This window comes from Spermophilus citellus, assembly GCF_964194105.1.
Source record: "Spermophilus citellus genome assembly, chromosome: 6".
Taxonomy (NCBI): Eukaryota; Metazoa; Chordata; class Mammalia; order Rodentia; family Sciuridae; genus Spermophilus; species Spermophilus citellus.
Window position 1 is genome coordinate 158,980,545 of NC_138187.1, and position 141,620 is coordinate 159,122,164.

At 44.5% G+C, this 141,620-nt stretch overlaps 2 protein-coding genes across 2 annotated transcripts; one reads left to right on the forward strand and one right to left on the reverse strand.

Moving 5' to 3' along the window:
- Positions 1 to 308: 308 nt before the first annotated feature.
- Positions 309 to 43,249, forward strand: SLC9C2 (solute carrier family 9 member C2 (putative); the record flags this gene model as incomplete). Its single annotated transcript, XM_081298241.1, has 22 exons — positions 309 to 318; positions 1,957 to 2,118; positions 2,922 to 3,021; positions 3,294 to 3,437; positions 6,247 to 6,415; positions 7,886 to 7,967; positions 9,634 to 9,800; positions 10,424 to 10,534; positions 13,960 to 14,057; positions 15,001 to 15,120; positions 21,421 to 21,619; positions 22,291 to 22,479; positions 25,367 to 25,516; positions 30,464 to 30,515; positions 32,585 to 32,733; positions 34,788 to 34,913; positions 35,901 to 35,999; positions 37,517 to 37,684; positions 38,647 to 38,778; positions 39,990 to 40,175; positions 42,008 to 42,092; positions 43,185 to 43,249. 22 exons carry the CDS (start codon positions 309 to 311, stop codon positions 43,247 to 43,249), a joined length of 2,763 nt encoding a protein of 920 aa, XP_081154367.1.
- A 6,031-nt stretch (positions 43,250 to 49,280) lies between these two features.
- PRDX6 (peroxiredoxin 6) lies at positions 49,281 to 59,613 on the reverse strand. Its single transcript, XM_081297870.1, has 5 exons — positions 59,455 to 59,613; positions 56,404 to 56,560; positions 52,450 to 52,596; positions 51,633 to 51,779; positions 49,281 to 50,335 (listed from the first exon to the last, which is right to left on the reverse strand). Exons 1-5 carry the CDS (start codon positions 59,547 to 59,549, stop codon positions 50,207 to 50,209), a joined length of 675 nt encoding a protein of 224 aa, XP_081153996.1. The 5' UTR covers positions 59,550 to 59,613; the 3' UTR covers positions 49,281 to 50,206.
- Positions 59,614 to 141,620: the final 82,007 nt, after the last annotated feature.

Below are 141,620 nucleotides of genomic sequence, written 5' to 3' on the forward strand. Positions count from 1 at the left end.
CAATACCTTTATTTATTTTTTACGTGGTGCTGAGGATCGAACCCACATGCCACACGGGTGTGCTACCACTGAGCCACAACCCCAGCCCCCCTCCTTCTGTTCTTTCAATTTCCCTCTCTCCTATTCCTTCTCTTTGTTCCCTGAATAAGGGCATCATTTTTACATACCTCAGTAGTTTATATTCTTTATTTCCCTTTCCAGGCCTTTCTAAAATGTATATTGACATGATTAGAGGAGAATCATTGATCATTTGTAGTGTTGCCTGCATTTTTTTTGGAATTTTTCGGGTCAGCTCAGAACAGCTTACCATGTTTACAGGTAGGACCATTTTGGGGGCCTGTACGTCTTCTAAAGTCCTTCTTACTGAAATGAAAATGCTTCCAAGATGTCTCTACTGCTCTCCCTATACTTTACTCTTGAACCAATTAAAATGATGTATTGGTTAACAAGAAAAAGATGCCCATTTATGTGTTTTTTTGGTCAGTATAGGGCAAAGAACATGGAAAAAAGTATTTTATCTCCCTTGATATGCATATATATATATATATATATATATATATATATATATGGGTTGAGGGGTGGTTTCAGTGGTGGAATGCTTGCTTCACATGTGTAAGGCTCTGGGTTTGATTCCTAGCACTGTGCTTGCATGTGCATGTGCGTGGGCACACACACATGCCCACGCACACACACATGCCATGCACACACACATGCCCACCACACACACATGCCCACCACACACACATGCCCATGCACACACACATGCCCACACACACACACACATGCCCACCACACACACATGCCCATGCACACACACATGCCCACCACACACACATGCTCATGCACACACACATGCCCATGCACACACACATGCCCACACACACACACACATGCCCACCACACACACATGCCCATGCACACACACATGCCCACCACACACACATGCTCACACACACACACATGCCCACGCACACACACGTGCCCACGCACACACACGTGCCCATGCACACACATGTGCCAACATCACAATTGCATCATTTGGTGCAGACTTGCTTCTTACCTGGATCAGTCTGCGTCTCAGTGAATGGAAGTTAAGCGTTGGCTTGGTTCTGGATTTGGGCCTGAGGGTGAAAGCCAAGTGGTCCAGCAGTACCAGGGAGAGGAGTGCCAGACCTGTGTGGCCGACGATCACTGAGGTTGGGGCAGGCTACCTGGCTATTTTCCAGATGGGGTGCTAGTAAAGAGGAAAGGGGTGAAAGAAAGAGCACGGAGAGGAAAGGGTGTCCTCCTCATCTCTGTGATCACTGCAAGAGGAGGCAATTCTCGACAGTAGTGGGCAGCACGTGTTTGGGGACGTCCCCATGAAGGCACCAGGGGCATTTGCCGTGGACCATTTTTACTGTTTGGGACTTTGTTGTTCAGGACTACCCTGACACACACCCACCTACTGCCACTAGTACCTCAGTCAATGAAAATTTCACCTCTCCATTTCTCAAAAGCCCCCAGGCTGGCGCAGGGGTCACAAACCGACTGCAGTTTGACAGGACCCTGGCTAGGTTTCATTTGGCCCTGACATAGTTTTTTAAAAATTGGAATTGCTTGTCTCTTTTTCCTCTGATGTTGGGGATCAAATCTAGGGCCTCACACCTGCTAGGCAAGAGTTCAGTCACCAAGTTGCATCCCCAGCTGGTTGACCTTTGTTGGAGATTCACATGCACAGGTTTTCACAGTTACACACTTTGCCTGACTCTTGAGGATGTGTGAACCTTCTGTCCTGGTGAGTGAACCTCAAGCTGCAGACTGCACAGGAAGGACATCCCAACAGAACCGCTTTCCTGGGACACTCCCTTCTGCTGAAGAACGAGATCCCCACCTGAAATCTCAAGCGCAAACCAAAGTGCCATGGGTCAAAGAAACCAAAGCGACAGCTCAACGCTCTGTTTCTTTTTCCTGTAGAGTTACATATCATTGTGGGACTCAGCTTGGACATTTTTGGAAGCATAATCTGTGGATACTGGTGTGCAAGAGTCATCCAGTTTATATTGACTGACATTTTTAGCAATACACTGACCAATGTCATCCTCTGCTTTTCAATGGTGTATATGACTTTCTACGTGGGTAAGGCAAAAATAAGTACAAAAAAATGCTTTCACACTCTTTTTCTTCTTTTGTGTCTGATTCTGATGTTTTTAATGTGCTATTTGAAGGTTTTTCAACCTGGGGCTGTTGGGTTTTGGGGTTATTCAGACATTCTTCATGGTTGGTATTTTTGCCTCAGACTAGATTCAACCATTTGTTTAGAGCCCAGGGAATTCCCGCTGTCGTTAGGAAGGCAAAAGCAAAACAGGATTCGGGGTTGCGGGGACTGTGGTCAAGGAAGCCCTGAGATGGGCCTGCAGCCCTGGCCCGGGGGTGTCCTAGAGGTGTTCAGCAGAGATCACGAAGCCGCCTTTTCCATCGGCACCATCCTCAACTGGGTCAAATCTGCTCGGTTTTGGACAGCCTGCTAACTAAGAATGGTTTTTACATCATAAGATGGCTTAAAAAAGAAGAAAAAGAAATAAAAATATTTTATGGCGTGTGAGGATTGTGTGAAATTCAAATCTCAGTGTCTAGACAAAGTTATTTGAATACACATTCATTTGTCTGTGCATTGTCTATGACTGGGTTTGCGTTACAGTGGCTGAGTCAAGTTGTGACAGGTGCCTGAACGGCCCCCAAAGATTAGATATTTACTATCTGGCTTTTTACAGAAAAAGTTTGCTAGCTTCTGATCCTCTCCGGCAAATCCTCTGAAGCAGCATCGTAAGGAAAAAATACCATTCTCAAGCCCCCCCCGCCCCAATTCTTCACCCAAGATAAAGTGCCTCAGTGTGCAGAGTTACATGCATTTGTTTCACTTCTTCATTTTCTCTCCGCAGTGGAATATTTTGGAATGTCAGGCATTGTGGCTTTGGCCACTGTAGGACTGAATTTAGATTCCTTAAGCTTCAAGCCCAGGATGGAGTTCATAATCACAAAGTAAGTTTCCTGTTGTGTACGTGGTAAAGAGATCATGGAAGGTGGACACTTCCCTAGAATCCCTGTAGGAGCTCTGAGCCAGCTGGGATCAGAGGTGTGTGCCACCACGCCCAGCAACAGAGCCCTGTAAAATGTTGTCTGTAGAACAAGTGAATGAAAGCAAGTGCCTTCACTCAGCCGAGAAAGACGGGCATAAGGCAGATGTGTTTGTGTAAAAAGAAAATAGTTTAAAAATGCATTGCTTACAATGGCATCCTCTTCCTTCGCCCTAGGTTCTTGATCATATTTTCCTCTATGTACCACCATTTGATATACACTTTCTTCGGCATCGTGGTTGGATGTGGAGAAATCAAGTATTTTGGTTTCCGCACCGTAGTTTTCATTTTCATCTTATTTGTGACAGTGAATTTTGTAAGGTAATAATTATATTTTAAAGCTTGTTTCACAGAACTTAGATTCTTTCTTAAAAATTTGTTTTTTAGTCACATGTGACAGTAGAATGTATTTTGATGTATGACATATACCTGGAGTATAACTTCCCATTCTTTTGGTTGTGCATGATGTGGAGTTACACTGGTCTGTATTCATATATGAACAGAGGAAAACTATGTCCGATTCATTCTACTGTCTTTCCTATTCTCATCTCCCCTCCTTTCCCTTCCTTCCCCTATTTTTAATCCAATGAACTTCTATTCTTCCCTCTCCTCCACCCCCATATTGTGTGTTAGCATCGGCATATCAGAGGGAACATTCAGCCTTTAGTTTTGGGGGATTGGCTTATTTAACATAGCATAATATTCTCTACTCCATCCATTACTGGCAAATACCATCATTTCATTCTTCTTTATGGCTGAGTAATATTCCATTGTATATATGTACCACAATTTCTTTATACATTCATCTATTGAAGGGCACCTAGGTTGGTTCCATAGCTTAGTTATTGTGTATTGAGCTGCTATCAATACATGGGGCTGTGTCACTGTACTATGCTGATTTTAAGTTCTTTGGGAATAGAACTAGGAGTGGGATGACTGGGTCAAATGGTGGTTCCATTCCATGTTTTCTGGGGAACCTCCATACTGCTTTCCATAGTGGTTGCACCAGTTTGCAGCCCTACTATAAGCTTAGTTCTCGAGCCTGGAATTGGGAAGCAGTGGAACACAGACAAGAGCAATTGTGGCTGTGAGGTGCAGAGGCTGCCTGGTTGCTGGGGGCTCAGGCTGGGCTGCTGTGCAGGTGGGGAGCGTTTCTTTTCCAAGGTTTCACCTGTGAATTGAGAGAAGGTGGACCACCAGCAGCAGCCTCACTCCTGAGCCTGCCAGACATGAAAGTTCATGGCCCGGTTCCAGTGGTTCTCCTACGTGGAGGCTGTGGAGGTGAGATAGGAAGTGGGTTTAACAAGCTCTGCAGGGGGTTCAGACAGGTTCAGGTGGGAGCACCACTGGACTAGACTAATGGCTCTTAACATTTTGGTGGACTTTCATCATCATTTTTTTTTTTGTAATCCATTGTTAGGATAAAGTCATTTATGGACCACCACTTTCCATGCACGATTTGCCATTAGTATGAGTGAAGCCCTGTGAGACAGGCGTTCCTCATCAGACCTCAGCTGAAGCCCAGAGACTCCAGATCCAGCCCAGCATCTACCTGTGGGCACATGGTCTGGGATTGGGATTTAAGTCTGGTCCACGAGGCATGCTTCCAGAATGCCGCTGCCTGCTCCCGATAGCTGTGTCCTCCGTGGGACTCCAGGGCGGTGCCATTTCCACACAAGGCCACGGCCAAGGGAGCTTGGGTTGTAAGATGTTCTCCTGGATTCTCACTTGTACTGTCTCCAGGGGCACCGTGTGCAGCCGTAGTCCTGCCCGCCCTCTCCATCCTCTGCCCCGTCTGTTCTGGGCCTGGTCTTGGTGCTCACCTGCTAGACCTATGTGGCTGTCCAACCAGTAGTTATCTAATATTATCTTTTCTCTGCTTTCCTATGTGGACAACTTTAAAAAAACCTGAGTTAGTCATTGCTTCCTAGAATAATTTGTGTGTTTATTTCTAAGTGCAAATTCCACCTCTCACACTTGTTAGTTTTGTCACTATGTAACTTTGAGCACTTACTTAAGTTTCAGTGTACTTATCTAAAGCATCATATTCGGTTGGCTTCTAAGTTGAAGGACCACTTATTTCCCAAGGCAAGTTTGCACAGCTCTGCAACCCAAGGACTTAAAGCGGAACTGGTTGAACCAGTATCCTCCAACCCCAGACCAAAAAGTTGGAAGGAGAATGGTGTCTGGATGCCACCCTCAGTTTGTGGGACTGGAGAGGGGGATGGCAGAGAGCAGATGTGGGCAGACAAACCCTAACTGTAAGCAGAGGTGACTGACTTACCATTTTTCCAAAGCCTGAAGAATTCTCGTAGGTCTGGAGTCAGGGACTCAAAAACCTTCAAACTGGAGTAAGCATTCTGGGGCCATGTGAGGTGCAGACTGGGGTGTGGATGGAACAGCTACCAATGCTTTCTGTTCACATCCTTCCATTGCTTTGAAAGTTCTTTCTCATTGTGAGAAAATAAGGACAGCCATATTATAATAATAACAAAAACAGCAACACGGGACCAGACTCTTGGACTTGCAATACCTCCTGTAGTTTTCAGTGCCACCCTTGCACACAGTCTGATTATTACACTCATCTTCATCTGAACTATAGTGCTGATATTCTCTTGGCACAGATTCCCTCGGGATCCTATAGAGAAATGACCTAGATAGAAAGAAGGCACAAGTTGAAATGATTTGTGTGACATTTAGTGGATGATTCTATGGAAGCTAAGGAAAATTTTGGTTGGATTAAGTTTATTCATGTAGCTACAGTATGTCTTCCCATTCCGGATTCTGAATCCAGTCATTTTATGACCCTTCAGGGAATAGATGATCTTGTCAACATTCTTTGAAGAGGTCTCCATGCGGCATTTACCACCCACATGCAAATAGTACACAATAGTGTTGATGATAAGTCATTGTTTGTATACCTGGAACTCCAAGCATCATTTTTCAAGACTTGGTATTACACAGAAAATTTAGATAGATTTGTTTAGTCCCAGAAAGCTTGATTGACTTACCAATAAACTGTGTCATCTCTCTTTCTTGAGAAATTTAGGATTGAGTAGATGGTTTCGTCTGTAAGTAACACTCATCTGTGAGGTGTGATTTATTCGTTTTCAATGTTTTCTGTCCACAGGTTGCTCACTGTTATTTTTGTGACCCCGATTTTGATGCATTCCAGTTACGAGTACAGTTGGCGATGGGGAATTGTTATCATGTGGTCTGGAATTAAAGGAGTTTTTAGCTTACTTTTGTCTCCTGATATTTATAATCTGGCTGCTCAAAAAGTAGTGGCACCACAAATGGTAGGGAAAAAAGAATCACGTCTCATGGTTACTAGTATTTATGCACTTGTTCTTATCTTGTGGCACTTGTTACTATACTCAGATAATAAAGTTAACTGGTTTTGAATTAGATTTTTTAAATGCACCCTTTTAAATAGAAGGGACTCAGAGGAAAGTTCTTGAATGTTGACATTGTGACAGGGACCAGTGGTCATGTGTTTAGGACAGGGGTGCTAAGGAGACTTGCCTTACAGTCCTGACTCTACCAGTCCTGGTCTGGGTGATCTTGCAGAAGTTCCCAGCCTTGCTGAGCCTCAATTTCCAGTTGAGGCTGGAGATGATGCTTACTAAAACACCTGACCCTTTATACATGCTCCATAAATGTCGTTAAGTGCACAAATGCTCTTTTTCAATTGATGTCAGGAAGCATGGGAAAAAATAATGCCTTTATGGAGAGTATTCCCATCGCTACATCTGTCAGAACAAGAACGGAAATGCTGGTGACGCACACTAAGGCAAGAAAGATTTTAAATAGTGTTGCATTCAGAATTGTCACCACGTGGTCTGGAATCAAAGGAATTTTTAAGAGGAAGTGCTTTTCTTGATGGAATATCATATTCCTCACCACATCTGTCCTGAAGATTTATATATGTGAGCTTCACATGGGAACACTGGAGTTCCAGTAATGTGGCTTGTCCTTCCCTACTCCAGAAGAAAATTATGATAACCAACGCTTCAGCTCCTTTGATTCTCTTATATGCAATGAATTGGCTTAAAACCAAGTCGACAAGACGTTAACTCGCATTTGGGTACCATTTCATAGCGTTTCCTAACTCTGTCTGATGTTAAGATCCTCTTGGCTCTGCGATCTGTAATCACGATCTGCAGAATCAGTATGTTCACCAGGCACACGAGGGGACTGTTACCAGTCAGATGGGAAACACCCTGGAGAGATCAACTCTGTCTTACAGTGAGGGGCTCAGAGGGGCTAACTGGCCTCAATCACATGGTTAATAAATGGCAAAGCCCAGGCTTACAGCGGCACTTGTCTATTTTTTTGTGTGTTTGGTGCCTCTCCAAACTGCACCACAGCTCCAGCCTGCTCCCTCAGGGCCTCTCAGTAGCCACGGTAAATGCTGGTAGCAGGTGTATGTCCCTGTCCTGCCTGGCTGCTGGGTGTCTCCCCATCCTGCATATTGTATAGCCACGTCTGTGATGGCTGAAAGCTCTTCTCTCAGCGTCCTTATCTGGCACCACCTATTACTTTTCCTTTGTTCAGATTCTTCCTGGTATAATTTCTTCCCTGGTATATCGTGTTCAAACAGTGTCCACAAAACTGACCTTTTGCCTCAGCTTATTTACTGGAGACAGTGTAAAGATTAAAGATAAAAGATTAAGATGGAATTTTGTTGGTGGTTAAATGAGCAATGCTCTCCTTTTGAAAACTGAGGTAATGTTCTCTGTCTAATCATCTGTATGCTTTGTTTTTAGTTTATTTTCTATGTACAAGTGATATCGTTATTGACTATGGCAATAAATTCATACATGATGACTTTCTCGGCTAGGACTTTAGGTAAAGTATATGCATAATCGTTTCCTAACTGGGGAGAAAAATGCAAATAAGTTATTGTTGCGGGTAATGCAGACATTTCTTATGAAGTTCAAGGAACTGGTTTAGAGGCCAGTTATTTTCATTTACTCGTTATCTTTGTTGATAACAATTAATAAAGATGCTGTGTAATTGTAATATTGGTTCATCTGGTGTAGCAGAAGCCAAGTGAACAGAGGCTTAAATAAGACACAGGAATCTCTTTTCCCCTCACTGCAGAATCCAAAAGAGTGGGATGGTTCTGCTGCACCAGGTCATCCAGGGGTCCAAGTTCTTCCGTTTCTGTTGCTCCTCTGTTCTGTAGGGTTCTCCTCTAGTCTGGAGGGCAGGAGATCGCTCATTACCACCTGTCTATTATCCAAGCAACTAGAAGAGGAAATGGGGATAGGTGGGTGGGTGGGTGGAAAGCATCTTTCTTTTAAAGGTACAATCCAGAACTTAATATCTATATAACCAGAACTTAATATCTAGAATTTAATATAAATATCCAGAATTTAATAAATTTATCCAGAATTTAATCGCATGGCCCACATTCTTAAGGGAAGATGGGGAATATCATCTTTTTCTGGCTGGCCATGTATTCACCCCCAGTTCCGATATCCTATTGGTGACAGGAAGAAGGAGAGAACGGACGTTGGAAGACAAGCCCCAGGCTCTGCCATCGTTGTCTATTTCTAATAGGAATTTGAGCTTGATAATAGTAATTAGTGTACATGTAATTAAATCCAAACAGGAACATTTTCTGTTATCTAAAAGGTATTTGAGACTTGTTTATCATAAAATGCATAAATATAATAAAGTTACAAGAGACGCATCCAGTAGAGAAGTCCAGGATCAGAGGCCGGCAGCAGTGGTCACGGGGGAGGGCGCTGGGGTGGGATTAGGCAGTCCTAGAGGAGGGCCGGCTCCTCAGCTCTGCTGGGCGAGAACTGATTCCATCAGGGAATCTAGAATCCATCAGACTACTAGAAATTTACATGTCCCCACTCACTTGTTCACAGATAAACCTCAAGGTCAACTCGCTAATTTAAAGAGGGATGGTTTCCTTCCAGGTCTGAAATACTTGGTATCATTATCAGAGTAGCCACCTCTGAATGCCCATAGCCTTGATAAACCAAGTTAGTAACGCTGGGAGAGCACAGGCCAGCGAGAACAGAGGAGGGATAACATTTACGTGTGCAGATTTGCTGGCCAGGAGAAAGATGTTAAATGTGAGGTGTCTCTATTGGCTTTCACATTTCATTATGGATAAGAAACAGCTGAAGAACTTGTTAAAAATGCAAATTCTCAGGCCAGCCTGATTCGGAGGGTATGAACAGAGCCCAGGAATTTGACAGTTTGATCAGCAGCCCTTCTACCTGGAGAAGACACAGGTAGTTTCCCACATTTTGAGAATTACTGGTGGGGTGCCTTGACATATTAAGTCATGACTTTAGCAATTGGGCCAGATGCATTTCAGTTATATAGCCAAAGGAAACAGGGGGTGGGGTGATTCTGTGGAAAACCTGGGAGCGAGCCGTGCCCCTGCCCTATGCTCTGGTTTGGCTGTGCAGGTGAACCCAGGAGCTCACGGCATGGTCGTCCCCAGTCCTCCCTGTGCTGCTCAGGCCCTTGCTCTTCTTTGTCACAGGTTTTTGTGCGATTTCCCTCCCAAGACAAATGGCCATGCAAAATGCCATTCAGCACATTCAGGAGATAATACAGAACACAACCACTTTATACAAGACCGAAAAGATGTTGACAAATGTCAACTGGACTTTAGTGGAAGAAAAAGCGAAGATCGAATACATCATTCCGGTGAGTTGGTGCCTGACAAAAAATAATCCTCTTTTCCTTCCCTTGGTCTGTCTGCCTGGACTTATAGTCTGTAAAAAAGAGAGAGAGAGAGAGAGAGAGAGAGAGAGAGAGAGAGAGAGAGAGAGGAAAGAAACCTGATTCTGCTAACCAAATATCAGAAAACTCAGGAGTTTTGCCACCTTGGGGAAATGACTTTGAATTCTTTCTCCAAAGAGAAGGTCTTGGTGGTTAGCCTCATTTGCCAAATATGAGGAGAATGGATGTTTTCACAGACTGGCTGATGGGGCAGCAGGAGAGATTATGCTTCCAATGGGTAGAGATACCAAGAGATGGCTCCCTATGTAAGTGTCCTAAGAAGCACAAAACAGGACAATCTAGAGAGTAGCCAAGCATGGAGAGTTTGGAGAAAAATTTGGCTATCTAGATGCACCTAAAGGAATGTTTATTTCACCACAATTGAAAAACACACTTCTCATATGGCGAAACAGTTCCCAGCTTATGCACGGCTCCTTATCTGAGCAACTCTGAGTTACTGAGATCTTTGTTGAGTATAGCCTTGCTATCTTCTAATAATTTTTTTTTTACCTATTTTTAACTTTATCTCTTTGTTTTCTACAATTTAGTCAAATGCTGTTCCACTTTCCCATGTTGTACATGATGATGAAACAGAGCAGTCCCCGACAGATGAAGTTTTAATAGAAGAAGCCAGATTGCACGTGGCGATAATACAAATGGTTGGTATTGCTGCCGCCGCCTCTTCCTCCTCCTCCTTCCTCTTCTTTCTCTTCCTCCTCCTCCTTCCTCTTCTTTATCTTCCTCCTCCTCCTTCCTCTTCTTTCTCTTCCTCCTCCTCCTTCCTCTTCTTTCTCTTCCTCCTCCTCCTTCCTCTTCTTTCTCTTCCTCCTCTTTTCCTCCTCCACCTGTCCCCATTCCTCTTCCCTCTCCCCGCTCCTCCCCTCCCTTCTCTTTCTCTTCTTTCCCTGAGCGACTCTTTTCCTCCTTCACTGAGAATTGAACCCAGGGACTCTTTACCACTGAGCTACATCCTGGACCTTCCCTTAGGTCCTTGCTAAGTTGCTGAGGCTGGCTTTGAACTTGTAGTCCTCCTTCCTCAGCCTCCCAAGCCACTGAGTTATAGGTGTGGGCCACCCTGTCTAGCTCTGTAGCTATGTGGGTTTGTCATTCTATTCCATTGGTCTATGCGTCTGTATCCCCCCCCCCCATTACCCTATAGTTTTTGTTACTAGGGCTCTGTAGTAAAACTTGAAGTTGGGTATTATGATACCTGCAGCATTGCTTTTTGGGAGCTCAGGATTACTTTGGCTATTCTGGGTCTTTTGTCCTTCCATATGAATTTTAGAATTGTTTTTTTTCCAATCATGTGAAGAATATCATTTGTACTTTGATGTGGCTTGCATTAAATGTGTAGATTACTTTGATTATATGGCTATTTTAACAAAATCAATTCTGCCAATCCATGAACATGGGAGATCTTTCCAATTTATAATGCCTTCTTCAATTTTCTTTCTAGTGTTCCTTTATTTTCCTTATAGAGATCCTTTACCTCCTTAACTAGGTTTCTTCTTAGATATTTTGTTTTTTGAAGCTATTTTGAATGGAAAATTTTCTGATTTATTTCTCAAAAAGTTCATTATTGGCTTACAGAAAAGCTATTGACTTAAAAATTTCTAAATTTTTTTTTGTTGTAATTTTTTATGTCCATTTGGACATAACATTATTTATTTTTTGACGTGCTGCTGAGGATTGAACCCAGTGCCTCAAATATGCTAGGCAAGATTCTACCACTGAGCAACAACGTCAGTCCCTAGCTATTGATTTTTATACACTGATTTTGTATCTAGTAGTTATTTTTGAGGGTCTTTAGAGTAATTATTAATGTCATTTACATACTTAGATAAACAGCTTTAAATATTTGAAGCTGCTTTTTACAAATTTGACATGGTTGACTTCCTCTCATACAAAATTTCCTTGTTTCTAAAAAAAATTTATTTTAGTAATATAAGCTAAAGTAAATCTGGTGAACCAAAAAATTCTCTTCAAATTTTTGTACTAATAATTTACATGTTCTAACATACATACAGGAATATTGCTAGGTAAAATAAAGTTTGAGTCAATTATATCAGATTATACATTTTAAATTAGGTTTCTATTTAAATAGGACAAAGTTTATTCAATATAGCAAGTACATAATATACTTACTGTGTTCACATTCTTCTTTTTTGCTTTCTTTTAAAAACTCAGTGTCATGAACAATTCCTAACATACACAAAGGTGGTGTAATAAGTCACCATGTGCCCACCACCCAGCCTTAACAATTATCCACACACAACCAATCCTGCCCTTTTTGCCTCTTCAATCACTCCCCCACCTTCCATATTATTTTGAAATAAATCCTGGGTGTCATATCACTTTATCTGTAAATATTTCAAAACGTATACGTAAAATTTAAAGTCTTTTAAGAACATAGCAAAATGCTAATATTGTTCCTAAAATTAATAACTACCTAATAAGAATAGATATCAAATCAATAACATTTTCAGTTGTCTTAGAAATATGATACATGGTTACCTTACAGTTTATGCTTTCAAATTGAGTTTCATTGAAGTTCACACACTGCAACTAACCAATATCTCTATTAAGTCTCTTATAATCTGTAGATCCTTCTTTAATTTTCTGTCGAAGAACATATTCGTTCTTGAATTGTGCTGCTATAAACACTGATGTGGTGGCATCGCTGTAGTGTGCTAACTTTCAGTTTTTTAGTTACACACTGAAGAGTGGGATAGCTGGGTCATATGGTGGTTCCATTCCTAGTTTTTGAGGAGTCTCCATACTGCTTTCCAGAGTGGTTGTACTAGTCTGGAGTCCCACCAACGATGTAAAAGTGTACTTTCCCCCCATCATGAATTCTTTTAGTATATTCTTGTCATTTTTAATTTCCCCATCAAATGTGAAACTGAGCTTTGTTGGGTATAGTAATCTTGGAGGGCAGTTGTTCTCTTTCAGGGTTTGGAATATCTCATTCCAGGCCCTCCTTGATTGTAGGGTCTAAGCTGAGAAATCAGAAGTGAGTTTTATTGGTTTGCCTTTAAACATGACCTGGTGTTTTCTCTCTTGGGGCTTTTAATATTCTTTCCTTATTTTCTGTGTTAGTTATTTTGATTATGATATGTCTTGGTGAGCTTCTTATTTGATTAGGTCTATTTGTGGTCCTGTAAGCCTCCTGTTTAGATGCGAAGGTTAACCTAGGAATATCTTTCTCTTTTGGTAGTTTCTTGTGGAGCTATTAGTCACACTTTGAATTAATACTTTGCACTGCTTTCTGCTCTAGAAGGATGGTACTACCGGTGTGGTTTATATTACTGAAATGAAGTCTGAATTGTGTAGATTCTGAGCATCTTGAAGCTAAGAACTTTCCTCTGTATCTCTTATAACATTTAGGACTGTACTTAGTAAAAAAAATGAATTCTGAGTAGATATTTGAATCAAATGAAATTTATTTCCTCCTGTAGATTCTCTGTAGTAGTATATTTTCATCTGTGGGCATGCTTTACCATCCACATGAGATTGGTTCTAGGATCCCCAGCTGCAAAATGGACACTCAAATCTGCAGATTCGTGTTGCTTTTATGAACTGGCAGAGCATTTGCATATAACTTTCCTATGCTTTTCCTCCTGTATTCTTTATTTTTTTTTATAAATTTTTTTTAAAATATTTATTTCTTAGGTGTAGATGGACTCAATACAATGCCTTTATTTTTATGTGGTGCTGAGGATCGAACCTGGGTCCCAACGGTGCTAGGCAAGCACTCTACCGCTGAGCCACAATCCCAGCCCCCTCCTGTATTCTTTAAATCATCTCTGAATTATGCACAGTGCAGAGCAAACACTATGTCAATAGTTGTTATACTATATTATTTGAAGAATAATGATAAAAGTCTATATATTCTCATTATAGATCAGTTTTTTCCCTGAATATTTTCAGTTGTTGATTGAATTCATAGAGGCAGAAACCATGAATACAGAGGGCCAATTTATTGAGTTCGGTAATAATAGCAAGGGCTATGTAAGGTGTAAGCAGAGTAGATTATATTCATGTTTTGATCTTTTGTAATTTTCATTTAAAATTGTGTGTTTAGAGTAGCTTTGAAAAGCAGTGTAATGATGGCATCCTTGGAGTAGAGGCAGCCCGGATATTAATTGGTGCAACGAAAAGCTATTGCCCCATCCAAGGAAAGTAAGTGTAATACTTCTTTGATTAATTCAGTTAATTGATTAATTAATTAAATTTGATATTTCCAAAATTGAGTTGGTATGTGATTAATAATGAACAAATGGAGTGTTAAATGTCCAGATTTATCAATCTATTATCTATTTTATCTATCCACATCCATCTATCTGTCCATCTATCCATCTATTCATGTATTTTCTATTTTTCTTGTTTGCTAATTTTCCCGTGTGGTTTCATGAGCTTGGTGACATTAGGGGACTCTGGAGGAGTAATTAGATGAGAGACAAGGGGACCCATGAAGGAGAACTTCATGGCTTCTGTTGTTGTTATGAGTGTGTTGCTTTCATATCATATCCATGAAATTGCTAGAGGAGAAGGCGGAGGCCTGGGTCTGTGGTTAAACAGTTCTGGGGTAGAGCAGTCTCTCTACCGGCTCAACTGGTTTTGATGGATGTGATGAAATCCGATGGGGAAAACCCAGTGTCTCAGAGATAAGTGCGTATCTGGGCACAGTCCTGGCAAGCATTAGGTAACAGGTGATTCACAGCAAAGCTCTGAGGGTGAGAGTGAGCAGGGCAGCAGCCCAGCGATCTTTGTGGGAGAGCTGTCCTTGGTCCCTGGGATTATGAAAAGCAGGGCCTTTGTGGGGGGAGGCTTGGGCTGGGCAGTGAATGACAAAAGGAAGCTGGATTCCAGAACCCCAAAGGATTGGTCTAGAGAAGCTTTAATTGCATTCTGTCTCAGGTCAGGAATGGTTCTAGGAATGGGGGGCACAGGTGTCTCATGTCCCATGACCACAGGTGGATAGGTGGATGGGTGCAGAGGCTTGGGATTCAGTGAATTTATTTAGTAGATCCTCATTAAACTGTATTTAGTATAACTTCCCCTTTTATACTACCCTATTTATTATGGTCAGTTTTTATCATAATGCATGTTGTATTTTTGTTAGATTCATGAATATTCATGATGTTTCAACTTACGTAAGAGCTAGAAGTTGGCTTATAAAGTTTAAAAACATGTTAACTTACTTGGAATATCATAGAGAAAAGGGACGTTTAATTCTACCTGGGTAAGTATTGTGAACTTTTTTCCCTACATTTTTTTAATTGGTGCATCATAGTTGCACCTAGAAATGGGATTTGTTGTGACATATTCATACGTGCACACAAGTATTATGAACTTTTAATAGCAATACCCTTGAAAATAGTATAATTTCCATAGTTTTTGAATAAATGACTTTGATTTTCCTTATTTTTTTAAATTTTTTAATTTTTTAATTGGTTGTCCACAACAATACAAAGCTCTTGACATATCATATTCCATACATTAGATTGAAGTGGGTTATGAACCCCCAATTTTACTCCAAATGCAGATTGCAGAATCACGTCGGTTACACATCCACAATTTTACATAATGTCCTATTAGTAATTGTTGTATTCTGCTACCTTTCCTATCCCCTACTATCCCCCCTCCCCTCCCCTCCCATCTTCTCTCTCTACCCCATCTACTGTAATTCATTTCTCTCCTTGTTTATTTCCCCATTCCCCTCACAACCTCTTACATGTAATTTTGTATAGCAATGAGGGTCTCCCTTCATTTCCATGCAATTTCCCTTTTCTCTCCCTTTCCCTCCCATCTCATGTCTCTGTTTGATGTTAATCTTTTCTTCCTGCTCTTCCTCCCTGCTCTGTTCATAGTTGTTCTCATTATATCAAAGAAGACATTTGGTATTTGTTTTTTAGGGATTGGCTAGCTTCACTAAGCATAATCTGCTCTAGTGCCATCCATTTCCCTGCAAATTCTATGATTTTGTCATTTTTTATTGCTGCATAGTACTCCATTGTGTATAGATGCCACATTTTTTTTATCCATTCATCTATTGAAGGGCATCTGGGTTGGTTCCACAGTCTAGCTATTGTGAATTGTGCTGCTATGAACATCGATGTGGCAGTATCCCTGTAGCATGCTCTTTTAAGGTCTTCAGGGAATAGTCCGAGAAGGGCAATAGCAGGGTCAAATGGTGGTTCCATTGCCAGCTTTCCCAGGAATCTCCAAACTGCTTTCCAAATTGGCCGCACCAATTTGCAGTCCCACCAGCAATGTACAAGTGTACCCTTTTCTCCACATCCTCGCCAGCACTTGTTGTTGTTTGACTTCATAGTGGCTGCCAATCTTACTGGAGTGAGATGGTATCTTAGGGTGGTTTTGATTTGCATTTCTCTGACTGCTAGAGATGGTGAGCATTTTTTCATGTACTTGTTGATTGATTGTATATCCTCCTCTGAGAAGTGTCTGTTCAGGTCCTTGGCCCATTTGTTGATTGGGTTATTTGTTATCTTATTGTCTAATTTTTTGAGTTCTTTGTATACTCTGGATATTAGGGCTCTATCTGAAGTGTGAGGAGTAAAAATTTGTTCCCAGGATGTAGGCTCCCTATTTACCTCTCTTATTGTTTCTCTTGCTGAGAAAAAACTTTTCAGTTCAAGGAAGTCCCATTTGTTGATTCTAGTTGTTAACTCTTGTGCTATGGGTGTCCTATTAAGGAATTTGGAGCCTGACCCCACAATATGTAGATCGGAGCCAACTTTTTCTTCTATCAGACGCAGAGTCTCTGATTTGATATCAAGCTCCTTGATCCATTTTGAGTTAACTTTTGTGCATGGCGAGAGAAAGGGATTCAGTTTCATTTTGTTGCATATGGATTTCCAGTTTTCCCAGCACCATTTGTTGAAGATGCTATCCTTCCTCCATTGCATGTTTTTAGCCTCTTTATCAAATATAAGACAGTTGTAACTTTGTGGATTAGTCTCTGTGTCCTCTATTCTATACCATTGGTCCACCCGTCTGTTTTGGTACCAGTACCATGCTGTTTTTGTCACTATTGCTCTGTAATATAGTTTGAAATCTGGTATCGCTATACCGCCTGATTCACACTTCCTCCTTAGAATTGCTTTTGCTATTCTGGGTCTTTTATTTTTCCATATGAATTTCATGATTGCTTTATCTATTTCTACAAGAAATGCCGTTGGGATTTTGATTGGCATTGCATTAAACCTATAGAGAACTTTTGGTAATATCGCCATTTTGATAATGTTAGTTCTGGCTATCCATGAACAGGGTATATTTTTCCATCTTCTAAGATCTTCTTCTACTTCTCTCTTTAGGGTTCTGTAGTTTTCATTGTATAAGTCTTTCACCTCTTTTGTTAGGTTGATTCCCAAGTATTTTTTTTTTTTGAGGATATTGTGAATGGAGTGTTTTTCCTCATTTCCATTTCAGAAGTTTTGTCGCTGATATACAGAAATGCCTTTGATTTATGCGTGTTGATTTTATATCCTGCCACTTTGCTGAATTCATTTATTAGTTCTAGTAGTTTCTTTGTAGACCCTTTTGGGTCTTCTAGGTATAGAATCATGTCATCTGCAAATAGTGATAATTTAAGTTCTTCTTTTCCAATTTTTATGCCTTTAATTTCTTTCGTCTGTCTAATTGCTCTGGCCAGTGTTTCAAGAACTATATTGAATAGAAGTGGTGATAGAGGGCATCCCTGTCTTGTTCCAGATTTTAGAGGGAATGCCTTCAACTTTTGTCCATTCAGAATGATGCTAGCCTGAGGCTTAGCATAGATAGCTTTTACAATGTCAAGGTAAGTTCCTGTTATCCCTAGTTTTTCTAATTTTTCAACATAAAGGGATGCTGTACTTTGTCGAATGCTTTCTCTGCATCTATCGAGATGATCATATGGTTCTTATCTTTAAGTCTATTGATGTGGTGAATAACATTTATTGATTTCCGTATATTGAACCATCCTTGCATCCCAGGGATGAATCCTACTTGATCATGGTGCACAATTTTTTTGATGTGTTTTTGTATTCAATTCGCCAGAATTTTATTGAGGATTTTTGCATCTAGGTTCATTAGAAATATTGGTCTGTAGTTTTCTTTCTTTGAGGTGTCTTTGTCTGGTTTGGGAATCAGGGTGATGTTGGCCCCATAGAATGAATTTGGCAGAGCTCCCTCTTTTTCTATTTCCTGAAATAACTTGAAAAGTATTGGTACTAATTCTTCTTTAAAGGTTTTGTAAAACTCCGCTGTATACCCATCCGGTCCTGGGCTTTTCTTGGTTGGTAGTCTTTTGATGGCTTCTTCAATTTCATCCATTGATATTGGTCTGTTCAAATTGTGTGTATCCTCCTGACTCAGTCTGGGCAAATCATATGACTTAAGAAATTTATCGATGTCTTCACTGTCTTCTATTTTATTGGAATATAGGTTTTCAAAATAATTTCTAATTGTCTTCTGTATTTCTGTAGCATCTGTTGTGATATTGCCTTTTTCATCCGTATGTTAGTAATTTGAGTTCTCTCTCTTCTTCTCTTCGTTAGCATGGCTAAAGGTCTGTCGATCTTGTTTATTTTTTCGAAGAACCAACTTTTAGTTTTGTTAATTTTTTCAATAGTTTCTTTTGTTTCAATTTCATTGATTTCCGCTCTGATTTTAATTATTTCTTGCCTTCTGCTACATTTGCTGTTGTTTTGCTCTTCCTTTGTTTTTTTTATGTTATCCCATAACTCTTGGATGTTTTTCTCGTGATTTTTTACCAGCCTTTCTGAGTTGGCTAGACTCTTTTCAAGATGATATATTTTGTCTTCATTATCTGACGTTCTGGCTTCTACTTGCTCCACTCTGTTAGTGATACTCTCAATTGAGTTTTTAATTTGGTTTATCGTTTCCTTCATTTCTAGAATTATTGTTTGATTATTTTTTATAATCTCTATCTCCTGATAAAGATGCTTAACTTCTTCTTTTATCTGTTTATGTAATTCATTCTCAATGTGTTCTTTCGCTGCTTGAATTTGCTGTCTTGTATCTTCTTTAAGGTTCCATTCCATCTGTCTACGGTGTTCCTTGAGTTCTTTATATGACCATTTTTCTGATGACTCTAGGTCCTCCTGAATATTTAGGCTGTCCTGCATTGTTTGTACTCCTTTTCTTCCTTGCTTTTTGAAGCTGCTCATGTTACTTCTTGTTCTGTTTGACTGCTGAGTTACTGTTTACTCCTATAAATTTATTTAATGCTTGGTAGGAAAGGTATTAGAAGGGAAGGGAAGAAGTCACTAAAGAGAATGAGAGTAAGCAGGTAGAATTCAAGGAAGGGGGGATAAGACAATTGAAAAGAAATGAAAAGACAAAAGAAGAAAAAAAATAGGAAATAAAAAAAGAAAAAAAAATTTAAAAAATAATTTAAAAAAATTAAAATTAAAATTAGAAGAAAAAAAATTTAAAAAGATTGTAAAAAAATTAAAAAAACAACAAGAAAGAAAAATTAAAATGAAAGAAAAACCCAAATCAAAAAAAAAGAGAAAAGAAAAAAAAAGAGAAAAAAACCCCCAAAACTAAAATGCAGTCTTAGAGTTTGATTAACTTCTCTTCCAGTAGGTGGCGCTGTGCCCACCAGGCCAAGTTTCTCCTGTCAATACGCAGGAACCAATCACTGTGCAGCAGCTCCTCCCAGACTGGGCGAGTCTCCAATCCTGAGTGCCTAGGGCCTCCTCTTGTGTCTAGTCACTTCCCACTTTTCCTCTAGCCAGGCCCCTCTCATGGGTGCCGCTCACCACAATACTGGCTACATGCCAGGTCTGCTGCTCCCAGGAGCCCTGTTTTCATGAACGACTGGGCACACTCTCCCAGTTTGCCATTCCCTCAGACCCTAAGTTTGTAGAGCTTGGGGCTGAGAATCCTCAGTGAATTTTACTTGCCCTCCTGTAGCCACGCCCCCGGTAGCTGGTGCAAGAGACCTCAGCTGTCAGCACTGGTGGGAGCGGTTGTTCCGTGCCGCGGCTCCCGCGCCACCTCTGATTCCCTCGGTCTGGCTATCGCACTCACGGGAGAGCTGGGAGGGGCCCTTAAGGTTTCCCCGATGTGTGGAGAGGGAAGGCTAGGGAATTACACACCTGTAGCCGCAGGTTTCAATGAAGTTATCTCCTCCGCCGCAGTCTGATGACGTCAGTTCTCTGCCATGGTGGTATCTCTTGCAAATGGCGACAGTTCGTTTCCCTTTGCCGGGCGACCAGTGCAACGGGTGACCAATGCAAGGGGTGGGTTCTTACTGTCTCTCCCAAGCCCCGTTTGAAACCTGTGGCCACTAGCTATGAAGGCTCGGTAGGCATTTACCTCCGTAGGAACAGAAGGGCCGACCAGTTGTTTCAGCCGGATGGATTAGTGCTGAGTCACAGCTGTTTGTCTGCGGGAAGCAGGCCAACGGGAGCTTGAATTCGGCCGATCCGGGCTCAGTGTGTGTTCTGAGAGGCCCAGACTGTTCGCCCCAGATCCACGTCAGCTTAGCATTGCCTAGTGATCCTGAGCAAACAGATTTAGGTTGTTTACGACTCCCTATGCCTGCACAGCTGAAGAGGTCAGAGACTTGATCTCTCCGCGCCTGCCGCCATGTTGGAATCTCTGATTTTCCTTATTAAAATAAAACTAATATCATGGTCAACTCTCATTGACGAAGGGGTGAAGGTACAGAGTGCTTGCTTCCCTTCATTCTGTTTCAGCCCCTTCACTGGTGCCTCTATGAAAGCGTGGGCAGGAAGAAGAGAGGGTGGTCTTGTGGGGTCATGTCGTGGACTGGGATGCGTTCATCTTCTTCTAGATGCAGTGCAAGGGTGAGAAGTACCCAGGTGGCACATTAGATCTAGCTCAGTTTAATTTCATCTGTGCCGCAGGGTGGTCATATTGAGGTCTGTCTTTAGGAGAAATACAACTCGGACTTAACAATACCTTCACCATTGAAGCTGCTGAATTTTAAGTGGGTGTTGATCTTTTGTAACAAAATCGGACATTGTTTTGTTTTCTTCCATTTAATTAATTCAAAGATAAATAGAAAAATCAAGCACCTAGGATATTGACATATGCAGGGAATTTTTTTTTTAAAAAAAATCAGGCTCAAAAAAAAATTAGGGTCTATTTTAGATGGATTGAAAAGTTTTAAGAAATACATGTTATAGTAATTATTGAATAGTTGTTTTTCTGTTCTTACATTTAAATAATGCTGATGTGTAACTCATATTCTTGTCATTTTGTTTTTGCTTTTGATTTATGAATCCTTGCATCATTTCCTATATCCTATAGCATTGATTTTTTTAAAAGATGCTCCCCATTCTAGATATAGATGAACAGAAACATATTTTTATCTTTCTCCATTATGATTTTGATGTACAGAAATTATGCTTTTATTTTTGCTATCTATTATTTTATTTGTAGTCTTCAAATTAATTTTAATGATTTATTTAAACAAACGTTAAACTTCAGGTCTTAATTGTTATTCTTGGAAGTGATCTGACATTTTATTTGATTTTTTTTCCAGGAATAATAGATTTCTGATTTTTGTATATCACCTGGTATTTTCAGAAGAATTTGAATATGCAGGACATATTAAGACATTATTGTATATTTATCCCATGATAATACATTTATGGCCAATGGCAAGAGAGTTAAATGTATCAGCACTGATATCAATGAACCACTATTTTATATTTTTATGTGCGTTAGAATCAACTTTAAAGGTACTGTTTAAAATAAAAATATAGTCCATGAAAAGAATAACACAGATATTTAGAATAGTTTGAAATCATTTGTTAACAGAAGCTATTTGTTATTATGGTTGATGTGGTCCTCGAATTTTAGTAACTTTTGTTTGAATTTTCTGAGTTTAATAATGAAATTAATAGAAGAGTCACAGTCTTGGACATTAACTAAATATAAAAGTAGAGAGAATCATAGGATAAGGTAAAAGAAAGCTGAAAATCCAGACAAAGAGATTTCTTCCACATACTTTCAGTAATGATACAAGAAATAAATTAGCAAATAGAAGCAACAATGGTTTGCTGGTCTCTGTCATAACAGGATCACCTCTCCCTGTGCTGCGAAGCCAGAACCGCTTTCAGACTTTGTTATGAATGGTATTATAATGAATCTGCTTATTGCTATTTTTTATATTCTTGGTTTTGGCACTCCAGTTTCATTATAGATTATATATTTTGATTCACACTAAAATTTTTGATGTTGGAGATTACAAAGAATTTTGGGAAATTCCAAATGAATAACTTAGAGCTCAACTTTTGGAATATAACTCATTTATAGCCGAGAGCTTAGTTGTCAAACTGTAAGAATTTTTCCCCTTACACCATGTATAGGTACTATTAAATGACATATATTCTATTTCTTTTCTACACAGTTAATTATTCTGAAAAGGAACTATTTTAAACAGCATTGGAATACTTTGGAATTTTTAATTTTGCTTATTGGGCTCGTGGATATCTTTTGTATATACTTTGTCAGACTAAGAACAAGCAACTTGTTCCTTATCCAGCTCACAGTGGTGATGGGATACTTAAGAATAATTAGGTTTCTTCCTATCTTCAAGGTAAGACTTTGAATTTTAAATTGTTAGGATTTTTTCCTATATCACTTAGTAAGTGATTTCAGAAATCTCCTTGTTTTAAGAGCAATGGCCACCTGTGCACACCTTCAGCCGTGGGCTCCCTCCTCTGGACCCTGTTCTGTCTGCTGAACTCTTACTTTTCTCCCCATTTTTGTCTGTACTGCCCCCCAAGGCGGGCCTTCTTGTTTTGGTCACTGATGTCACCTCCGGCTCAAGACAGTGCCTGCTGTGTAATTAAGTCCTTAGTGAATATTCCTGTTAAGTGAATGGGTGAAAAATAGGTGCCTCTAGAAGCAGGCTGATCTAGAAACAAGTCCTTCAAATGTCAGTAAAATTTGTTCCAATCACCCAAACTATGTAGAAATAGCAAGGACATTCTCCCCCTCCACAGTCCCCTACTCACATAGCATGCTGCCTTTCCTGTGCTCTTCAGGTTCATTAGCAATTATTATTCCTTCTCTCCACGGCCCTGGTTTGAATTCTGAGGTAGATTTTTATGTTTCCATTCTCGACATTTACACCTGCTTTCTCTCTTTCCAATGGAGATGCACCGCATCTGCATTCAGCTTGGGAGTTGAGAGATCATACTTGCCACTCCATTTTTTCTTAATAATTCTTATCACATCAAAAAAGTCTATTAGTATGTATTGAAATGGTACAGGTTCGGCGTTTGAAAACCTTGCCGTAAACACTACGGACCAAATTCATGCATTAGCATTTTCCACCTAGTCCCCTCCTCCGAAAGATTTCAGGGTTATGTTTTTTAAAGTTAGAATTGTTTGTCCAGCTTGTGCTCACAGACTGCTTCTGGTCATTTTTAAATTTTATATTAATGTCACAAGGATTGCTGTGCAGTGCGGTATACACAAAACCTGCTTTTAGGGTTAATTCCCTCTCTATGATCTTTACCGTATGGGCTGAGTTTAGAGTGGAGTGCTCACGTCGGTATCACTCTACCTGATACAAATGACTCTAGAAATCAAGAGTCACGTACTGACGCTAGGTCTTAAAATAGAAGACAGAATTTTCTTTAGGTAATCAGTTTTTATACAGATATCTTGCTCTGATGAATGTAAAACAATTATTTTATAAGTTGTACTTTGTGAAAAATAAAATGGAATCTTCCTAGTATACTCCAGACAAAGCTCAGTGAAGTATCCTTAAGGACTCAATATTATTATGGTCAGCTTTTTTTTTTTTTTTAATTGAGCACTTATTTTCCAAGAATTGTGTAAAGTACTTTACTTATGTTATCCAGTTAAATTACAATAACAAGTCCTGTGGAGTAGATGTCACCACTATACACAAGTACCCTAACAGCACCGTGTAGCTTTGAAAATAAACAAATCTGCATTGGAAGAATATTAAAGCTTGGAAGAATATTAGAGATTCTGACACTGTGCTCTAAGGGACGGCACAGGGAATGTCCGTGTGTTGTGGGGGAAAGCTTTGAAAAGTCTTCTTGAAACAGCTCTCCCTTTCCCCCAAGTTTCACAACCAAATGGTGGCTAAAAAAGCTTTCTCTTTTTTCTGCTCTCGTAATTCCTGCACTGTGATACTCTTCTCCTGTTCTTTGTCTCCCCCCCCCCCCGTGTTACCCAGTCCCTTGCCATCTGTCCCTGAGCTTTGACATAGCTATAAGTCCGTGGGAAGTCCCCTGGTTGTGCGAGTGACTGCTTCTGCTTTTGAGGGGTGTCTCCATTGGAATTCTGGTATTTACACATTATTACCCTCATTTTATACATGAGGATGCTGAGTCCTCCAAGTCACTAAGTAACTTTCTCCAGGTCACAGAGCTGGTGGACACTGGTTTTGAAGCTAGACAGGTTTATGTTTAAAATTTTGAAGTCACTACGTTAGCCTGCCTCAACCTGTGATCAGAGAAATTGAGAGCTAAGAAGGATCTTAGTTCCCTAAGTTCCTCATCTCACAAGAGGTGTGTTCTTTAGTCAGTAACAATGTTATTATCTAGGGGTGCTGGGTTACTTACCTCCTTCAGCAGAGAATTGAAGAACAGGACACAGAGATAGTATGCATACAGCAGGTTTAGTGCAAAACCGAGACAGAGACAGAATTCTTCAAAGAGCAGGGGTCCCAGAGCAAGGAATCTGGTGGAAGAGTTTTGGCTTGTTCTTTCTATGGCCTCTGGAATTTCCTCCTTTCCTTACCTTCTCCCCTGTCCACGCCCTTTTCATTGTTATTGATTAGTGCCCCCTCTGTTCGAGCCTCTGTTTCTATTGGATCCCCTGCTTAGGAGCACAAGTACCATCTGACTGGGTGTCACAATGGGCAAAAGGTGCGACATTTGCAGTTGAGGGGAGAGATAAAGAATGTCCATACCCTTCTGCCCTTTCCAATGTTTTATTCACTCAAGTCACTCAATACAATTTCACTCTATAGGTTCTTAATCAAGGAAATGACAATCTTTAATCTAGGCACTGCAATAGACATAATCAATTCACAGCAAACACTTCTAGATTAATTCTAAGCACTGCAAACACACTGAATCATGACAGGCTCATAACAGACATTCCCTCTGTGTGCTAAGTTCAAGTGTCAGATCAAAGGTCTCAAGCCTTAGGCTTTAAGTTCAGCAGATGCATATCACTTGATTGTGCTTGAGGGCCATACTGGAGGGCTCTGTAGGTGTGCAGGTTTCAAACTGGAGTTTTAAAGTGGAGTTGCTTAGGCTCAGGCCTCAGGCCATCCTTACAGAATTTTCATCTTTAACAAGTGTCTGAGTACTGCATTATTTGTCTGGAGACAACATTTTTGGGAACTTCTGCTTTATGACCTAAAAGCACCATTTTAAATTTCACAAAATTTACAGAGCTTTTCTCTGTCTCTATCTCTCTCTCCATAATTCCAGTTAGCAATTCCAGTGCTGATAAATATTGCAGATGTGCAGGTCAAAAAACACCTCAGCTTGATGTACAATATTACAAAAGGCTATGTCAAAAGTCAAGAAGATGCCAAACTTTTAATAAAACAAATTTCTGGCCGTAAATCAATATATAAGGTGAGAGATAAGCATTGTTTGTGGGGGGGGGGGGCAGGGGATAGAAAAACCACTTAGATGTATTAATTTCTTTTCAATCATTTCTATATATGTTCGGCCAAACAGACACCAGAAGTTGAAGGGGTCTGTTTATCATGTCCTAAAGGAGCTGTGGAAGGAAACAAGCCCTCGTCTTTACATTTCAGCTATTCTCATCAAACTCACTTGTTATCTTCATAGCAGAAAACCACCCACAGGGGCAGCATGGGTGGCTGGTGTTGGGGAGTGGGTGAAGAGGACCCCCATCCTGCCTGGCTGTATGCACTTAGTACCAGGCAGGCTTGGAGATGGCGAGTCGCTTCTTAACCAGGCTCCCTCACACCCGCATGTCCTCTCGGGGCATTCTTTGAAGTTTAATAGGTTTGTGGCCCTAAAAGGCTCATCTTAAATTTCATATGTACTTTGTACTTGGTAACATTCAGAGGTTCCTCCTGGCTAAAGGGTAAGATCTTTGAATGTATATAAAGGAGAGAACATAGCACAAAGAACAACAAACAATAAATTGTTGGTTATTTTTAGTTATACATAATACTAAGATTCATTTTGACGTAATTATAAAAGCATGTTCTAATTCAGTCCCCAGTATTTCCCTTTCCCCTTCCATCCTCACTCCCCCTATTCCCTTCCGTCTGCTCCATTGATCTTTTGTGTGTATAGTTTTGTTTTTAGTCAGTGTCTTGTGGCTGTGTATGATGGTGAGAATCCCTGGTGTGTTCATGTATGTACACAGGAATGTTAGGTCAGATTCCCATCCTTCACTTCATTCATTCCCCTTAATCTACTGCACTGGTCTTTCTTCATTTTTTTAAATCCCCCACCCCTCTTATTTTGGATTACTTCCACATATCACACAAAACATTTGACCTTTGACTTTTGGGAACTATCTTATTACACTTGGCATGGTAGTCTCCAGATTCATCCATTTACCAGCAAATGTCCCATTTCCTTCTTCTTTATGGATGATTGATTAGTACTCCATTGTGTTTATATACCACATTTTCTTTATCCATTCATCTGTGGAAGGGCACCTAGGTTGGGTCCATAGCTTAGATATGTGAATTGAGCTGCTATAAACATTGATGTGCCCCTATCATTGTAGTGTGCTGATTTTAAATCTTTTAGTTATAGACTGAGGAGTAGGATAACTGAGTCTTATGGTGCTTCCATTCCTGTTTTTTTGAGGAATCTCCTTACTGCTTTCCAGAGTGGTTGCACTAATTTGCATTCCCACCAGCAATGTATGAGTGTACGTTTTTCTCCACATCCTCACCAACATTTACTGTTATGTACATCCTTGATAATTGCCATTCTGACTGGAGTGAGATGGAATCTCAGTGTAGTTTTAATTAGCATTTCCATAATTGTAGAAATGTGGAACTTTTTTTTAGATATTTGTTGACCATTTGTATTTCTTCTTTTGAGAAATGTCTTCTTTTGCCCATTTATTGATTTGGTTGTTTGTTTTTGTGTGTATTAAGAACTAGAAAAAGCAATTATGAAATTAATTTGGAATAGTAAAGAGACCCAAAATAGTCAAAGCTATCCTTACTGAGAAAAGTGAAGCAGGAGACATCAAAATACCAGACCTCAAATTATACTACAGAGCTATAGTAACAAAAACAGAATGGTATTAGCACCAAAACAGGCATGAAGACCAATGGAGGGAATAGAGAAGACACAGAAACAAACCCACATAAATACAGTTATGTGATTCTAGACAAAGGTGCCCAAAACACAGGTTGGAGAAAAGATCACCTTTTAAACAAACGGTACTGAAAAAACTGGAAATCCATAAGTACTAGAATGAAATTTAACCCCTATCTCTCACCCTGCACAAAAGTCTACTCAAAATGGATCAAAGACCACTAAAACCTGGCATTAGACCAGAGACCCTGCAACTGCTGGAAGAAAATGGTCCAACACTCCATCACGTTGGCACAGGAACTGACTTCCTCGACAAAACTCTTAAAGTGCAAGAAGTAAAATTTAAAAAAATCAAAAAGTGGATGGCATCTTATTACAAACTTCTTAACAGCAAAGGAAACAAGAGTGTGAAGAGAGAGCCTACAGAGTGGGAGAACATCTTTGCCCTGCTCCTCAGATTGGGCATTAAAATCCAGAACAGACAAAGAATTCTTTGACCGGTATTTAATCCACTGTTTGAAGTCAGGAGGGCTGTGAAACTCAGGGTAAATCCTGCTGCCCGTTCTTTCAGATTTACACATCTGTCAGATTAGCGTTCCCTTCTGCTTTTCTGGGAGGGTCTTTTTAGGGATCAGCTTTTTCTTGATGATGTGATCTGGGATATGGGATTGTTGTGAAGTGTTGAGTGTATGTCCAAGTGGGTTTCAGAGTATAGTTTCCCTTCGACTTGTTTTTGGCGGGGCGGGGAAAAGTCTGCTTTGACACGGGACAGACTTTCTCTGTAGGTCTCACATCCTGTGTGACTACTCTTCTTGTCTGGTCCACACTGGTGTTCTAAAAGGGTTGGGGAGTGACCTATGTCGAGGTCCCTACCTGTGTGGTGTCCATGATCTTTGTCTGTTTCTCTCTCTGTCACTTGTAGGAACAGGAGCGGGTCTTCAGGACCCCAGCCATGCCTACCTGGGGCTTGGTTGTAGGCTGGGGTTTTTATCTACCCCGTTGTTTGTGTTGAGTACTCACTGAGGTCAAGTGAGGTTGGGCTGTGGGCCGAGCAGGGAGTCCCGTCTCTGGGCTGGGCCCCTCATTTTATCACAGAAAAGGTGGAATGAACCACAGCAATAGCAAGAAACAGCAGTGAGCCAGATAAGCAGCAAACCAGGTGTCATCTGGGCCACCACAACACCAACAGCCACACGGGGATGGTGGGGACAGAGATCATCTAAGCCAAACAGTTTAAGAGACGGTAAAAATGCAATTAATTAAGGAAAAGAAAATGGGAAGAAGAAGGAAAAAGAGGAGTTAGAGTTTTCAAAAAGCAAAAAGAGAGCTGAAGAAAGGTATGAAGGCCATAAAGAAAGAAAAGATAAAATAAAAGCTAAAACAAAATAAAAAGAAAGTAAGAGAATTTAAAGAAGACAAAGAGTAATCCAAACCCCAAACTATCAAAACAAATCAAAACCAAAAAACCTCAAATTCAAACAAAACAGAACAAGGATAAAAATATAAATAAATAAAAACAAAGAAAAACTATATGAACCAATCAACAAATATATATATATAAAACCTGATAAAAATGGAAGGATCGTCTCTGCTGATGGCTGAAACCGGACCGCAGCGGCGTTCACTCCTATGCCAATCTGCACTGTTCCCAAGTCCTCTTGGGCACACACCCCTTAGAGGGAGCAGGGACTGGGGGTCCTTCCTCCTCTCCTGCTGCTCACCAGGCTGACTGCGGTGGCCTGGGATTGAAGCTGGCTGACATGACGTTCAGCTCCTGCAGGAGGACAGGGGTGGCAAGTTCTGGGGGCTGACGCCAAGCTCTGAACGGGCTGCTCCATTAGCCAGGTTTCCTGCAGACAGTGTAGATGGACACGCTCTGAGAGGCCAGTGCTAGGCCTCCCTGGGCATCAGTGTCTTGGGCGCCTCACACCCAGAAGGTGAGTGTGGCCCCCCGAGACCCGTCCCCAGTCCTCAGAGGTGGTCACATGCACCTCTTCAGTTCCCACCTCAGCTGGTCACCTGAGCCTCCAGATTCCAAGGGAAAATGAACTGCACTCCTGCTCCCATCTGCCACCTCCACCTCGCTGCATTGGGTTTTCTCTGTGCCGTTTGGATGGCGCTCCCCTGGGGCCACCCTGGCCCCTCAGCAGGCCCTGGCCAGGACGGGGTGGCTGTGTGTGCTGAGATCTCCAGTGGGGCTGTTCTTCCACGTGGAGCCTCGGAGAAGCTGGAACAGCCCTCCTCTGCTTCTCGGCTTCTCATTTCGTTAAAAAAAATTAACATGATATTCTCTTGAACCCCTTTGTTTAAAATGTTTCTTTGTTTCCTGTGTTAATTCTACTTCTTGGTGTTCATTCTCCTATGGGTTGTTTTTGGGGTTTTTGTCCTGTTTTTTTTTTTTCCTCTAGTGGTTGGTGATTTGGGTTCTCTTTTCGTATGTGTAGATGAGGGTCTAAACTGAATAGTGTCAATAATTGAACTGTATCAATAGTTTTCTCAGCTCACATGAAACTCTGGATTTCAAACCCAACAATGAACGTAAAGCCTAATGACTAAAGCCCTAGAAGGGGTGACTGGGTGCGTGGCTTGGAGGCCCGTGGTCTGTGGAAGGTGTGTGCTGGCAGTGGTCACCTCTGGCTCTCAGCCCAGGAAACTGAGACTGATTCCTCACTGAGGTCGGCAGAGGGAAACAGGCTGAGAAGTTACCTGCGTTTACTGTATCAGACGCTAATGTGCATCAGAATTGTGTGTTGTGGATTACTTTGTAGAATGCAGAAGAAAATTAAAAGAGCTACTGAAAAGCCAGATTGGTGTGTGTTAGGAAGAGCACAGAGGATAAGGGAGGGGAAGCTATGTCTTTAGTTAGGTACAGAGTTTCCTGTAGGAAATGTGAACTTATGGGCACTGTTTCTTCTCATTATTACTCTTGTTCTTGTGTTGCCGACAGACTGGCTCTCCAAATAGCTTCTCAGCACATCTCCAAATTGGGCTCTGCTGGTGAGAATTCTCCTTGGTGCACGGTAGACTGTTTTGAGATCTCTCAGGCACAGTAGCTATGCAAAATGCTGACTGCACAACATCCTCTGCAATTTAAATCTCAGCCCAAAGAAGATAGCAGAATTGACCGGAGGGGGACAATGAGCTGAAGATCTCTCTTAAACCAAAGGAAGAGAGATTTCCTAGGCCATGCTGCTGCTTATCAGAATTTAAATCTGGAAATGCTTGTTGTAACAAGAAATGTCTGTTTTTCTTAATTTCTTACAGAAATTATATGAAATTCTGGAAACCAACAAAAGAGAAGCTATCAAAGAGCTAGGTAAGTAGTTGCAGTCTCTGAGAAATCGGACCTTCTGGTCCCATGATTTAACCCAAAGTAAGCTGGGCTCATGATTTTACCCACTGGCTCACTCATTCAGGCAGCCAGCATTTACTAAGCACACCTAGGAAAGCAAAGATGGTAGACCTGGATCCTCGGGAGAGGACAGGACCTGGCGCAGCATCCGCACATGCTGGTAGACGTGGAAGAAAGGGGGGTCCTGTGGTCCTGGAGGCATATAGAAGAAAGAAGGGGATGAGTGTGGAAGTGTTTTGAAGTGGCAAGGTCAGAATCCTGAAGATTGTAAGAAAAAGACACGTGACGGTTACCTGGGACCCAAGATTGCTTTATTATTATTATTATTATTATTATTATTTTCTTCAAGGATGCTCCAGTGTTGTGGGAAACCAACTGGTCAAGAAATAGCAAGCAGCACTTGGAGAGGAGGAGAACTCCAAATTTTATTTTAGGCTGGGGGTGGGGGGCAGAGGAGATCAGATTCCAAATTCTGAGTGCCTATTCCCCCACATTTATAGGCTCTCTAGTGTCATAGATTTTCTAATCTGAACAATACACAGTTGTTAACTGGTTTCAAGTGGGAAGCATAGGATGTGATCAGAGGAAGAACTGGCTTCTTTTACTATGGCCTTGGTAAATCTTTAGCCTGGGGCTGAGAGCTTTCATAGAGGCATTTACACTTCAAAGGAAAGTAGTTAGATCCTAGGGGAACTCATTTACGATCCAAAAGGTAGGAGTGGGCCAGGCTAAATATCACTTTTCCCACAGGAAATTCTTTATCTAACCTGAAGACCAGCTGACTAGAAAGGGAGGGGGACTGTCTTTTCCAGGCACTGATTCTCAGGACAGTGTCCTTAGTGTTTGCATCCAGGCTTGGTGGCTTGCAGGGGAGGTTATTTTTGAGCATGTACAGTGACTCGTGTTTCCTTGAAGAAGACAGTGGGAACTCAAGGGTCTCACGCTGGACATCTTGGGTCTGTTTTCCTCATGTGGGGCACAGCCAGGCTCTCAGCTGGTGCAAAATCATCTGGTAGAGGCTGGCATAGGGTGGCCCTTAATACATGGGAGCTGGCAGTAAAGACAAGGTTGTATGCCTAACTCCACTGTAAATGCTACCTGGGTTTATGGGAATCAAGCTTTCTGATTCTAACTGAGAAGCACACGGTCTAATAAATGAAAGTGTGAGTCTGGAGACGATAGGTCAGAATATTTTGGCCCTGTTTCTGAAAATCCAACACCACTCTTGCCATTTATATATCAGCAGATTTTTAATTTGGAACTTTTAAAGAATAGAGGTTTAGGAATGGCTGCTTCATGTTAGGTTTTAGATCAGTACAGAATCTTACAAAGGTTTCTTGACTCAGTTGCATAAAAGGGAGTGTCTGTTTCCATGGAGTTAGTGCCCCTGCTTATTGCCTGCTTACTGGGTCAGGAGCTTACTGGGTCAACAAACACTGTGCTCATCATTTTACAGAGGAGGCGAAGGAGGAGGAGAGAGGTTAACTTGCCTGAGGCCCTATGGCCAGGGGGTGATGAGCTCATTTTCCTGCTCTGGTACCTGACCCTCAAGCCTAACTTCATTTTATTGGTCGTCTCTTTTCAATGAAAAGATGTGTGAGAACCTTCTGTGCACCAGGCCTTGGGCTCAGTGATAGAGTTACAGAGCAGCAGCCAGGGACATTTTACCCCCACTCACGTTCTAGTTCATGACTCCTCACGCTTATTAAAGCAGAAAGAATATGCAGCTTGATCTCAGAAAGACCCACGGCCAAAGTCCTAGGCCTCTTTGAGTCTTTCATTTTTTTCACCCAGCCAAAAAAAAAAAAAAAAAAAAATCACGCATCGTGGAGGTTGAGAGGGTCAGTAAAAACAACACTGAACCGTGAGGAGTCTCATAATGGAGATGTGGGAGACGCTCGCGTTAGGCAGAGAGGTGCTTTCCTCTGAGCGGTGGGCAGCCCTACAGGCTCTGTGTGGAACTGGAATGAGGACACGTGGGAATCCTGGAAACTGAGCGGAATGCCCATGAGGGTATTGCACACTGTCCCCAGGACTCATAGAGCATGAAGGCCGTGATGTTGTCATTGCTTTGAAGACTAAGCAGGCAATCCGGAACGTGATCACTAAAGCTCTGAAGAATCTCACCTTCCTCAGGTCGAGGGGCATCATCGACGAACACGAGGGCATCGAGCTGAATAAGGTAACGAAGCAGTTTCCATGTTGCCTGATTCCATCGGCCCGGAACCCCACCCGCATTATGACTTTCGCAGGAAGTAATAAGTGAGGTAGATCGGGGAAAAGAGTGTTCACTGGGCAGGTCCCACCTCTGGCATTGCCTGTGGCTTGGTTGCTTCCCGTGCACAGGATGCCAGTTCTACCTCTTGCACCCCATTAGTCAAAGCTGCTTAGATGCAAGTATCAGAAACCAGCTGGAGTGAGGCTTAGTAAGGAAATCGGGCTGGTGGGCTGATTCAAAGGACACCGAGCATCTCACGGAGCCCACAGTAGCCAGGCTGTGTGGCCAGGCTTCTGGAAGGACATGCTTAACTCCCGGAGGCCTTTCCAGAGTCCCGTTTCCTTTCGGGGTCGCCCTCTGTGGCGCCCTCCTCTGGCTCCGCTCTAGACGCACTAGATTTCTCCATCAACTGGTGGAGTCTGTTTGTCCTGGTCCCACTGACGTGGCACTGGAGGTGGCAGCCACCTGATAGTGCATGGCGGGGAGGGGACCAACCTGTGTGTATGTGTGTCGGTGGGGGTCGGAGGACGCAGCTCCGAGAGGAGGAGCAGGAAGGTGGCCTGACGGGTCAGCTAACAAAAATCAACTTTTTAAACCTTGTAAAAGACTTGCAAAAAAAATCAGAACTGTTAAGACAAAGGGAAGAAAGCCACATTCAGTCCTGCGTCTCTGTCACACCTGACCTGAGACTGTCTGTGTGTGGTACGAGTCATTCTGCTCCCACGTGAGGAGCTGCGTCCTAGCATGTACCAGGCAACGGGGGCTCTGGCCTGTGTGTGCTGCCCACTGAACCTGTCCCTGGTGACACACGCTCTTCCTCGTCACGGCAGCGCCCAGCCACGGACACCTGCTTTGTGCTTCGGTCACTCGCTGACTCGGTCCCCTCTCGGTGGTCTCAGGGAAGACATGATGCAGGCCAGGCTTTTCCTTCAGGGCTCTACCTCTTTAGTTTCTGTAATGTCCAGGGAAGGACCAGATGGACAGTCCATTTCCCCTGAATGCCTGCCTGAGGGAAGAAAGGGCCACTTGGTAGTAGTCCTCTCCCTTTTGTGTTTTATATTCTACTTTTAAAATTAGCCCTTTTGAAGTTTGTATAAGACAAGTGGATGCTCGATGCCATTAATTAATATAAAGAAACAATACCTCTTAATTAACAATACCATTAACTAATATAAAGAAACAATACCTCTTAATTAATATAAAGAAATGATACCTCTTATGAGCAGAGAGACTTATTTTCCCTGTAAGTTTGTTTAGAAAGTTGCTGGAGGAGTCCGTCCCTAACAGCCACCTCTTGAATGCCTACTGATTGGCTAACTGTCAGCACCTATCCCAGGCCATAGGACATGGGAGAAGATTCAATGCGATTGAGTGAATCCATGTTGGAGACCTACTAGGTGCTCGGGGACTCCAGGGGGGATACAATACTGACCCCAAGGTCCACGGTTCTTTGTTTTTCATTCAGTCATTTATTCATCCAACCAATGGCAGTTGAATAATAGGAGGGATGAGACAGAAAGGAAGAGAGAACAGCACTTCAGGGTAGCGAGTCCCATGGTGGAGACACGGAGGCAGTGCCCGGGAAGAAGGGTGATGACCTGATTTTTTCTTTCACTGGAAAAGAGAAGGATTCTCAGAGGCCACAGGCTAGGACTCTGTGCTCCTAGTTAGAAGGCTCAGAGATGCTGACTGTACACACCAACGAAACACAGGGAGGTCGTGGAGCAATCAGTGCGGGATTTAGGACATCTGCGTTTAAGATAAGCAGGGGCACCATGTTCAGTGGGTTAGGAAGATGGCAGGTTCCACCTGAGTTCATACATCAGTGGCGATCACTAGGGCAGGAAGGGACAAACAAATGGGCTCCCGCGAGAGGAGCTTTGAGCTAACTCAAGGTCAAACCTGCACAGGAGTAATTTATGTGGAGTCCTAGGGTCGGATTTTTTTTTTTTTTTTAATGTACAGCCCGTTTTCTGTGACAGTACCTGATCATCATTATTTTGGTTGGTTGCTTTTAGGTACTTCTTATGAAAATAAAAGCACTGAATCATTTTCCAATGGCAATCCCACCCCCTACTCCTGACAAGTACCTTCATAATATCATCTGGATGGAAAATAAAGATGTCCTCATTGAGTTCTTCAAGGTAAAGCTTCTGTCTGGCTCGGGCTTGATGTAAATGTTAAGTATTTCCGCCATTTTTTGTACCATCTAATATACAGAAAAGCACATCCAAAGGGAAATCCTATACTGGCCAATCCGAGGAGAAGCAGATGAGGTCCAGGAAAGCTAGGGGCAGACAGCTTGTGGGACTAGGGTCAAAGACGGGCCATCTGTGTTTCCTGATTATTATCAATGGCATTCTATTTTGTTACCTAGAGTGCTGGACTTCCAGATGCGAATTCTGGAAGAAACCTATTTTTATACCAAGGATCTCACAGTTAAATGACTGTAGAGGCCAGGCAGATAATATAAAGGTAAAACCAAGGGGGTGGAATGCAGTAGGGAACAGTGAGGACTATGGCACTTTCCAGAGCTCATCCTCTTCCTACAGGAATTTGGACCCTTTCAATAAACAGCTATTGAATATCCTGGAATGCTTCTCTCAGGTTTCCATTTAGCTATCCCTTCATCTGTAAAGGTCTCACTGAACAACCATGACGAGGTCCTGTGGCCTTTCTGCCCTGTTCCATGGTACCATGGTACCCAGCCTCTGTCTCCTTTGACATAATCACCACACCCATTGGCATCTACCCAACCTAATCAAAGACCTTCCGGCCGCAGGGAAGGTGTTATGTTACCATTATAGCCCAAGCCCCAAATGAAGGCTAAAAAATGTTTTTTTTCATTAATTTACTAATCCATCCCATAAAGCATTTATTGAGTGCTTATATCATTTGTTATGTTAGGTCCTGATCACAAAGTCTATAGTTTGTTTGCTTATCTCTTTATTTCTAAAATAAAGACATAGTTATTCATGTTAAAATTAAGAAACCAAGAATACAGTTTGTGTTTTTATGTTACTTAAGAACAACTCTAACTTTAAAACTTTACTTCTTTCTAGAAAAGTAGACTATAAACATTTTTTTTTTTTGTTGACTTTTTCTCTCTCTTGTTTTTTCTTTTCTTTCAGGAAAGAACCAAACTTGCCTATTTTGATTACGGAGATGTCATTTGTAGAGAAGGGGAAATGCCACAAGGAATCTACTTGATAATTTCAGGAATGGCAAGTGTAAGGAGCTGTTCATTCTTTTTCTTTTTAAAATATTTAGTTTTTTAGTTGTAGTTGGACACAATATCTTTATTTATTTTTATGTGGAGCTAAGGATGGAACCCAGGGCCTCACACGTGCTAGGTGAGCACTCCACCGCTGAGCCACAACCCCAGCCCCAAGAGCTACTGATTCTTAAGACATATTTTGAGATGTATAATTATAACAAAAGGAGAAACTTAGGAACTGAAAACTTCTCTTCCAAATGAGCCTTGTTGGCTGGGTGATGGCGGTGGCTGAGCTGATGTCACACTTTGCATCTGAGTGTGGGAACTGTTTGACAAAGGGCCTCTCGTCCATGCCTGCTTCCCCTCAGCAGTCCTGGGAGCAGGCGGTCACGTGTGGGACGTGCAGACAAGGAGACGAGGACTTAAGTCGCACACCTAAAACAGGTGGGAGTTCAAGCCAGAGCCCCTGGAGCTCCAGTGTTTTAAGTATCTGATCTTCTTCTAAATAGTGTGGTTCATTCATTCAACAAATATTTACCTGGTTACTACCGTGGAGCAGGCGCTGTCCACCCCAGGCACAGGATGGACAAGGCAAGCACCTCTGGCTTTGCCAAGCTCTTTGCTGGTGGAGAAACAGAAGGAGATGGACAGTGAACAGAATAGAACATGCCCAGGTGCTGTGTCCTAATCCAAAATGCTTGGGACCTGAAGGGTTCTGGATTTTGGATTTTTTTCAGATCTTGGAACATTTGAAAAGGCCATTATGTATCATGGAGATGAGACCTGCGTCTAGACATGAAGTCAGCTTATGTTTTGTGCACACCTTGCGCACCTAGGCTGAAGGTGGTTTTAGACAACACTTTTAATGCACCCGCGTTTTGACTGTGACATGCCCCGCTTCTTGAGTTCAGGTGTAGAATTTTTTGCTTAAGGGTCATGTCAATGCTCCAAAAGAAGATTCAGATTTTGGATTTCAGATTTGTAGGTTAGGGATGCTCACCTGGTAGAATGTCAGAGGTGCTGGAGAAAAGAGGTTAGTTGTGATTTCAAAAGGTGGTTGGAAAGGTAGTATGTTATACCGTTTAATCCTTATAAGAATCCTATTTTTCTTTTCTTTCCTTTGGGGGAGTAGGTGGGTACTGGGCATTGAACTCAGGGGCACTCGACCACTGAGCCAAATCCCCATTTTTTAATTAATTTAATTTTTAAATTATTTTTTTAAATTTAGAGACGGGGTCTCACTGAGTTGCTTAGCACCTCACTTTTGCTAAGGCTGGCTTTGAATTCACCATCCTCCTGCCTCAGCCTCCTGAGCCGATGGGATCACAGGTGTGCACCTCTGCAACTCACTTCTTTTCTTTTTTAACATGAGAAGAATCTCTGCTCTGTGGAGTTGAGATGTGAAAGGAACCAGGTCTTTTGTGAAGGCGAATTCTTCCTTCACTTTTGACTGATTCACAAAGAACCTTTGCCTTCCTTTGGACTAACCAAGGCTTATTAAAGGTGTTGATTTTCTGCTCTCCTTTGCAGCTGCATAGCTCGTCTCCTACCTTTGGGATAGACAGTAGCCTGAAGCCTAATGAAGGGTCCAAAACCATGTTCACAGAGTACTGTACCAGCGGGGACGTGCTGGGGGAGCTGAGCTGCCTGCTGAAGCGCGAGATGGAATACACTGCCATCTGCGAAACCACGCTACAGGTCAGGCCGTTGGTCTGCAGAGGGTGTCCATCATCCTGGGGGCCCAGGAATAGCTGCAAGAAGGCAGATTCTGAGCCTCCCCTGTCAGGCTGTGTGGGGCTCTGCTGTGTCCTGGTTGTGGGTCTCCTTGGGTCCTGTTTCCATGTTTATTCGTTAGAGAGAAGGCCTGCCCCTTGCTGTTCTGAGGGGTGGGAAATGCAGATTGAGCTGGCACGAGTAGGTGCTCAGTAAATGGCGCCATTCAGAGAGCAGTGTTTCTGAAGAATTTTAGTTCGCTTTAAAATGTCCTTTCTTCCATTTTTTTTTTTTACCTGCCAAATAAGAAGCGATCTGTTCATCAAAGGCCAGCCTGAGCCTCCAATAGGTGTGGAGAATTCAGATAGCGAGGAGCCAGAGCACCTGCCACTGTGAGCTTCCCATCTACGGGGGCTGTTAGGTGCAGCAGAGCAGGATCTGGTCTTAGGGGTGTGAGGAGCAGAAGGGAATATTGTCTTATAAACTTGATGCCACTTCCCTTCTGGAAGGGGGCAGAGGCATGAATTTAGTCACAGGGCTGAATGATTTCTTTCCATCCCTTGACTTGAATTCTGGAAGTGTGATCTTCATGCAGGTAAACATGTGCTGTGAATGAGTTGGTAAAATTGAATTTACCAGCTGTGACATTCAGATAAGTTCATAGGACTTCAGTTCCCAAATCTTAGACTCATGAACCATATTCTCCTATGTATCCATTGAGGGGCATGTCCCTGCTCTGTTAGTAAGTCTGGATCTTTAATTCAGCCATATAATTTATCATTTTGTACATGGCCAGTGACTTTTCACATCACAGACATTTTTAAATGGCAGCGTATCACAGTCGTGTGAGTTGACAGGGAGTTTTTCTGAGAAGATGGAGATTAAGTCCGGGGGTGTCTTGTTGGACGATGCTCTTGTAGCTTAGCTTCGAGTCCGTGTTGTTTCAGGCCTTCTTCATCTCCCTGGAGGACCTATATGAAGGCTTCGATGTCTTCTGGCCATCCCTGGAATATAAAATCTGGCTGAAGCTGGCTCTCAATACTGCCTCTCAGTACTTTGAATCGAGTCTCGCTGATGAGGTAAGCTGCATGGTTGAATGTGGACGAATTTTTAGGTACTGCAGCTCTCACAAAATGTATTTCATGGTGTCCAAAGACAGAAGGCAGGTTGTGTCTGATCTCCCACAGTGGGATTGCTAGCACTGGAACCACTCTCTTCCTCAGTACTCCTGTCACGGTGAGTTCTCTCAGGCCACCTGCAGTCCTTCCTTCCAGAAGGACAGTCGATTCAGAAGGTGTGAAAAGGGTACATCCCTTGGCCAAGCGCACCATGAACTGGCCAGAGTTAATGAACACTTGTCCGGTACTTTTTATTTTATTTTATTTTTTAATTTTTGTTTTTTTTTAAAAGAGAGAGTGAGGATTTTAATATTTAACATCTTTGTTTGTATGTGGTGTTGAGGATCGAACCCGGGCCGCACGCATGCCAGGCGAGCGCGCTACCGCTTGAGCCACATCTCCAGCCCCTGTCCGGTACTTTTTAACTGGTTTCTCTACCTATGTTAACATAGACCTCCTGGCTTTTCAAATGTGTGTTGAGGTGACGAAACCTCTCCCATGAACTGTTCTTCCAAAGAGCAGTAAGGTCAGAAGAACTTTTCTGTCTGCCAAGAGTTCCCCCGCAGCACCGGGATGGGTGTGACCGGTTAGGAACCCAGCAGCCTACCTGTCCCCACCTCTATCCTGTTTGGGGAAGAACTTTCTATCGAATTTCTTTGATCTGTTCTGATATAAATAAACCGGGTGCGGGCTCTGTTCTTTGTTAGAAGCTGTACCCGACTGGTCAGCGTGGCCTGTCGCTGACCCCACTCTGGACCTGTATTTCTGCACCCTGTGGTTATTTTGTAGTAGTACTTTTCTAGCTTTTATTCCTCAGTCAGCCCATCCTCCAGAGGGGAACCCTTTCCCTTGCCCACACGGGCCGTGGGCGAGAATGAAGACTGGTTTTGGTGCAACCAGAAATCCAACAGGGCACGGTTGGCCACCCGGCTGCAGCTGCTGGAGAGCTCCTAGGTCAGGGCTGGACAACCACATCCCAGGACCCAAGACAAGAGCACGAAGCCTTCTACTCTGGAGGGGTCGGAGGCCATTCTGAAAGCTGAATAAATCTGTTGCTACCAGGGTCCCCAGCCTTCTGACACCCTCGAAGAACTCAGATCTGTGAATTCATTTTCTTCTTGATATCAGGTGTCAGCTCATATGATTGATGGAAAAATGTGATTTTATCATAGGACTTAAGGTTTCAGAAGTGTGTGATGCTCAATCATGCTTACGTGGAGACTTTATCAAGCTACAATGAAATGACTATCGATAACGTGGCCATGAAGTTTGTCATCATCGTGTTCGGCAGCGTAATTGATAGCAAGACGGAGGAACCGTATTTGGCACCTTGCATCATTCCTAAAACCTGTGAGCAGGTAAGGGGTGCCATTCCTCAAGAGCCAGTTGCTGTTCATGGTGCCCATAAGTGGCTTTAAAACCCAAATGATGATTAATTGTGTATTTCAACATAGCTAGTAGAGAGGGTTTTAAAAGCTTCTAACATCAAGAAAGGACAAACATTTGAGGTCATGGATACGCCAGTTACCCTGATCTGACCATTTCACATTGTATGCGTGTATTGGAATGTCACACAGTAACCCCACAAACATGCATAATCATGATGTGTCAATTAAAAATTAAAAGATATATGAAACTTTTAAAAAAGATGTTGAAAGGCAATAAATTCAATAAATGAAATAAGAACAAACAAATAAACCTCAACCAACCTCAAAAAGAATTCCAACCTGGGAAGGCCCTGCAGTTCTCACCGGCCCTCAGCGCAGGGCCTCCGCAGCTCTGCGGTGGGGCCTTCACAGGCTGAGCTGCTCGTCCATGGCTGGAACCCGCCTGTTCTCTGCTGGCCAGGCCCGGCCATGTGTGGGAGGATGGGTTCAGTGCGGCTTCGGCGTGGGCTCTGGGGTGTCCTCCCTGGCTGACCGACGTGGTGGGGAGGGGCTGGACCCTTTGCTGTCCTGTCTGGGGTCTTAGGTGCCTCTTGAGAGTAGGCCCTGGGTCTCTGGCCTCGTCATTTGGTGCCTGTGTAGCTAAGGATGGGGAAAATATGAACACTCAGTGCACAAGGGGCATAGGAAAGGTCGAAGCCACCTGCTGCTGGACCCCTGGGGGGTGGGAGGGTGGGACCCACCACTGAGGAGGACCAGAGGCCGTGAGAGCTGACGTCTTCTTCATCTGGTAGTAAGTTTCTTCTCTTTGGGAGAGAACTTTTCTGTCTGTTGAAACTATGAAAGGTCATTAATAATTTCGATAATTCAGAGGATCAAGGTAATTAAAAATATATATTTATAATAAAAATAGAATTTAAAAAATATATATTTTTTTAAAAAAATATTTTTTCAGTACTGGGGGATTGGCCGCAGGGCCTCTTACAAGCTAGGCAAATGCTCTGTCACTGAGCCACAGTCTCAGCCCCCTCCCTTCAATTGGATTTTGAGCCAGGGTCTGGCTGAGTTGCCCCTCTGGCCGCCAGCTCGCCATCCTGCTTCAGCCTCCTGAGTGGAGGGATCCCGGCTCACCCCGGACCTGGCTTGAATGTTTGTAACGGAAAGTGGAAATCTCTCTAGCTTTTCAACAAAGGGTGGGAACAAGGAGGGGGGGCAGCTGCCTACCATCCTGTTTGTTAAGAGTCAGGTAAATTTGGATTTAAATCTTAACCCAGCCAGAGGGGTGGAGGGAAGCACAGGAAGTGCCTGACCCCTGACCCTGGGTTCCTCCTCAGGGTTAGGGTGGCGGCCATGTCCCCTGGCTAGGGTGACGGTTAAAGACATGGGACAACAGGCAGTGTTTAGAAATGAGAGCTGCCGTTATTACTGGTCTGTGACTTGCGTCTGGAAGACAGGTTTTGTGGCCAAACCTCTCAGAGAGGGAGTCAGCCCTGGCATCCTGGGGAGGCTGGGCTTGAGCCCTGCTCTCCACCGTAGCCTCAGTTAAAGCACCTCATTGTTGGCTGGGGATTCCAAGAAAGTTCCTCTCTGGTTTTTATAAGTACTCATAAAGACAATCAGCTGGTCTAAGACTTCTTGAAACTACATCAAAAGAGATTCCCAGTTAAAGAGACAGAGGTTAGGATAGAGACCCAGCCCTAGGTTCTGGCCGATTCTTAGACTTTGGGGGGAAGTTGGGAAGCAGCCAACCTAGGCTTCGAAGATGCTCTTTTGCATGATTTTGACTTTTTTTTTTCTCCCTTTAGATTCAGGGAACTGCAGATGTAAGCAAGCTGTTGGTCATCCAAGCATCAGAGCCGACCAAAAGTGATGGTAACAGCAATGTCATGGGTAAGGGAGATCCTTTCCTGTGGTAGGAGAGTCGTGGTGAAGGGACGTGTAGAGCTCATTCGATCCCGAGGAGGCAATTTGAGAGGGCTTCCTGTGGGTTTTCAGTAGGCCCAATCCTCGGGCCCACCCGGGTTGCCGCATTGTTTCAGGGAGATGCTGTAATCCTCCTCCTCCGTCTCTCCCTCCGTACTCTCAACAGGGGAGAGCGGCTTCTGGGCTGGGCTGGGTGCCTGCCCTGGTAGGCTGGAGCCACGTGGTGCAGCTGTGGGTGGTGGAGGAAGCAGAGGGCAGACTCTCCCATGTCGGCCCGGGAGTGGGGAAGGGGGTGCTCCTGGCAGCTGAAGGTAGTTTGGAACCCGACCCACACCCCTCGAGTTCTCTGGCCCACAGACTTGCGCGAGGTGCTCTTACCCCGTCACCTTGTATGTGCAGTCACTAGATGGCCATCAGCAGCACCTGCGTGGACCGTGCTGCTGAGGACCAGTAAGGCAGACTGTTCTGGGGAGAACTCTCGAAAGGTCTCCCCCACACTCAGCACCTGCCTTACCAAGTCCCTGCCAGCATTCTCCCCGCTGCCCCAGCATGGACACAGCCACCCGTTCACACTTATTTTGTATTGGTTCGTGTCAGTAATACACACACTAAGATTCATTTTGCCACAATTATACATACACGATATGCTCCAATTCAGTCCCCAGTACTTAGTCCCCCCCCACCCGCTCCCTTTCCCTACTCTGCTGATCTTTCTGTGGAAGTCATCCTCATTTGTAGCTCTGATCGGCACCATCCCAGTGTGTACAACTCGTGAGACCTGCTAAATTAATAGTATGCAATTCTTAGGGAAACCCTCCAAATTAACAATTCACTGTCTTCAAATTGTGTGCAAAAAGTGAGATTTTATTAAAATGTTTATAGGTCACTATTTCTCCTTTGCATAGTTCTTGTAAGATGCAGCCCTACTGCGAGCTGTGCACTAAGTTGGTGAGGAGGAGAGGCAGGCATTAAATAAGTCTTTGTCATTTTCCCTCAACATCAATTTGAACCTCAGGCACCCCTATGGCTCACATTCCATCCCTTGTTCTGGGGTCACAGGTAGCACTGTGTGTAGGGAACCCCCTCTGCATCTGGGTCGACTGTCCAAGTTGGCCCTGAGATGACCGTTATTACCCTGTCCTGCCCTGCTGCTTCAGAGCCACTTAGGAACACGGTGGTCTGTGGCAAGGTGGCTGGGGACTCAGGGCTTACTATTGGCCCCCTTGGGGTACCCTGAGGGCGACTGAGTCGGATCAGGAATCAGGGAACAGGCCCTGTGGTTCTTGGGCGTGAGGCCTCCTACTTCCACTAGGCCCTTTGGAATCTTTTTTTTTTTTTGGGGGGGGGATACCGGGGATTGAACCCAGGGGCACTGGCCCACTGAGCCATATCCTCAGCTCTATTTTGTATTTTATTCAGAGAAAGGGTCTCACTGAGTTGCTTAGTGCCTTGCCATTGCTGAGGCTGGCTTTGAACTCGTGATCCTTCTGCCTCAGCCTACGGAGCTACTGGGATCATAGGTGTGTGCCACTGTGCCTGGCTTGGAATCATTTTTATTCAAAGGGAAACACATTACTCTGTATTCCTTAGTGGGTTTGAGTGAAAAGTCCCACATGGTGAGCCTGTGAATGGGATCTAGCCAGTACACTATGTCGGTCAGACCCACACACATTTTTTTTTTTTTTAAAGAGAGAGTGAGAGAGGAGAGAGAGAGAGAGAGAGAGAGAGAGAGAGAGAGAGAGAGAGAGAGAGAGAGAGAGAGAATTTTTTTTTAATATTTATTTTTTAGTTCTCGGCGGACACAACATCCTTGTTGGTATGTGGTGCTGAGGATCGAACCCGGGCCGCACGCATGCCAGGCCAGCGCGCTACCACTTGAGCCACATCCCCAGCCCCACAGATATTTTCTTAAACATTTTAAAATTAGTTGCCACATGGGAACATGTAGAAAGAAGTTTTGCCTTTTTAAAATGCAGATTTTGAGGTGTTTTTTTTTCCCTTGCAATACGAGATCTGCTGACACTCAGCCCTCATTCCTGTGTGACAATTAGTGAGACAGAATACCAGCTGGCCTCTGTAGAGGGGACCGATGCTCCTCATCTGCCGCAGTCCACAATGCTCCCTCCTGCCTTTACCCAGCCCACTTCAGTGTTTGTGAGACCTACCTTATCATTGGGTTTTTGTCAGCCTGTGTGCTGGGCTTTTGCAAGCCTCTTAGAAACCTCTGAGGGAAGAAAGTGAAGAGCCCATTTGGAAGGGAGAATGAAAGGGGTGAGGGAGGCTTATAGGAGAAAGCAGATCTATACTTTGAATATTCTTCTGTTGTCTTTACTCTTAAATTCCTAATGCATTTTTTTTCCTGTTCGATGCATGCACTTGGTTCACCTTAGTCAACACTACTCTTCCAACGACCAAGAAAGAATACAACTGGAAGAGAAAAGATATGGTAATGAACTTGGCACTCTGAAAAGGTTTTTCTTTTTGCATTAAACTGCAGAGCAAAGGTGAACTGTGAGGTCAAGGAGCAATATGCAGGTGTTGAGGAAAGAGGCCCCGTGCTGCAGCTCATTAATTTGGACAAATCGAGATAAAGCTCATCTGGATTACTTAAAAATTAAAATTATAGAGTATTTATGAAATAAGTAATTTTTCCACCCAATTTCCCCTTCCTTGATCTCTTCCCTTGGTATTAAGTTACAAAGTGAGGCTCTGTGGGATCAGGGTGGAGCTGGGACACTGGTGTCAGGGTGCCCATGCTCCTCCTGCCTTTGGACTCTGCACTCTCTTGGATGTAGGGCACTGGGCCAGGGTGTGTGGCTGCGCACTGACCTTGAGCATCTGCCTACGGTTTTGCTGAAAGATCTTTTAACTCTTAGGTTATTTAAAGTGTTTTATATTAAAGTGAACATTATGGAGTAGGATGGCGAACTTGCATGAATTTTTAAGGAAAACACCAAACATTTTAAAAATGGAAAGTCCTGTATTTTTGGCCCCCACATCTTTTTCTACGTTCCTCAGCAATCATGGCTAGTTTAGAAAAAACTGAGGAGTGCTGGAAACCAGGGCTAGAGCTGGGGAGGGAAGGGGGCTTGTCTGGTGGGTGGGCGCTGCCCGCAATGCTATGGCTCTAGGGTCTCTGCTAGCCCCCCAGCAGAGCCCATCTGCCAGTGTTTGGGCAGAGTGGAGGCGCAGTAGCTCTGACGGGGCAGCAGGTGCTGGGAGAGCGGGGCCAAGTAGGCGACAGAGCTAAGCGTGGGCTTCAGGGGCCTTCAGTGCCCTACCTCCTGCCAGGCTCTAAGCCAGACGTCAGGTCACCCCAAATAAACATGCATCTGTCATGCAACTGCAGCTTTAAGAGCAGGCCTGTGGCCCACCCCCTCCCCACCAGATAGCCACCTTAAGACCCTTCTAAGAAAAATGTTGGTCCTACTCCTGTCATTTCTGATCCTCAAGGCGGTCTGCAGTGTATTTGTTGGGGGAGGGAAAGGTGCATTGATCAGGGTCATGGTCGACAGTTCTTCAAATAAAGCAACTTGGTTCTTTCTATGCAGCCCTCCTGGGGTCATCCTCTCCTTTCTCTTTAAGGGACTGTATTTCACAGGTGGAAATCTAATTGGGAGCCAAGTAATTGAGCTCATCTGTTACTCTCTTTTCCAGGCCCAATTATTAAAAACAAAAATAAAAACCAAAAAACTCTCATTTCACCAATGGATGAAACAAAGTTTCCAGTCTCTGCAGTCAACCATACAGTAAATGGAACTTAACTTTTATAACGTGCTTCTTTTCCTGAAGCACACCTTTTGACAGACTGATAGAATCTCCTTCCAGTGCAGAGATGCACATGTAGTTAATTACAATGCATTACTCAAAGTCAGATGTTTTAAGGGGGATTGTTCCAGATATTAAAAAGGGAACTGCTCAGTAAGTTTTCTGGTTCCACTTAGCAGGTAAGACGTTTTCCCTGAAATGTTCATAGTCTAATATTTTACTTTTGACCTTCTTTTGTAGCAGGACACTAGGTACCAATTTCGAAAAGGGCATTGACACAAATGTGATATGTGGAGTCGGGTTAAAGGCTGCGCTGCTGTCCTGGTTCGAGTGCTGAAGGATTACCTGACAAGGATTTTCTTAGAAACCGCTGAAACAGCTCACTGCTGGATCTCTTCTGTAAGCAGTGGATGGACCGCTGTAAAAACCAATTCTCAGTAGTTGTATAGTGTACGTGACTTGTTCAGAATTCTTCAGGGTAATGTAAGGTACTTTAAAACTTACGGCCTACCAAATGACACCCTTCTTCTAGCCGAGAGTAAGTTATCAAATGTGTTGTACAATTAATGCATTACTGTCTAAGGCATTAAGACCTGCAAGTTTTATTTGTGAAATTACTATAATTAATGCCTCCTGATATTTTTCAAAGTCCAGTTACTCTCCCCTCCCCAGTCTGGGGAACACTGAAAAGTGGACCGTGATCCACAGTCTTGGTCACGGAAAGCAAAGTTGAGGAGTTAACATTCCTATGTTCCCAGTCCTGTTGGTTGTCACTTTTCATTTTATTTTTAAAAGTTAAATAAAGTTGCGTGTTGTGGTTGACTTTTTATGATGTTTTAGAATCATTCTCATCTCAGTGAGACTTTGAAGATCACATGATACCCAGGGAAGTCATAGCAAGGTGAGAATAGAAGGAAAGGAGAACCTTGCCTTTGGCGTCCCTGTGGGGGTCGGGGTAGGGCTGCTGGTGGGAAGCCCTGCAGGAGCACCACCCACAACCCACAGGGGACAGGGCTGCTGCTGCTGCCTGAGCGTCAGCGTGGAGGCTCCTGAAGAGCCTCCTCCTTCATCCCTGGCCTTTCCCTCTCCTGGCCACAATGCACCTGTAACACCCAGCCTCCCCTTTACTTCTCAGGAGGAGGGCAAGGCTCTGCCTCTGTCAGGAAGGGACCCCTCCCGGCCAGACTGCCACGTGGCCAGAGCTGTCTCCGGGCTCATCCTGAGGTGACCTGGCACCTGACCTTGCTACCCTTAACACAGTCAGGTGCTCTTCTTCAAGTCTGGGAGGGCAGTGGGCACCGTAGTGCCCACCGGGCTCGGCATCACCATCACCGGGCTGTTAACAATGGAGTTGTGGCCATCTGAGGTGTCGGTCTTTGGGAATGGGCCCTGGGCTCAGCATTTTGGTGGGCTCCTCAGACGCCTTAGTGCATACTGAAACTCGGGGTCCACAAAGGTAGGCGGAGGGCATAGGGGTGGAAAACAGACGCGTGCTGTCCAACTCTGCTGGTAGAACACGTTATCTCTACTATGAGGGGTATATTTGTATCTCACAGGCAAAGAGCAAATCACGTGCCCATTTCTGACCCAACCAGTAACAAAAGGGTGGTAATGATCTTTTAACCAGTTAATACATCCTGGTCCTTCAAACCAGAATCAAAGTTGCTTTGCAATTTGCACGACTTCAGAGATGGAGTCAATGGACATCTAAGGGAGTAAATGACTGACAGTTCACTGCGCCCAGGAATTGGCAGCATGAGTGGCCATTCTGACCTGGCCATTGTTGCTGGTGTACCTCCTCCAAGCTTCTCTGCAGATCTCCATCCTTCCTGTGGAAGTTGAAGGTGAGACCAGACTTTTGACATGATCAGTTACACATTTATCACTTAGAAGGCCATCAGCCCACACATCTCATGATTCTTGAGAAGTCACGTGAACTGCCTCTCCAATTTCTTGTTTCTAACATAGCTGTGATGATCATGTTAATTCACTTTCAATGAATAAATTCTTGGATACACAATAGAACTTTTTCTATTTTCAATAAGGGAACTCTACCTTTCCTGTCTGATAGTGTATGTAAAGTGTACCTGGGCTCACTTGTGCCCTAAAAATGCATATTCATTATGGAATATTTTATCTTTGCAAAGGAACACTTGCAGTGTCATGGTTTCAAGCTGTTTAGTGAAAGTACCAGCACGTGATTTGAGGGTACATGACTACTTTTCCTTGGGCTCTCCCAGCATTTTTAAATGGCATCAAAGTGTGGAGAAGAGACAGCTGAATGGAACACCAAGGTTCGGATGCCTGAGTGGTGAGGAGCAATAGGTTTACTGAGGTTGGGGAAAAAGTTGAAGGATGTGATTCTGTTTGCTTATTCAATGGCAAATGAATGTCAGACGATTAACTTTAAGAGTCTGAGTAATATTAGAGATTCAGACTCTGCACTGTCAGAAAAGAAAGCTGAAGCCAGACTCTCCATGAGGCAAGGACTGAAGAAGGCAGACGTCAAAGGGAGGGGAGCAATGAGGAACCTAAGCTAGAGAGCGACAGGCCTGGGACACAGTCAAGAGTCTTAGCCAAGGCCGGCACTCCCCAGAATATTGAGCAACTTGGGATTTTCACCTACATGTCAAACATTCTTAGTGTCACTCAAGTTTTACATGCAGAGAAATCAAGACAACTAAACTCAATGACTTGTCAAACAGATGGCACTGAGGTTCATGGTCTATGTTATTCTGTTTAATAAAAAGATGAGAAGTTTCATACAAAGGAAGCCAGGTACCTGGTGCTCTGGGTAGAATGTGTCCCCTCAAAATTCAGGTTGGAGCCTGAGGATGAGGCCCTTGATGACTGGGATTGCAGGAGAGATCATCCTCTCTTGGTCAAGTAAGGACTGGACAAGACGGCTGTCCACGAGCCAGGAAGCATGCCCGCACCAGACAGACTGTCTGATGTTGGGCTTCCCAGTCTACTGGATGGTGAGCAATGATCTTTACTGTTTAAGCCACCCAGCCTCAGGTGTCTTTGTTGTAACAGCCCAACCAGACTGAGGCCCACAAATGGGACAGCTGGCACAGTCTAATAAAGTCCGAGGGAACGTGGATGCACCATTATCATGGTCCTCAAGGTTGACTTTAAGCCCAGCCATTCCATTTAGGCTGAGGTTATGGTCCTTGTACCGGGGATCACAGTCACAGAACTCTAGGACCCGAGTGAGAAACCCGAAGGGACAGAGTGGGCCACAATGTATGTGGAAACCACAGGCCCCTGAGCCCCCAGCTGTCCTCCACTGTCTTTGGTGAACATACTCATGGGAGGCCTCTGCCCTTCGGGGCTTGAGTCCAAAATACGCTTTTAAAATACAACAACACAATGAGAATTCTCTCATCCAGTTTCAACAAAGGATTTTATTTTCTGATCCCCAAAAAGCAAAATTTAGAAAACAGCAACCCACTGCAAGGACAGTTCCATGATAAACATTCTCACCCGCCTCCCTTCAGTGAGCCCTCCCACACGCACATCATCAACCAAGAGCAGCCCGACGTGTGGGAACACTCTGCGGAGGGCACCTGGCACTTGTCTCGCTCACACCCACAGGGACATCCCTGGCAGACAAAGATCTTCTCTGCAGGCCCCCCACCCTCTTTCTTAAAAGTATTTTTTAGTTGTCACTGGACCTTTATTTTTATGTGGTGCTGAGAAGTGAACCCAGTGCCTCCACCACTGAGCCCCAGCCCCAGCCCCTACAGTCTCCCTTTTTGAAAGAAATTGATTGAAAAAAAAATTTTTTAACAGCAAAATATAGATGCCTCTCCTTGTCTTCCCACTTCAATTATCTACTAGAAAAGTACAGAATTGAAAAGTTTTGCCCCCAAGTTGTGATCAAAACACTGAATATTAAAGAATGTCTGGGTTACTTCAAGTTCCGGGCCATACACTGAGACGGTTACAGAGGAGGTTGAGCGTCCATTCTAACACTTCGCAAATGGGTGACAGGAGAAAATTAGATCAACACAGCTACACACGTTAGTCATCCTGCGAAGGCATGAAGCAAGCTTCCTCAACAACCAACCACCAGTAAAACTGAACACAAACCCGCGGAGACCCAACCAGATCTGAGTCTCAAACACGGAGCCTATTTCCGAGAGCTGGGACGTGTGAGCGGAACACTGCTGGTGAAGGCACAGAGTGGGGTCCCGAGGGGTGTTCGTGCCATGTCATTGAAGAAGCCAGAAGCAGAGCGACCCACGACCGCACCGTGATCACACTGATGTCCCCGGGGAGCCGCAGCCGCAGCCCGAGCGGAGACAGCCTCAGGGCTGGGGAGTGTAGCGCAGGTACTTCTTGCCTGACGGCAGCTCTTTGGTGAAGACTCCTTTAGGGAACAGTGCTTTGGCCTCCTCTTCAGGGATGGTGGGCAGGACCATCACACTCTCTCCGTCCTGTCAAGAGCCATTGGACATGGTGAGAAGCAGCCTCACAGTAATGCTGAAGGTCAGAGGCAGGACCCTGGGAGGGCAGTGCCGGCCGATGGCGCCCTCAGTACCCTGCTGCCCTCGGAGGAGTTCTGTGTTTGCAATGGCTCTCTGACCCTTTTGTGAGGGAAGCATTTCCCATCGAGGGCAGTCCTGTCTTAAAGCCACCAGTGGCCTGCCACACCCCATGGGATGGACCTGGCCTGATCCCTGCTCTAGTCCCCTGCCCCCTCCTGTCCCTCCCACCGCTCTCAGACTGCTCTTCCCTCACTCTGGATACCCGTCACCCACCTGCTTCATGTCCTCCCCATGGTGGCCAACTACAAAGCCAGCTCTCCTCCCCCACCCTTGGCAGCACTGGTGGTCACGGCTCACGGGCCACAGTCCTGTCTACTGCTGTGCCCGCCCGCTGGACAGTAAGTCCACGGGGCAGAGACTGCATGCTCTTCTGCTCACCGCTAGCTCCCCAGTGCTCACTGCGTGGGCCTGATAAATGTGCTTCACTAATGGATACAGAATTTACAATGATTTGCCTGTCAGAAAAAATAAAACCTGGCATCCAGGGCAGCATATTTTAAAAACTATAGTGACATGAAGATAATTTTGGGATATTATCCATGTCCAAAATAGCTGCAGATATCTTCAGTGTTTTGGGAATAAGTTTCAGAGCCTTCTACATAGGTTTAAAAGATGGAAGCTTAAGGGAAATGAAATGCTTACTACATGAATACACCAACACTTTTACAGCCATGACTTGAGAAAAATAACCAATCCAGATTTTGTTAGAAACATTCTGTGATCAGGCAATGGTTAGATAAAAGAACACCCCCCCGCCAATCCTGTTGAGTCTCCCCATCTGAAATGCTTGGGGACGGAAGTATTTCAGATTTTGGAATATTTTTATGGGCTTTATTGCCTGATGATTCCTAACTCAAAAATTTGAAATCTAAAATGTACCATGTCCTTAAGAAGTTCCAGACTTGGGGGCATTTTGGATTGGGGATGCTCAACTTTTTTAAAAAAAGAAAGAAATCACCATAACCAATTCATTTGTCCAAATTATCTAAAAGTCAGAAAACAACTAGGGAGTTTATGTATGACAACATATGAAAGTGGAAAGACCATGTGGCAAATCTTAAACTCAGCCATGAGGAAAAACCCTTGAGAGTGCATGGAACTGGAAACAGAGCCCCGGGTCACGCAGACCCGAGTCCTGCTCAGGCCTTCCAGGCAAGTCAGGGGTCTGCCCTTTGAACAGCTTTACCTTCCAATCAACCGGAGTGGCGACCCTCTTTTCTGCTGTCAGCTGGAGAGAGGTAACTACTCGGAGAATCTCATCAAAGTTCCTGCCAGTGGTGGCTGGGTAGAGGATAGAAAGCTTCAATTTCTTATCAGGACCAAAAACAAACACCTGCAAAGCACAGAAAGGTGCATAAATACGAAGAGTTCTTTCAGTGCTTTTGATTATTCAAGCCACACAGAAAGCTCTGCAGTCGGTAAAAGTGCTCAAGCATGTCAAAACAAAAACAGAAACAAAGCTTCTGTAGACCAAACTGCCATCTGTTTTCTTCTCCATGTTACTGTTCCAAACTTAGAGAAGGAAATTGTATTTGGCCCTGGCTATCCCAGGAAGAACCAATCCGAACATTTAATTCAGAAAAGGCCCTGGGAGGTCTATGCCAAAATTAGGGGTGAATACCAGAAAATAATACTAAAGGTTGTACATTTGTGCAGATGGGATTGGGCTTGCTCCCTAGTGGGTAGAGGAAAGACAAATAAGGATTAAAAACACTGAGCTGTCTTACAAGGGAGGATATGACCCCCAACTTTAAAGACAGAGCCGTCAGGAGGGCTATAAAAACGTTCCTTAATTCTAGATGACATCTTAGGACAAACTACTTGTTAGTCCGTGGATTTCCAAGAGCTATGAAATGGGCAGTTTAACAATTTAGGTGAGTATTTTGGCCACTTTGCATTAGCATCTCATAATTGATACACAGCGATTTCGTAGTTGTGGACGTTCCTGTTTCCTCCAGTGGGCCTGAGCATGTAGGTGGATGTGTGGCTGTCACTAAACTCACCACACGAGCGGTCACAGGCATGCCCTTTTCGTCCTTCTCTGCTGGGTCCAGCATGCCCAACTGGATGGCGAGGTCCCGATTCTTATCATCAATGATGGGAAAGGGTAGCTTTTCTGTGGGCTCCTCACCATTGTAAGCGTTGATATCCTGGAAGGCAGAGGAAAGGGGGCAGAGAATTCTAAACCTGACACACAATGAATTTCATCAGTTAAGGGCCATGATCTTGCAAGGCAGGGAAAGTAAGCTTAATTTTCTCCAAGCAAGTTTAATATGATGATGAATGAATAAACAGTTCTTGTTCCAATTATTCAGACAGGAATAACAGCAGAGTATAAGGCCAAAGCCCTTTTTATGCCCAATTCTCTTAAATTCTGCATGCTTTTATGCTTTGAGAAGGCAGTTCAGCTTTAAAAGGCTTAGATTCCAATAGAAGGGAACTCTAGAACACTACAAAGAACACCAGAAACAATGGAATCATTCACAGCAAACATCCAGAAATGATGTCACATGTAAAGAGAATTCGATGGATCTGGTCCCCACCTAAAAGCCCCGTGACTTAGGTATCAGGCTACAAGACAGATATTGAGAAGAGCGTGTATGTCACAAAACTTAAAAAGAAACACAGAACAGACAAGCAAAAGGTAAAGCATTTTAAGTCTGAACTAGAGGAAAGAGACGGACGCACCTCCCTCTCCCTAGGAAAACTTCATTCATGTCGTCTTTGCTATCCCTCAGGCTTCTGGAGGAAATTCAGTTGCATTATTTGATGGAGCTGAGAGGGCACTCAAGTGGGCCGAGCAGCCCAGCGACAGAGGTGGGATACAGGTAAGTACCACCTGGCTCAGCCTCAAAGGGACCTACACAAGGTGGCAGCAACTGACATCCTCACAGCACAGCTGAGCTGCAGAGGCTCCAAGGAAGGGGCAGACTTCTGACTGGGCCCTCGGAGGAGGAGTCAGGTTCTCCACTGGGAAAGGCAGGCATTCTAGGACGGAGAGAAGTATGAATGGGACCTGGAGGCAGCTTCACACGCGAGCTAGTGCAGGAGGGTGAAGAACTGAGCTGGGTAGATTTAGGAAGTAAAGAGAACGAGGACTTGAAATTGGGGAGAGAGCGGTGTGCACCCGTCTGCAATCCCTGCTGAGATCAGCCTGGTCAACTTAGTGAGGTCCTGTCTTGAAATAAAAATAAAACAAGCTGGGAGTATACCTCAGCCATAGAGCAACTGCCTCCTTGCATGCAGAGGCCCTGGGCTCAACCCCCAGTACCAAAAATAAGAAGAGTCTATTTACAATTCATGTAGAGCCTTAAAAGTAAAACAGGTCATGGCACAGCAGGTACAAAACCTTTTTGCATTTCTCAACAAAGACAGGATAAAACTAATGAACTCTGAAATGGGTGACAACAGATTTTGACGTATTTCTTAATTTTATTACCTGAACTCTGTCATCACTGGATGCCTATCAAGTCACCACAACTAGGAATAACCAGTGTGGCTTCGTGTTGGAGGCACCTGGAGGTTTCTTACATAACCAGTTCTATGCCAGAGTCTTGGCCTAATTTCTGATTCAATTGTAACTGTGAAGTTCACCAGAAGTAATGAACCTGGGTGTGCTCCTATACTTTACAAGGCCTTATACAACTGTTGCTTAATGATTGCCCCTTGCATAAAAGGCAGCATGCACATCATACCCCTGGACACTGAAGAACACATGCTTTGGCTTTATCCTATACAAGATCTGGCCAGTTCCACTCTTCACCATTTAGTACCAAAGAGAACCTCAGCATGAAGTGCAAATCCCACCAGCACCATTTTCTAGCTAGGCAGTCTTGGGTAAATGTCTCCAAAATTGCCTGTGAGACACCTTAAGAAACACTGGTTATTCACTGCCAAATATCATACGGAATGAAACAAACAAACAAACAAACAAAAAACCACCTAAAGGAAGATAATTGCCCTTTTTCTTCCTGAACAGGTTTCTTCTGATCTAAACTTTCCAGATTGACTGGTGTGATCTGGCCACGGGATACAGCCCTGGTGAGCACTCACAAGTCATCAGGGTGTCCTTGACTTAGTCCTACAGACCCTCGCACACAGGAAAGCTCTCCTCAAAGGGAGCTGCTATTACTTAGCAGCACATCTAGCAAAGTCCTTAAAATGCCTTCAAGTTCTATTTAGACGACCAAATTTTAGGTCCCAAGTAAACACTTCTGCTGCAAGCAGACAATTTCCTCAGTTCATTCATACAACAAACACCGCCTGCCTGCCTGAGCTGCACCGAGTCTGGGGCTCTGTTTCAGGGGTGGACAAAACAGGAGTCCACCCCTGCTGGGCTCCACTCCAGTGGGAAGGAATGAGTCAATAAAAGAGCAAAGCACAGTGTGTTCTAGTTGGTCACAAGTACTGAGGAGAAGGGAGAGGGAGTGGAGTCGTAATTACAGACAAGGAGGTCTAAGGAAGGTTTTAACGGGGTGCCCTTTGAGTTGAGGCCCCCAAAGTCAAGCTGCTTAAATATATCTGCAGAGCAAGTCTTCCCAACACGAATCTGGATAGATTTTGCAACTGGAGCCAACAAATTTGTGGATAAATCAGACAAGTGGTGTGAAAAAAATAAGAGGAATTAAGAATGGCTCCTGGACTTTTGGCCTGAGTAACTACAAAAATGTAGTTGCCATTAGCTAAGAAGAGTAAGACCCTGGGTTGAAGAATGGGACCATTTTGAGAGATGCTCAGCTTGAGATGACTGGACAGCCCACGGAGATGCCAAGTGGCTTTACCCCCCTGGAAGCAAGGAGAGATGAAACCTGAGACTCACCAAGGGAAAGAGTACAGATGTTAGAAGTGGCCCAAGGAAGAAGCTCGGGGCAACTTCAGTAGACATTAAGGGCCGGGAGAGGAAGAAGAATCAGACTCGTTCTGAGGGGCAGAACAGTGATGTGGCACCCCACAAGCCAGGAGGGGACACGTTTCAGGACACAGGATGATGGGCTGGGCTGGATGCTACTGGTAATCACCACTGGCTGACACAGAACCACTGGATTTAGAAATGTCGAGGTCACTGTGACGTCCAAGTCAGATTTTCAAATAACCAGTTTGAACCTGAGATTCACTTGTACCTTTACCTCAAAACCAAGCTACTTGATACAATTTACTTAACACACAGCCTCTATTCTCTCATTGAACAATCAACACAGGAGACTTTTAAAACCTCTGGTCACCAAGAAGTATGTGGGGCTTTCTCCCCACTAACAACCAATCAATTCTGCTTCTGACACCTGCCGGGTGACCTCTAACTCAACTCAGTTTTCAAACTATGTGTACCTGGAGACAGCATCATATGTCACAAGCTGAGGACTCAGTCCCATAAGATTGCCCCTTTCCTCCAATGCCAACTGCAAGTTCCAGGTTGCTGCACCTGCGCTTTTGACTTATGGGCTGTAAATTGTGGCCTATGACCCAATCTTTTCGTTTATTTTGCTAGGGTAGCTCACAGAACTCAGGGGTACCTTCACACTTACTGACTTACTAAAAAGGCTATTATAAAAGACACAGAGGGATAGGGTGAGGACCGGGGGGAGCCCATGCTGTCCCCAGGCACACCTTCCAGCTGCTATTCTGCAGCTCCTGGAACCCAGTCATTTTGGGTTCTTATGTAAGCTTCATTACACAGGCAGGGTTGGTTAAATCGCTGGACATGAGTGATGTCTCAACCTACAGACTCTCCCCTCCCTAGAGGCTGGGAGGTGGGGCAGAAAGTCCCAATCCTCTAATCCTGCCTGGCTCTTTCCAAAGATCAGCTCCAGTTTGAAGCTACCAAGGGGCCTGGCAGCCATCTGCCAACTTGTTAGCATACAAAAAGACACTTATCAACTGGATGACTCCAAGAATTTTAGGAGTTGTTTGGGAGGACAAAAGAGGGCCAGATATACATTTCAAACATCACAGAACTATACCTTGCTCCAGGCAAGATGGTCCTCCACGCTGTCTATGGAGAGGGCGATCAACTTAACATTCTTCTTGGCAAACTCTGGTGCCAGCTTTGCAGCTCTGCCAAGCTCGGTGGTACACACAGGGGTGAAGTCCCGGGGGTGGGAGAAGAGAATGCCCCATCTGAAAGGAAGAAGAGGTCACCACTGAGTGAAGCGTCAAACACTGTGCAGTGCAAGAAGCCACACAACATCTGGGTTAAACCAGGCCCCTCCATTCTTTGTTTTTTAAAAGAATGTTATGAAGACATTTGCTTTTAAACCTTTTGGTTGAGAAATACTTTCCAATCCCAGCTCCAGAAAAGACTCTACTGACAGTTCAATCAAATATTCAGGGTGTTCCCTTCTTTAATAACTGTGGAGCCACCCTGACTCTTTCGGCTAGTAAAATCTGTGCTACTTAAGTCAAGTGGCTTTTTTTTCCCCCTAGCATAGATGTTGACATTCAGCTCCCCAAATGCCCCAAATGCAAGCAGATGCCTGACTGCATTAATAAACAAGATTATGTAATCTAAAACAAATAGGCTTCTATCCTCCATTTACAAGTAAAATTAAGGTTGACACTTGGTTTCTTCAAAGAGTGGATATAAACTCTTGTAAAGCTACTTTACTGATCCAAGCTGACCTCCCCAAAGCTTGGCAAGTTTCTTGAGCATCAAGAACAGAACACACGAGGGTACCTCCTTCCCACCTCCACCTGCCACTCAACTCCCAAAGCTTCAGGGGAGGAAAAGGCCTCCAAACAGGATGAAAGCAAGTTGGGGAAGGAGAGATACTTACTGTAGAGGTGAGAGGTGTGTGGCATGTTTAGTTTTTAATAACAGGCAATAATCTAGCTCTGAGTAACATCCAGGCCTTAGATTTTATGAAAGGATCAGATGAGAAATAAGAAAAAGACTTCAGAATTTGTGAAAAACTGAACAGGGCGGTTCTTCCCTTACTGTCAAAGGGGTAATGAGTTAGAAAGTGGAAGTCTTTTTCCATTGTGAGTCAAGAGACAGTTCTGCTGACTCATGGTGGGGAACTGGTTTTAAGTCACTTCATTAGAAGACCCTCCATCTTCTTGGCCTGCCTTCCCCTAATACTTTACTGCCCTGTTGCTGCTCTTAATTCAAGAGTAATTCAGTTACATTATTCCATTTCCTTCCTTCCTCATTTTCAAAACACAAAAGGTTTCCCCCTTTAAGAGAATGTCCCAGAAAGACCCTGGTAAAGATGTTTTGTTCAGTGAAGATGTGCTATGAAGAAGCTGCCTCAAGCACACACAGAAGTGACAAGGCTCTGTAAACTCCCAGAACACAGTACTGAAAAGCCCTTTGTTTCCGAATTTCAGGGTGGGTTAATTTATTTTTTTTCTCCAGGAAACACCTGGATCAGAAATTGGCAGTCTGACTTGAGATCAAATACAGAAGGGCCTTTGGAAAGGCTATTCTTAATAATATGAAGGCCTAAAACTTCTTTTCTAGGCAGGGTTGGCACTGCCATGCCTGACCCTAGGCAGACTTGTGTATCTGTTTGTAGATGCAATATATTTTCCTCGTCTTCCTATTTGTGGCTCCCTAAAAAGATAACTCTTTTAATCAAAACCAGAGGCCATTAAGTGATCACAAACAATCAGAAAAGTATGGAAGGCTTAAACAAGGGTCATAATTGTTGCTACAGTAAATATAAATATGCTTTAATAAGTATCCCTAATCCATACAAAATTAAGAGTTCTGGTGAGATTTTGTTTCATGGGGTGTGGGAAGCAACACACTGGAAAGAGATGAATACCTATACTTGCAGTTTGAACTGGCCATAGTCTATTTTTAAAGTTCTCTTCTGCTGCAAGGTCACCCCTTTTCTAGCCTAGCCCTTTATTTTCTGAATATTTCCTCTAATCAGAAAGCGGAGAAGGTACTTAAGAGGTTGAAAGCTGTTGGGAGGGCCTGTTGTGTAAGAATCTTTCCCAGGTTCTCTCTACAGGCCTGACCAATTATTGATTCCTTCCATAAGCTTCTCTGTCACTCTGCATATATATGCATGGACATTGGATACAAAAGGGACACAAATCCAGGAGGAATTTTCCAGCCTGGGAGCAGGGGTATAAAAGGGTCAACAAAACTCCAAAACTAAATAGAACTAGACTAGTCTGGAATGTTTCTGATTGAAACCAAACAACTCACACTTTGCTGAATCAGGAGCTGTAAAAAAGGGTGGCATCAGTTTATTCCTAGGTATTATGATGACAGAATGCCAGGCCAGATCATGGGTCAATCTGGCCAGCCAGGCCATGTGCTGGCCTAAGGGGGAGGGGACCACTGGGAAACAAAAGGGCCTCCTCCGGGTGGGGAGTTACCGCGTCCTGGCACCTCTGTGGCTACTTCCCTCCAAGTGTTGCAAGTTCTGGAATGAAGGACACACGTACCCACTGCACGGTCTTGGTTCCTCCGAAAGCTGTTACCAAATCATATCTTGGCCATCGAAGGAGGCCCTGAACAAAAACTCTTTCAGCCAGCGAGCGGTTTTAAATTTTACGCGGTGTCCAGAAATCGGCCAACCCCACTGCGCGAGCAGAACCCTCAGATAACCCGGGCCGTGTCCTCCCACCTGGGCCTTGGGTACCCACCTCCCCCAGGAAGCAAATTCCAGGGCAGAGGAACGGAGGTCTGTGGGACCCGCCACTAGTCCCGGGAAGTGACCGCCGGGTCCCTTCCCCGCGCTCCCTCCTCGGGCCACGTTGCTCGCCCAATCCACTACACCTCCAGGGCCAGCACCCGCCGAGGCCCGGGTCTCCCCCTCCCCTGGCGAGCCGGGGCCCGGCGACCGCGCAGGACCGCGGGCCGCGGCGGCAGCAGCGCTGGCAGGTGCGGCGCAGGGGACACGCCGCGGCAGGCACGTGCGGGGACCGGTGCGGCGGGCGGCGCGCAGGGGGCCGCGCGCAGGGGGCCGCGCGGGCGCAGGACGGAGGGGAAACCGGGAAGCGCCTCGGAGGCCCGGCCGCACGGAGGCCGGGGCAGGGCTGCGGTGGTCACTTACGAGTCTCCCAGGAAGTCGTGGAACCGGATGCGTCCGATCGTGGTATTGGCCTCGAAGTTGGGAGCTTCGTCCCCGAGAAGGAGCCCTCCGGGCATGGCGGCACCGGTGACGAGAGGACGAGCAGGCGCAGCCGCAGCAGAATGAGCCACTGGCGGGGACCGAGAGGTGCTGGCTCGCGGGGAGTGGGCGGGGCCGGGGGCGGGGCCGGGGCGGGGCTCCGGGACCGCGAAGTCCCCGGGAGGGGGGCCTCCCACCTGGCCGCAGCCCGCGGGCGCCTAGGCCGCCTCTCCAGGCGCGGGCGGGGCTCGGGAACCGGGAACGCGCAGGGCTGGGGCTGCGCGGGTTTGACCCTGCAGGGGCGCCCGGGACTAGGGTGAAAGGAAGCGGGGCGCGGTGGAGGGGAGCCCCGGGGCGGGGACTCCTGGGCCGGCTCCTGCAGCTGCGCGCCGAGGCGGGGAGGGTCCCGGACCCCGGTGTACACCTTCTGGCGGCGTCTCCCCACCGTGGGGTCGAGCGACCTTCCACTTGCACCCTTCTTTTCCTGTGACTGTGGCCAGCCTAGCCTTGATGAGCCGTGTCTCTATCAGGATGTGGCCAGACCCAGGCGTTTGGGGGACCCTGGGTCATAGGAAGTGGCTTTTTTATTGCAGCAAAAATGCCGGGACAATGTCAGTGCTAAGGTAATAGAACCAAACTTTTATTTTGCCCCCCCCCCCCAGCGGTTCTTTATGAACTTATAAAAATTAAATACAATTATCTTGAAATCTAAATATAAAATTTAAAACATACTTAATTGAGATCTGTGTACAAATCACCTCTCACCTGGGGAGGTGGGAGGTTTAGATCCATTATTTCCTTTGTACATGCCAAGCACGACATAGATAAGCTTGTTCTCTTACAGCTTTCATTCTTTTGGGGGGGGGGATGATAGGTGTCAGAAAATATGCATGTAAGTAAAGGAGACTATATTATAAAGACTTAAGTCCTATGCAGAGAAATAAAATAAGGTTATGTGTTAGAGGGTGAATCGAGGGTTGCTTTGCATTTTGTGATCTGGTCTGGGAAAACCTCCAGATAAATATAGGTATGCACCATAATGAAGCACTGGTGGCTGTTATTTGGATGATAATAATGATTCATGCAACAACTTGTACTTGCCCTACTATGTGCTAGGCCCCTTATAGCTAATGCACTCTCTCTAATTTGTCTCTAAGCTTTGGTTTTAAAAGCACCACATTTCCACTCCTTTTGTACGGGAGAATGAAGAACTGGGAGAGAAGGGTAGTTTGACCTTAAGGCACTGTTAATGGCATGTTGTGGAGATGGGCCAGAAAACAGAACACACCATAGATATGGACAAATGAATTCAGATACAGATAATTGATCTTTATCAAAGGCATAATTATATAACTGTGTGTTGTAAAGTAAGCAAACACAATAAACACTTGTTAGAATTTATAGCACCGGAAGCTGCATACTGGCAATGCTTCTGTATTCTGTGAACTTGGTTGCTTTAGCCTTTGCAGCATTTAAAATTCCTTTAAATTAGCTTTTAACATTTTAACAACATGATTTTTCACAAAAATGCCTGGATTTCTGGCTCCTGAAAAGTCAGAAGATCTAGCAACACCAGGCCCATGCTCCACTTGGCAAACTGCGCTGGAGAGTGGCCTTCTTAGAGTTTTGTGTTCCCTATCATGATGAAGGTCCTCTACTACTTACTGACGTTACAGTAGAATTAGAAGGAAAATGAAATAGTTCTGGCCTCCCTATGTGTGTCAAAATTCTGCAAAATAACTCAAGAGCCGTCTGTTTCAAGAAAAACTAGATCAGCACGTTCCTTGGTAAAAGTAGAGTGTTCTTGTATGTTTGATATGTAAACAAAGTTGGAACAGCACTGTTCTGCTTGGTCCTTGTGGGTAATTCAGTTTAACCTCTGGCCTGTAATCCACGGTAGGCGCTCTGTAAAGGGTCAGTGAAAAGTGCATGGAAAAGAAGGAAAGGAAGAGAGTTGTAGAGACATTCCAGGAGACCAGAATGTGGGAAAGGGAGAGCTGGGCGAAGGGAGATGAAAGCTCTGATACCAGAGAAATACAAATGTTTTCAAGCATCTTCAAGAGTTGGAGAGAACATTGAAATCCTTAGAACTATCTCCCAAGGGACAAGAAGGAAGAGGATGCAGGGATCTTCCGAGGCTGTGACGCTTGGATAATTCACATTCTCTTCTGTCCTTACTGCTTTGAACAGATTGAAGAAAAGGTGAAGGAATTGGCCATGACCTTTTGAAGAATAGCACTATGATGTGATATCTCTCTTTCCTACTAGATTGTGGCCCTCAAAGGTTTGGCTGTTTTTTATTGATAAATATTTGTAACCTGTTAAACATAGAAGGTTACCTTCCTGCAGCCACAACTGCAAATTTTCTTGACTCCCCAAAATAGAGACTAAAAATCCCTGTTATAATTAGGTAAAAATTTTTATGCATGTGGTAGGGGACCCATAAAACTCAAAAAATTCATGTTAGAATGGTGGGATTAAGTTTTAAAAAACAGTTTTATAAATTTTTCTTGTTAGATTCGCTTCTTTTCGGGGAATATAAATAAGGCAGCAGGGGCACAGGGTCACAAGCTGAATGATGGCCAGATAAGACAGTAAGCAGAGTCCTAACAGCCAGGTAACAGAGTGGGGATTGGCAGGAACCCCAGGAGCAGAGCTGCAGATGGCTCATGGCCCTCTTCCCGTGTACAGGTGATGTCATCTCATCCTGTGACTCTCTCCCTGTGTACAGGTGATGTCATCTCATCCTGTGACTCTAAAGTACATCTCTATGCTGAGGATACCTATTTTCACCTTCAGACAAGCTCACCATCTGCATGGCCGGCCAGTGCCCATTTGACACCTTGACCTGAATGTGCCCCAAACATTTGAAATAGGTCCAAAATGTGACCCTTAACCACCCCAAGTTCATTTGATCCATAGCAATTTTCCCTTTCTCTTTAGAAGAAGCATCATCCTGATTTCTCCTAAGCCCCACATGAGTCTTAACACCAAGTTCCAGTGATTCTGCCTTCAAAGCATGTTTTGTAGCTGTTCCGGTTTCCATCTCTACTCCTGGCCTCTGCACTCAGGGCTGTTAGTTTGTTTCCTTTTAGCTCCAAATTTGCCTTTCTTTTTGTTCTGTGGATACTGAGCTGTGCCCTGCAAGCTGTGTTTTCTGCCTGCTGTCAAGCTGGAGTGGAAGGTATGGAAGGGATTCTCCAGGCTGGAGAGGGAAGAAAGAACTTATCTTTTTCCTGTTGTGTTCATGACAGAGTGGGTCAGCACACAGCTGGTCCTGGCAGTGGCCTGGTGAGCAGGTGTCTTCCAGCGATCTCCCTTCACTGCAGTGGTGGGTGGCATATTTCTGCAGCAGCTGACCATCTTGTCAGAGGCCGGAATCGTGGCTTGTTGTGGGTCTTCTCTGCATTTCTCAATGTCTTCCTTGTTAATCTTCCCCTCAGTCCTAGGAGTGATAGCCGTAGTCTGATTGCCACTTTTTTTTTTTACACCATACAATTTAATTTTTTTAGTAGTTAACCACTTTTTTTTTTTTAAACCAAGGTAACAGTTCATTACAGTCCCAGTTTCATTGTTTCAGTTAGTGTGTGGTTTCTGTCTCTTGACTGGACTCTGACTGACACCGAAGTTGGGACCAGGAGTAGTGCTAGGAAGAGACTCTCAAATATTGTTTTGGGGGTTGTTTTGCTCTGAGCCTTTGCTAATGGGCAACCCAGTGCCATCATCCCTGACATTCGCTGGCCCCACAATCAAATGATCACCCTTGGTTGATTGTGATGAAATGCCAGCTGTAGCTGTGCTGTTGGGGGCCCAGGGGGCTGCTGCACTTGATGTCAGGGCAGGACTGGTGGTGCAGGGTGGGTATTGCCGAGCGGGGTGCAGTGCTTACAGATGAGGCTGAAGACTCCAATCCTTAAACTGTTGGTCCAAATCTTGAACTACCGTGGCAGCCCTAAAATGACCTTTTACTTCTTGTAGCCACAGAGTTGATACTGTTTTTTTTATTGGTTGTTCAAAACATTACATAGTTCTTGATATATCATATTTCACACTTTGATTCAAGTGGGTTATGAACTCCCATTTTTACCCCGTATACAGATTGCAGAGTCACATCAGTTACACTTCCACTGATTTACATATTGACATACTCATGTCTGTTGTATTCTGCTGCCTTTCCTATCCTCTACTATCCCCCCTCCCCTCCCCTCCCCTCTTCTCTCTCTACCCCCTCTACTGTAATTCATTTCTCCCCCTTGTATTATTTTTCCCTTTCCCCTCACTTCCTCTTGTATGTAATTTTGTATAACCCTAAGGGTCTCCTTCCATTTCCAAGCAATTTCCCTTTTCTCTCCCTGTCCCTCCCACCTCTCATCCCTGTTTAATGTTAGTCATCTTCTCATGCTCTTCTTTCCTACTCTGTTCTTAGTTACTCTCCTTATATCAAAGAAGACATTTTTAGGGATTGGCTAGCTTCACTTAGCATAATCTGCTCTAATGCCATCCATTTCCCTCCAAATTCTATAATTTTGTCATTTTTTAATGCAGAGTAATACTCCATTGTGTATAAATGCCACATTTTTTTTATCCATTCGTCTATTGAAGGGCATCTATCTTGCTTCCACAGTCTTGCTATTGTGAATTGTACTGCTATGAACATCGATGTAGCAGTGTCCCTGTAGCATGCTGTTTTTAGGTCTTTAGGGAATAGACCCAGAAGGGGAATAGCTGGATCAAATGGTGGTTCCATTCCCAGCTTTCCAAGAAATCTCCATACTGCTTTCCAAATTGGTTGCACCAATTTGCAGTCCCACCAACAATGTACAAGTGTACCCTTTTCCCCACATCCTCGCCAGCACTTGTTGTTGTTTGACTTCATAATGGCTGCCAATCTTACTGGAGTGAGATGATATCTTAGGGTGGTTTTGATTTGCATTTCTCTGACTGCTAGCGATGGTGAGCATTTTTTCCTGTACTTGTTGATTGATTGTATGTCCTCCTCTGAGAAGTGTCTGTTTAGGTCCTTGGCCCATTTGTTGATTGGGTTATTTGTTATCTTATTGTCTAATTTTTTGAGTTCTTTATATACTCTGGATATTAGGACTCTATCTGAAGTGTGAGGAGTAAAGATTTGTTCCCATGATGTAGGCTCCCTATTTACATCTCTTATTGTTTCTTTTGCTGAGAAAAAACTTTTTAGTTTGAGCAAGTCCCATTTGTTGATTCTAGATATTAATTCTTGTGCTATGGGTGTCCTATTGAGGAATTTGGAGCCTGACCCCACAGTATGTAGGTCGTAGCCAACTTTTTCTTCTATCAGATGCCTTGTCTCTGGTTTGATATCAAGCTCCTTGATCCATTTTGAGTTAACTTTTGTGCATGGCGAGAGAAAGGGATTCAGTTTCATTTTGTTGCATATGGATTTCCAGTTTTCCCAGCACCATTTGTTGAAGATGCTATCCTTCCTCCATTGCATGCTTTTAGCCCCTTTATCAAATATAAGAAAGTTGTAGTTTTGTGGGTTGGTTTCTGTGTCCTCTATTCTGTACCATTGGTCCATCCGCTTGTTTTGGTACCAATACCATGCTGTTTTTGTTACTATTGCTCTGTAGCATAGTTTGAAGTCTGGTATCGCTATACCACCCGATTCACACTTCCTGCTTAGCATTGTTTTTGCTATTCTGGGTCTTTTATTTTTCCATATGAATTTCATGATTGCTTTCTCTATTTCTACAAGAAATGCCATTGGGATTTTGATTGGCATTGCATTAAACCTATAGAGAACTTTTGGTAATATCGCCATTTTGATGATGTTAGTTCTGCCTATCCATGAACAGGGTATATTTTTCCATCTTCTAAGATCTTCTTCAATTTCTCTCTTTAGGGTTTTGTAGTTTTCGTTGTATAAGTCTTTTACCTCTTTTGTTAGGTTGATTCCCAAGTATTTTATTATTTTTGAGGATATTGTGAATGGAGTGTTTTTCCTCATTTCCATTTCAGAGGGTTTGTCGCTGATATACAGGAATGCCTTTGATTTATGCGTGTTGATTTTATATCCTGCCACTTTGCTGAATTCATTTATTAGCTCTAATAGTTTCTTTGTAGACCCTTTTGGGTCTTCTAGGTATAGACTCATGTCATCTGCAAATAGTGATAATTTAAGTTCTTCTTTTCCAATTTTTATGCCTTTAATTTCTTTCGTCTGTCTAATTGCTCTGGCCAGTGTTTCGAGAACTATGTTGAACAGAAGTGGTGAGAGAGGGCATCCCTGTCTTGTTCCAGATTTTAGAGGGAATGCCTTCAATTTTTCTCCATTCAGAATGATGCTAGCCTGGGGCTTAGCGTAGATTGCTTTTACAATGTTGAGGTATGTTCCTGTTATCCCTATTTTTTTGAGAGTTTTGAACAAAAAGGGATGCTGTACTTTGTCGAATGCTTTTTCCGCATCTATCGAGATGATCATATGGTTCTTATTTTTAAGTCTATTGATGTGGTGAATAACATTTATTGATTTCCGTATATTGAACCAGCCTTGCATCCCAGGGATGAATCCTACTTGATCATGGTGTACAATTTTTTTGATATGATTTTGTATCCGATTCGCCAGAATTTTATTGAGGATTTTTGCGTCTAGGTTCATTAGAGATATTGGTCTGTAGTTTTCTTTCTTTGAAGTGTCTTTGTCTGGTTTAGGAATCAGGGTGATGTTGGCCTCGTAGAATGAATTTGGAAGTTCTCCCTCTTTTTCTATTTCCTGAAATAGCTTGAAAAGTATTGGTATTAGTTCCTCTTTAAAGGTTTTGTAAAACTCTGCTGTATACCCATCTGGTCCTGGGCTTTTCTTAGTTGATACTCTTTTGATGGTTTCTTCTATTTCCTCAATTGATATTGGTCTGTTTAGGTTGTCTATATCCTCCTGTCTCAATCTGGGCAGATCATATGACTTAAGAAATTTATCGATGCCTTCACTATCTTCTATTTTATTGGAGTATATGGATTCAAAATAATTTCTGATGATCTTCTGTATTTCTGAAGTGTCTGTTGTGATATTGCCTTTTTCATCCTGTATGCTAGTAATTTGAGTTCTCTCTCTTCTTCTCTTCGTTAGCATGGCTAAGGGTCTGTCGATCTTATTTATTTTTTCAAAGAACCAACTTTTAGTTTTATCAATTTTTTCAATTGTTTCTTTTGTTTCGATTTCATTAATTTCAGCTCTGATTTTAATTATTTCTTGCCTTCTACTTCTTTTGCTGTTATTTTGCTCTTCTTTTTCTAGGATTTTGAGATGAAGTATGAGATCATTTATTTGTTGGTTTTTTCTTTTTTTAAGGAATGAACTCCATGCAATGAATTTTCCTCTTAGAACTGCTTTCAATGTGTCCCATAGATTCCGATATGTTGTGTCTGTGTTTTCATTTATCTCTAAGAATTTTTTAATTTCCTCCTTAATGTCTTCTATAACCCATTGATCATTCAGTAACCTATTGTTCATTCTCCAAGTGATGCATGATTTTTCCTTCCTTCTTTTATCGTTGATTTTCAGTTTCATTCCATTATGGTCAGATAAGATGCATGGTATTATCTCTACTCCTTTATATTGTCTAAGAGTTGCCCTGTGACATAATATATGATCTATTTTTGAGAAGGATCCATGTGCTGCTGAGAAAAAAGTGTAACTACTTGATGTTGGGTGGTATATTCTATATATGTCAATTAAGTCTAGGTTGTTAATTGTGTTATTGAGTTCTATAGTTTCCTTATTCAACTTTTGTTTGGAAGATCTGTCCAGTGGTGAGAGAGGTGTGTTGAAGTCTCCCATGATTATTGTATGGTGGTCTATTAGACTCTTGAACTTGAGAAGAGTTTGCTTGATGAACATAGCTGCACCGTTGTTTGGGGCATATATATTTATGATTGTTATGTCTTGTTGGTGTATGGTTCCCTTGAGCAGTATGTAGTGTCCCTCTTTATCCCTTTTGATTAACTTTGGCTTGAAATCTATTTTATTTGATATGAGTATGGACACTCCTGCTTGTTTCCGCAGTCCATATGAGTGATATGATTTTTCCCAACCTTTCACCTTCAGTCTATGTATGTCTTTTCCTATCAAATGCATCTCCTGTAGGCAGCATATTGTTGGGTCATGTTTTGTGATCCATTCTACTAGCCTGAGTCTCTTAATTGGTGAGTTTAAGCCATTAACATTTAGGGTTATTATTGAGATATGGGTTATCCTTCCAGCCATATTTGTTTATTTATGTTACTGAGTATGGTTTGTTTTCCTCTTTGATTATTTTCCCCCCTTTACTGTCCTACCTCCCACTGTTTGTTTTCATTGTTATTTTCCATTTCCTCTTCCTGTAATGTTTTGCTGAGGATTTTTGGAGAGATGGTTTTCTAGCTGCAAATTCTTTTAACTTTTGTTTATTGTGGAAGGTTTTAATTTCATCTTCCATCTTGAAGCTTAATTTCGCCGGATACACGATTCTTGGTTGGAACCCATTTTCTTTCAGTGTTTGAAATATGTTATTCCAGGATCTTCTAGCTTTCAAAGTCTGTGTTGAGAGATCAGCTGTTATCCTGATTGGTTTACCCCTAAATGTAATCTGCTTCCTTTCTCTTGTAGCTTTTAAAATTCTCTCCTTATTCTGTATGTTGGGCATCTTCATTATAATGTGTCTAGGTGTGGATCTCTTATGATTATGCACATTCGGTGTCCTGTAGGCTTCTAGGATTTGGGATTCTGTCTCGTTCTTCAAGTCTGGGAAGTTTTCTCGAATTATTTCATTGAATAGATTGTTTATTCCTTTGGTTTGGAGCTCTGTGCCTTCCTGTATCCCAATGACTCTTAAGTTTGGTCTTTTAATGTTATCCCATATTTCTTGGATGTTCTGCTCCTGGTTTCTTAACAGTCTTGCTGAGCTGTCTATGTTCTTTTCAAGTTGAAATACTTTGTCTTCATTGTCTGATGTTCTATCTTCTAAGTGTTCTACTCTGCTGGTAGTATTCTCAATTGAGTTTTTAAGTTGGTTTATTGCTTCCTGCATTTCTAGGATTTCTGTTTGTTTTTTATAACCTCTATCTCCCTGTATAGTTGATCTTTTGCTTCCTGGATTTGTTTATGTAATTCATTGTTGAAGAGATCTTTCATTGTCTGATTTTGCTGTCTCATGTCTTCCTTGAGACTCCAGATCATCTGAAGCATGTATCTCCTGAATTCTTTATCTGACATTCCATCTGCTGCAGATATTACCTCTTCTAACGTTGAGTTGACCTGCATTGCTTGTGGTACTTTCTTTCCTTGTCTCTTCATACTGTTCGCGTTTCTTTCTGCTTACTGAGACTGTTGTGTTATTGAATTTTCCCCCTATATATTTATATTACTCTTGTATAGTTGCAAAGTCTCCCGCGCAGGCGCGGGCAGGGGCTCTGCTCCTCCTCCAATTGGGGCACTGTGCCTACCACGTCGGCAGGCCGCTGGGCCTGTTCTGCTGTTTGGTAGCAGGTGCGCCTACCTTGCAGGCACGTGGGGTGGCTCTGCCACTCCCAGGTTGCTGGGCCTGACCTGCTGGTGGGTTGCAGGTCTGGCTACCTTGCAGGCGCGGGGGGAGGGTGCACACCTATTTGTATTTAGACAGTTACGCGAAATGGATGACGTAATGCTTGGGATGAAAGTTGGGGGGAAGGGGAAGGTAGGTGCTCTTGAAAAGAAAGAAGGAGAGGGAGATAGATAGCATAGAGGAGAATGGAAAGAGCAGTAAAACTTGGAAGGGGAGAGAGAGAGGGAAAAGGGAGAGAAAAAATTAAAATGAAATAGGAAACAAAATTAGGTCTTAGAGATCCATTTTCTTCTCTTCCCGTAGGCAAAGCTGTGCCCTCCGGGCTGAGTTTTGCCCTCAATGTGTCAACAGCAATCCCTGTAAGGCGGTTCCTGGGAGTCTCTCAATCCTGTTGGTCCAGAGCCGTTTCACTTCTACGGCCCCTCCTCCCCTTCCTCCTGCCAGGCAGCCAGGTCCTGCTCACCGGAGGCAGTTCCCCAAGGATTTGGTTACACTTTCAGCCCCACCGAGTGCTCTATTTCCCTAACTACTGAGCACTCTCGCTGTCATTCATCTAAGCCCCAGTGCTGTGGAGCTGTGGTCTGGAAGTCAATTGTTTAATTTTTCCGGACCCCTTTGGTGGGCACACCTTCGGAATCTGGCAGCTAAGACCATTGGTGTCGCTGCTGGTGGTAATAGGAGTTGGGGGTCGAGGATCCCCTCTACTTCCCTCAGCCCCTACAGTCACAACCACACTGCTGGCGGTAGGAGGAGTTGGGGGTCTGGAGTGTCCTCTGTTTCCCTCCGCTCCTACCGTAACACCCTCTCAGTTCGCGGTTGGGGGATTTGGGGGTGGGGAGTCTTCTCTGCTTCCCTCTGCCCCTACAGTCACGCCCTCGTCACTGGCAGTAGGGGGAGTTGGGGGTCGAGAGTCCTTTGGCTCTTACGGTCACGCCCACGGAGAGATTTTGAAGTTTCCCGGTTGTTTGTATCTGGTGTGGGTGGGAGTCACACACCTGCTAAAGTAGATTCCGCTGGGAAGGAATCTCTTTGGCCGAACTTTGGTGACTTCCCCTCTCTGCTATGGTGGGCCCCTGGCTCCTTGCCGGAGTGTCCGAAGGGAGGGGTGGAACTGGCTTGTCTCTGGTCTGACACAATCTCTGGTTTTAGTTCCCAGTTCGCTATTTCGTAAAGGGTTGGTTAGATTCCCTTCACGCTGTCCCAGGGGCGGGATCCGTTCGCCGGGTGGGCGGGGCTGTTAGTAGAGCCGGGAGGGCACGGGCTGTCTGCTGGGCCAGGCGGAGACACTTCTCGCTGGGCCGGGCCGCTGGGGGCTGCCTGTAGAGCCGGGCAGCTGCGGCCGCGTGGCTAAGATCCGGGCGGGTGGGGTGGCCGTTCGCTGAGCGAGAGCGGGGCCTCCCGGGATGGTGGGATGGTGGGTGCCGTCTGCAGGTTTGGGCGGGCCGCGCCGCTCGGGGCCGCCGGCCGCTTTCTGAAGCGGCTGGTGGCCGCAGGGTTGTACCTCTGCACCCGCCCGGGGGCCGCCTGTAGAGCCGGGCAGCTGCGGCCGCGTGGCTACGAGCCTGGCAGGCGTGGTGGCCGTTCGCAGAGCAAGAGCAGGGCCTCCCCGGGACGGCGGGTGCCGTCTGCGGGTTCAGGTGGGCCGCGCCGCTCTGGGCCGCCGGCCGCTTGCAGAAGCGGCTGGTGGCTGCGGGACTGGACCTCCGCGCCCGAGTGGCCGGCCAAGATCCCTTGTCTGGGACAAACTGACACTTCTAATAAACCTACCAATTCCCGGCAGGTCCCCTCTTAACAGAATTTTGCTAGAAGTTCCTCAGTAGTAGACTGCCACTGTTCCAATGGGTCTTTCTGATCCCGTTAATGTGGAGACATTGGAATCGCTGCTTCCTCGCCGGCGGCCATGTTGGATCCCCCCCAGAGTTGATACTGTTAAGTTCAAAGGCCAAGTTTGATTGTAGCAGTGACAGAGTAACAACATCCATTGAATTCACAGCCTTGCCATTCACATTTTTCATGTGAAATATTAGGGCCATTGATTCAGGAAGGCAGGAAACCCTAAAACTCAAGGTGGGAATGTTATGGTTTGGATGTGAGATGTTCCCTAAAAGCTCACGTGTGAGACAAGGCAAGAAGGTTTGGAGGAGAAATGATTGGGTTATAGCCTTGACCCAATCAGATTACTCCCTGGTGGGATTCACTGAGTGGTAACTGGAGGCAGGTGGGGTGTGGCTGGAGGAAGTGGTTCATTGGTAGTGGGGCTATGGGGTATATATTTTGTATCTGGCAAGTGGAGACCTCTCTCTGTTTTCTGATCACCTCATGAGCTGCTTTTCTCTGCCACACTCCTCCATCGAGATGTTCAGCCTCACCTGGAGCCCAGAGGAGTGGAGCCGGACTTCTGTAGACTGTGACCTCTGAAACTGTGAGCGCTCAAATAAACTTTTTCTCTTTTACGATTGTTCTGTTGGGTATTTTAGTTCCAGCAGTAAAAAAGCTGACTAAAACAGGGGACGTGTGGTTGGACTCAAATGAGGCTGAGAACCCTGAACCCCGGGTCATGCTGAGTCAGCCTGGTCAGTGCAGGGAGCTGGCTCTTCTTTGTTTAGAAGTCTTTTCCTTTCCCCTCCAGAACCTAGTAACTACCTCACTGGAGCAGATGCCTCACAAAAGAGAGGATGCCCATTCTCCTCAAAACTTACCCATCTCTTGTTTTCATGAGCCCATTATTAGGGTCATCTCCACTGTGTTCCAGTGGCTGCAGGTTCCTGAGTTAACTAGGTGCCCAGCTCACGTCCCCAGATTCACCTCCTCAGGGAGTCACTGTGTGCTCTGCAGGGGGAGTATTGGCCGAGACAGCCTTGCTGGACACCATGCTCCGTATTCTTAAGCAGTCTCTTTTGACACCACGTTTTCAAAACTAAAATTGCGAAGTAATATTAAATTAACTTGTAAATGGAAGTCTCTCAAAGGAAACACAGGCCTGGTGGCTGTGGGCAATTCTGCACTTGTCAGGACTGCCTCCGTGCCCCGCCAGCTGCGATGAACATGGTTCTAGCTTCCTAACTGTACGGGTGGTACTTCAGTGGGGTGGTAATCGTGGGTTGGAGAAATGGTGCATCTGGCAGACGGAGCCTCTCTCAGATCTCTTCCCCTCAAGGTTTTGAGCACTGAGTCATCTCTAGCAAATGACTGGAATGTAGCTGTTGAAAGAGGGGATCTCTGTTCTAAGGAGTGTGAGTTTGTCTAATCCTTAGCTACAGAGCCCAAGTGTCTCTAGACTAAGTCCTTTCCCTACAGAGGGCTATAAACAGTTAGGGTTATGTAAGCAGAGTGTTTACCCGTGCCATCGGTCACTCCTTCCTAAGAGTCTCCTGGGCACTTAGGTGAATTTTGCAATCAACAATCAAAACCCTTTGTGAAATATTGATGGATGCATTGGAGGCTCAGAATGTAATCTTTTACTGTTGGTTTTTACTTTCGTGTGCCCACTGAAGTGCATAGTCAGTTCTTGTCATTAAGCACCCCGACCTCATTTCCATCTCGTGTTAGTTGAGAGCCAAGCCATGAGTTCTGAAAGGGAAACCTTGGGTGCAGGCCTGTGGGTGTCTGCTAATTTTGCCCCCTTGCATGGTCCTGTCTCTGGAATCAGTGCCGGTCAGAGAGGGAGCTGGGTAGGACAGGTGTCGGGTTCACAGCCAGCATCTCTAATGGGATTAACAACTGAAGGTGCCTCCTCTTCAGGGAGCCGAGGAGGAGTGTTATACATGTAGACTCCCTCAATATTTAAACAGTTGGACTTATTTGATATTTAAGACTATTTACAACGTTATAATTATTATGTGCCTTATCTCTTCCTGCTAACTCCCTGGTTCCCTCGTTCAGCAAGCGTTGCCTTTCTGCACGGGGCACAGGTGTGAGGCAGGCAGAGCGTAGCATGAAGCAATCTTTCCCCTCAGCTCTGTTTTCTCATCCTACGTCTTTCCCTTTTCCCCAAACATATCTTCTTTTCCATTCTTTTCTCTCTTTTACACTGTTCAGGTATGTAATAAAAATCGTTTTGTTTATTAAGACTCAGCTAACTCAAATCAGGAAGCTCTGGGTTTGCAGTAATTTTACAGCCAAGCTGCACTTCTGCGTAATGCCCGAGCAGAGCATTGGCCCCACGCTCTGGCCCTCTGCTCTTTCACCGTCTACCTGTTCCCTCTCTCAGCTAAGGACAATCTCTGCTTCCTCAGGAGACAATTTTATTTTTAGAGGACTCTCTGCCCAGCTACATTGTCCATATGGGGTTGGAAAAAACTCAGTTCCACCCAGATGTGTCACCCCCAAGAGTAGTTTGGAATGGCTCCAGAAAGGACAATCTGTAAAAAGATAAAAGCATGCGTTTGTTGTGGATCTAGAGAGGACTAGAGAGCACCACTTTGGCTTTGTGTTTTCTCCTGGCTGCATAGCACAGGATCTGTTTCACTTGCCCAACACGATCTGCTGTGGTTACTTAATAAATATTTACTGATAGCAGTGGATAAAAACTAAGAAGCCAGGCAGGGCATTGCGGTGAGCTGGACATATTCTGTGAGAGCAAACAACATTGACTTCTCCATGTTCCTTTCCAAGCTGGGAGTTGTGTTTGTGATTTGTATTTTGAGTCCTAAATTGGAGCCAGAAACTGGACCAAAGGGGGAAATGACCATCGAAAACAAGGCCCAAGAGAGGCTGGGCATGCCTCCGCTGCTTGACAGCAGGACTGTGAGGTTGCCTCAGCCCAGACTCCAACTGCAGAGCGCGCAGGGACTCCCTGGAAGAGGCCACAGATCTGGGGACCTGGGCTGAGACCTGCGGCCACTTCCTGCCACTGAATCCCACTGAAATTTGACCCTACCTAGAGATGAGTCTAGTGTGTAAGGAGGCGTGGGTAGGTTCCCAGGATGGTGGGCATCCTCTTTCTGCCCCAGTGAGGTGGTTACAGGGTTTTGGGGAGGTGGGTGGGAAGGAAGATATATCAGACACAGAAGGGCTCTGTTTTTCTAGTTTTTTTTTTCCTTTAGGTTTTATATTTAGAGATATGATCCATTTTGAGTTAATTTTGTACAAGGTTTTCTAAAGTATAAGACAGACTTATATATGTACCTACTTACCTGCCTCGGTACCTGCCTACCTACCTGTGTTTCCATCCATCCATCCATGCGTTTATTTGCATTTGAACGTCCAAATGTTCTGGAACCATTTGTCAAAAATACTATAATTTCTCTGTTGAATTTCTTTTGCACCTGAGTAAAAAAGTAATTGACCATCAATGAAAGGATTTGGTTTTGGACTCTCGATTCCATTTCATGGACCTGTGTTTCTCTTTGCCACTATCACACTGTCTTGACTGCTGCAAGTCTTAAAATAAGATGAGACCTCCAGCATGTTTTCTTCTCCTTTTTTTGACTATTCTGGTTTATTTGGCTTTTCTTATAAATTTTTGAATCGGCTTGTCTGAATCTATAAAACACCCTGCTGGAATTTTGATTGAGATCGCATCGAGTCGAGATTGGGTCAGAGAGAACTGACATCTTGTCAATATTGAATCTTCTGATCTATGGATACTGTTGGTCTCTATTTTCTTAGCTCTTCTTTGATTTCTTTTCTCAACATTTTGTATTCAGTAGACAGACCGTCATATTTTATTATTTTTAGACCTAAGTACTTCTCTTATTTTTGGTGCTATTATAAATGGTAGTTGGTTTTTTTTTTTAATTCAAGTGTTAACTCTTTATCGCTGGCTGTAGGAATACAGTTGAGTTTTGTGTATTGACTTACATTTGTCCTGCCACTTCACCAGTTCATTTACTAGTTGTAGGAGATTTCTGTAGCCAGAAATACAATTGGCGAAGATATTTTGTCTTGTCACACTGTCCTGTTCAGGGAAAAAAACTACAACTTTTGTGCCTGTTCATTCCCCTTGGAAAATGTTTATTGAGCTCTTAGTAAGTGTTCATGGATGAAGCTAGAACTAGGTGCTGATAAACAGCTAACAGAAGAGGTAGAAATGGTGACTCCTTGCTCTAGTTTGGATTTTTTTTGTGTGTGTGTACCAGGGTTTGAATCCTGGGGTGTTTAACTATTGAGACACATCCCCACTCCTCTTTCATTTTTATTTTGAGACAGGTGTTTAACTATTGAGACACATCCCCACTCCTCTTTCATTTTTATTTTGAGACATTTTTATTTTGCTAAATTGTTGAGGCTGGTCTTGAACTTGTGATCCTCCTGCCTCAGCCTCCCAAGTTTCTGGGATTGCAGGTGTGCACTACGGTGCCTGGCTCTAGTTTGGATCTTAAATATTCTCCAGAGGCCCGAGTCCCCAAGGGTGGGGGCTATCGGGAGATGGTAGAATTTAGGGGGTGGGGCTTAGAGGGAGGTCTTTAGGACTTTGGGGGTGTGCCCTGGAGGACATTGTGGGATCCCAGCTTCTTCCTTTCCTCTCTTTGTGGCATGAGGTGAATGGTTTTCTCCTCCATGGACTCCTGCCACCATGGGTACCTCACCATAGGCTGACAAGCAACAGGGCCAACTGGCCATGGATGGGAACCTCCATATATGTGAGTCAAAACAAGCCCTCTCTTTGTAATTACCTCAGGCCCATTGCTATAGTGATGGAAAGCTGACTGACATACTCCTCTTCAGGAACTGGAAATCTGGTGGTGAAGAAAACCTCCTGGGTATGCACAGAGAATGCAGAGTAAGGGCATGCAAGTATATGTGAGCTGCGAGAGCCCAATCCCGAGGCTAGAAAGTCGGAGAAGACCTCGAGGAGGAAGTAGGATCTGGGCTAGTCACTGTCCGGCAGGCAGGGCTTGGAGAAGGGAGGCAAAGGGCACTTCAGCAGGGAAGAGCGGCCTGAGTCCTGGAGCAGGGATGGCTTGTATGGGGAACAGTGCTTTGGGCACTCTGCACAGAGCAGAAGTTCCTGGGGAGGGCCTCGGTCCAAGTGATGGCCCAGGGAGGCTGAGCTCCTGGCGGGTGCAGTTTGGTGTAGGTCGCAGGCTCTGGAAAGAGGTTTTTTCTGGCTGAAGGAGCAGAATCGTTATACACAGTTCAGTTTAAGTATATTTGAGAGATTTTGTTCAAAGTAATACAATCCTAGAGTAGGGACTCTTTCAAGATTCACTAATCTCTGGGAGAACATCATGAACAACGCAGGCACACACACATCCTTGTACACCCCCCCACACACATCCTTGTACACCCACACACACATCCTTGTACACCCCCCCACACACATCCTTGTACACCCCCCACACACATCCTTGTACACCCCCACACACACATCCTTGTACACCCACACACTTGAAAGTGGACTTTATTTTGAAGTGAAAAATAGAAAATGTTCAAAGCACCCATGCTTAGATGAAAATTGAGTGTTCTCTGAGCAAGTAATAACAGATTATCTTTGTACTGAATTTATAGCCTTTTAATGGCGAAAGGGGGAGGAAATGAGAATAAGGCAAAGAGTGGGAAAAGAGGAGAGAAGATGGGGAGGAAAGCACGAAATGGAGAGACAGAAGGGAGCAGGTGGGAAGGAAAGCCCTGGGGGAGGCAGGTGGGAGGAGGCCGGGGCCAGGCTGGGGTGAGGAGCCCCACTGCTCTGGTTTCCCTTGGGCGAAAGGTGAAGAGAGGAGGTGACCTCTAGTCTGACCAGTGCCCTAGGAGTCATCGGCAATCCCCAGTAGGGAGTAGCTTTTATTCCCATCTTTGTTATTTACTCTTTATAATCAGGGTGGGATATTTGTGATGAAATTACTTAAAATTTAGTAATTTAGGCATGACATTATATTTAAAAAACCCTAGAGTTTGCTTTGATGGATTTTATACCCAACAGATTGCATTAATTATTATTATTATTATTAATATTTTGTAGCACTGGGTATTGAATCCAGGGTGCTCTACAACTGAGCTACATTCCCAGCACTTTTTGCTTTTTATTTTGAAACAGGATCTCACTGAGTTGCCCAGCCTGGTCCCCAGTTCGTAATGGCTTACCTTGGCCTCCCAAATTGCTGGGATTACAGGCATTCACCACCATTTGTGGCTGCATTAGTAATTTTAAAGAGGGATTTAGAATGCCACATTTCATAATGTCTGCAGATTGCATCCGAAGACAGTGTTTGTTTAAAAATAAATCTGAGCCAGGTGTGGTGGGGCACACCTATAATCTCAGTGACTCTGAAGCTGAGACAGGAGGATTACAGGTTTGAAGCCTTGCTCTGCAACTTAGTAAGACTCTGTGACAAAATAAAAAGAAAAAAAGAGAAGGATTAGAGATATAACTCATTGGAAGAGACCCCTGGGTTCAATCCCCAGTGTCACCAAAACAAAAAAAGAAAGTGCTTTCACCAGGATGAAAATTCTGTTTACTTGAAGCTTCTGCGGCAGATGCTACTGACTCCAGTATCATCCTCAGACAGGGTGGAATTGAAATCAGACAGATCTGGGCTTCTCACCCAGGGGAGGGTAGATTTCCTTCACGGGGCATGAGCCACGTGTTTGGTGGTGGGGCAGGGGAGGGATGGGGCTGCCAGCTGTGTCCAGGGTCCACTGGCTGGGGCACCTCCAGCAATGCCCAGTGTCTTTAACTTCCCATCACACACTTTCCTCTTTCCTTCTGATGTTCCTTCCCTCCTGATTTCTGTGAGGGAGGCAGGATTATGGCCACAGGCCACCACCAGGGCATTCAGAGTGATGCCAGGGCAGAAGCACCTCCGAGGAGGAGTCGGAGGGCACCTGCTTGGGTTGTCAGAGGCTGGGCTGCTGGAGTGGCAGCTACGACGAGTGACTCTGATTCTAATTTGTGGATTTCAGAAAAGTGTGTGCTGCCGAGTCAGTTGGACACTGTTGGAAGGAGATGACAGAAGAGCCAGAGACGGGAGGCTGGCCCGGCACTATTAGAACAGGAGAGTTGTGCTGTAACAATGTAAAACATTGGCACACAGCTTGCTGTGGATTAGAAAAGAGGCTCTTTGTTCTGAAATGCCTTGTGAGTGAAGGTTAAGGAGGGGGGCTGGGTGGGACACAGTGACCCCTCTCCTCCTCCCTGGGGGCCTCAGGCTGGACCTGCCCTCCTGCCTGCTGCTCTCCCAGCCCTCCTGCTTCTCCTCGAAGCCCCTCAACCCAGCTTGTGTTCGGGAGGGGCAGCTCCACCTGTTTGATTGGTGCAGTTGTGTGGCTGCATGAGGCCAGGGACTGTGCTTCATCCTGCCTGTTTGCCGCGTGGTGGGCCCATGAGACTACAGGGAGTAAATGGAAACAGTATACCAGGCTCTGAATTCAGAGGCCAGTGGCCTGGACTTTCAACCAGTTTTATTCTTGTTAGCTCCAAGAGGTTGGCCTTTAGCATCTCATCTCTCTACTGTGCTGGTTGATGTAAGAATTCATGAAAAATGTCAGTCTCCTTTTGTGAGCTGTGGCTGCTACAGAAACTTAACACACACGTCTTTCAGGTCTTTCTTCACTTGTTACCTATGTGGTGAGCACTTCCCAGTTCCTTAGCTGGATCTGGACTGGGAAAGTGAGGGAGCCCAGGCAGCTGAGTGGCTTCAAGTCTGGACTTGCCTCTGCCCGTCACCACCCTGTTCTGCAGATGAGCTACTTGCAGTCTTGACTGTTGTCCTAAGTACAGATGTTTAATACGGGTGTTTAGAGGGCTACACTGCAGAAGGTGGTACAGGACCGTTCATTCCTCCTCTTGCTTATTAATTTATTCAGCAAACTGTCTTAGATGCCAGGAAATTAAATTTTTTTTAAAGTCATACAGTCTAGTGAGGGAGACAGAACTCAAACAGGTAGACAGATCATACAAGATTATAAGTTGAGATAAACTGCAGGGAAGAAGTAAATTAGGCACTGCTCTGGTGGGTAAGGTTGGCTGGAGCCATAGTTGGAGCAATTAGAGCCCTCTATTAGCTGGGACATGGTGGAGAAAACGAGCCAACCATGCCGAAAGCAAAAGTGGTGTTAAGAACATTCTGGGCAGAGAGAATGGTTGTGGGAAGGCCCTGAGGCTGGGGAATCTAGGGCAGAGAAGATAATGGCCAGGTAAGTCCTGGGCTGAGGCTGGGTCCTGCTTGACTGAGACCTGTGGTGTGTGTGGTTCAGATCCCTCACTGCATGAGCCCAGGACTTTCCCAGTCTCAGAGCCAAACTCAAACTGTTGCCTAAAAGATTTCACATTTTCAGACTCATCGAAACCTGGGAGATATTCTTATCTCTGCCCTCTGCCAACCACCCTGCCTCATCTCTAATCACTCAGCAAATCCTTCTGATTACATCTTCAAATAGCTTTGCAAATCCATTCTCTCCCCTTCACTCCCCTGCAGAAGCCTGATCAGCCCATGCTCCTCTCTCCTGGGCTGCCAGGTCCAGCCAGCAGGGGCCTGAAACTTGCCTGGGGAGGCGCTGGGGAAGTCTGACTAGCGTTGGCAAGTTTCCTAGTATCAATCCTCGCACAGTGGCCTATCAGCCCACCAACACACCGGGTTGGAAGTGACATGGGAGACGTGTGCAGATGAGTTTCTTGGACCAGAACAAGCCAGCAGCAGCCCTCGGGTGTGCCCACTCCCTTCTAGTAACTCAGCCCCTGTGATCTTTTAAGGGCGTAATTCTGATCATGCCCCTCCCTTCCACGATGCCTTCCCACTGTGTGCTGACTTTATCATGATCTGGGTGGACATGTCTTGAAAGGTTAGCCCAGCCCTGGTCCTAGTTCTTATTGAGAATTTTGGATCAAACCCTGAATCCACATCCAGATCTCAGCCCTGAGTCTGCTGAATGACCTTGGCAACCCCTGGGAGGGCCATTAGCTCCTTTAGTTTGATGGAGGATGCTGCAACTCTGGGAAGGTGCATAAGTAAGTGTGCTAGTCAGCTTTCCATTACTATAACAAATACCTGAGACAAGCAACTTATAAAGAGGAAGGGTTTATTTTGACTCACAATTTTAGAGGTTCTAGTCCATGATCAGTTGCCCACATTATGTTCAGGCTTTGGTGAGAGTGTCACACAGCCATGGCAGGGAGCACAAACCATAGCAAAACTGATCAGCTTGTGGCTGGGAAGTGAAGGAGATAGACAAGAGGTCCAACTATTGGCTTCCAGGGCATGCCCACAGTGAACCTAAGACCTCCTGCGAGGCTCCACCTACTGAAGTCCCACCACCTCCCAATAGCAGCACCAGGCTGGGGACCAAGCCAACACACAGGCCTTGGGGGCATTGAAGGTGTAAACCAAGGCAGTGAGTGTAGGATGATGAAGTAAAGCAAACCTTGCTGTTGACATTTTGTACTAAGCTGAGAATAAGTGGGTCATTTTTGTGGTATGTTTTGTTAATTATTGAAGATGTTTGAAAAGTTTTCACAATGATCAGACATATTAAGTTGTGTTTTTAATTTAAAATGTTCCGAAATATTTTATATTAGACTTATTATTTTAATTTGAAATATATAAAAACGTCAATATACAACTAATGGTTATATGTTTAAGATAACCTGATGGGTCATATACAGGTTTGGTTTTTTTCAGGTTTGCAGGAGTTTCTCAAGGGCTTCCACAGCCTCTGCTCCTAAGGCCACGCTTGTTGGAAATTAGAAGGGGCTGAGATGATCACATACATTACATTTAGAGATGTGATATTTATATCAACATTATGAATTTATAAATAGAATAACAATAGTCTTAATTTGAACCGGAGGGCTTTCAGAACTAGGTTTAAAACATCTTAAACTGGGTTAAACTTAAAGGCATTTTAGAACTTGTTTTTAAAATTTACAACCTTAAGTATCTCGGATGAGTCAGGGAACTGCCGTGCTCCTTTGATGTACAAGAGCATCCCTTTGACCATAAAAACTTGACTGCTGCACCTACGCATGGGCAGGGAAATTTCTGGAAGGAGAAAAGTGTAGTGATTCCTCCTGGGAGGAAGGGAGAGTTTCATTTTGTCAATCTTCTGTACAGTTTTAATTTTTAAAATTGTATATCTAATTACTTTCAACGAGAAGCAGAGAGCAGTTTAAAAAGACCCGTGAAGAAAGACAAGTGCTGCCTGTTCTCACTCATATGAGGAAGCTAAGTCTGAAGAGTGGGACAGTGTCACAGAGGCTGGGAGAGGAGGGGGAGAGCGGGGGCCCTTGACAGCGGAGCCAGAGAAGAGGCAGGAGGTGTCCCAGCCCTCCAAGCACAGGGGCATGACGATGGGATGCAGCTGCTTATAATGTATTTTATGAGAAACTAGAAGAGTTGGAAGCGGAACACCAAGAAATGGTGTTTGATGAAGTGGAAAGGCTGATTGCCCGGTTTGATCATTACACATTGTGTACATGAATTGAATTATCACACTGTACCCATAAATAGGTACGATTATTATGAACCAATTTTTAAAAAAAAGGCCCATGGAGACGAGGAATGTAAAGGCTGGAAGGATGAGGGGGAGGAGGAAGGTGAGAGCAGGGCACCTGAGGGCTCTGAACACTCCTGGGTGTACAGATGCTGTGGGTGTGACCACGAGGAGGCAGTGGGTCACCAAAGGGTGCTTGTCCAGCCAAGGACGCAGGTGAGCCGTCTCATCCTCAGCAAGAGAAGCAGAATACCACCAGTTAGCTCACAGGCTCAGCGTGACTACCACAGGTTCTGCAGAACACTCGTGGATTTCCTCGTTCAGTTTTTGCAGCAATGCTATGAGTTCATCCAGCTTAGGGGAGAGGAAACGGAAACTCGTCAAGTGACTTAGTCAAGGTGAAGCCGTTGGTGATGGGGTCAGGACCCCAGTCGTGGTTTTCAGACACCGCACTGGTGTTCTGGAGATGTTTTTTCCTGCTCTTTAGCTTTGCTGGGTAGATTTGCCGCTGGAGATTTTGGACCAGGTCTGCCAGATTTTGGACCATTTCCCTTTGCTGGAGCAGCTTTCTTATTAAGAAGGCCACCGTGTGCCTTTGGGGGACGGACCCCTCTGAGGGGATTGTAGGATGATGTCATTTTCACAGCCTTCAGAGGACTCACTGATGGCATTAGCTGGCTGGGGCATTCATCAGCCACACCAGGACTGATGCAGTCAGGTGCACTAGTGTTGGTCAGCCTTCCATCACTGTAACAGTCACCTAGACGATCAACTTAGAAGAAAGCCTTGTTTGGGCACATGTTGTGGAGGTTTCAGGCCGTGAACACTTAGCCCTATTGCTTTACACCCCACGGCGGGAGTGTGTGGTGTAGCAAAACACTCACTGCATGGCTGAAAAAGAGAGGAGGAAGCCAGCGTCCAGAATCCCCTTCAAGGGTTTACCTAAAAGCACACAACAAAACAAATTCCAACAAAATTGATTAAATGGAGGACAATGACAGTAATAAGATATGAGAAAACAAAGATGAATGCTTTAGGATCTTATAGTAAGAAGAAAGCCATCCAGGAAAAGGCTAATGGCACTGATTGTACAATAACTTAAAACTACCACCAACTAAATTGATAGGCAAACAATATAGGCTCTTCACAACCCTTGCCCCCCCCTCCCCAAACAACAAGAAGTTAAATTCCTTAAAATAGAAAAAGTCTGGAGAGCTTGGCTGGGAGCACCCTCAGGGTGGAAATTCATGGAGAGTGCCATATTCACCGTTACCATTTTATTACAGTGAAGGAAGGAGACTAAGGTCCGCAGAGGGAAGAGACCCACAGGGCAGCGTCTGAGGGGGTCCCAGTGCAGGTTTTGGCCTTTACCTTAGCCTTACCTCCTGGCCACAGTGGGGTACATAGTATTGCCAACTGAGGGACTCATCAGGGCCTCTGGTGTGCAGAGGGTCGAAGCCCCATCCCAAGTCAAATAACCTTTGCCTTGGCTGGTGGCCCCACTCAGTGCAGGGTTTCAGAGCCCCAGCGATCACCTTCCAGCAGCCAAGGGCCAAAGCCAGAGGTTAGTTCTTCACTAAAGAGAAACTCAGCATATTGTGCCTATCAAGTTGATCAAGTTGTGTCATTGTTGGGACACAATCCTGGACCTTTTATTTTTTCATTTTTTAACTACAGAAGACCTCTTCTGCCCCCCTCCCCCCCCGCAGCTCCCTCAAACAGCCCTCCTCAATGTCTCCTGCCTTAGGGGGACAGTCTGAGGCATTCTGTACCATCTCCCACAGTCTCCCTGGGACATTAGGCTTGGGTTGTCCATTGTGATAGCTGGCGTAGGGACCCACGGCTCTGGGCCACCTGTGCCTTTGGATGCCAGTTATCCATTTCCCCTGTTCTATCCATGTTCTCAAATAAACTTATTGCATTTCTTGCACCTGAATCCTTGTCTCAAGGTCTGCTTCTGGGAGATACCAAAACAAAGACATGTGGCAGGAATGTGTGCAGATAGACACTCTCATCCTCTCCTTTGTGGAGTGTAAACCAATTCAGTGTTTCTGGTGGGGACTTTGGAAATATTTATCAAGTTGACTTAAAACATGCCTAGTCTTTGTGTGTGTCAGCTTTATGTTACTATAGCAAAAACCTAGATAATGAACTTAGGAAGACAAAGGTTCGTTTTGGCTCAGGTTTGGAGGTTTCAGGCCAGGGTTGGGTGGCCCCATTGCCTTGGGGCCCGTGGTGAGGCAGCATATCATGGTAGGGAACATTGGCTGAGTCTTAGAACCACCAACATGAAAAAATTCACAACATACAAAGAAACCCACCGTATTACTTCCCCTATAATGCTCTTTTCTAAATTGGCCTTCCTCTGGCATCCTAACCCAATACCTTTGTTGACTCAATCCGGCTAACAGGTTCGTAACATCTTAGCCTGGTACAGAGAAAGTAGAAGATTTTGTGAAAATTATTTACACTGAATATGCAGTTTCCTTTTGGCTCTACCTGCTGCTAGAATGACGAACAATGAAATGTTATTCAACTATAAGCTTTTTACCTTATGTGACGCTACAATAATCTTTGTTGCTCTTGTTAGGTGTGATTTAAAAATCAGCCTTAATTATTTTGGCTTGGAAATATGCATAATTCTTCAATACTTCTTTTTTTCATATTTTTAAAATTGGTTTGTTATACATGATGCGTTATACATGTATTATACATGTGTTATACATGATGGGGAAAAGGGAACACTCATACGTTGTTGGTGGGACTGCATATTGGTGCAACCACTCTGGAAAGCAGTATGGAGATTCCTTAAAAGACTAGGAATGGAACCACCATTTGATCCAGTTATCCCACTCCTTGGCATATATCCAAAGGACTTAAAATCAGCATATACAGTGACACAGCTACATCAATGTTTATAGCAGCACAATTCAAATAGCTAAGCTATGGAACTAACCTAGGTGCCCATCAACAGATGAATGGATAAAGAAATTGTGGTATATATACACAATTGAGTATTATTCAGCCATAAAGAAGAATGACTTTATGACATTTGCCAGTAAATGGATGGATCTGGAGACTATCATGCTAAGTGAAATAAGCCTATCCCCAAAAAACAAAGGTCGTTATATGACTTACATAGCAAAGCAACTACACAGTATTGTAAGTATGATCAAAATTAAAATTAATGTGAAATTTCAAAGCCTGCCTAAATAGGACCTGTTGAGTATTAATAAAAACAAATTTTGGCCAAACAGAAAAAAAAAAAACAAACAAAGGTCGAGTGTTATCTCTGATATGTGGATGCTAACCCACAATAACGTGGGGGAAGGGAAGAAGAGAAGTTTAGTAGATGAGACAAAGGGGAATGAAAGGGAGAGGGGGGGAATGGGAATAGGAAAGACAGTAGAATAAATCTCACATAATTTTCTTGTTGACACATATGAAATTACCTAAGTGAATCCCACCATCATGCCCACCCGTGAGAATGGGGTCCTATTTAGAATAAGATATATTCCATGCTTGTATGATTTTATCGGAATGGATTCTATGATCATGAACATGCAAATTTTAAAAAAGATCTGTGAGCAATAATCCGAGCTAAGGAAGCAGCTGCGAATCCTGCACCGTGGTGATGTGGCGACCTGTGTCGGCAAACTTGAGGTGCCCGGCTGGCCCAGGAAAGAACGCAGCCTGGCGGAGTGTGCTTCCTTGGTGCTGCATATTAGATTCCCCGGCAAGCGCCTGTCTGTGCCCTGGGACCCTGTGACTGACCGTGTGAACTGTGGCTCTGCTCCCTTCTCAAGTGGAAAGCAGCCCTGCAGGAAGGGCCGAGCAGGAAGAGGGGCAGCTGCCTTAGAGTGAGCCTCCCTGGACGAGGCCTTCCAGCCTCCTCTGGAGGACTGTGACAAAGGTTAAGACTGACGTGTAGCTTTGGGGTGGGTTTGGGAGGAGCTGCTGTTTAATTATGGGGCTCGCTTTCAAAGGAAAAGCACCAGCACCTCCCAGAAAGTTCTTGCCAACACAGAGACCTGTGTCTGCTGTGGCCACCCTACTAGAAGGGGTCATGGTGGTTAAGGAGAAGTTTTTCTGCAACAAGGACCGATGAGGGGGATTGAGGATATTTCGAAAGTCCCATAAAGCATTTTATTCACCTCCACTTGAAAACCAAGCCCACGAATTGCAGGCTCTGGGGTGAAGGAGTGCTGGGCTTGCTCACAGCTGGTGGAGGCCGTGGGCGGCCTGCGCTCAGGACTGGGGCTGAGTCTGGGGGACTGGCTCCTCTCTGCGCTGTTTCCAAAAACCAGGAGGTGTGAGCAGAGTGGCCGTGGGTTCTGGGGATTAGGACATGGGCGTCTTTGAGGGATTATTATTCTGCCTGCCGTGCGTGTATAACTGCGGCAGAAAGTGGGATTTTAACAGAGAACAGCCCATGGGGAACGTGGGCACAGCCCATGATGTGGTCACAGTCCCAGGCGTGGCCTCCTTGCCGCCAGTTCACAGACTCTCCCGGGACACATTGCCCTCTCCCATTTCTCTCTCTCTCTTAGGTGGGACTGGATTTCTAACCTGTGCTCTTTTCTGGCCCCTGAAACTGAACGTGTCCCCAGGGGTGTCAACGGCTTCCCTGGTAGACCTGCCCTCACAACCTCTGGGCTGGTGCTGCTGGCCAGATCTCAACCTCACCCTTCCTTCGTCTCCTGTGACAGCCATTGTAAGTCCTAGGGATCCCGTTTCCACGAGAATGCTATCACTCATCCCTTTTCCCTGTTCCCAGGGCCACTTTCTCCTTTCAGAACTTTATGTTCTTTTCTCGGATTATGAACTGGTCTTCCTAGTTGCCCTGCCCAGTCTCCCCGGCTCCAGTTCCCACCCCTCTGTCCATGGCAATAATAGTCACTTTAGTGGAACCCTGCATGTAGGATCCCGTTAATCCTCATAACCAGGACAGCTGAGTCCAGCCCATGGGCAGGCCTGAGGCAGAAGTTCAAGGACACAGCCCATCAGAGACAAGAAGACACCATTAGGAGCCACATTCGCCAGGAGTGCCTGTTCTAGTTTCCTTACCCAGTTGAAGGAGAGCAGAGGCCTCAGAGAAGGACACGTTTGCTGGGTGGAACGTCGGAGGTCAGAGCTGCTTGGAAAGCCGGGGATTGCTGCCGGCCGGGCAGGGTTTGACGTTTCCTTTTGGAGAACTTGACCAAACATAAAGGAGACCTGATTGGAGGGGCTTCCCGTTGTTGCAGCCTGAAGACCCACCGTCAGGTCCCATCACACAGATGAGGCTTAGAGGGTGGAAGTCACCCCAAGTCGCATAGGCAGCAGGTGACGGAACTGGCCCTCTGTTTTAGGACCCAAGTTCCCTGTGTTTCCCACTCCAGGGTTTGCCTGCACCCTGCTCACAGCCTCGCTTCTCACTCTGTTCTCTGAGCCTCAATGTGGCAATGAAGCCAAACTCCACTCCTGGGACCTGACTGTCCCTCCTTTGTGTCTTTTCCTCTGTGGTTCCCTCTGCCTAAAAAGTCCTGGAGCCCGTCCTAGCCCTGGAAAGCCCGGAAGCCACACTGCTGGCTCCAGGAGGCTGTGAGTCTCACTGGGAAGAGCTGTTGATCACCAGCTGTTGGCCTCAGGACTCAGTGACCGAGTGGATGGGGTTGGGGCCTTGATGGAAGGGCGAGAGGGACTGGCGTCATTCACGTCTGCTCTCCTGTCACCTGAGGTCCCAGCATCGTGGCTTTCCTGAAGCAGAGACCAGGCCCTCACCAGCCACCAAACCTCTGCTGTCTTCATCTTGGGCCCTCATCAGCCTCCAAAACAGTGAGAACTAACTTTCCTGGCTTCCAAGTTACCCAATCTCAGATATTTTGTTGTAGCAGCACCATGGACCAAGATACTTAATTAACATACGTGATGGCACCCCCACAAGATTATAATGGTGCTGAAAAATTCCCACTGCCTAGTGATGGGCAGACACCTAACATCACTGGGAGGCACGATGATCCTGTGTCATGGTGATGTTGGTGTAAACCAACCTGCCGTGCTGCCACATGAAAGTCACCTGCAATCGCACAAGGTTCACAGTACTTCATGATACATGACTGTGCTCCTGGTTTGCACACTTGCTACTTCATACTTTTCCCGGGGTGTGCATGCCCTCTACCTATAAAGACAAGTTTTCCGTAAAAAACACGTTACGCCTGCAGCAGCATCACACACCTTGTATCCACCGCATCCTGGTGGCATCCAGAGGCCGCATGGCATGGTGGAGCCGTACCCTCGAGGTTAGTGTGAGCGCATGGCACTTGCACAATAGCAGAACTGCCTAGGGCAAAGTTCTCAGCCTGCTTCCTGTCATTAAGCAACAGCCACTGAGTTAACGCTGGAGACACGGAAGGGAGGTGTAGTTTGGCTGGACTTCGCTTCTGTGTCCTTCCACAGATCATTTCTTCTCCACCTCTGTGGGGGTGTCCCTCCCACCTCCAGTGCCCAGCCCTTCCTGGAGAACTGTTCCTGGGCCCACACCATCCAGCTTGACAGCTTGACACGGTCATCAAGCTGTTACTGAGCCCCTGCCCCATGAAAGGCTGTGGGTCGTGTTCTGTGGGAGCAGGGAAGGCTCTGCAGAGGAAGGTGGGATTCAGGATCAGAGGCTGCATCTGATGGCAGAGGTAGAAAGTGGGTGGGGTAAAGTCATGCATGGCAGCGAAGTTCAGCTCCGACTCTTCTTGTTACTGGCTTTGTAATCTTGAAAAAAGAGAATCATATAATTGCTTTGGAAATCAGTTTCCTCATATGTGACATGGAAGTAATCAGATCTATGTTGCAGGGTGGTGGTAAGATTAATGTGAAAGCCCCATATTGGCTAGAAGGCTTCTGGTTGTAAGTGCTCTGAATGAAGTTAAGATACAACATGGACCAGCGTCTTCTGTGGTCAGTATTGAAGTGACAGACCTCCTTTCTCCACATCACTAACATTCCCACCTTATGATGCCTACTATCTTGCTTGCTGAAGACGGCAGTTTTCTTCCTTCTGAGGGGCACCGTGGATGGGTGTTCCGTCACTCCAGGACTGTGGACTGCCTGGTTCTCCAAGGGAGGAGGAACTGAATTGGCTCCACCTTCTCTGCCCACACTTTGTCATTTTAAGTCTGCACCTGTGCTCATTGGTGTCTCTTCTCCTGGGACGTGGCATCTTCTTAGCCTGGTCAGCAATTACTGGCCTAGTAAGAGCCAGCCGAGGTGCCTCTCTGGAATCCTTTTGGCCTCCTAGTCTGGCTTAGTTCACCTTGACCAAGGGCACTGCTCTCTCATTGCACAATACCCCACCCTGCTTACGCTAGGCTCTCCGGCCCTTGGAGACTGGCACACAGTACTCACTTATTATGTGACTGTTGAATGAGTGAGTACAGTTCTCCAGTCTCTCCCAGCCCTATCTTTTTACTCCCCGTACCAAGCGGGGTGGGGGTAGAGTCATGCCCGACAGTGCATTTCTTTCTCTTGTTCAGCATTGTTAATGGATTTTCATTAGAGACACTTCCGGCTCTGACCATCAGTAATGATCCCAGGTGTTAATTGTAATGGTAACACTAGATCTTGCACTATTTGCTCAGCAACTTTGCTTTTATAAGCTCCTTTAAAAGTTCCTTTGTTGCCTTTTTTTTTCTACTAAGGACTAACCTTGACCTTGGGGTGGGAGGTACTGTCCTGTTATGGTCCCACCTTAGGAAAATAAACCCTATAGTGAAATACAAGTTGAAGATGTGGGTGCATCAAGAGTAGTGAATATTTTATTTCCTTATAATGCGAGGGCACTGTAGTTCCTCCCCTCTTTATGTTAGGTTTAAATTACTGTATTGGGTTTCATGTAATTTAAGCCAGAAGAACAAGTTGGGATGGACTATTGTATTTAAATGTCAGTTCAGAGTTCAAAGAGGTAGCCTTGAAAGAGTTATAGAAACAGGAATGTCCTGCAGGAGAATAAAACAAAACAACAATAACAACAGGCAAACCCAACAAAACCCCAACCAGATGAAAACCCCACAAATGAACAAACAAACAAAAGAGGGAAGTTTTCACAGTTTTTCCAAAAAGGATAGTTTGGCAAAGAGAAAAGGAGTCACAGGACTTCACTGTTTAGTGAGTCCTCAGCCAGGAAGGAGAGCTGTTCTTTAGTGAGTTGGGAACTGTGACAAGGGTTATTTTACCTGAGGATGGAAGCAGCCTTCAGGTGATAGCTCCCTGGGCAGCAAGGAGGAGGCAACTCATGGAGGGCCTGGGGTCCGGAGCTCAGGGACACTGATCACCAGCTGTTGGCCTGATCAACTTACTTGCCTTCCTGGATGTTGCTTCCTTATGCAGGTCGAGTTGTCAAATTCAGCAAATAAAAATGCAGGAAGATCAGTTAAATTTGAGTTTCAGGTAAACAATACTTATTTTTCATATAAATACATTCTATGAAATATTTATGTCCCCTGCAATAACTGTGTCCCGAGTGTTGCATGGGAGACATGCTAAACTACTATTTCTTATGTATCTGAAATTCTGATTTAACTTTGCATTCTGTTTTTTACCTGGTGACATAAGTGTGTGTGTGTGTGTGTGTGTGTGTGTGTGTGTGTGTGTGTGTGTCTGTATTTGGGAGGGGTTGATATGAGTATCTTGTAGGGGTGTTGTGAAGATAAAATAATACTACATTTATGTCTTACTACTGGTAAGGTTTTAAACTATGGTATAGTCAAAAACCAATGGACGTGGGGGTAAGAGGGTAAAAAAAAAGTTGGTGGAATGAGATGGACATGTATGAAGAAGACACAAATGGTGTGAATATGTGTACAGCAGAGATATGAAAAATTGTGCTCTATATTTGCAATATGATTTGCAATGCATTGTGCTGTCATATATAACAAATTAGAATTAAAAAATTTAAAAAAGTACCTTTTTTAGTATAATAGTTAATATTAATAAATGTCTCTAAATGTCATTTTGCCTTATGGGAGCTTGGGGGATAGTTCTGACTTTAAACTAAGGAGAGATGAGTCATAATCAAAGTCTGGGAGTAAGATAATTAAGCAGTGATAATAATCACTATATATTATAATTAATTACTTATGTTTTCTTTTAAGAGTTTGTTCCCTGGGGTATTGTATCTAAATGATTTTTAACGTGTGCTTTTGTTTTAGGTATTTATTGTCTTAGTTTTGTTCTGAAACTGAAAGAAAACATTTAACTGTATCTTGAAGAAACCAGGCCGCCATGTTAAACCTGATGGTGGGGCTTCCCGTGAGGGAAGAAAGGCTTCTACTGCCCCCTGGTGGTCATGTACTCTAACTGATGGACCCAAGAGCCACCCTAGGGATTTTGTTGAACTGAGGGCACCAAGATGTGTCTACCAGGGACTGTGTCCTTTGCAGCTGGCTAAGAGAGGTGGAGCAGGGAAAATGGGGAAGCCCTTCTCACTCCTGGGTGCTGCAGGTCTCCAGCCTGAAGCAAAGAAGTGCAGGAGAGGCTTTGGGCTGGGCAGAGTCCAGAGCCTTGCGATGACAGTTCCCTTAAAGGCCAAGACTAAGGGCTTCTTCCTTTAATGGCCACGTGAGGTCAGCAGAGTCTGTGGTTGCCTAGCTTTGATCCCAAGCTAGGAGAGGGCAAACCAGGCAGTGGGCTGAAGGAACCAAGAACAAAGGGGACAAAGAAAGCTTTTGCTCACATCCTGTTGCATGTGGCTCACTCAGTCAGCAGGTGTTAAATGGATAGCTGTATCACAAGATTAAACCTTGTGTGCAGGAGGTGGGTTCAGAGATGCTGAAGGTGAGCAGGTGAACCACATAGCAGTTGGATCTTGGCTTCTCTTCTTCCACACGAATACGCAGAGGTGGGAATCAGGGAGTGTCCAGGGTAAAGTTATCAGTAGAGTCTGGGATTCTAGTAAAACCCCCCATTAAAAAAATTAAAAAAAAATGTAACAAATCTGTAAGTTCATTGTTGTAGGGACGTAACTGGAGTCTAGTTTGGGTCTCCTGACCTAAGAAGGGCTCCTTCCTTTTGTCCTGTCTTCTGTCTCAGTGGTTCTTTCCAAGCCCTGCAGGGACATGCGGGGCAGGAACCTTTCATACCTGTCCCCCAACCTCCCCCACCTCCTCTGACCTCTCAGTTTCCCTCTTCTGAAGCTCAAACCATGCTAACCTTCGAGGGCTGCCCGGCTGTCTGCTCAGGCCTCCCTACCCACCGCATCAGGGTGGGTTAGGATCTCTGTTTGCAAGTGAGGACCTGGAGCAGGGACGACTTGCCCGGGCCTCCTCACTTTTTTTAAGAGTGAAAGGTTTTAAGACACCTACAAGTGAAAATGTGCTCCCCACTTACCCCCGCCAAATCTAACTTTGCCGTGTTCCTTTCAGCTGTGTGCACTGAAATGACTAATGGAAGAGACCTCCTGCCAGGGAACTTTCACAGCTCGCACGTGGCACTGTTGCTACCAGTCAGCAGGAACTTACCTGGGGCGTTTACATACCTGATGTCACCCCAAAGGCCCCTGACCCCTGATTTCTGGAGATTAATAAGAATGCTGCTCTGAGCCTTAGGACGTGCACTGTGGGAGTGCCCATCCTGTGTGGGGGGCATCATCTAGCCCCCCACTCCTCCCTGCAAGACGAGGAAGATGTCCAGATGCAGGCATAGATTCATCGGTGGCAGGGAGCAGCCTGGTAACAATAGCTGTGCTACCCGCCCACTACTGGAGGGGTCGGGGAGGGGGTACCTAGATGAAGAATCAGGGCCCCTGAGGGTCAGTAGATGGATGTCCAGGAAGGCAGCAAACAAACTCTTGGAGAATTACTCATCTTGGGGGTGCATTCTGCAGCACAGGTGAGGAGCAGGTGCTCTGTGAGCTCGGAAGAGGGTGCCTAACTCAGGGGTGCCAGGGAGGTCTTCCTGGAGCTCAGCCTGACCAAGCAAAGTCTTTAACATTTTCTTAAAATGTATTCCCTGCACCCTAGTTTAAAAAGCAACAAAACACCACACAATGGTGCACACCTGTAGTCCCAGCTACTCAGGAGGCTGAGGCAGGAGGACCCTAAGTTCCAGCTCAGCCTGGGCAACACAGCAAGATCCTGTCTCAAGATAAAAAGGACCAGAATGTAGCTCAAAGGTAGAGGGCCCCTGTGTTCAATCCCTGGTAACACTCATGCACGTGCGTGCGCGCGCGCACACACACACACACACACACACACACATATACACACACACACACACATGCACGCATGCACAAAGGGGCAATACATCTCATTGCAAATAATTTAAACTTTACAGCAAATATATGTTCTTTTGAAGTTCAGGGAGTGAGTGGAACTAGGAAATTGATTAGTGGGATTTCTCTCTGTGCTCATGAATGTACTACTACTCCTCTGTATTACTTCTCAAACATATTCGGTTAGAGAAACATTTTAAAATTGGCTACCCCTTATCTCTCAGTATTGTTACTAGCATTCATGGACACAATTTGGAAATGCTGCCCCCGGGGAAATACATGTCCTATCTAAAAACTAGAGGGAATAATGTAATCTCAGGTTGCAATGATTAAAAAATGATTTGGAAAGTGGGTGCCAAGGATACTTCCTTCCACCAGGGATAACCCTTTGTTATGTCCTTAATGAAGTTTTGGATATGATGGGCTACTAGGCCAGGAGAGCTTTGGGCACTGCAGGGAGGGTCTCCATGCTGCCTCCCCACCCCAGTCACCTCTTTGGCAGCCCCCTCCTGCCCCTTGCCCTCCCAGTCTCTCCCTAGATCCCCTGTAGGGCTCCTCTGTGTTCCAGGAAGAGGGCTTCAGTTACCTGCCCCTGGGGCTGGGCCTCATTAGCAGCCTGCCCTGCCTATTCAGACCAGCCCCAGGACCGGTTCTCTTGGAATTTGGATGCATCTACTGTAGGCCAGGTCCCTGCAACAATTGAGCAGACCCCGGAGCCCCCCTGCTGAGCCCCCACCCCCCCCACCCCCAGTGCAGGCCTACATCTGCCCAGACCTACCCTGCCACCCCCCACCCTCACCAGAAGACCACTGCCTTCAGAGATGAGGCCTGACCTAGGGGAGGCTACAGTTGGCTACACCTTTTTGGACATTGATTTGGACAGTTCATCAGCCCCCAAAAGGGCCAGTCTCTCAGCCTGGTTAGTCCCTGACCTTCTTCCAGGACCTGCCCCTGTCCGGCCAGTGGGCTGCTGGGGCTCCCTGTACCTGCAGTCGAAGAGTGACCTTCCTTTTCTCCCAAGCTCCAGTTTCTCCCTAGACCCACAGATGTACATTCAGACCACAGACCAAGCAAGACAGACAAAACAGGCACCAACCCAGCTCCTGAAGGCCACCTAGAAAGAGCATTTGCATTCTTTTCAATGAGTATCCAGCACTACTACAAAGGAAGAGCAGACTCCGCCCTGCATCCTGGTGGCGCACTGTGAGGGGGTTGTCCTTACTCCCCTTCCCATGGGGAAGGCTGAGCTCAGAGAGGCCTGGCTCACACAGTGAAGAGCGGCAAAGCCAGGCCAGAACAACCAGACAGCTTTGGTCCCTCTGTCACATGCTGTCCCGGGAACCCAGGGCCCTCTGGACTACCAAGATTGGTGCTCTTGGCCCCTAGAGCAGCCCAAAGCCACAGAGTGAGCGCGACTCCCGCGGAGTTTGGCTCCTGCGTCAGGCCTCTGGTTCCCTCCTTTAGGAACCTCGGTTCCCTTCTGTTCCTAACACAGAAGGTTGGGAAGCAGCTGTTCTCGGGCCTCCAGGTGCTTTTGACTTCTCTCTCTGTAACTGTCCACGGGACTCCAGCTCACCTAGCTCCACCCACGAACTTGCCCCTTGACAGTTAAGCCACATGCCAAGTGCTCTTTATGGCAGAAGTGTTGTGGAGATACCTAAAGAGAGATGTGAGGTGTACTCCTGTTCCTAATTAACCGGTAAAGAAAAAAAAGTTATTTGACACCTGTTAAAAACAGCAAGAAGGACTTTGTTCAGGACAGTCGCATGAGGCCAAGATTATTGCAACGGGTAAGAGGTTAAACTCAACCTGAACATAACCAGAATGAGCAGGATCCCACAGCCCGTGGTCAGGGTGAGGGGGCAGATGGAAAATTACCAAGAGGAAAGTGCGTAGGTATCAGGTGTGGAGGAAGAGGGCCTTGACTGGGTCTTGTGGCTGGGAATTCTCAATAGATGGGCTGAGCCTGCGGGGTTCATTGCCAAAACTGGGCTCACAGACCCAGGGTGAGGCCTAGTTAGAAGAAGGTCAAAGGAGCCTGACTCAAGTTGGTCAGGAAGAAAGTCTCTGCCAGCACACGTGAAATCTGTGAGAGTCGGGACCTGAACTCAGAACCCAGAGCAACAGGAGGTGGTAGTGGGCCAGCCGTGGACACCGAAGGGGCTCGGGGGGCATTTGGAGGACATGCCTGGGCTCTTCCAGCCCCCGGCTCAGGACTGGCCTTTAGACAGGCTGCTGGCTTCATCTCACATTCCTTCATCTCTTACAGCCACGACTTCCACACACTTTTCTTCTAGTGCTTTATAAGCTTGAATTTCGAGGGTTTTGATTCTTTCTAATGAAAGCAAGAGTGAGAAGTATAAAGGCTTTATTTAGACCTTGAACAAAGGATTCTGACCTCATTTTTCTCTTCTGCAATATGAGACAATCACCACCATCGACGACATTGTGCCCCCTCCCTCCCCAAGTTCATATACAGAAGCCCTAAACCCTCACCTAACTACTTGGAGGTAAGGTAGACGAGGCTGTGAGGCTGGGTCCCTGGTCCAACAGGACTGATGTCTTTATCAGAAGAGGAAGAGACATCAGGGATTTTTCTTCCACTCTGCGTCCACAGAAGAAAGGCCACATGAAGTCAGCGAGGAGGTGTTGACCCCCGTCCAGCAAGGTCAACTGAACCAAAGCCGCTTGTGTGAATTTGGGGTGATGCAAAATACCATGCAGACACGGAGCACCTTTTTATATGAGTTTCAGGACGGCTTCCCTGGCTCCTGGCCTCAGGCTCCCACAAAGCGGGCAAGAGAAAGTCACGAGAGGCTGACGGGGGGTGGGGGGGTGCATGTTCTGGAATTGGCTTTTATTGGGGGACGCTGTTTCTTAGAACATTGTATCCGAAAAAGCGCACTAGGTAGTATTACAAAGGAACCAGTGAGTGTAACTCAACCCCACCAGGGGATGCCTACTCCTGGAGCCACGCCTCATTATCCGAGCAGAGATAAAGCTGGAGTTATTGCGGGGCGCAATAATTGTTTAGTACCTCTTGTTCTGGACTAAAGAGTGTGTATTTCCAGAGCGGCTTCCCACATATTCCCCCTTCTTTCTTTGAAAAAGTAGGTGATGAGTCGCTATCTCTCGAGTTCCTGAATTCTTGCTCTGAAGGCATGGCATCCTGTGATTACAATGCAAGAGAGGATTAATAGCAAAGAGAACAGTTCAATAATATACCACACAGAATGTTTCAGGATGTTTCCAGGGTTAGAGCCATTTTACTCCTGAAGTATTTGATCAGCTAAAGAGGTAGGATCCAAAAGAGCATTTTGTGTATCTTGAATATGATGATGTAAAGAATGTGAAGCATGTGCCCAGTCATACAAAGACATTTGCTGACAAACAGCAACCACTTTATCCATCTTATCATTACCTGATGGTAAAGGCCCTGGGAGACTAGTGTGGGCCCGTATGTGGCCTATAAAACATGGATGTTGATGCATTTGAATTGTCTTCTGCAAAGTATGAAACAAATTGAATAACTCTTGTGGAGGTGTGTACCCAATAGTTGAAGCTTCCCATGGGCTCGATAACACAATTAATTGCCCTGACATCTTGCAACAACCTCCATTTACCAGACTTTTTGTATTCCATGGACTAAAAGAAGGTTTGATTCGTTTCAACTGTAGCCTGAAGTTGTTCCTGGACCAACATATTGGCTGTTTTAAGTTTCTCCCATGTTAAGGGCCACTGACAAACCCAGATTGGCTCTTCTGTAAGCCAGTTAATCTTTTCTGCTGTTTTTTGGGCTGGGAAGAAAGTCAGTGCTCCTACAAAAATTTTGACTGGATGAATTAAGTAGTCTTCACTGGGGATACTGGGTTATAGGTAAATACCCTTCATGTGAATTCCCTCCAAATTTCCTAGGAGAAATAATTTTTTTGATTAAGTCCCTGAGATGATACAATGGAGTTTGGAGTTATTAATAACAAACCCAAGGTGCTTAGAATATCTCAACCCCATAAATTTACTGGCATAGTGTCTCTGACATAGGGCTTAAAGGCTCGAGAATTCCTGTCTTTATCCTCCCATCAAAGATACTAAGAAGGTTGAGAAATTTGGCCAGTCCTTCTAAGCTGACAGGTGCAATGTGTAAAGGCCACTTCTTTGGTCAGTACCTGCTGGAAATAACGGACTTGTCTGCTCCTGTATGGAGCACACCTCTGAAATTTTTATTGTTGATTTCAAGATCCAACAGAGGGCGCTCCTGTCTAACCAGTGGAGCCCAGTATGCCCCGTCCCGGGACCTGGAACTCAGGTTTTCTCACCAGGGTCTGAGGAGTGACTCTGAATTGTGCTACCATATTCCTTGGAGAAGGCTGAATACGCAATTCGTTTGAACTGTAACCCTGATCTCTCCTTCGAAATTTGGATCAATGACACCTGGCAACACCTGCGTTCCTCTTTGAGTTCAATTGCTTCGTTCCATCACATGGTATTGGCCCGTGAATCTCTGTAGGGATTTGTCATGAGCCCATTTCAGGAGTTAAAATTAGTCCCATGGCTGGTCGCAGTCCCAAGCTCTCCAGCCCCTGGGGCGGAAACACCCAGAAGGATAGTAATGCTGGGCCGGCTGGGCTAGTCTTGATGCCGTCTGACTGTGAGCCTGCAGCTCCCATACCAGTGTAAACTGCAAGGCCCCCACTGTTTGGCGGGGCTGAGGCAGGCCTGGTGGTGACAGTGGTGATGGTAGTGAAGCCACGAATGGTGGCTGGCCACTTCTGCTGTGCCTGCCAGAGCCTCCCCATGCCACATGGTCACCTCTCCAACGTGGTCACCTCTCCAACAGCATCAGCGTGAACCAGGTGATCTCCCCGGCTGTGTGGCGACCCACAGTCCCTAGCCAGGTGCCCAGCCTTACCACAGTTAAAACATTGCCACTGAGAATGGCGTCTCCTAGACTGGAGCCGTAAAACTTACTTTAAAGCCACAGCTAGAGTCAAAACTTGTTATTGCATGGGACCCACGTCAGAACAAAGGCGAATAAATTCAGAAACAGTTTCTTTTTTCCGATGGCAGACTTTATTGGCATTTTCAAAAGCTGATTGTTTGACCCAAACCTCCAGTGCATTTGAGTTACCAGTGGTCCTATTAGCTCTCTGGTAAAGGTGTGCCACAGAATGGAGAATTTCTCCTCTGGTCCCTGCCAGATCTGACTGAAATCTCAATTTTTTTCACCTTTATTTGGTATTTCTCTCCAGGCTCTCCTAGCATATGTACCAACTGATCATAAGTTGGCAAATCATAATTTAACTGTTGTTCTAAATCCCGTTCCAGTTAGCATCTTTACGGGGCTATCAATACCATGTCTGAGATTTCCTTTGGCTTGTTCATTGCAAAAATCCATCCAGTTTGATCTCCATAATTTCTAAAACTCATTTCCAGCTCACTTTCTGTTAAGCCACAATGCAAAGAAAAGACCACCGACTCCAATTTTAAATCAAATTAAAGTAAGCTTGTAATCCCAACCAGCCGGGACTGTCTCTCCCAAATCCTTGGGTTAGAGAACAGTACTCCAGCTCTCCAGGAGCACAGCTATATAGCACAAAAAGTTGCAAGGGGGCGGGGTGTCTTGAGAACTTACAGATAACAGGATTTTGACAAGCATAATACAAAGGCAGGTAGTAGGTTAATGGTTTAAATGGTTCAGCACTTAGGGAGTAAATTTAGTTCCCAACTATGAGGCACCATTAGGATTTCAGAGAGGGTTGTTATCTGGTCAGGGAAAACCAGGCGTGGGTGAGTTCAAGGTATGGGCAGGCATTCCAAGCAAGTTTAGAAATCACAGTAATTTATAGTAAAACAAATTAACTTTCATGCATGACTTTGTGATGAGATGGCTCCCAATCTTAAGATGGAATTAGGCTGGGTTCATCATTTCTCCATGGGACGGGGTGGCCCTGATCTGCTGTGATTTGAATAGTCTTGGGTCTTGAGGTTTACGAGCTACAGACTGGCGTGACTTGACTCTGCCCTTAGTCCAGGCACAGACAGACACATTCATCTTGGGACACAAGGCTGTTTGCCATGTTCAAAGGTCCTAATTGTATTCTGCAGCCCTTCCAACCATTCCCTGGGGGACCAGTGGTCCTCTTCTCGGTCTGGGAATAGACACATTTCTAAGGCAGTCTAGACTTTCTGAATATTCTCTATTGTACTTCTAGGTAGTTTAGTGGAGAGGCAACCTTTAACCAGCTTTCTACCTACCCTCTCCCATGCATGCAAATTAGGCAATTCTTCCTCCCAAAACCACAGACAGACACCTTTGACTATTTTTAGGAATTGAGTGAGCTGGGCTCTCTTGATCTGTTTTCTCCTACGATTAGTTAACATCACCAGGATCATGAAGTAGACTTCTCTCTCTGAAGACGATGAATTCCCCATGTTACTGATTAGCATCCCTTACTCTCTGTCTGCAACCTGTTTTTCTCTCACAACACAGTCCAACGTTACTCTGAATTTTTGAAGTGTGCTCGACCAAAGTGAACTCGCCAAATTCACGCTGATGCCCCACGTTGGGCACCAATCTGCTGCCCCCTGTCCAGCGCAGGTGATGGAACCAAAGTCACTTGTATGAATTTGGGGTGATGCAAAATACCACACTAAATACTTTTTTATATGAGCTTGAGGACGGCTTCCCCGGCCCCTGGCCTTCCACAAGGGGGACAAGAGAAAGTCATAAGAGGCTGATGAGAGAGGGGGAGGGGTGCACTGGAGTTTTTTTTTTCTTTTAATAGAAGTTTGCTTTTATTGGGGGATGCTGTTTCTTAGAACATTCTATCTAAAAATGGGCACTGGGTAGGATTACAAAGGAACAGGTGAGTGTAACTCAACCCCACCAGGGGACGCCTACTCCTGGAGCCACACCTCATCATCCAAGTGGAAGTAAAGCCCGAGTTATTGTGGGGTGCGATAATTGTTCAGTATCTCTTGCTTGGGATTAATGGGCATGTATTTCCAGAGCAGCTCCCAACAAGAAGGTGACCACCTGTAGGCAGGAAGGTAGGCCTCCCGTGATTGAAGTCTCTGACCTGCTGATCCTGGATGTCTTGCCTCCAAACTATGAGAAAATCACCTTCATCGTCGAACCCTCTGGAGTGTAATCCTCTCTTGATGGCAGCCCCCCCCCCCACTCCTCGATTCCTGTGTCAAGGACTTAATGTGAAACTTGAGTGCCATGCACTAGTCCTTCCTTATCTGTGGTTTTCATTTCTGTGGTTTCAGATGCCTGTAAACTTTATTCCAAAATTATTAAGTGGAAAATCCCAGGAATAAACAATTCCTCTTAAGCCGATGCCTGCTCTGAGTAACAGGATGTGATCTCAGGAGATCCTGCTCCGTCTGCCCAAGGCTCGCACCATCCTGTACCCAGAGTGTCGGCACTGCCTGCTCCCCCCGCCTGGGCCTGAGGTGAGGCAGCGCTTGGCGGTGGAGCAGCTGCTTGCCGCCTGGTGGCCCAGAAGCCAAGTGAAGCAAAACAGAGAAGGGAGAAGGAGGGGTGGGCGCCTCTGCTTCTCTTCTGCAGTGTGGGCACAGTGTCCAGTGCAGAGACCCCAGTTACCTAAAGCCTTCTGCCAGGCCCCGTGTGTCTACCACGCCCAGTAGTGCCAAGCTGGGGACCAGCCTGTAACACATGGGCCTGGGGGGACATTCGAGAGCCTTACTACCGCACTGCCGGTGTCCGCCAGGGCTGCTGGTGTCCCGTACCATCAGTGAGCTCTGGCTGATTTAGGCTCAAAAAGAACTATTAATATATAGACAGCATAAGGCACAGGATTGTCAGGAAGCTTGAGCATCAGATTTGGGGCCTCGGAGCTGGGCAAAAGGGTCAAGTGTCATTGACTGGTACACGAAGACCATGGGGCCGTGCTGCTGGTCATCACTCCTGCCACTTGCTCCTTGGACACCGCGAGGGCTGGACGGCACCAGCACGGGTGGACTGGATTCTTCTGCCTCCTGGTCCCACAGGATGACCGTGCCTCGTGACCCTGCAGTTCCAGAGCAGTGCTAGCTCCCGGGCGGAGCCTAGGTCACCCTCCAGCATCCCTGCTGCAGGGAGAGCTGGGAACAAGCCCTGGCGCTTCCAGCGTTGAGAGTGGGAGGTGATTCCGCCTCTCACCAAGATCCACGGGTGGGGACTTCCCCAAACTGATAGGAGGTTCACAATGCCAGGTGGCCAAAAAGGACAAGTTCCCCCAAAGATACCGGGGAATCTGCAGAACCCCTAAATAGAAAGTGGGGCTTCACTCACAGATGTGAGAACCAGGAATTGGAAAGAGCAACGGCTACTCTGCATCTGTCTGTGTCTCTGTCCCCTCTCTGTCCTCCTGCTCCTCTTGCCTGCCCACTCCTGTTTACCAGCCCTACCTGCCAAGGCAAGGCCCTCACCAGGGCTGCCAGGGGGACGCCCCTCGATGCCCTTCGCTGCCACGACCATGGCTCTGCCTTCTTTCCCCGCCCTGGGTGTGAACAGTGCTGGGTCCTGTCAGCCTCCAGGCTGCATTGTACTGGATACGAGCAGCATAAAGTAAATATCATGGTTGTGATTTTATAGATGAGGAAGGAGGTTCACAGAAGTTAAGTAATTTGCCCCAAAGTCATGTCAGTTGGAAGAGCGGGAGCCAAGGTCTCGGTGCAGGACCGTGAGCATCTACAGCTGAGAAGGGCAGAGGCGCGAGAAGTATCGCCACACGTCAACGACAGGCCCTCCTTCTGTTCGTGCTTGCAGACCCGTGAAGGAATAAATAAATGACATGAACTAACTGATTACATAGAGCAAGGAAATTAATTGCAAAATGTAAAGAAGCTCAGCAAATTCATCTGTCAAAGCTTATGCATGGGCTGAGTGCTGGGCTTTAAGTCCTGGTCCATAAGGTGAGGCCAGTGGTCAACCAGTAAGAAAAGCAGACTCTCTCACCCGACCCATGTTGTAACAGGATCACCAGGTTAAGGCCTGAGAGGGACTTAGAGAGGCAGAGCCATTGTGGGAGGCAAGGAGCCTGTTCTGGGGAGCGGGACTGTGTGCTAGTACCCTCACGGTGCTTTCCAGGTGCGGGGGCTGCCTGTCTAGGTGAAAATCCCCCTTGGTGAGGGGCACTTGGCTGGTGTTCCCGTGGGGAGTGCATCCCTGCAGCCTCCCCGAGCCGACGCAGGCACAGGGGTGCCATTTCTTATTTGACCAGCATCCTCTGGAATGCTGGCGGCCAGCCTTGCTTAGATCCCAGACTAGAGGGACCTCTTGGACAAAGCCATAATGGTCAGAGCATCATCGGGGCCTTTTTAATGAACCCAGTCCCTTCAGAATAAACAGCTTCTAGATATCCCTCACATTTTGAAGGAGGCCATAATGAAGCAGCAAAATTCGATCTTGATATCCACTTACCACTTTTGGCTGAGAAGATGACAGAGGAAGTTGGTGAGTTGGGTGTGTTTTTGACTCTTCTGGGCCCCAGTGACCTTCTCCCTTGAATTCCTGTACAACCTCAGACCCAGGGTTTCATAGCAGGTTAGCTCGATGATTCACTGTTGATTTGTGGGTGAAAGATAAGAAACTGTGACAGAATTATCATCCATCATCTCATATTTATGGTGGATTGTGAATTTTTCAAAGACCAAACACTGTCTTTTTTATTTTAAATTTAAATTCTATTGACATATAACATGTATGCAGAGAAGAGCACAAATCCTAAATGTCTAGCTGGAGGGTGAACATGGGATCAGGTCACAGGTGGCACCGCAGAAGCTCCTCCATCTCCTGCTTCCCCCTCCTTCCACCAGCGCAACCGGCGTCCTCACGGCTCAGTCTCCCAGGGTCCACCAGTTCTGCACAGGGGAGCCATGTTCTATGTCAGGAAGAAATACCTCTCTAAGAATATGTCAGAGCACTGAAAGCTGATGTCCTTCAGGAAATCCCATAGTTCAGTGATAATTATGTCATCTTTGGCTTTACCTGTAAAAATTTAAAGATTTTCCATTTAATTTTTTTTTTTTTGGTACCAGGGATTAAACTGAGGGGCGCTTAACCAATGAGCCACATCCCAGCCCCTTTTGTATTTTATTTAGAGACAGGGTCTCACTGAGTTGCTTAGGTCCCTGCTAAGTTGCCCAGGCTGGCTTTGAACTCTTGATCCTCTTGTCTCAGCCTCCTTCAGTCCTCCCCCCTTCCTGCCTTGCCCTTCTGCCCACTGACCCTCTGGAATTACAGGCATATCCACTGCGTCTGACTTCTCCATTTAATTCTTTCTCCTTTATAATTAGTAAATATTTTGTGGAAGTACGTTGAGACTATTTAAAATGTGCAGCCTGCATCAAACATTGACCCATTAGAGTTAGTAATCATTCATTCTTGTCTCAATCTATATCATCATGCCGGTTGCTAGAAATTTTCTAATCATTTGTTATACTTTCACTATTTGGCATTCTGTTGAAAGGAAAAGGTTTCTCTTTTCCCTATTAAACAATTGATTAATTCCTGATAGAGTCTGACTTTATTCATTGAGTTCAAATCTGTTTTCATCAAATTGGTCCCTGATTTGGCTAAGGTCCTTATCATTCTCTGCAGACTTCCTTGCTTTCCAGGACAAAGTAATCGGAGCTTCTCTTGTAATTGTCTTTACATTCTCTGGACATCTATGCTCCCTTTGAGGTGAGAATAGTATTTAGAAATTGTATGAGTCTGTTTGAGCTGCTATAACAAATACCATAGCCTGAATGGATTATAAACAACAGAAATTCGTTTCTCAGACAGAATGTCCAAGATCAGGCTGTCAGCGTGGTTGAGTTTGGGAGAGGGCCCTCTTGAGTTACTGTCCACTGGTTTGTGGCTGTGCCCTCACATGGCAGAAGGGGCAAGCCATCTCCCTGGGGCCTGACAAAGGCACCTTTGCCACTCAACAGGGCCCCATCCCCATGACCCGGTCACCTCTCTGCAGGCTCCGCCTCCTAATGCCATCCCTTTGGGGGTTAGGATTTCAATAGATGACCTTTGAGGAGGCACAAGCGTTTGGTCCACAGCAGAAATCAAACTGTGGAGCTCTGTCCACTGCTGTTGAGGTCCCGCTGCTCCCAGCCCCTCTGTAGGAGCAGAGCTGGGCACACACACCCCTGCCTATCTGTGTTTTACCTGTGTTTTAGGTATGTTCATGTACACTGAGGAGCATGAGTTCATACTGATCCTGAAAAACTCCCACCTAAGAGCACAGAGTCGTTTTAGTTTTCTCTCCTTCCAGGCCTGTAAGTCCTTTTCTTGACTGTGAGAAGTTTTGACCAAAGTTCCTTTGATTCCTCCTTCTCAGGCTCTGACCCTTCCACCCCCACCCCATGCTGCTAATGTCCTCCCCGTCCTGCTTGGGCCAGACTGTCCATGCGGGGCTGTTTCTTCTGTCTCCTCTCTTTCTTGAGTCCCATTTCCCCCCATGGTGGTCCCACGGGGGCACCATGGTCACCTTGCTCCCTGCATGGCCCTCCTCCTTATCCCATGGGGGCTGCAGCAGCCGGCACTCACCATGCAGTCCTCCCCCCTTCCTGCCTTGCCCTTCTGCCCACTGACCCTCAGCTAGACCCCTTCCTCAATCAACACCCCTCCACTGGCTGCTGCTGTCTCTGCACCTCCTCACCCCAGGCCAGGGGGGTATTCACACCTGGAATCAGCCCCATCCCCACCTTCCTGGCTCAGCCCCGGAGTCATCAGGATGAGCAGCTGGAAGGCAGGAAGAAGAGCTCTCTCCCTTGGGAGCTCACAGAAATATTTTAATCTTCATTCCTTTTAAATTCAAAAGAAACAATGAATACAATAACAACAACAACAAAAATGCAACAACGAGTCCAGCCTGAGTCATGTTCACCTGTGTGCCAACATAAAATAAAAAATTTTAAATTTTTTAACGGAGAAGCTTTCAGTGCAGGCCTGTGGTGCCCCAGTCAGCTCTGCAGGCCAGGCTCCTGGTGGGTTCCTGGAGCACAGCAGGGGCTCTCAGGGGATGTCTGAGCAGTGAGTGGCCCACAGAGGGGTGGGGGCTGTGCACATGGGCCAGGAGGGTGCCGACGCTCCCCTGCTCCCTGCGACTCTGTCCTGCCTGGGCCGACACCTGGTCTGAGGCTCTGGGGCTCCTCTCTGGTCACCAGTGTTAGGTGCACGGAGCTCACTCACGACCATGATGAACTTCGTGTCATCCCCCCCCCCCCCACTGCCCACTGTGTCACCCCTGGGTGGCCCCATCCACGTCTGAGGCGTCCATTCCTAACACTTCTCTACCTCAGGTTTGAGCTCCACCCAGACTCCTGTTTACAACTTCCTAGAGGATTTTCTGCCTTGGGTCCCTGGTAGAGGTGACAGATGAAAAACAGCCTGACTTGGTCATTTTCCCTGGACTTGGGTGTGACCCAGACTTTCTGTCTAAATAAACATTAGCTCTGTTTAAAAAACAGTGGTCAGGCCTGGCACAATAGCTCATGTTTCTGCCCTGGGGGACAGGAGTAGGCAGGGTAAGTAGTTTGGACCCCCTACTAGGTTCATTCATTCAGGTATTTATGGAGCACTTACTGTATGGCAAGGACCTACGTCCTTTGTGTGAATCAGTGTGGGATTGTGCCTGTCTAGTTCAGTCGTAGGCCAGCAGAGTGTCTGAGGAAGTCACCCTGAGGTGCCGGGCTGTGCGGGGCAGCGTGGGGACCCATGCGGCCCCCGCCTCCGTCCCCCAGCGCTCTGTTCCACGGTGGGGCTGGGGGCTGCAGTGTTGAGAGGCTCTCTAGGTCCTGTGACGCACAGCTGGGCTCTGTGCAGCGTCCTCGTCCTCTCTTCCCAGCGTGAGTGACAGCAGAAGGCGCAAACATCCCATGACCTGTCCATTTCCTAGTTCTGTCAATTTTTTTAAGACGATAATAAAACTTAATCCGAGATCGTGCTGAGTCTGGCTTAGTACTGCCGAGGAACAGTGGGAGAGGGGTGAGGAGTCTGGCATCAGGATTGTTTGCCGTCTGTGGAAACTTGAGAACCCTTCATTATGCCAGTCTCGCCCACCCAGACGAGCCACACTACAGTGTGCAAAGCCACGAGGCCCTTGGCAACACATCAATAGCATACACAGGAAGGATCACATACGGCGTGTTTACCACACTGAACGTGGCACGCCAGTTTCAAGTGCGCTCAAGTATTTTGGCATAGGACGTCCACTTGGACCCCAGCTGTGTTCTAAATCAGGGCCGGCAGTCTGGGGCTTGTGGGCCAAATCTAGCGCGCTGCCTGTTAGTGAGGTCTGTGAGCTAAGAATGGCTTATATATTTTTAAGCAGTCGGAAACAAAAATAAAAAGGAAAAAATCTGCTGTGACGGTGTGAAGATGGTATCGTGTTCCAGTCTCAGTGCTCATGAAGTTTTACTGGACCTCACCTGCACCCACTTCATGCACCATGGGTGGCTGCTTTGTTCAGGTGAAGGCCAGTTGAGTAGCTGCAGAGGGAGCCATACACTCACAGGGCCAGAGATCTTTGCAACCTCTCCATCTGTGGGAGAGTTTGCCTTCCCGTTCTAGGTACCTGGGATGCCTCCGAGAGAAAAACAGACAGTCACCCCTGATCTTGGGAAACTTGCCTTCAGTAGAGGAAGGCAGTAAACAATCAACCCGAGGCTTGGCAGTGAGCCTACCCGGATGCATCTCGTTTCCTTCAGTAGATTTCCAGGCCTCTTTCTGCAGGGACCCTGCTTTTTCCATTTACCCCTTCAGAATCAGACTCTAAACAAATAGGCAAGAAAGCAGGCAAAGAACAAACAGGAAACGAAAACTGTTGGAAGAACGCTCAGTACCCTAACTTGTCTGATGACACTTTTTCAAATCCTAATTGCTATGGGTGTGTATCTATCAGAAAATGCAAGTGGAATTGATTGTCTCTTGTTCTCTGGGCTTATAGGAAGCATAGAGAACCTACTACAAACTAGGGAATTCCCAGGAAGAGACCCAAACCTATTTTTCAAACTTCTTTATGTTGCAAAATACTGGGCAGAAGATGCTGGACAAATACTGGTTTATTCTTTGGTCTAGTCTAGGGTCCTCTTCCAAGTGTGGTTCGGAGTCAGCAGCGTCCACCTCACCTGAAACCTTGTTAGAACTGCAGATTCTCAGGCTTTACTTGGGACTCACTGAATCAGAAACTCAGGGTGGGGCTCTGTGATCTATGTCAAAGAAAGCCCTCTAGGGGATTGTTTGAAAGCCGCTGGCCCCTCTTCTGACCTACGACTTTGTGGCCAGGACTCACCCTTCTCTGCTCCGTGCCTAAGCTGTCTGATGTGCAAGCAGGGAGCCTCACTTGCCAAACGTGGTAATGGGCTCAAGGCAGGATGGAAAACTGGAGTTTGTGCACTTTTCCATTGGCTTCATCTGCCGGATGAAGGAGATATACACTTTGGCATGAAGAATTGCCCAGGGCATTACAAAATTAGGTCAGGTGATGCCCTACAGGGCACTTTTAAGTCTTATACTAGTTGGGCTTTTGTTGTGGCTGGAGTTCACACCAGCTGGACTTTCACAGGAACAGAGTGTAGTCTCAGAATCTTTGCTGTGGCTTGGGCAGGCTAGCATTTGGAAATTCCTCTTGCAAAGCACAGAAGGCCGGTCAGTAGTAAGTGAAGTAATTCTATAGCGCCCTGTGGCAAATCAGCCCCAGGACAACACGGGCATTGATTTTCCAACCTCTCAGGCTCGTGAACATGCTGTGCCTTTTGACTGGGGCATGGGGAGAATAATTCAGAATGTATCTTTGACCTGCCTCCTGGCACCCACAAAATCAATTTTTTTTTTGGCTTTAAAATAGACATTTAAAGTTACTAATACTGTTTTACTTTTTTAAAATGTATTTTTATTTTTATAACAATTGTGCATATTTGTGGGGTACAGCCTGACATTTTAATTCACGGACACAGTGTGTAATGATCAGGTTGGGGTTACTGGTATGTCCGTTCCTGCTGAAGTTTATCATTCTGTTGTGTTGAGGACACTCAGCATCCTCTCTACCAGCTATTTTGAAATATATAATTAACTGTTTTCAGCCACAGCTACCCCACTGTGTTAGAGAACACCGGAAGCCGTGTCTCCTTCCCAGCCGTACCGGGTACCTGTTAACCATCCTCGCCATATCCACCTTCCCAACTCCCTTCCCAGGCTCTGGTCATCACTGTTCTGCTCTCCACTTCTAAGAGATCAGATCTCCCACATGTGAGTGGGAACATGCAGTCCTTGTCTTTCTGTGCCTGCTTAGTTCATGTAAGACAATGCCCTCCAGTTCCACCCATGTTGCTGCAAATGACAGGATCGCATCCTTTTGATGGCTGGATAATATTCCACTGTGTCTGTATACCTCATTTTCTTCATCTGTTCATCTGTCCGTGGACACCTGGCTGGACAGCATGTCTTGGCTATTGTTAATAGTACTGCAAGACACATGGGAGTGCTGGTTTCCCTTTGATGTTCTGATTTCATCAGCTTTGGATCTGTGCCCAGTAGTGGGATTGAGGGGCTGCACAGTAGATCTATTTTTAATGAGGACCATCCATACTGTGTTCTACAATAACCGTGCCCATGTACATTCCCACCAGTGGTGTATGAGAATTCCCCTTTCTCTCCCTTCTCACCAGAATTGGTTATTTTTTGACATTTTGATGAAAGCCCTTCTATCTGGAGTGAGATATTTCATTGTGGTTTTGAATTCCATTTCCCTTATGGTGAGCGATGCTGAGGGTTTTTCTCATACTTGCTGGTTATGTGCATATCTTCTTTTGAGGAATGGCTATTTAGATGGTTTGCCCCTTTTAAAATCGGACTTAGTTGTTGTTCTGGTTGAGTTGTTTGAGTTCTTTATATCTTCCAGATATCAACCTCTTCTGGGATAAATAGTTGGCAAGTATTTTCTCTCTTTCTGTAGTTCATCTCTTCACTCTGAACAGAAGCTTTTTAGTTTTATGCAGACTTATTTGTCAAATATTGCTTTTATTGTCTGTTCTTTTTTTGGGTCACATACATCTTTTTTTTCTTTTTTTTTTTTTTTTTGCTTATACCTATGTCCTGAAGCATTTTCCTATGTTTTTTCCCTCGTAGTTTCACAGTTTGGAGTTTTATATTTAAGTCTTTGAACTATTTTGAGTTGATTTGTTTTTTATACAGTGAGAGATAAGGGTCTGGTTTCTTCTTCCTGCACACGAATATCAAGTTTTTCATAAACAACTCATTGGTCATTCAAGAGAATGTTGATTTCCTTGAGTTTGTGTAACTTACAGGGTTCTTCTTGTTGATTTCTAATTTTATTCTATTGTGGTCAGATAAGGTACAAGCCATAATCTCAAATTAAAAAATAATATTTTGAGACTTGTTTGTGGCCTAATGACCTATTTTGGAGACTATTCTGTGTATTCTGCATCGGTGGGATGGAATTTTCTGTAAACTTTTGTTAGGTCCACTTGTTCTATAGTGTAGTTTGACTTTGATGTTTCTTTGTACATTTTTTTTTTGTTTGGATGATCTGTCCATTGATGGGAGTGGGCCCTGAAGTCCCCACTATTAAGATATTGGAACCTCTTTTCCTTAGGTCCAGTGACGTTGGCTTTATGTGACTGGCTGTCTCATCATGGATGCATGTGTATGTACAACTGTTATTTCCTTTTGCTGAGTGGTCCATTTATCACTCTATAGGAACCTTCTTTGTCTCCCTTTTAAAATGTTTGACTTAAAGTCTATTTTATCTGATATAAAAATAGCTACTTCTGCTTGTTTTTGGTTTCCGTTTGTGGTATGAATTTTTTCCATCTCTTCACTTTTAGTCCTTGGATGTCTTTGCAGGTGAAGTTAGTTTCTTTTGAGCACAACATCATCTGGTCTTATTTTTTTTATCCAGTTAATTCATCTAAATCTTTTAATTGTGGAATTTAATCTGTTTATGTGCAAGGTTATTGCTCCTAAGTAGGAACATGCTCCTGTTAATTTTTTCTGCCTTGTTTTGCATATGGTTTGTTCTTTTCTTCCTCTCTTGTTCATTGTTGTGGCTTGGTGGTTATGGTCGAATTTCATTTTCTTCTCTCTCGTGTATCTGCTCTGTTGATGAGTTCTGTACTCTGCTGTCTTTGGTCCTTCTGCTTCTAACACGGATTCCCACAAGCATGCTTGTTGGGCTGCCCAGGGGTGATGGATTCCCTCCTCTTTGCTTGTCTTGCAAACATTTTATTTTTTAAGGGTATCATTATTTTTTTAAGGATCACTTTTCTGGGGTTAGTATTCTTTGTTGGAAGTTTTTTCTTTCAGAACTATGATTATAGCATCCATTCTCTCCTGGCCTATAAGGATTCTGCTGAGAAGTAGGCTTTTAGCCTAATGGGGCTATTCTTTTGTGTGACTTGATGCTTTTTTCTTGCTAATTTTAGAATTCTCACTTTGTCTTGCACTTCTGATAGTTGGACTCAAATATGTCTTAGAGAAAACCTATTTTGGTTGTCTCTATTAAGGGTCCTTTGAGATTTGTGGGCCTGGATATCAGTATATTTCTCAAGATTTGGAAAATTTTCAGCATTTTTTTTTTTTTTTGGCAGGGATTGGCTAACTTCATTTAGCACTATATTCTCTAACTCCAACGATTTACCTGCAAATGCCATGATTTTATTCTCTTTTATTGCTGAGTAATATTCCATTGTGTATATATGCTACATTTTTTTTATCCATTCATCCACTGAAGGGCATCTAGGTTGGCTCCACAGTTTAGCTATTGTGAATTGTGCTGCTATAAACATTGATGAGGCTGTGTCCCTATAGTATGCGGTTTTTAAGTCCTTTGGATATAGATTGAGGAGAGGGGTAACTGGGTCAAATGGTGGTTCCATTCCCAGATTTCCAAGGAACTTCCATACTGCTTTCCATATTTGCAGTCCCACCAGCAATGTGTGAGTGTACCTTTTTCCCCACATCCTCCCAACACTTACTGTTGTTGGTCTTCATAACAGCTGCCATTCTGACTGGAGTGAGATGGTATCTTAGAGTAGTTTTGATTTGCATTTCTTTAATTGTTAGAGATGGTGAACATTTTTTCATATATTGTTGATTGACTGAATATCCTCTTCTGAGAAGTGTCTGTTCAGGTCCTTGGCCCATTTATTTATTGGGTTATTTGTTTTTTTAGTGCTTAGCTTTTTGAGTTCTTTATATATCCTAGAGATTAATGCTCTATCTGATGTGTGAGGGGTAAAGATTTGCTCCCAAGATGTAGGCTCTCTATGCACCTCACAGATTATTTCTTTTTCTGAGAAGAAACTTTTTAGTTTGAATTCATCCCATTTGTTGATTCTTAATTTTAATTCTTTCACCAACAGGACTCTTATTAAGGAATTTGGGGCCTAATCCCACATGATGGAGATTAGGGCCTACTTTTTCTTCTACTAGATGCAGGGTCTCTGGTTTAATTCCTAGGTCCTTGATCTGCTTTGAGTTTTGTGCATGGTGAGAGATAGGGGTTTAATTTCATTTTGTTGCATATGGATTTCCAGTTTTCCCAGAACCATTTGTTGAAGATGATATCTTTTCTCCAATGCATGTTCTTGGCACCTTTGTCTAATATAAGATAATTGTAGTTTTGTGGGTTAGTCTCTGTGTCCTCTATTCTGTACCATTGGTCTACCAGTCTGTTTTGGTGCCAATGCCAGGCTGTTTTTATTACTATTGTTCTGTAGTATAGTTTAAGGTCTGGTATAGTGATGCCACTCCTTCACTCTTCCTGCTAAGGATTGCCTTAGCTATTCTGGGTCTCTTATTTTTCCAGGTGAATTTTATGACTGCTTTTTCTATTTCAATGAGGAATGTCATTGGGATTTTGATCAGAATTGCGTTAAATCTGTATAGTGCTTTTGGAAGTATGGTCATTTTGATAATATTAATTCTGCCTATACAAAAGCAAGGTAGATCTTTCCATCTTCTAAGGTCTTCTTTGATTTCTTTCTTCAGGGTTCTGTAATTTTCATTGTATAGATCTTTCACCTCTTTCATTAAGTTGACTCCCAATATTTTATTTTTTTTGAGGCTATTGTAAATGGGGTAGTTTTCCTCATTTTCCTTTCTGAGGATTTGTCACTGATATACAGAAATGCCTTTGATTTATGGTGTTGATTTTATACCCTGCTACTTTGCTGAATTCATTTACTAGTTCTAGAAGTTTTCTGATTGAACTTTTAGGGTCTTCCAGGTATAGAATCTTATCATCAGTAAATAGAAGCCAATTTGAGTTCTTCTTTTTCTATGTGTATCTTTTTAATTTCTTTTGTCTTTCTAATTGCTCTGGCCAATGTTTCAAGAACTATGTTAAATAGAAGTAGTGAAAGAGGGCATCCCTGTCTTGTTCCAGTTTTTAGAGGGAATGCCCTCAATTTTTCTCCATTTTGAATGATGTTGGCCTGGGGCTTAGCGTAGATAGCCTTTATGATGTTGAGATATGTTCCTGTTATCCCTAGTTTTTCTAGTGTTTTGAACTTAAAGGGGCACTGTATTTTGTCAAATCCTTTTTCTGCATCTATTGAGATGATCATATGATTCTTATCTTTAAGTCTATTGATGTGATGAATTACATTTACTAATTTCTGGGTGTTGAACCAACCTTGCATCCCTGGGATGAATCCCACTTGATTGTGGTGCATGATTTTTTTGATATGTTTTTGTATTCGATTTCCTAGAATTTTATTGAGAATTTTTGCATCTATGTTAATTATAGATATTGGTCTTGTTGGGAGTTGCCCTGGCTCCAAAGACTAACTTCCCCATCCCCCGAGAAGAGCTGTCCAATGGTGAGCCCTCCTAGGCTCACATGTTCCTTACCCACCAATCAGACTAGCCCTGCTGGCTCACATGATCCTTACCCACCAATCAGACTAGCCCTGCTGGCTCACATGATCCTTACCCACCAATCAGACTAGCCCTGCTGGCTCACCTGATCCTTACCCACCAATCAGACTAGCCCTGCTGGCTCACATGATCCTTATCCACCAATCAGAAAGCACCTCATGCCAACTGTTAAACTGTTCAACCATTAAACTGTCATAACTGTCAAACCACCCCGGGCTCTATAAATATGCAGAGCTGTTCCTCAATAAATGGGCATTTTCTCCGATGATGAGCCTTGTTCATTCTTTCAGGTTTGAAGTTTTCTTTTTTTTTTTTTTTGATGTGTCTTTGCCTGGTTTTGGAATCAGAGTGATATTGGCCTCATAGAATGAGTTTGGAAGTGCTGCCTCTTTTCCTATTTCCTGAAGTAAATTGGAGAGTATTGGTTTTAGTTCTTCTTTAAAGGTCTTGTAGAACTTGGCTGTGTATCCCTCCAGTCCTGGGCTTTTCTTGGTTGGTAGGCTTCTGATGGTGTCTGCTATTTTGTCACTTGAAATTGATCTGTTTAAATTGTGTATCTCATCCTGATTCAATTTGGGCAAATTATATGACTCAAAAAATTGTTGATGCCTTCTATATTTTCTTTCATCAGTGTACAAGTTTTCAAAATAATTTCTAATTATCTTCTGTATTTCTATAGTGTCTGTTGTGATATTTCTTTTTTCATCACATATGTTAGTGATTTGAGTTCTCTCTCTCCTTCTCTTCATTAAGCATGGCTAAGGGTCTGTCAATTTTATTTATTTTTTCAAAGAATCAACTTTTTGTTCTATCAATTTTTCAATTGTTTTCAATTTCATTTACTTCAGCTCTGATTTTAATTATTTCCTGTCTTCTGCTTCTTTTGGTGTTGATTTGTTCTTCTTTTCCTAGGGCTTTGAGATGTAATATTAAGTCATTTATTTGTTGACTTTTTCTTCTTTTAAGGAATGAACTCCATGCAATGAACTTTCCTCTTAGAACTGCTTTCATAGTGTCCCTGAGATTTTGATATGTTGTATCTGTGTTCTCATTCACCTCTAAAAATTTTTAAATCTCCTCTTTGATGTCTTCTGCAACCCATCGTTCATTTAGTAGCATATTATTTAGTCTCCAGGTGTTGGAGTGGATTTTATTTCTTATTTTATCATTGATTTCTAATTTCATTCAATTATGATCTGATAGAATTCAGGGTAGTATCTCTGCTTTTTTATGTTTGCTAAGAATTGCTTTAGGGCATAGTATTTGGTCTGTTTTAGAGAAGGATCCATGTGCTGCTGAGAAGAAAGTGTATTCTCTCATTGAAAGATGAAATATTCTATATATGCCAGTTAAGTCTAAGTTATTGATTGTATTATTGAGTTTTATAGTTTCTTTGTTCAGCTTTTGTTTGGAGATCTATCTAGTGATGAAAGAGGTGTGTTAAAGTCACAAAATTATTGTGTTGTGGTCTATTTTTCTTTTGAACTTGAGAAGAGTTTGTTTGATGGATGTAGATGCTCCATTGTTTGGCACATATATATTAATAATTGTTAAGTCTTGTTGGTGTATGGTTCCCTTGAGTAGTATATAGTGTCCTTCTTTATTCTTTTTGATTGACTTTAGTTTGAAGTCTGCTCTATTTTATATGAGGATGGAAACCCCTGCTTGTTTCTGCAGTCCACGTGAGTGGTATGATTTTTCCCAACCCTTCACCTTCAGTCTGTGGATGTCTTTTTCTATCTATGAGAGGAATCTCTTGGAGGCAGCATAATGTTGGGTCTTTTTTTTTTTTTTTTTTGGATCCAATTTGCTAGTCTATGTCTTTTGATTGGTGAGTTTAGGCCATTAACATTCAGGGTTATTATTGAGATATGATTTGTATTCCCAGCCATTTTTGTTTATTTTTGGTATTTAATATGACTTGGTTTCTCCTCTGATTAGATTTTCCTTTAGTGAGATCCCTCCCTCTGCTGATTTTCATCATTGTTCTTCATTTCCTCTTCTTGGAATACTTTGCTGAGGATGTTCTGTAGTGCAGGCTTTCTAGTTATAAATTCTTTTAACTTTTGTTTATCATGGCAGGTTTTATTTCATCATCAAATCTAAAGCTTAGTTTTGCTGGAATTAAGATTCTTGGTTGGCATCCATTTTCTTTTAGAGCTTGGTATGTGTTGTTCCACGATCTCCTGGTTTTGAGGGTCTGGGTTGAAAAATCTGCCAAGATACAAATTGGTCTCCCCCTAGATGTGATATGATTTCCCTTTCTTTCAGTTTTTAAAATTCTACCCTTATTCTGTATGCTAGGCATTTTCATTATAATGTGCCTTGGTGTAGATCTGTTGTAATTTTGCACATATGGTGTCCTATAAGCCTCTTGTATTTGGTTTTCTTCATGCTTGGGAAATTTTCTGATATTATCTCATTGAAGAGATTGTGCATTCCTTTAGTTTAAAACTCTGTGCCTTCCTTTATCTTACATGTGGTCTTTTGATGCTGTCCCATAATTCTTGGATGTTATGTTTATGGTTTCTAACTATCTTCACTGTGTGATCAACTTTATTTTCCAGATTGTATACTTTGTCTTCATTATCTGATGTTCTTTCTTCCAAGTGATCTAGTCTGTTGGTTATGATTTCTATTGAGTTTTTAAATTTAATTTATTGTATCCTTCATTTCAAGGATTTCTGACTGGTTTCTTTTCAGGCTCTCTATCTCTCTCTTGAAGTAATCTTTTGCTACCTGTATTTGCTCTCTTATCTCATTGTTGAGTGATCAATTTTTGACTCATTTAGGTCATTCTTTAATTCACAGATCATTTTAATTATGAACCTTCTGAACTCCTTCTCTGACGTTTCATTAACTTTGCTGTCCATGGGTTCTGTTATTATAGTGTCCTTATTTGTTTGGGGCACTTTCCTTCCTTGTTTTTTTTTTATGTTGTCTGTCTTTTTTTCTTGCAGTGTGGATCTGAGATATTACAGTTTCTTCCCTATATTCCTGTAGTGCCCATGCAGATTTTCTGTACCTCACCTTGATGTTGGGCTTCCAGACCCTGCTGGGGTCCCTCAATGAATGCTACTGCATCCTGGATCTGGTGTGGGTGGATCTGGGCTGCTAGGCTTGACCTACCTCGGTGGTCTGCTGGTCAGAAGGGGCTAGGCTCTGGCAGGTGTCTGCCCCACCAGGGGAGGGGTAAATTGGACCTGCTGAGAGTGTGGGTCCCACAAGGGCTGGTGTGGGCGTCTGGGCTGGATCTAAGCTCCTGAGGTAGTCTGCTGGTTGGAAGGGGTGGTCTTGTACCAGAGGCTAGAAGGGTGGTCTGAGAGCGTGGGTCCTATGAGGGCTGGTGTGGGTGGTTCCCATAAGTCTTATAGGCTTTCTTTTTTTTTTCTTTTTGTCTGATTGGGTTATTTCAAAAGACTTGTCTTTTTTTTTTTTAAATACTTTTTAGTTGTAGATGGACACAATACCTTTATTTTATTTATTTTTATGTGGTGCTGAGGATTGAACCCAGTGCCTCATACGTACTAGATGAGCACTCTACCGCTGACAACCCCAGCCCCCAAAGACTTGTCTTTAAGCTCAGAAATTCTTTCTTCTGCTTGATATGGTCTGCTGTTGAGACTTTAAGCTGTATTTAAAATTTTATTTATTGTGTTCTTTAACTCTGAACTTTCTGTTTTGTTATTATTTTTTTTTTGTACCAGAAATTGAACCCAGGGGTGCTTAACCACTGAGCCACATCTCCAGCCCATTTTTTAAATTTTTTGTTTTGAGACAGTTCTCACAAAGTTGCTGAGGTTGGCTTTGAACTTGTGATCCTCCTGTCTCAGCCTCCCAAGCCACTGAGATTACAGGCATGTACCACCCTGTTCAGTTTGGTTCTCTCTCTCTCTTCCTTCTTTCTTTCTTTCTTTCTTTCTTTCTTTCTTTCTTTCTTTCTTTCTTTCTTTCTTTCTTTCTTTTAATATCTATCGTTGTTAAATTTTTCATTCAGTTCATGAATTGCCTTCTTAATTTCATTGAATTGTTTATCAGTATTCTCTTGTATCTCATTGAGTTTCCTTAACATCATTAATTTGGAATATTTTCAGGAAATTTGTTGATTTCCATTTTTTGGAGTCTGTTCCTGTAGAGTTATTGTGTTCTTTTGGAAGCATACTGTTGTCTGGTTTGTCATGCTCCTGTGTACCTATGTTGGAATTTGTGCGTCTGATGAATCATATTCTAATGTTATAGGTAGCCTTCATAGAGAAAGACTTTCTCCTCTGGGGAGTCCAAGGTCACTGCTTGGATAGACCACTTTAGCTTTGGTTCCAGGAGGGTGCTCTGGTGAAGGGTCTGTGGTTTTCTGAGTTGCTACTGCATCCTGGATCTGGTGTGGGTGGATCTGGGCTGCTAGGCTTGACCTACCTTGGTGGTCTGCTGGTCAGAAGGGGCTAGGCTCTGGCGGGTGTCTGCCCCACCAGGGGAGGGGTAAATTGGACCTGCTGATGTCTGTGGGTATCTCAGTGGCCTAGGCTGGAGGGGTTGTGGGATTTTATCACAGCTGGGGTGTGGTTCTCTTAGGTAGGGAGGGTTTTCAGAAGCTCTGGATGCAGGGTGCTTGGGAAGATGTGGGATAGGGGTGGGACATCTGTCAGTCTCCATGGTCCAGGTGGAGGGGGGCCCTCTGGGGGCCCAGGCAGGTGAGACACAGTGCAGCAGTGGAGGCAAGGGGCTGTCATGTTCCAAGAGCCTGTGGAAGTGGGGCTCATCTAGTGGGCCTAGATTGGTGTGGTACAGCGTGCCTGGTAGCAGAGAAGGGCACCTGTCTGCCCTTTGAGGGCTGCATGGAGGCTAGGTTGAACTAATATGCCTTGATAGGGCACCCACTTCTTCCTGAGGGCTAGCTGTGTGACTTCATGGTGTCTCTAGGGGAAAACCTGCTCAGGTTGGTGCTGCAGTCTGGCTGGGCACAAAATCATCGGGAGGTCACAAGCCACTTGTAGGTTCAAATAGGAACTACTTTATTACCCAAACCCCACGGGAACTCTCTAGAACTCCTCAGAAACTCCGCGAGAACTCAAAAGTAGCGGGCACCCGAGGTAGCAGGAGCCGCCTTATTGCCAGACAGCAGAGGTTTATATACACAACTGAATACACAACTTGTTTCAATTTAGCATCATCCAGTTACAGCAATCAGTCACCATCCCAATAATTATACACAGCTTAACTTAATCACCATCTTCCCAATGGCTCGCTGGTGTCACCTCCCAACCACTCCTTCTGGCAAAATGCCAGGCGCCATCCTGACTTGGTTGTGGCTCTCAACAGGTTGGGCTGTCTGACTGCTTCTCAGGGCCAAGAGTGGGCCAAGTCACTCAGAATAGGCTGCTTGGATGTTTCTTGGAAGTGTAAGGGATGGACAGTGCCACCTAGTTGCTTCCTAAGGGTGTCAGTGGGCTGAGCCTTTCAGAGCAGGTTGCTTGGCCACTTCCCAGAGTCATACGTGGGGCTTCCTGGATGCTTTTTTGGGTACTCGACTGACAAAGTTTCTCAGGACAGCCTGCCACACTGCTTCTTGGGCCACAGGATGATGCATGGGGCTGTCTAGCGCTTCCCAGCTGCCTTAGAGGACCAAGCCATACATTAGGGAGGGCTGCTCAGAGGCTTTCCAAGGACACCTGGGAACAGGGTAGACCTTGTCTGGTGAGTTTGCAGAGCTGGATTGGCTAAGCTGCTCAGGTCAGCTGCCTGGACGCTTCATCTCAAGATGGAGCCATGGAGCAGGATGCTGGTGGGGTAGGGGTTCCCCGTGGGCTGGGCTCTCTCTCTGGGGCAATGCAGTAGCGGGCAACCTGGCAGCTTCCCCAGTGGGGCTTAGGCTCTATGAAAGCTGCAGCTTCTCCAGCACTAAATGCTCAGGTGTCGTGGCATGATGGGTGGTGATCAGAAGTTGTCATCAGTTTCTTAAAAAATGGATTTATTATTAATGATGAGCCTTTCCCAAATATACAGTTATATAGATCTGAGTTCTCCAGAGAAATGGAACCAATAGGAGATTCTACACACACACACACACACACACACACACACACGTAAACACAGTCATGAACCACATAATGATGTTTAGGACTGCTAAGGGCCTCTTTGCTCAAGACACAGGCTAGTAGATGCTGTGTTCTGGGTTCTCTTCTTTGAAAGACCATGATGTGCTCCATGCTCTGGGACGTCTCTGCCATATCCCCACTCACTGTGGCACTGCTTCAAGGCTCCAGGGGAATAGCTGTTGCATTTCTTTGTTTGGTCTTCTCTCTCTCTCTCTCTCTCTCTCTCTCTCTCTCTCTCTCTCTCCCCCTCCTTCTCTCCCTCCCTCTGCCTCTGTGTAGTGAAGCATGCCTAGCATTTGTAGTCAGCCATCTTGCTGATGTCTCTCCTTAATAGAAAACATTTGAAAATAGAAAATAAAGCTTAGAATTTGAGACAAATGGTTTTAAAGTTCTTTTAAAGAAACTACGGATTTTGAAGACAATAGGAATAATAATTCAAGAGCAAACAAACAATATGGAGTAGCTGAGAGCTCTAGTATAAGTTGATCACATTATGAGGCCAAAATAAGGACGATCTAATCAGGTCTTGCAAGCCCTTGGCCACAAAATAGGACATTATCAATATTTTTTGAAAAAATGGATTTAATATGAGTGGTAAATCTTGTGTGGACATATGACTATATCAGTCTGGGTTCTCCAAGCAATAGAACCAATATGGCACTGCATAGTGATGTTCTGGTCAACAGAGGTCCACGTATAAAACAGTGGTTCCACAAGATCACAACAGAGTTGAAAAATTCCCAGTTCTTATTAGCAGGGTAGCCAGTCCAGCATCATAGTGCAACACGTTACTCACAACTTTGTGGAGACGCTGGTATAAACAACCCATTGTGCTGCTAGTGTTATAATTATGTACGGTATATAACACTTGATAATGATGACTTAAGACCATGTTACTGGCTACGTATATACTATACAAGAAATGCTGTACACAAAATACAGTGTACTGCTGAGTTTACAATAAAGAGAAAAATTCCCAGAGCCAAATCTTTACAGTAAAACCAAAGTCTAGAATGGTTGTAGTAGGTCTTAGTAATCACAAGACAGAAGATGAAGGCTTAGGCCAACTGGAAATGAAATCAAGATCCCTGTGCATAAAGTAGTAGTTAAGGCAGCAATACCAGTGAACAGGGTGGACCAGGGAATGCTTTTGGCTCAAGAATGACTGGAAAAAGAGTTCCTGATATATAAGTAGCTACAAAACTATTCTCACATAGTTTGGGGGTTCCAGAGAAATGGAAATAACATGCTGAAATAACAACCAAACCAAGACATTATCATAAAAGTAAATTATTGAACATTTGATAGAAGCAAATGTAAAATATCTCTGGAAGAATGTATCCTCAACCCAGGCTCCACAAAGCAAACCATAGAATTAATCCTTAGGAACTCCAGTTTGGGGGATCATTCAAATATTTAAAGTACATTTTTTCAAAACGAATAAAGAAATTAGTGAAGTAATAAGAAACAAGAAGGAAACAAGATCTTAGAGATAGGAGAGACTAAGCAGATTTGAAAAAAGAATAAAATAGAACTATTTTATTTTATTTTTATGGGTGTTTGAAGAGAAGCATTATAGGGAAACTATAGAAACTCAATGGAAGGGTTAGATAATACATTAGATGCAGCTATAGAGAGAATCAGTCAGTTAAAAATGTAGAAATAACCAAAAACATACCAGAGATAGCTAACAAGGGATTCTTTCTTTAAGTTAACATCTCTTTGGGTCACTTTTGAGTTACGTTTCCCTAGAAGATGAAACAGTGCACATGTAGTGATGATGTTATACTAATACTATAAATAAACGGAGAAGTCCAAGTTACACAAACCACAGAGACAAATCGATTTTTTCTTTTCCTCTTCTTTTTGTTTGTTAAAGAAGATAATTTGATATTAAATTGTTCATGCAATGTATGATAATGGGTCTGGGCTTAAATGGTACCTCCAGAAGACGGTATTCACAAAATCTGTTTTTTCTACTCCCTCTATTTAGGAAATATTGATAAAGTGTTCTAATTCTCTGTGTGAACACATTCACTTTTGTTTATATATTTAGGATTTTTAATTGACACTTTAAGCTTAGAATTCTTTTTTGTGGTAGGACTGTTTTGTACATTATAAGGTGTTTAACAATATTCCTGGCTTCCTCCCCACTGAAAGCTAATAATGCCCTTCAATCCCTGGCCTCTTGTATTAATAATAGGAATGACAAATTTTTATCCCTACCCTATGCTGGTGATAACTAAGATAGAAGCATGATCTGATGTCAAGCATAGTTCTAAAGCAGGTCACCAGAGCTCAAGTTTGTACTCAAAACAGGTGATTGCCATTGATTTTGTACCACAAACAAAGGTGCAGAATCTTTAGCTGCTCATTCTTAGTTTTCAGATGCTTTCTTTGCTTTTGACAATGGCAAAACCCTTGGAAGGGTGGCTAACACAATAAAACTTGGTCAATGTTATTAGCTATTGTCATTATCACATGATTGATGAGGGTAGGCAATATGGTGGATGTGACAAAGTCCAGGTGGGCAAGGAAAGGTCTGTCTCATTCTGGGATGTGAAGAAAGAATAGGCGTCAATGGGTGTTTGAAGAGCAGCACTATACGGTAGGGCTCTTATCCTAGCTGCACTCTGGAATCACCTGGAGAGAATTTTCAACACTCATGCTGGCAATCCAATCCTAGAGATTTTGATCTAATTACCCTGAGATGGGGCGTGGGCATTGATATTTATAAAATCTCCCCAGAAGGTTCTTTTGCACCACCAGGTCTGTGAACTGTGTTTGTAGACAAAACACGTGTTGAGGGAAGAGTGACACAGGAGTAACAGAAGGAAGCCAGAGAGGGAGAGTGCAGACAGGGCCAGCTTCCGCTGTTGGAGATGAGGCTGGAGCGCAGGTGGAGGTCCACCTGGCAGGGCTTATAGGCCATGTTAAGGGTCTTCATCTGGCCCACTGGTGAATTATTGGACTGTGCTGATGATCACTTTTCCTTAGAGTTTCCTCCTCAGCAATGTCTTCTGTTCAAAGAAAGACTTTTCATGAAGCTAAAGAAACTTAAACCTTTAGGGTCCCCCAGGACATGGGCTCCTTAGGATATCAGCCATGGTTTGTATGGTGTTTGTTTTAGCAAAATTTGCAGAAACCAGATATGTTTACACCATAAGATGAGATCCTTTTCTTTCAATACTCCAATATCCCCTCTGTCAAACATCCTTTATGTTGGAGTTGGCAATGGCATTTTTGAGAAGTTGAATTGAGGATTTGTTTATTTTAGGTTTAGTGGGATGTATTTATATGTTTTGTTGCCATTTCTGCAAGTGAATCATTGCTAGATATTCCTGCACTGAAATGTCTCCGGCAATACTGGCTCCTCTAGGTGTGTGGGCTCATCTGGTGCCGCAACATAGTGAGGGACAGGAGATGGCTTGACTCATGAAGGGGGGCACAGCTTGGAGTCCCTCAGTGAAGATGAAAGCTAGGAAGGTCTTCTGGTTATCATGAGGTTGTGGAAGTGTAGCCAAGAATTAGATTCCCATTGAATGATTCAGTCCAGTGTAACATCTGTGTGTATTTGATGATCTTTTTAAAAAATATTTTTTATAACTTTATTTACTTTTTATGTGGTGCTGAGGATTGAGCCCAATGCCTCACCTGTGCTAGGCAAGCGCTCCACCACTGAGCTACACCGCAGCCCCGTATTTGATGATCTTGTCCCGACAAAATTTGGTGATTCCATGTGAAACATAAGGCAGATCATACCCCCAAAACTTATTTCATTAGAAGGAAGAAATAAATTTCAACAGAGGTAATAATTAACTTTTAGTTTACTTGACAATTAAATTAATGAACGAGAATTAATTGTATAAACGCAACTTGAAAAAATTAATATCTCTTGCTGATTATTAACAAAGAAAAAATAGCCTAAAACTCAATATGCCACTGCCATTAGAACACTGATGACAAATTTGTGACCCTAAAGAACCATCATTTGAGATTAGTTAGTTACTACCTCTACCAGAAAACTTTATATGCCCTGAAATTTTACAGTTCACATATGGAACTTGATAGGAATTTCTCCCTAAATGAAAATAAACCTAAATATTTTGAATGCCATCACCAATAAGGAATTGTAAAACAAAAAACCCTTTTAAATTAGCAATGATTAAAAAAAATTCCATAAACTGTATTAGGGGGAAAACTAGTGTACTCCCTTCAAACAAAATGACATTATAAAATCATTGTTATAGGATATTCAGAAAAATGTAAGTCAATAGTCTTGTAGAAACGTATTAGCTAATAAAAGTTATCCTGTTTATCTGAATTATGCGATTGTGGTGTTTGTCAGCTTTCTTAAAGTTTTTATTTGTGATTTCCTTCCATTTATAAATAAACATTCACTCTTATGTCTGATATTCATAATTTTGTATTTTTTCTTAAATTTATATATAAGTGGTTCCTGATTTATAATGGTTCAACTTATGATTTTTTTATTTTATTTTTTTTTATTGTTGGTCGTTCAAAACATTACATAGTTCTTAATATATCATATTTCACAGTTTGATTCAAGTGGGTTATGAACTCCCATTTTTACCCCGTATACAGATTGCTGTATGACATCAGTTACACTTCCATTGATTTACATATTGCCATTCTAGTGTCTGATGTATTCTGCTGTCTATCCTATTCTCTACTATCCCCCTTCCCCTCCCCTCCCCTCCCCTCCCCTTTTCTCTCTCTACCCCCTCTACTGTAAATCATTTCTTCCACTTGTATTATTCTTCTCTTACCCCTCCTTTCCTCTTATATGTAATTTTGTGTAACCCTGAGGATCACCTTCCATTTCCATGCGATTTCCCTTCTCACTCCCTTTCCCTCCCACCTCTCATCCCAACCAACCTGGATGCCCTTCAATTGATGAATGGATAAAAAAATGTGGCATTTATACACAATGGAGTATTACTCTGCATTAAAAAATGACAAAATCATAGAATTTGGAGGGAAATGGATGGCATTAGAGCAGATTATGCTAAGTGAAGCTAGCCAATCCTTAAAAAACAAATGCCAAATGACTTCTTTGATATAAGGGGAGTAACCAAGGACAGGGTAGGGATGAAGAGCTTGAGAAGAAGATTAACATCAACTTATGATTTTTTGACTTTAAGATGGTGTGAAAGCAATGTGCATTCATAGAAGCCACACACCTACAAGGTGCTGTGCAGCTCAGGTGTGTGCAGTGCATTCTCAGCCCATGATATTTATGACCTGCAATTGGCCTATCAGGACCTGATCCCATAATAAATAGAGGAGTATTTATAGTGGAAATCCCCTGGATGAACTTTAGGCCCCACAACACGTAGCTCCTGCCATGCCTGTCTGATATGGCGTATGGGTCCCCTTGGACAATTCATGATGTGATGGTTCCATTTCTCTATATTTGTTATAAGTTGAGAGAAAACAAAAAATACCTTACACAATTTTATTATGCATTAAAGTAATGTGCATTACAGTTGAATCGCAACATAAAAACATAATTTTAATTTAAAAAGTAACTTTATTGATTTTGAAATTAATAAGGTAAAATATTTTATTTTTAAAATTATAATAATACAGAGGAAATAGAGCAAAAATAGATAGATAAGTAAATCAAAGTTCTTTTCTCCCCCCTTCCAGTTACCCAGAGGTGATTATTTGGTGTTTTTGTTTCCCACACTATTTCAATTTATGTACTTGTGGAAAAAAAATATATTTTTTTCCACAAGTACATAAATTGAAATATATGTGTGTGTGTATTCATATACCCCAAAATATGTACACACATAAACCTTTTTAAAATTTAACAAATAAACATAATGAAATGATAAAATATAATGTCTTTTACTCTTTGAACAATCAGTCCATTCTGTATCAGTAAATGTATATCTATTCTGTTTTTCTAAGAGAAGCAAAATCTAGATCTAATATAATTGAATTAATCTCCTATAGAAGGATATTTAGGATATTTTTATTCTTTCCATCATACACAATGCCTCACTAAGAGTCTTTGTATACGAGTTTGTATTTCCAGAGGTCAGATTCTTCCAGATTAAGTTTCTGGAGCAAAGACAATGGGCATAAACATTTCCATTGCTTATTACCAAATCATCCTTCAGAAAAGACTAGCTTCCAAACTCTTACTATGAGCCAGGCCAGCCTGGGATCTGCGGTCATGCCAAGCTGGCTAAGCCTGGGGGACCTCGGCATTCTCAGAGCTGCTGGCCAAATTTATGGGGGAAGGGGGGAAAGGGCAGGGAGGCAGGGTCCCTGCAGCAGGTCTCAGCTTCTTCATCTCCTCCACAGTGGTGTTCTGGTCCAGATTTGTAGACCTCCTGAGCAGATCAAAACTCTCCAGCTGGCTGGACCTATCTGAGAAGGGGTTTGACAGCCATCCGTTGTCGTTCATGCACACTTTTATGGGGAATTCACCTCTCATTTCCTCCTTTGAAAGAGGTGGTCAAACTATTTCTTGTAACCACTTTTAGTCAACATTCTGAGGTGACTTCTAATACACACACCCTCCTCCTCCTCCTCTTAACTTCCCAGGACTGTGGTCCTGTGGTCAGCTTGACAGGCCCCTCCAGGTTTTCGGCCCGTCTACCATCTGAGTGTGGTGACCCTTTTCCCCATCAGCAATGTGGAGTGTAGCAGCTTTCCTTGCAGCCTTGTTCTTGCTCACGTGATGGCTTTAATAATTTATGTGGGTTATTACTTCCTTTCCACCCCCTAATTTCTCACAGCTGGGTTCCATGCCTGCCCGGTGAGTCCTGCTCTGAAGTTTCTTTCCCAGGGCCCCTTCAACCTAGTTTCTTGTTTAAGTTCTTTTCTACGCCTTTGGACCTCTTCCTGTTACTGTCACTCGCAGTACCATCGCTTAGGGCTGTATTTCCTAGGGATTCACTTTTTGTAATTCAACAATAAAAACCAAAAAGCTGGTTGGATCTACACAGACAATCCCAGGATCTGAAGCTCTCTTTGATAAATATAGAGCAAGTATGGTAAGTGGAATCAACTGTAATCCTCTTTACAGGCAACCTTTGATCTTCAAAATTGTCATATTTATTTTATCAACATGGTTAGCTATTGCAGCCCACATGTAGTGGAAGGAAATGTCTAATGCCTGGAAGGCTTTTCTGCCAGAGTCAGCAGTGGCTTGTCAGGCAAACAACTTCTGAGGTCCTGACTGTGGTCCTGACAGCACTCATTTACTAGGCCCCAGGCACTGAAATGGGAATCCAGGAGACTTTCAGGAAAAGGTGTCACCTTCATGAACATATGGTCTTCACCTGTCAACAGACACTTAAAAAAAGGATATGGACACATGCTTCTTCTCAAGGGTGGAAACACTTAGGCTAGTTGGATTGGGAAGAGGCCAAGGTTAATAGCTGTGGTGGACCTAAGTGGTCATCATAGCATGGGTGGACAATGTGATGAACACATCATTGACTCTGTGGTCAAATGGCCTAACCAATGTTCTCATCTGGTGTTGTATGGATTACTGGTGTGAGAGAGTGAGTTATCAAGATGCTGAGACATCAACCCCAAACCTCTGAGCCCAGGCAGGGCCTGGGGCACCAGGGAGCGCCAGGTGGCTCATCTTGGGCCTCAAGTAGCCTCTTCTATTTCATATCCACTGTGCTGTAATTTTCTCCATGTGTCCTGAAGTGGAAAGATTGGAAACAGACAAAAAATTGGAAACAAACAAAAGATTGGAAAGATTGGAAACAGGGTCTTAAAGGCTGGTAGTCAGGAAAGTATAGGGTTTAGGATGAGGGAAAATACAGCATGAAAGGAGAGATGAAGGTGAACGAGACCAGACAGTGTAGTGCAATACACTAATGTGTAAGAGTGAGGAGAGCGAGTGCCATGGGATGGCAGGGGAGAGCAGATGGTGAGAGGCATCTATACCTGTATCTGTGATGTATGCATACATACTAATTTTTTAAAAAAATATTTTTAAAATTGTAGATGGACACAATATCTTTATTTATTTATTTTTATGTGGTATTGAGGATCAAACCCAGTGCCTCCCACATGCTAGGCAAGTGCTCTACTACTGAGCCCCAGCCCCAGCCCATGCATACATACATATTAATAGGGGGAAATGAAGTCCTTGAATTTTCCTTTTCCTTTTTCCTTTTTTTTTGTTAACTCTAGGAGTCTGACTAACGTTTGTTTGTCATTTCCTCTAGACTCTGGACTTCCTGAGAAAAAGGACTATTTATGAATTTTTATCCTGAAATCTAACAGAGTGCCTGCCATGTATCAATATTTACTGAATAAATGTTTATTAAAAGGACTGGATGTGAAGGAATTGAACAAGAAGAAATCTATTTATGCCTTCAACTCCACACACATTTTAGAAACACGATTGTGTGCTGGGGTCTGGGAATTCAGATGAATTAGAAATGCCGTACGTAGTTCCCCAGGACTCCCTAGCTTAGAAGACGAGGCCAACTGGTAACACCTTACCAGAGGCTGCCCAAGGTCAGTTAAACACCTAGAGGGGAATGGGCCGTTTTCTCCTGGGAGTAGTCAGGAAGCCAGAGATGATCCTTCAATTGAGTTTCTTTTTAAAGGTCGATTGAAATGGAATGTACGCGTACCGATGGTCCTGGCTTACCATGGTCTGACTTATAATTTTTTGAGTCTACCATGGTGCAAAAGAAATAGATGGTCAGTAGAAATCGTGCTTTGGATTTTGAGTTTTGGTCTCACCCTGCATGGCGACGTGCAGTATGATGCCTCTCATGGCACTGGGCCGTGGCAGGAAGTTCAGTGGCAGGAAGTTCAGCTGCGAGATCACCAGGGGCAACACCTGTACTCTGAGTGTCCTGGGTTGCTGAGTGGTGGTCTTCAGTAGGTTAGGTGTGTTGATCACATGTTCAACTTTCAGTAGGCTCATGGGCACAGCCCCACTGCACATCAAGGAGCACGTGTCTAGCTGAGTGAAATGGGACAAATCCAATGCACCATGTACCCAGACGTGAAGCTCCCCAAGTCAGGGGAGGTGCATGGAAGTCCAATGCACAGGGCTGTGTCTCCAGAGTGGAGACACAGTGGTGTGTGGTGGACATGCCAGCTGCATTAGCTGACGAGTCAAACATGGTTGTAGGCTCCAGCCCTGAAAGGGTGAATAAATGGCACCCCCAAAGTAAGACCCTGTGGCGACTGTGGCTTGTGCATTGGTAGAGGTGGACAGACTGATGACGATGATAAAAGCAGGGGACCCACCCACAGGATATCTTTGGAGACAAGAGAAGTGATGTCCTCCACAGTCCCTCCAGGGTCATTCAGCTTCTGCTGTGGACCTTAATTCTGTGGCTGTGTCTTCTACTTATGATAGACTCAATTTGCCTATCACATGAGTTTTCTTTCCATTATCTTAGTAACAGAACCCCTGATTTTACACTGGAGGGAGTTAAAGATGTATTTCCAAGTCTCCTTGCTGCTAAGTTCTGGCTAATATGCAGATATTAGCAGATCTAATGCAATATAAGCATAAATATCATATGCATTGCTGGATTCTGTCCCTACCAGGGAGAAGACATACCCTCCTATCTCCCCCGCCTTCCCGAGGGCTGGAGCCTGACCACTCACACTGAACGATGTTACTGAGAGGAAATCTTTTTTCTCTCCTTGAACAAATCACCTCAAGGCCTGAGAATTGAGCTGCTGAAACACACACACAACTCTCTACTGACTGTCACTGAATGCCAAAGTCAACTGACTTTCTTTTCATTTCCCTTCTGCCCCTGGACTTTTATCTAGGCCTATTAATGGGATGAATCAGTATTTCATTTATCCCTGATTCCAAGAGAGAATGGGGAGATAGATGGGTAGATAGATAAAGAAGGACTGAAAGATCTCGAGCTGCCTTCTCAACCAGGTATAAATGGGAGTTGCCCACCCAGAAACCCCACTCTGCCACCAACCCAAGACCCTGTGAGCACCAGGCCTGGTGTGTACCTTGCTTATATTTATACTTCTGTATACTCTTACTCTTAAAAGCTCATGTCATCTCCCCCAACAGTGATTTCCAGACACAGTTCACCTCTTCCTAATAAATACCCAGAAAGCGCAGCGACCAGTTATGCTGCTCATTGTCAGGCCTATGAGTTAGAAAAACTTGCAAAAGTAATTGGCAACCAGACATGACCATAAATGTGAAACATCTTGCCGAGGGTGGGTGAAAAACACCAAAGAAATATAGCTCAGGCCATGGAAAAAACTATGAGGCAGGATGTGAACCCCCTTCTACTGGAAGAAATGTAATATAAAAAATACACAGCTGGACTGAAGTTGCTCACAAGGATCAAAGTCAGGTTCTAGACCAGAAAGCCCAAGAAGAGTCAATCACACTATTTATGGTATGTGATTTCTGGAAGGAATTATGAGAAATGAAAGCAATTTTCTATTAAAACAATTGTACCTGTAGGCTTCTGCCTAGATCTGCTGAACCTGACTCTCAACTCTATTTTTGGTTTGCAAGATTTTCCATAGAAGAGACAATCTTTCTGCTCTTTCTTATAGCCTTTCTCATCAAAGTGGAACTTTGGGTGGCTTCATATCATAACCACAGGCCAGCGAAGATACCTCTTCTGTGGTGTGAGTTCCTCCCTGGAAATTCTTGGTAGAGATGTTAAAGTGAGGTGCCCTGGATGGGTGCCCTGGATGAAAGGCCAGAACGTCCCTCCCCCTGGCAGGTATTTGCCACCACCTGGCTCTGTCTTGCTTTTTTCACAAAGCATATTGGTATCTGACGTCCCTTCAGATGCACCCAGCCTACTCCACCCCTGGACTTCAGCCCAGTGAGACCTGTGTTGGACTTCTGAACTTGAGAAGCATAAGATGAAACATTCGTGCTGTTCTAAGACATTCAGTTTGTAGCAGTTTATTGTAGCAACCATAGGACACAGCATAGCGAGTCAACAGCGATTGAGCACCTGTTTTGAGCTACTGGCAATTAAACATGACAACCTACAAATAATGTTACTGAAACCCAGATGTGGTCCTTAAACATTATTCTTTAAGAAACACAAATGTTAAACAAGTGCTTATAAATAGTAGCTGAGCAATTAGAAGTGTAAGAAATGAGGCAGAGAAATTTAGGGTACTCTGGGCCTAACCTGGGGTGACTGGAAAGGGATGCACAGCTGAGATCTGAGTGTCGGGTGGTAATTAGCCAGGAGAAGGGGCCAGCAAGAGTGTTCCAGGCGGAGGCAACAGAATGCGGTGTAACTGGCACGCTGAGGATGTGGGAAGGGTGGAGGGTGAAGAGGCTGAGAGGCAGGCAGGCCTAGATGGTGATGACCACACTGAGCCCATGTCAAGACCTTGGAGTCTGTTTTCTGAAGCCACAGGAAGCACCTGGGACGCGTTTTCCCCGTGGACTGCTGAGTGGCAGAGCTGGAGTTTCTTCTCATCTTCAGGGAGGTGGGGAGTCATCTTGCCAGGGGGTTTTGGAGCTTATCCAGATCCTCTTCTCTGCCCGTCTTGCAGAAGCAGGAGGATGCTGCACTGTGCTACCTTTTTGCAGGTAACAGGGCCAGGTGACTACTTCTGCTGTGAGCAGAAGTGATGTTTCTGGACCGTGTCTGGCTGCTTGCTGCACAACAGGCCGATCCATCAAGAGATGAGATATTGAGGCAAGGAAGGTGGCTTCCTTGCAAAAGCTCACGAGAGGACAAGAGGGGTCTCTTGCCACATGGCTCCTCTGGATAGGAAGTTGATTTCTGAATGTTTATAGGCGGAGGACGGTGTCACAGGGGATGGACGTCTTCTCAAAGCTGGAGGCCTCACGATGCGCCTCGGACCCTTGTTGCCTAGTCATGAGAGGTTTTCAGTTTTGGAAAATCTCACAAAAGTCATTATTTCCTTGGGCTGTTCCTCTTGGTTTAGCTACATCTCACACAAGGACAGGTTGCGGGTAGCTGCCCAGGGCCTCTTGCTATTTGCAAATCTAATGCCAAACTCCCAGAAATGAATAAAAATTCCCCATTTCTGGGTTTCAGTAGCTTATTATTTGTAGGTTGTCATGTTTAATTGCCAGCGAGAAGGCCCAGGGTTCTTTTCTCCTGTTGTGTCAAGCGGGGAGGCTGCGTGTTCTAGCCGTTGCAGCTGTGGGCTGGTGGACACCTCAGGAATCTCAACTCCTGAGCCGCTGTGTGGAGGAGTTGCCCCAGAGCCTCTTGGACCTGCAGAAAACTGTGAAGATATAGCCTCTGTTGTGTTAAACTCTTGGCATTTTGGTGGTGCTACGGCATAACCTAGCTTTTCCTGATTAATTCATTCATTTAATACGGTGGCTTCTTGACCATCAGATGGAAGCTGAGGGACAGTTTGAACAGGGGCTCTTGGGCTGCTGCCTTTCTAGCTCAGACACGGGCCCCAGGCAGAGCCATGGAATGTGTTTGCCGCCTGCACTGATTCTGCTGTGCTGCCACTGGCCAGGATTACAAGAACGGGGGCATAAGGGTTGGATTGGGCTGGCCTACCCTGTGTATATCATGTGCTTTTTGAAAAAGAAAGAAAGAGAGAGGAAAGACTTTTCCTATTTCCCGTTTCTAGACTGAAGATTATATTTCAAGGGAAGTTTATACCAGGTCTTTATAGTCTAGGAAGGAGTAGGGAGCTCTTGAAAATCTTGGTTAGTGTCTTGCTTTTTCTTAGCTTTGCTACTTGCATGTAAATTATTGCATGCAAATTATTGCATGCATGTATATAATTATGTTGCTCTAATTTAAAAACCTAAAAAGAGCTTTTCCCCATTGGTCTATTCACAATTTCTTATGTTCCTGAGGATCTGAAACATAAATATTTCCTCCCCAAACTATCTTACTGAGGAGGGGATTACCAGCACAGTACTTAAGAGATTCCAAGTATTTGTGGTCTTTTTATTTCGCAGGTTTATTTATTTTTTAACATTTGTAAACAATTAAGTTTATTTTGAATTATCATATACTTGGATTTAAAAAAAAAAATGTTTCCCAAGTTTATAATTGTGATCTAGATCATCTTTCAAGTTTAGCCACTTTCTCACAAAAGTAAGAAAAGTGATGCTGCTAAAGGCCACACTGTTAATCAGAGATGGAGCCAGGACCACAGGCTGCGTCTCCCAGAGCTGTGCTCCAGATGCATCACACCTGAAAACATGATGATATAATAGAGTTAGAGTATATTCATGGTCTATTTCTAGTCTAGTTCAGAAAGTCTACATTTCAGGGCTTCTGTGGCTTTCCAGTTGAACATGGGGCAGAGTTCTGACGTACAACACTGATCAACAACAGATGGAAGGATCCCAGGATGAGATTTTGAAAAGATTTTTCATTGCTCACCTTTGTTCAGATATCTGACTACTTAGGATAAGCGAGGTTGTGCTGCAGTAACAAACTTACAAAATCTCAGTGGCTTACCCACACTCAGGTTTACTTTTCCCTCACAGTATGTTTGTCTGAAGTGGGTCAGTGGGTCTGGGTAACCTGGCACCTGGACCAGCAGAAGCTCCACCTACCTCTTGCTGTGGCACCACCTGGAACACCCTCTTCATCATACAACAGGGAAGAAAGTACCTGAGTGCACCACACTGGCAGTTAAGTGCTCTGCCTGGGATGCTACATGTCACTTCCACTCACCAACCACGAGCAGAAACTGGACTCAGGGCCTTGCTGTTAGGGGGTGAGTATAATTTTTCTGGATTCCAGGAAAAAGGAGAGAATTGGATATACGTGGGCCTGAAGGTTTCTTTGTGGTAAGGTTTTAAGTTATAGATTTAATTTCTTTAAATATATGATACTATTCAGACTTCCCAACTCACTTTATTTTGAGTTAGATATTTTGCACTTTGTCATGATTTTCCATTTTTTATCCAAAATTTCAAACTCACTGGCATGAATTTCATAATATCTCCTTATGATGTTGATGTTTATAGAATTCACAGTGTCGTTTCTTTTTCATGCTTGACCCTAATAATTTGTGCCTTTCCTTTTAATCGTTCTTTCTAAGGGTTTATGCATTTTATTATTTATCTGGAAGATTAGCTTGTGACTTTCCTGGATTTTCTCTGTAATGTGTTTATTTTATACTTTATCAAGTTTTGCTTTTATCTTCACTATTTTCTTGTTTCAGGTTTAATAAGCTTTTGTTTCTTATATGTTTTTTAATATTGCTGGGGATTGAATCCAATGCTTTTGTTTTTATAGCTTTTTTAGGGACATCTTAAAATTTTTGATCTTTTGTCTTTCTTTATTTGCACTTTTAATGCCATGTGTCCGGTGTGCTTAATTAGATGTAGTCAGTGAATCAGAGAATCCTTGCCTTAGACTCACTTGCAAGGTTGTATCTTAGCCAGTGATTCTCAACCAGAGGTGGTTTTGTCCCTTCAACCCCCAGGAACAACTGGCAGTGTCTGGAGACATTTTGGGTTGTCATACTTGGGGGAGGGAGCAACTGTTTTCTATGAGAAGATAATAGGAATGCTGTTAAAACTCCTACAGTGCACAGGACAACTTCTTACACAATGATCGGGCTCAAAATGCCGGTAGAGCTGAGGTTGAGGAACTCTGTGGGCCTGGACCTACTTATCAGCAGCAGATGCCCCTGTCCCCATCATGCCACCCAGTGGCTGCTGCTGTGGTTTGAATATGAGGTCATGAGGTGGTGGAAACTTACTCCAACTATGATGTTTAGGGTTGGAGTTTTAAAAAAGGAATCAGGATAAGATAAGGTCATCAGGGTGGTCCCCCCATGATTGAATACTGGCGACTTGACAAGGAGAGTAGGAGAGAACAGGATGCACATGGCTGTCTCTCTAGCCATGTGCTGTGGCTTAGGCCTGAGGTACCCCAAGAAGCTCCTGTGCTCACGCAGTACTCAAGGGCGAAGCGATGGGGTTAGGAGAGCTGGGACCGCATCAGTCCCTCCTAGTCTGAGTGGACTGACTAGGTGATCATGTAGGCAGGTGGGGTGTGACTAGAGGAGGTGGGTCCCTGGGGGGGTGTGTCCTGGACCCGCCCCCTTCCCCCATGTTGCTCTGCTTTATCTTGAGCCCAGTCCCACGGAGGTGGCTGTCTATGGACTGAGACCTCTGAAGCTGTGAGCCCTAAATAAACCTCCCCTCCTCTTAAGTTGTCCTTGTCAGGTATCTTGGTTATAGCAGAGCAAATCTGACCAACACCATGTCTTGCCCTGAGTTGCCTTGGGAGTTGGCCAGCAAGAAAGCCATCACCAGGGTCAACTCTGTGACCTTGGACCAGATCTGTGAGCCACAACAAACCTTTTCTCTTTGTGACTTACCCAGTATGTGGTCTTGTGTTAATAGCAAGAGAAAATGGACCGTCACTTGTTCTCTTGCTTCTTTTAGGTCCCAGAGATGCCATCCCTGACATCATTAACATGTAGCTGGGCACCTAATGAGGCTGCATAATCTCTACTTTATTCTATTTTTCTTCATAACACATCATCTTACACATAATACACACATTTATATCTAATGTTTATTTATTTGCTTGCTTCCCCCTTCCCTGGTAAAATAGAAGCCCTAAGAGGTGAACTTTGTCTATTTTGATACTATTTTTTTTTCCAAGTAGCTAGAATAGTATTGTGTAGTTAGTTGAATAAGTTAGTACTAATTGCAAGACTGAATGTGTTGTTGCCTGGGTGCGAGTGTTTTCTTCCTAGTGTGCAAACACAGTTGTAAGTAAGACAGATGGGAAATTAGAGTAAATACAAACATAGAAGACAGTTTCTGGTGGAAGAAGGCAAAGAGACTCCCCTATCTCCTTAGAACATTTATTTAAATATATAACACCTACAAGCTCTTTCTCTGGCCCTTTGAGATGTCTGCAAACATCTTTAAAAGCTAAATAAGCTTCTTTCCAACTTTATAACCCAGAAGAGCATGGGAGCATCTCTTTGAAATGTAAGCATCCAGGAAGATGGTGCTCTCATCTCCAAGATTCTGTGGTACCCGACTCCCAATTGCTAACCTATTTTCTATCATAAGCACATGGAAAATGAGATTTCCTTTTGCATAAAGGAAATTAGCAAACCTGGTGGCTGCACAATTATCAGGTGAGTTTGGGAGGAAGTGTGTGTGACAAAGGGTGCTGTCAAATTCTCTTGAGTACTAGTTTTCATTGATCTGGAGACCATCTGTGAAATGGATCACATCTGCTTGGATGTGTAAAAGGATGAGGTATTTTTTTTGTCTTCAGTGTTTTGGTGGCATGTCTGTGATACTTCACCAATAACAAAACCGCTTTCCTTCTCTTTGACTTTTGTGGAGAGTTTTCTTGGTTGTTAGGAGAGTTTCTTTTTAATCACGCTTCCCCAGCAATGGTCTCTGGACATCCCATGAGCTTACAGCACAAAAGTGCTCGGCCAGTACTTCCTAGGCGGTTTCTTTGTCTCTCTCTTGGTGGCTGCTAGTCTCAGAGTCCCATCAGCCTCTTTCTCTCACACCGTCAAGAACACTTGTCCTACTGTACCCAAAGCTGAATCTCAGCTTCAAGGTGGGAACAAGAAACAGTATAGGAATGGGCCCTCCTTTTGCTCCTTGGGTGGATTGTTCTAGATGATGTGGGAATGGGCCTAAAAATTAGAGGAACTGGAATGGTTTAGGCTGTGTGGTCATCGCTGGGTGGTATGTGATCTCACACTCCACACTGGAGCGGGCAGTGTTTTTCCTACAACCTGCTCCTTTCTGAAGACCTATCTTTCTTTTTTGGATAGAATGCACAACTCTGGTGATATTTAAGCAACAGTTTTGCTAAAGAGCTAGCGTAAGTGTACAATGGCTGTGCGATGTTAGAAGTAGACGTGAGACATGGTCAGTTGTTTTAGGGGTGAAGGGGCCTCATCTTAGGTCTTTACGAAGGTGAGCGGCACATACATTTCTCTCATTTCTTTATTTGCTTTGTCTTCCAGTCCTACCATTTTCTCTTCAGTCATCTCCTAATTCCTCTCTACCCGAAGCTCCTCAGTCTAAATTTCCACTCATCCTTCCTGTATTTAGACTTGAGCCCAAGTGTGTCATCGAGATCTCTCTTCTTTTGCGTTAGTTGCTGAACTAAAGTTTGCCTTCATGATTGAGCTTCTGTCCAGCTTTGGTTTTCTTTGACATTGGCAAGGCTGAGGCTAGTTTTTCTTCTGAAATACTTGATGAGATGGGGGCTTTCCTCCCTCCTGTCCTTGGATGGTCTACTTGGTCTTCAGTTGTTGAATTAAGAGATGTTTCTTTTGGAAAATTAAAATGTCAGTGCACCCTATAACAGGGAGGGTACCACATGTATGAATGATTCTGAATACATGTTGGAAAGTGAAGCAATCCCTGGGGCCCATGATACAGGTTGCCACTTGTGAAATTTAGAGCAAGAGAGAAGGAGCTAATGCTATTGCTAAAACTCCTAGTATTCCAAACCACCGTTTTAGGCATTGCCCCACATGGTATCCTATTATATTTTCTCAATACATTGCAAACCATGTTTGATTCTCTCTCTCTCTCTCTCTTTCAAGTGGGAGAGAGTCAAGGTTAGAGATTCCAAAGCTTTCTCAGGGCCTTAGATGTTTAGATGCAGAGTGGGAACCCAAGATCATTTGCCATAGAAGCCCTGCACTTTCCCCATGCCACACTTCCAGTGTGGGGTTGGAAGTCTGCAGGTTCAGCTGAACAACCGAGACCTTCCTGTTACTTTAGAAGGACTGTACTATGGACATGCTTTGAGGGCAGGGACCCTGACTTATCTACCTTTGCCTTAATAGGACTTAGCATAGGGAATGAAATTTAGGAGAAGCTCAATAAAGGCCTGTTGAAACAGATGAATGAATCAGACAAAGTCATCCTAAAAATAAATTTTCCAAAGGGGCTCCTCCTTTAAGAGTTTCTGTTTCTCTAAGACTTCCAGTAACTGAATCCTAGGGAATCACTTGGATTCCTTTTCTTATCAGTCTCTTTAACATTCATAAAGTTAACTTTCATGAAGTTGCCAGATGTTGTCATTTTACTTTTATAATGTCTCTAACACCGGTCTGTTCCTTTTTATTTCCATTGTACGGATACCGCTGTTGACCGGTGACAAGTCCTTGCTTCCCCGATGTTGAAGAATAACACCAGAGAGCACACCGAGGCAAGGTCAGAGTAGAAATTAGAAGTTTATTAAAGGACAGCAGAAAAGACTTCTCCCGGAGGAAGAAGGGGACCCAAGAGGTGGAATCCGTGGAAGTGCGGTTGTTTCCCCTTTTTATAGTTTTGGGGACAGAATGTAGGTTGGAAGGCCCAAGGGGTGGGACACTTCTTTGTGATGGGCTATCTTTAAGTTTGCTGGGGGCTGTTCATTAACACTTCTTTGAGGTGGACTTTGGCCTAGGGCCTTTTGGGACTTCATTAACATTCCAAGAATTGTCCTGTGTTTTCCCTGAGTCATTCCCAGCATGGCCTCCATTTTAGATTTCACTTGGTATTAGACCCGATTTACCTAACTACACTGACTACCTAACTTTAAATCTGGCTTCAGTACCATCCTCATTCCAGCTAGCCCAGGGACTGTCTTCACTACTTCTGTTCACTCTCCATTTCATTCCGTCCTATCTGTCCATCCATCTACCCATCTATCCATCCATTCACTTATCATTGTTTTATTTCTTCAACATAATTTTATGAGGGGCTGGGCTGTGGCTCAGTGGCAGCGCAGTTGCCTGGCATGTGTGAGGCACTGGGTTCGATTCTCAGCACCACATAAAAATAAATAAAATAAAATAAAGGTCTATCAACAACTAAAAATATTTTAAAAAGATTTTATGAGAACTTACTCAAGATGTGACAAATGGATTATCACAATACAGTGATATAATAAGAAAAGATTGTTTAGAGTGCTATAGGAACACAGAAAAGGGTCACTCTTGTTCAATTGGGGGAGAGAGGTTCAAAGAAGGCTTTGTGGAATAAAGCACCATCTGAGTTAAGTCTTGAAAAATCAGTTGAGCTAAAGAGGCAAAGAGGACGGAGAGGAAAGAGTAACACCCACAGTCACCCCCCACCGCATATCACTACTTCCTGCCCCAGTTCTACGGTTCCTTGAATTCTCATGTCCCTTGAGTGCATCAGATGCTCTTGCTTCAGGGCCCTTCAGTTGCTTTCTCCTCTGCTTGTACTGGTCCTCTCAGAGGTGGTGGTGATGGTGCCCCACAGTTCTGCAAGGCTCGCGCCCTCCTTTCCTCCTAATCAGAAGGGGCTTTGCTGACTCTCCCTTTACAGTTGCAGCAACTCTCCTCTCTCTCAGAATTCCCCATCTCCCTTTCCAGCCTAGTGAATGTCATCTTCTAGTGGTGTGTGTGTGTGTGTGTGTGTGTGAGAGAGAGAGAGAGAGAGAGAGAGAGAGAGAGAGAGAGAGAGAGTGCAAACCTGCGAGAGAGTCTCTTCCACTACTAGAGGATCTACTTCTCTGAAGAAAATACACGCTTCATGAGAACAGGGACTGGTGTCTATTTTTGATCACTGCCATCTTCACTGCTTGGTGGGGGGGTCTCAATGCATGTTCGTCAAGTGAATGACTGAAAACCTGGACAATAGCAAATGCAAAGGCAAGGATGCGAGAAATGGAGTGACATTCCCAAACTCTGATTTTGGCCTGTGCCGCAGTCTGGCTGGGCACAAAATCACCAGCCACTCATAGCCTTTTAGATTCAAACAGCAATTCTTTATTCCCGAACTCACACCGGCCTCTACACACGTTCTGGGGAAATCCACGTTCTGAATCCCAAATACTCTCTCAATCCCCTGAGAACTCAACGGGAACTCAAGGAGCAGGCTGGCGCTTGAGGCAGCAGGATACGCCCTATTCCCAGCAGGGTACACCTTAAACCTGGAACCGCCCTAAACCCAAGGAGCGGGCTAATCCCAGCAGGATACACCCTAAGCCTGGATCCGCCCTGGTCCTTGAGCAAGGTCACCTTACTCAAGCATACATGCAATGTCACTGCAAATGACCTGGGTCCAAAGGCAAGCCCATTTCCACAATGGAGAGTCCTTCCTCTAAGCAACATGGAGTAGGCTGACAAAGAAATTGTCATGCGTCATTCCTACTTGGCAATGGCTCTCAGCAGGCCTGATTCCTTCTGTGAGCCCTTGTGGCACCACCGCAGGGCTGTGGGCAGGGTAGTATGGCACCCCTCCTTAGCCTCTTGCTGAGTGTGACTTTGATAAATGGAAGGAAACATTTTGTTTTGGTCAGTGGTAATGACTGACTTTCTCTTTCCCTTCCAGATGGGGTTCGGAGCCTCCTCCACTAGTAGAGGATCACTTCTAGTTTTCTCAGAAGGGCCTTTCCCTCTGACTAAGACTCCAAGTTCTTCTTCAGAGGAATGGGTTTCCTGCTTACTGTTCACTGTTGCATGATGGGCATTGGAGGTGGAGGAGAGGGAAGTTGGAGTTTTGGGTTAACGGCTTGGGGTGTAGGAGGTGAGATCATCTACTGAAAGATGGGGGAGGGATGATAAAACTTGGAGCTGTCACTGATGGGGCTGGGGAGGCATCTGATAAGAGAAAACAGATGTGTTGAGCAGAAGGAAATGTTTAGGAAATAGATAATATGCTTATATTTGTATGTCCTTTCATAATCCCTTGTTTGTATTGTGGTTTTATTAAGAAATAGAGTTTCAAAGGAATTGAAATAGAGTTTCAGCCCCACGGTTGGGAAAGGAACAAGCAAAAAGGAGTACGTTGTTTTGCTTGTGGAGGTCCTTATTGTCCTCACTCGACAGGAGCTGTGTCATCTGGGAACCCCGTGAGTCAAGCTAGTCATCAAATCATCAACTGATCAGGCATCCAGCTGGTACATGGGAGAGGCACAGCCTTGTAGGAGCTCTGGTCCTCTCTTAGTTCCAGGGAGACTGTTCACACTGAGGCTATGACTTGCCAACGGTTCCTTGTGGGAACTGTGCGTCTTACCAGGCCAAGCCTGAGAGAAAATCATGATCATCCAAGTCTCCTCCCCGGCAGGAGAGGCTGTAGGTGACCAAATGCCCTGACTCTTACATTCATCTCATTACCCCAAAGTTCAGTATTGAGGCTTGTTTTTCAGATCAGACATGGGCACATGGCAGAACATCCAAAGGCCATGATTGTGTTTGAGAGAGCAGGAAAGGAACAGAATGGGAGTCGGGCAGTGGAGGAGCAGGAATCTAGGGTGGGCTGAGAGCCAGTGAGACCTCCAACAGGGCTTGAGGAGAGAGGTCCTGGGGACCTAGGGCTCGGGGTCTGGTCAGGAATGTTGTGGTAGAGAGTGGTAAATGGAGCACAGACAGATGTTGTGCCATGCGAGACAATTCAGAGCTCATCCCAGCAGAAAAGGAAGGAAAATAAGATTTACAGGGCACCTGCCATTCGGCTGCTGTTCCTCTGGTGACAGTCACGCTCGGGTACACACCATTTCTGTCTTGTGCAGTTCTGTGGAAGTACTGTAATGTCTGCGGTCCAGATGACGGGGCTTCAGGCCTAGAAAAGCGGAGGACCTTGCTCAGGAGCATGAGCTGGTGAACAGTCGAGCTGAGACCTACCTTCAGTCTCCTGATCCACACCCAGAGTCTGATTAGCTCGTCCCACTTGGGTAGGAGGGGGTGGCAGCCACGCCACTGGGTGGCTAGACGCCAGTGATATTCTGTCAGAACACTTGCTAAATGCTGATAAATGAATACAAAGATCTACTCTCTGTTTTTAAGTTCAGGAGTCTTCTTGTTATGGCTTAGCTATATGGTGTCCCCCAAAGCTTGTGTGAGACAATGCAAGAATGTTCAGAGCAGATGATTAGACTGCAACCTAATTAGTGGATCAATCCACTTGAATGGATTAACTGGGTGGTAGCTATAGGCAGGTAGGGTGTGCCCCTGGGGGACATACCTGTGGTTTTGATTTTGTCGCTGGTGAGCAGAGCTCTCCCACTGCTTCCCTGGCTGTCCCTCTGTCTCACCTTTCTGCCATAATGTTCTGCTCACCTTGGGTCCAAGGCTATGGGGTTGGCCGACCATGGACCAAACCTCTGATATTATGAGTTAGAAGAGACTTTTTCTCCCCTAAGTTGTTCTCGGCAGGCATTTTGGTCACAGTGATGAGCACTGACTGAACACCTCTCATCACTCTGAGCCCGTCTTCTTTCACAGGGCTCTGGCGTGGGGATCCTTTCCACCAGGGTGGGCTTTCTTTGCCCCCTGCGGTTAAGGAGGGAAGGTCTTCCTCCTGGTCTTCAAGGCTGTGCAGCACTAACAGACATGGGGTCTCACTGGCGGGGAAGCTGGAGAATGCAGACACAGGGAGAGGGCGGAGAGGCGCCTGCCCTGGGTTTCCCCTCTTCCCTCCTGTCCTCATTCATAAGCTGTCCTTGCCCCTCCATGGCTGGGGAGGTGGGACTCAGAGAAACCAAAGCTTTCTCCTGTGCCTGCTTCCTCCTTCGTTACCTGAAGAGTGTAGGTGTCTCAGGGTCTGCTCCAATCTCTTCTCATTCTCCCCTATAGACCTACTGCCCTGGGCACCTACTTAGGGCTATAACTTCTAAAAAGACACTTAACTGCCCCATTCAATTGCTAAACTCTTGCTGTAGAGTCAGATCCTCATCTAAATGAGCCACCCATCATACCACTTCCTGCACTTTGCTCCCGGTGAGCTCTCTCCCCTCCCCTACTATATGGGTCAGAACTTTCCAGAGGAACAGAAGTGTGTGTGTGTGTGTGTGTGTGTGTGTGTGTATGTGTGTGTGTGTGTATAAAAAGGTTATATATAAGAAATTGGCTCATGTAACTATGGAGGCTGACAAGTCCCAAGATCTGCACTCAGCAAGCTGAAGACCCAGGTGAGCTGACAGTATAATTCAACTCCAAAGGTCAGTAGGCCCAAGATCTGGGAATAGCTATTGTTTCCATTT

Coding starts and splice junctions, on each gene's coding strand:
- PRDX6 (XM_081297870.1), bottom strand. CDS start 59,549: ATGCCCGGAGGGCTCCTTCTCGGGGACGAAGCTCCCAACTTCGAGGCC. Junction 52,597..56,403: donor ACCATCTTGCCTGGAGCAAG/GTATAGTTCTGT, acceptor TCTGCCTTCCAG/GATATCAACGCTTACAATGG. Junction 50,336..51,632: donor CCACTCCGGTTGATTGGAAG/GTAAAGCTGTTC, acceptor GGCTCTTGACAG/GACGGAGAGAGTGTGATGGT.